Genomic DNA, 144179 nt, shown 5'->3' with positions numbered 1-144179 from the left:
GAGGCCACTATCAGGTTCAGATGGTCAGGCTTGTTGACTTGGTTGATGTATCCCATTTGTGTAGATGGATGCTCATGATGTCATCACTGGATTTTCTGGTCCAGACTCTATGAGGAGGAATATTGCTGAGTGTGGGGTTTGACAGCAAGCAAACAAATGACATGTCCACGGAGTGATGTTGAAGTGGATCTCCATTGATACCCATTGATACCCATTGATACCCTCTGACATGTCGGTGGGGATTCCAAGTATCTGATGTTTGTCTTAAGCACTTCTAAACCTTGGATCTTTCTGATACTATGGCTCTAGCTGGCGTGGATATTTGCTCATGCTGTCAACCACTGGTTTTCCTGTGTGAAATTCAGTTACTGGATGTTGTCATATAGCTGAAATACTTCAGCGAAAAACAACATTCACTCTCTCACTCACTCTGAAATGTGCAAATGCTTCATTTAACTCTAAAGTTTGATGTGAGGTGAAATGGGGTCTAGCTTCGTGTTCAAGATTGTTTTACTTATATAAACGTACATGCATGAGTGTGTATGGCTGCTTGTACTACTAGTCCAGATTAAAACTGGTTTTATAGTGCCCGCCCACTGAGATACCATGCCGCAGTATAACATGGATACTCCACTCAGACACAGTGTACAGACTGAGCTGACTAGTCCTTGTTTTATCCCCTTGATGCAGAGAACCAGGCAAGGCAACAACAAGTACCATTTTTGGTATGACATGGCCAAGGACGCGAACCATTGACTTTCCATTCTCCAGGCGGACGCTCTGTCCACTAGGCCACGGGGCAGTCATAAAGTCAGAATACAAACCACAGTTGACAAATATGCTTGTGTAAATGTTAATTTGACTTAACATGCAACTATACATTTATGTCAACTGTCCACGAGGATGGATTAATGTCTTGATAACATGGTGCTCTGTAATATGGAAGACTACAGTTTACTTGACAAATAACGAAATCAATTTGTATTACATGAAGTTCAGGCTATGAATTCTAAGCGAGAACAGTATGTGACAACTATTTGGTACGACTTTGTTTACAAGGTGCAATTAGAGAGTGAGTATTGTTATTGTGCCAGAAGCTGTAAATCAAGCCATGGGGTCATCGGAGTGTTGCTGCACAATATCAACACTTGACTTCACAAGTAGGCGGGTCAGGTTGACTTCCTCAACCCTGTCCTCACACTGGTGTAAGAGGCTACTTAACATTCCCTGCGTTCTCACCAGTGTTTTCTGCATGTTGTCCATAACAGAACATTACATTGTCCTTAGGCTCGCAGTGGGATTTTTTTTGCCTGGAATTATTTTTTGTTGATTTAATGTGTTACATTTGCAGGATATGCTTTACTTTTCCTAAGCAAGTGTCCAGGTTTGATATTTGATGGACTGAGGCACCATTCACTGGACATTTAATCAATGCCTGGGATATTTATTTACATTTTTGCTGTGCTCAGTAAATGCTCTTTATGATCTACTGATTAATTTAACTGACCGGTGGAGATCCGGGGTAGAATAGGTCTTCAGCAACCCATTCTTGCCCTAAACGGCAACTATGCTTGTCATAAGAGGTGACTAACGGGATCGGGTGGTCAGGCTCACTGACTTGGTTGATGGATGTCATCGTATCCCAACTGCATGGATTGATGCTTGTGATGTCAATCACTGGATTGTCTGGTCCAGACTTGATTATTTACAGATCGCCGTCATATAGCTGGAATATTGCTGAGTGCGGTCTTAAACAACAAACAGAACAAAAAGATTAATTTAAGTATTTCATCTGATAACATTTTGTAATGAAACAGTATAGACAGCTTAATCGCTGTCTCGTGCTTACAAATGAGTAAGTGGAATACCCAAACGGTTTTAGGTGGTTATAAACAGCAGTGGTAGAAATTGCATGCTGTGGTATGCTTTGGTATTGCATGCGTGCATGTTATGGGTTATCAGTGGTAGATGCTAGTATGAGGTCCCTTGACCTCGTTGGGGCATTGTCATTAATACAGTTGTCCTTTAGGAATGATGATGGTGATGATGATGTGCGGTCATTTCAGTGACATACAGCCATATCATTGTATATGAATTGTGACCTGCCATGAAATTAACATTGAGTAATTTTGTGTAACATGGCATGATCCCACAGATAAAGAACGCAAATTTAGCAGCTTATTTCGCTTTGCTTAATGATCATGTAGAGTATTGTTATGTGAATGACATGCTTTGTGGTAAATACGAAATGTTTTGTTAGAAACGATTTGTTAAAGATACTTGTGACATATCTGCTTGATGATGGGCGTTTACATGGATATTGACCAGTTTAGAGTGAGATATGACTGGTTTGATTGTCTTCAGGTGGATGACCCAAAGGAAGACTTCAGTGACCTGCCTCCCAATCAGCGTCGGAAGAAGCTGCAGCAGAAGATTGATGCAATCAAGAAGGAAATGGCCAAAGAACAGGCAGAGAGGTACTCTAGGGTTGTGGGAGGGTGGTAGTCCTTGGGGGTAGGACAGGCAGAGAGGAACTAGAGTTGTGGGAGGGTGGAGTCCTTGGGGGTAAGACAGGCAGAGAGGTAATGTAGGGTTGAGGGAGGGTGGTAGTCCTTGGGGGTAGGACAGACAGAGAGGTACTCTAGGGTTGTGGGAGGGTGGTAGTCCTTGGGGGTAAGACAGACAGAAAGGTACTGTAGGGTTGTGGGAGGATGGTAGTCCTTGGGGGTAAGACAGGCAGAGAGGTAATGTAGTGTTGTGGGAGGGTGGTAGTCCTTGGGGGTAAGACAGGCAGAGAGGAACTGTAGGGTTGTGGGAGGGTGGTAGTCCTTGGGGGTAAGACAGGCAGAGAGGTAATGTGGGGTTGTGGGAGGGTTGTAGTCCTTGGGGGTAAGACAGACAGAGAGGAACTGTAGGGTTGTGGGAGGGTGGTAGTCCTTGGGGGTAAGACAGACAGAGAGGAACTGTAGGGTTGTGGGAGGGTGGTAGTCCTTGGGGGTAAGACAGGCAGAGAGGTAATGTAGTGTTGTGGGAGGGTGGTAGTCCTTGGGGGTAAGACAGGCAGAGAGGAACTGTAGGGTTGTGGGAGGGTGGTAGTCCTTGGGGGTAAGACAGACAGAGAGGAACTGTAGGGTTGTGGGAGGGTGGTAGTCCTTGGGGGTAAGACAGGCAGAGAGGTAATGTAGGGTTGTGGGAGGGTGGTAGTCCTTGGGGGTAAGACAGGCAGAGAGGAACTGTAGGGTTGTGGGAGGATGGTAGTCCTTGGGGTTAAGACAGGCAGAGAGGAACTGTAGGGTTGTGGGAGGGTTGTAGTCCTTGGGGGTAAGACAGGCAGAGAGGTAATGTAGGGTTGTGGGAGGGTGGTAGTCCTTGGGGGTAGGACAGGCAGAGAGGAACTGTAGGGTTGTGGGAGGGTGGTAGTCCTTGGGGGTAGGACAGGCAGAGAGGTAATGTAGGGTTGTGGGAGGGTGGTAGTCCTTGGGGGTAAGACAGGCAGAGAGGTAATGTAGTGTTGTGGGAGGGTGGTAGTCCTTGGGGGTAGGACAGGCAGAGAGGTAATGTAGGGTTGAGGGAGGGTGGTAGTCCTTGGGGGTAGGACAGACAGAGGTAATGTAGAGTTAAACTGTTACAGGGATAGCTTTGTTTCAACTTGAGATTATATAGGACTTGCTGTTACAGAGATAGCTTTGTTTCAACTTGAGATTATATAGGACTTGCTGTTACAGGGATAGCTTTGTTTCAACTTGAGATTATATAGCACTTGCTGTTACAGGGATAGCTTTGTTTCAACTTGAGATTATATAGGACTTGCTGTTACAGGGATAGCTTTGTTTGAACTTGAGATTATATAGGACTTGCTGTTACAGGGATAGCTCTAATTCAGCTTGAGATTATATGGGACTTGCCTGTACAGGGATAGCTATAGTTCAACTTGAGATTACATAGGACTTGCCTTTACAGGGATACCTTGAGATTACAGTGAAACACTGTTGTGTCAAACTTACTGTTGTCTCGAAGTAAAAGCATTGCCCCTGCATGTTCCTTCTTTATTTATCATTTTCGGTTGTGTGGAACCTCAGTATTGACATAGGTCTCTCAACTCCAACACAACGGTGTTTGACTGTATACATGGCTTGCTGTTACAGGGAAGGCATGTTGAAGATGAAAGATGTTTATGCAAACAACCCGGCTCTAGGAGATCCAAGTACCTTAGATAAGAAAATAGAAGAAAATGCTCAAAAGATAGATGATCTACGGCAAGATCTGCAAAAGTTTGAGGTGAGTGAAAACGCGTTGATGCCATTTAAACAATATGATTCCAAGTACAGACATGGGGGGCAGGTGGACACACAGACACGTCAGTTAGATCACTCTCGTCAATCAGTAGGTCCTGAAACATATAACATTATACTGGAGAGTTCTTAAGGATTGTCGTATGAATACTTCCGACAATATGTTTGGAAAATACTGGTGTATATTGGGTTTTTCAAAATCATGCATATTTTCATCTTGTTGGCAAAATGTACATCAGTGACAACTCCAGTTGAAATTATGAAATTAGCATCTGATTCCTGTGATCCAAGAAGCCAAATTATTCAAGACCAGCCTCCTGTATAGGATCTGTCTATTACGTTTGTGTTGTGGCCAGAGTAACATCCAACAAAATGGTGGACTGCTACAAAGTTGTCAAAAAACTGCAGGGGAAGTGTGATGTATGTGACCTTTTTTAGTATTTTGTTACAAATTACAAATGAAAGAAGGCATGCAATATATTGTGGTATGTATCGCAATACATGAATCATTATTGCAATTTATGGCAATACAAAAGGCCAATACCCATCACTACTGACTACGTAAATCTACCTACTGTGTTCGTAGAGATGAATTGCTTGCTGAAATTAGTTGTTTGGATAAACAAGTGTCCGGCAATAATGAGTTTCATGTTCAACATTGTCCCTGAATTATTTCCAGGCTATTGAGGTTCCACGAAAGTCAGCATTCAACTTACTAGGTAGTGTGGACATATTGAGTGATGAAATGAGTGTTTGTGTTATGTGTTCCAGAATTATCTAGGTGAGGCTGATGGTAAACATCGGCGCCACAGTACGTCTAACGAGTCGCTGTCCCCAAGTGTGTCAGATGGCAGTACCCCAGCCAGTCAACAGCAGGTCTCCGAGCCAGGAACACCAAACCTGCAGCATAATGTGTATGCGTAAGTATATGCTGTCCGTGTCTGTCACATCATGGTGCTGTGGGGGCACGGGGTGCCCAGTCGTCTAAGGTACCGCAGTTTGCCGTGGGTTTTGAATCCTGGTTCGCCCTGGTAATGTTTCTAGATTTGTAAGCAGCACACCCGAGCTTGTGGGTTTCACCAAAGTGGTAACTTCTGAGACCTGAATCACTTCGGTCTTTCCTCCTGACTTGAAGTGACATCACAAGTGGAATAAGTGACGTCACGACCGGAACCAATACCGGAAGTGACGTCATAGATGACACTTTTATGACCTTTGAGAGACCGGAAATGACATCTAGAAAGGAAATGAAGTCATTTAGACCCGAAATGACCTGCCTCTGCACATGGAAGAGGTCGTCCAGAGTGCTATTAGGGATACGACTAATGATGTATAGTTGACAGTGAGGAGGACTTCTGATGAAAATCTGATTGTTTAGTTTTAGTGTGGTCGCAGCCTGAATACAATATTATGGCAGTGATGTAATAGAGGTAGTATTCCAAGAATTATCAACAATAACAATTGTTTTGATGTTGATACAAATGTTACTCTGAATATTTGCAATGTTCATTTCACATCCATAGAAAACAAACATCTAGCTGAACCTTACATATGATATGTACCTCTGATATTTATGTTTCTTTGTGGAAACTTCACTGTATCGTAATATGAAACTGCCTCCCACTCACTGCTAACGTCTCATACTGACCTTCTGTTTCAGGCCTATTGATGGAGATGAGGAGGGGGAGGATGAGTTTGAAACGTTTCCTATCATCGGAACCTGTCGGGCATTATATCCTTTTGATGGTGAGTTCTACAACTGTAGCAAAGCCCATGCCAACTTTCATCACAACATCCGTACCAAAGTAGCTTGATGCTGATTTATCTTTATGTACACGTGTTGACCATCTGTCATTAGACAGCAGAAAACACAGTCCTCCTAAATAAGACCGCCTCCATGGTCTTGTTGAAACAGCATCTGCCCGGAGACGTCATGCCAATAGACGTTAAAAGAAGGTAGTTGTTTTTATCCTGCCTGACACTCAGTAGTTTGGGGACAAGACAAGGACTGGTTGGCTCGGAGTCAGTATACTGTGTCTGAGTGGAGTGTCCATGTTGAACTGCAGCATGGTTTCCCAGTGGGCTAGCACTATAAGACTGGCAATAGTTCGGACTAATACAGGAAGACACGCACACGCATGCACGTCGCTACATAAGTGCAATAGTCTTTAACATGACATTACCCCCATTTCACTTTACATTACCTCTCCCAAATAAACTCACCCTGTTGCTGTGGTTTTCAGGAAGCAGCGAAGGGTCGATCTCCATGCTGGAGAATGAAGAGTTCAACATCATAGAGGCTGACCAGGGCGACGGGTGGACGCGGGTCAAGCGGGACGATACCTCTGAGGGCTTCGTGCCGACATCCTACATAGAGGTCCACCTGTACGATCAGGATCAAGTCTAGCACACCATATAGCATTACTCTAGTTCACAGACCTGAAAGATGTCACTGTCGGTTGTTAAAACGAGATCTCCAGGATGCAAGCTGCTGATTGAGTGTCGTGTTTCATAACCAGGAGAACATTGAGGTGTCTGGAGCGGGCAAATCCCACTAGTGTTTGGAACAGACCGTCTCCATAGTTCCTTCATCAAGCCATGCTAGAAAATGCACCGTCCTGTTTTAACAGACTGAGAGCCGACTTGGAATGTGTGAAAGTACTATCATCAGGTGACAAGGTAACCTAGGTCATCTTTCAGGTGGTCAGTCCACAGCTCCATGCTTGCAATCAGTCAGATGCCTGCGCAGGCCCATCAGGTGATGGAGAAGCCCTAGCTTGCGTTGTCATCGGTTACACAGCTACGTAACATTCACCTTGTGATTGCATCAATTATCAAGCTACATAGATGCATCTTATGACCTTGTACGGGACAGGGTTGCATCAGTTCGTAAGCTAGTAAGATTCACCTTGTGACCTTGTGGGTACCGGAGATGACTGATGATACCTTCCACTGGGCAGTATCTGCCTGAAGCAGCTTCAGCCTCTCCCACTACAGTCCACGGTCCATGATGCTGTGTCACGCCATTGCTGTCCAGTGTCCATCTGCTTCATCTAGTAACTAGGTCAGTCAGATCTATGTAGGGTAGGGTTGATGGTGTCATTACTTCACGCGGTGAGATTACCCATCGGAGTCCAACACTGCATTGAGTTAACCCTGCAACACATCGCCCACCCAGCTTCATCAACATCATGTATAACACCTGCTTCAAATGCTGACCGCAACATCATGGACCCTGAGCAAGACCGAAGAAGGATGCGATTTGATATAAATGTGTTCTGTAGTTTTCTAGAAAGAATGTACGTATACAAGAGTCACACAGTTGTCGAGGAAACGTATTGATAATGGACAAAAGAGGATTGAATGAAGACAGTTGCCTCTTGATGTAGATTTGAATGGAGTAAGGTTTAATCTTGCTGATGTTTGAAAGGCAGCTCTTTGGTAACAGATATTAGAAGACTGCTGACAATGCATTTACATTGTGTGCTGTTTACCATGTGTTGGTGGTCAGATTGGATATTAATGCTGCAACATCAAAGGGCTGTCTTTCGGCTTCATCTCCGACTGTAGTTTGGGGAGAGGTTCATGTTACGCTGATGATTAAATCGTGCAATCAAATTCTCTGGCTGGAGATAAACAGATCAACTTTTTTAAACGATCAAGGTACACTTTATACCTTTTTAATCTGTTTGATATATGTAGTCATTCATGTTGTATATATTTGATACTAATGTACTTATGCTGGCTTGCTGTACGCTGTTGTTGTTGCTGCTGCCGCTGCCTGCACAGATCATCAGCATTCAGTCGGGATACAGCAAAGGGCACCTGTTGACTGCTGGAGAAGCCTGTGAAAGTAGGGGAAGTAACTCTATAGTAGTGATGCTCTTCCAATGAAGGCCGAGAAATTTGATAGAATTATGCACTCAAATTTGAAAAAAGGAAGGCACCTTTGTAACGATGAATTGAATTGAGCACGTGCTTTTATGTAGCTGGATGATTAATATGTTGAATTCTTGTCATGTTGTGAAATTCTTCAAAACATCATTTTCACAACATCATATTGTTTTAGTATCTACACAACTTGATTAAGAAAAAAGGCCTTTATTGTGTTGACTGAAGTCAACAGTCTTGATAGACATTTGTCTAATGTAGGAATATATATGGACAGCATACACACTACAGGAATATCCCCTACTGAGGAATGTCCACGTTGGTATCCCGACAACATAGACTTGCTTTTAGCCCTTTGTCCTTCCCTTGTGATCTTGTTTTAGCTCTGTGTCATGTACAGCATGCACATAACTTCTTAGTTGACGAGGATGCAGTTGTGTATAATATCATGCTGTAATTTGTGATGCTATATTATTTAAATCATTACTGTTTGTGCTTGTTAATGATTCCTCCCCGGCAGTGCAGGCATCTGGTAACATACAGCTTTTGTGGTTAGCCCAGTAGCAACAATGTCTTGTGTTGGTGACATTGGGTGGTTTGGTAGGGTAGCCTCATGGTTCATGCACTTGCTCCTTCACCTAGACGGTCCAGGTTTGACTCCCTGATGGATTCAGCCTTGGCCTGTCCTGGTGTACTGGTAAGGTAGCCTAATGGTTCATGCACTTGCTCCTTCACCTAGAAAGTCCAGGTTTGACTCCCTGGTGGATTGCCTTTGGTGTTTCTTTTGACATCCATCTGACACTTTGGACCCACTTTTAAGTGTAGTCTAAGTGAGAGTTTCAGTGTGGGTTGGAATAGCAGATCCACTAACATCATGATCCTTGGTTTGTCCAGCAAGTACTGAATGTATGCAACTTGACCATAACCAAACCAAACTCCTTTCTTTCATCACTATGTTGGTGCACCTTACTGACACTTGCTCCTGTCATACTTTCATTGTTTGCTTGAGGGCTTGTTCTGAACGACAACAGACAGTGTCTGGGCTTTGTTTTTATGTGTTTGTAAACTTATCAGAACCTGAAAGGATTTTGGAATTAGATTTCGAGAAAGTGAATTCATTTTGTACATGAAAATCATAATCACTCTCACTGTGACATATCATCATTTAAAACATCAGCATGTTTTTAGCTGCTGTGACAGAGCAGATGTGTTCAATAGTGTGTGTTGCGATGACAAGCCCAGGACATTATCTCCCATGTGGCTGGAATGTTGAAGTAAAATACACTAGCATCCAAACACCCACCTACTCCTACTCCCAAACCCCCATCAATCTCTCCCTCTCATCGACACCCTACCACCGACCCACCCACACATATTCCACCCATCCACTGAGTACCACCCTCCCGCCAAGTTGTATGTAACTCAGTGTCAGTCTCACAATATTGCCACCCACCCATTAACTCAATCTTCCAGACATCCACACACCCTCACTCACTGGACAAGTTTTGTTTCTGTTTAACGCTGCACTCAGCAATATTCCAGTTATATGACGACGGTCCGTAAATAATGGAGACTGGACCAGACAATCCAGTGATTGATGTCATGAGCATCGATCCACGCAACTGGTATATGATAACATGCATCAACCAGGTCAGCGAGCCAGACCACCCGATCCCGTTTGTCGGCTCTTACGACAAGCAGCAAGCATGGGTTGCTGAAGACCTATTCTAACCCGGATCTTCATGGGCATCCATGCTGAAGACCCTGTTCAATTGCCCGTATGGGTAAAGTGTGTGAAGCCCATTTTTGTGCCCCCTGCTATCATATGGCTAGAATGTTAAGTTAAACCCTTCTCACTCACTCACTCACTCACTACCTATCTTACCCACTCACAGATACTCATAAACCCACCCACCCACCAACTGACACTCTAACACTCACCCACATGGAGTAGTTGGGTCACTGCTTGACTGACTGATAATATATCACAAAGCGTATTGTAAAGTTGCCTGCACTAGAGTTGCGGACTGAAGACTCCCTGCCTGTTACTCTCTGCAGAAGCTGTTATCACTGTATATTATTTGTTTATACGAGGAGAAAGATTCCTACATTGTTACGTCGATATAACCTAGATCAATATCGTCCTTCCTGATTGTATACAAAGCATGAGGTCAGTGACCTCACTCTGACATTTCCCTTTCCTTCCTGCAAATACGTGCTTGTCCATCAGTGTGGCTTTTACCTGTGCTATGCAACAATATGGGTTCGCAAAATGCATGATTTCTGTGAATGAGGCATCGTAATTAAGCCTTACCCTTAATTAGCTAATGAAGAAGAAGAAACGAGTTGTTTTTTATTCTTGGGTACTTATCATGTACAAAACACTCCTGCTTTTCGTCAAAGATGAAAATTGTGGTCTAAGTTTACTCACTTCAACAATATCTAGGTCACCTGCACTAAATTGTAAGTCATCTACATTAATATGTAAAATACCTGAACTAATGTAGGTCATCTGCGCTAAATCGTAAGTTAAACCCTCGAGAACGAAATGTCCTTATTTTTATTGCTAATGTTTACAACTTGTTTTACTTGATCGTGTTGTGCAATTGTCTACCATTTGCAAAAAGCAGATGTCAAGAAGCTGAACTCCTGAACAGATCTATATACCCGTGCTGTCCCTCTTAGCAGTGTGTATATAGTCGTTTGCTGGAGCTTTCTGCTGTTTGTTTGAAATCGTCAGTAGGGTCTTTCTACTGCATTGATCTGTGATGAAGGTGCAACATTTGTGTGTAATGATAATTATTGTTTACTTTGTTTATTCCGTCTCAACCCATTTGGGCCCCTTCAACAAAGGGGGAACTGGGGGGTAGCCTTGTGGTTAAACAGGGGTGAGCATCTGCCACGGATCCGTGAATTTCCACAAATTTTAGTGACAACAAATTTCTTAAAATCTGATGGTTTTCCCTCATAAACACCAGCAAATTATGGACCACGCTCCATTGCAAAGAAGTTTCAGCTGAAAATGAAAATATCCGTTCTCATCCCTGGTTAAAGCATTCGCTCCTCACGCCAAAGACCCAGGTTCGATGGGTACAGTGTGTGAAGCCCATTTCTGGTGTCCCCCGCCATGATGTTGCTGGAATAGTCCTACAGGCGGTGTAATACCATACTCGCTCACTCCACAAAGTGATCAACGCACTCTAACTACCATTATCATAAGCCTCTGTTAGAGATGCAGCATGGTTGCTGGTAGGGTTCTTTGTCCACTGTCAGTCATTGTGTATCTTTGTCCCCTTATGATGTCACTGTCTGAGAGCAATTCATTTCCAACAAGTTTATCAGCTCATCTCCATTTCAGGACATTGCTGATAGTTCTGGGTTTTTTCACCAACCTATTACTTATGAGACTGTGACCCTTTACTTTAATGAGACATCTCTGATTATACTTGAGGGCAACTGCCCAATCTGTTATCTATTAGATCAGTGTTTCCAATTATAACCTTAACCTTAGTAATAATAATATCTGTCTGTAAGAGTTCTGTGTGGTAAACATAGACATTGTGCTGAGTCATCACTTTATGGAATGAGTTCTAGTGTGATTTCTAGCCCATTGCCTGGACTTCTGAGTCTAATGGAGAGAAACAGTTGTATACGGCCATGATTAATCTGTAAATGGGGATCTTTGATTGGATAGTGTTTCTTTCTCCATGCTGTGGGGCTACACTGTTCAGGCCACACCAATTTTGTTTTACAATTGCTCCTTCCCCAAAATTTAAAATATGAAACAAATTGATTGTTTTTGTTGTTTTCACTTCTCTGTCAGTGTGTCAAGGGTGTGCATCTGAGGTGGACAACCTTTTTTATGTCACAGTCTGCTTCAAATTGTGACTGTCGACCACTACATTTCACAACACTGTAATATCACAACACTCAGTCACAGTGAATGTTGACAACAACGGTAAAGTCGACAACGCCTGTGAAAGTCAACAATCGTGTTGAATGTCGTTCAAGGTAAATGTTGATGACTACAGTGAATGTTGACAACAACGGTAAAAGTCGACAACCCCTGTGAAAGTCAACAATCGTGTTGAATGTTGTTCAAGGTGAATGTTGACAGCCACAGTGAATGTCAACCACAGTGAATGTCAACCACCTCTGTATGGGCCCAATGGGAAACAGGTTAAGGTACACTCAACTTATATCAACTTTTATCTTTCAATCAGCCTGTTTTGCAGATCTCATACTTAGATAATGTGTTCCTTATGATTGTGAATAGTCTCCGGATCTGTCTGACCTCCCTGTCTCCCCACAGTCTCTCTTAAAGTGATAATCCAGTTGTTGTTTTTTAAGCATTTCTCTCATGACATTGACATTCTCGCCTCCTTGTGACCTGGGATAAAACTATTTACAGAATTGACTGGTATTGAATTATGTGTATTCAAAGTAGTGAAATTGTTCATATAGAATTAATACCAGTGTTACTGGATAGAGTTGAGAAGTTAGTAATGAACATTGTTCAGGATTATTACCTGTAGGCAACAATTGGGTACAAAATGTGAGATTTGTGATTGTGTGTTTCCTGGTTCTGAGGAAGATGGTTGTTAGCTTGGGGAAATGTGGGTGAGCTTCATGCTGATATACGCCTTGTGGTAAATAGGTCCTGTTTCACAAAACCATGTGTGCTGGAGTGGTGGGATAGCCTGGTGGCTGAGGCGTTTGGTCTGATTAATATAGGAAACCCATTCTTTACTTCCCCTGCCAACATATTGCTGGGACATGACTCAAGCCAACATGCTACCATACATGCTCACTCACTTGTTAGAATGTCCATTGGAGCTTCAGTACTGGAACCTAGCATGGAATGTTTGATTACTAACGCAAGTCCATGTTGAAGTTAAAGGGTAGACTTTACTGACAATTGCTTTGTGAGGCAAGGTGAAGGTCACGTGGAGGTCACGGAAAGAAACCTTTTCATTACTTCTTTGGGTCTGATTTTTGTCTATTCAACACACAGGCGTTTGTCTAAGCAACATTGTCATCCTATTTTTGCCATTTTGCTAGTATTATTTTTTTCAGGGAAAGAAGGTCTATGTAAATAGGGGCATTACTCTTTTCCTATGATACTGTACTCAAGGCTTGTTTTTTGCTGCATGTTTTTCCACTATGTGGTATTATCTGGATTAACGGGGTTTATCAGTACTTGTAAGTTTGCCACAGTCAGGATGCTCCTTTTGTCCACTGCAAAGGGTATCAATGTCAAGGTTAGGAGACATCAAGGTCAAGGTTAGGGGCATCAAGGTTAAGACAATACCTTTTTCAGTCTTTTAACACTTAATGGAAACAATAAGAAATTTATCTTAAATGCAGATCTTCATCAATCAAATTTCATCTTAATTATTCATCTATGCATTACAACAAGTTAGAAATGTCATTGTAATGCCAGTGTAGGCATTCACAGTATGATAACGCCAGACACTGCAATATGTGTACATATCTGCCTGTTTTGGGTATGATGCTTTATTAGGCCGTGGATGCTGTAAGAATTGTATTGACTGTTACTGGTACACTTTACACTCACTGTAACACTTCTAGTCTTCAAACTTGTTTGTCAGTATTCCTTCAAGTGTTACTAATGCCACAAGATTGCTTTTCCACAAAAGATACCTACATTATTTCCTGTACATGTGTTTGTAATACATTTTTTCTTCAAAATATTGTGCTGTGCAATGTTTTCTAAATCCTGAATGTTCTCAGATTTATTTCTGAGATGAATGTTTTCTGTAGAAGCTCCAGCTCCAGCTCCAGCTCCAGCTCCAGCTCCAGCTCCAGCTCCAGCTCCAGCTCGGACTCAAGCAGTCAGTGCTGATTCATTCCCATGCCTCAGTTCAACAGGGGCATGGTTGACATTGTAGCTTACCAACACACTAGTGTCTACCCTTTCACTTAAACATTATTTATTTGCTGGACCACACTGAACAGGTGGAGATTCTGTGGGTATTTACAGCATGTGTTCATCTGCTCTCTCTCCGAAGGCTGTATCATGACGATGTCCTGTGTGGGTACACATTGATGTCATGTATTCACACTAAGTGTCATGTGCTGCTGTTAGTGTTAAGCTTCCATCATCCAATTTGACCAGTGCCAAAGAAATTCCTCTGTGTTTATTGTTGTAGCACTACTAATGTTGTAGAGAACTCTTGATTCTACCTTGTAATTTACACCAGTTTATTTCGCTGAGATGGATTAAGATTTTTAAAGTAACCTACAGATTTCTGTAATATGTTTTCCTTGATTTCATGTCATGAAAATCACTTCCTAAGATACCACTATTGATCAGCCATTGTTAAAGATGGTGGTCAAGTTTGTCATTACAGGCTTGATAAAATGACATCCTTAGTTTAATTTCTGTAAACTGGTTCTAATTGAAAGTCTTTTTGATACAATTTGTAGAAAATGATTGAATCTATATACTAACTTTGACAGGTGGCAGTATTCAGTGTATAAGTGTGACAGATACTTGTAATTTGTAAAGAATCCTTGCCCTTCAGTGTACAGGCTGTGCTGGATGGCTCTACTTGGCTTTGCATAATGCTGTTCTTGTTATACCGTGGTGATTCTATATAGACCTGATCAAAAGCTAGCACTAATCGGAACCTTACTGTATAAAGGGTAAATAATTGTAACATTGTTTCTTAGACTTCTGTACATAATAAATACTGCCCAGCCTCATCATATTGCCCGTGTTGCTTGTCTCTTTGTTTCATTCTGGTCATCCTGTGTTCATTACTAACTGGAACCTAGTGGTAGAGTCCGCCCAGAGAGCGGAAGGTTCGGGGTTCGATTCCCGGCCTTGTCATGCCAAATGACGTTAAAAGATGGTACTTGATGTTACCCTGTCTGGCGCTCGGCATTAAGGGGCGAAAACTAGGACTGGTCTGCTCAGAGTGAGTATACTGTGTCTGAGTGGGGTATTCATGTTAAACTGAGGCTTGGTATCTCAGTGGGCTAGCACTATAAATCAGCATCAGTCTGGACTAGTACAAGCGCGCGCACAAACGCACGCCATTCACACACACTCACACACACACAGTGTGCATGCACGTTGCTATGTAAGTGCAATAATCTTGGACGCGATGTTAAACTCCATTTCACCTCACCTCACCTACGAACTGGAACATCAGGATCTGAGTCTCCAACCACTCTTACAAACACGGGGGCGGTCAGGTAGCCAAGTGGTTAAAGCGTTCGCTTATCACACCGAAGACCCGGGTTCGATTCCCAACATGGGTACACTGTGTGAAGCCCATTTCTGGTGTCAACAGAATCTCCACCCACTCCTACAAAAACAGGGGCTGGGACCTAGACTGACAACACAATCTCCACCCACTCCTACAAACATGGTGTGCTGGGACCTAGACTGACAACAGAATCTCCATCCACTCTTGCAAACATTGGGTTCTGAGAGCTAGAATGATCCAGAATCTCCACTCACTCTTACACACGTTAGGTGCTGGGACATTGACTGACAATGGCACCTCTACCCACTCTTACAAACATGGGGTTCTGGAAGCTAGACTGATCCAGAATATCCACACGCTCTTGCAAACCGTTTGGTGATGGGACATTGACTGACAATGGCATCTCTACCCACTCTTGCAAATATGGAGTGGTTGGTTGGTTGTTTTACGCTGCATTCGGCAATATTCCAGCTATATGACGGCGGTTGGAGTGCTGGGACCTTGACTGACAACAGAATCTCCACCCGCTCTTGCAAAGTGTAACCGAGAATGCCCACTGGGGCGATTATAAAGCAGTCGAAGTGAAACAATCGTTTGACAATTCACATCTACAGTGAGTCGAAAGTCATAGCCCTGATAGAGTCAACAAGAAGTAAATTCCCTACAGATGGTACCTGCGATGCCACATAGAAACTTGGAACTGTTTTAAAGGGAGATGGCTGGCGCGTTGGACGCTTCTCGGAATTCAGCGTCTTCTATAAAACTAACAAAGCAATAAGTGTTGGTTAAGTAATAGGTTTGAAGGTGCCCTAAAGTGTGCCACCGTGCTCTTCCGCTTGCCCAGGACCAGGGTGTTTGGACAGCCCATGTGATAATTTCAATGATGATAAACAAATTCCAGCGAAGGATTGAAAAGCACACGTATCGTTTCCAAGAAAACGGCTAAGATTGAAAGCTTGGGTTGTATGAGGATATATAAAACCAATATAGACTAGAGAAAGCCAGTCTGTCTTTGATTTCGGATATATACAAACCCATCCAAGATTGCTTAGAGAAGCAAGCGTTTGAAAGAATCCACATGGAGATTTGATGACTACAAAGTGTTTCAGTACGCCTGTACATTTGTTGAAGCATTGAAAATGGACCCTTTTTCAAAGATACCATGGGAAGCGTCTGACTTGGAAAATGACATTGCCGATTATGCGTGTGTTCGTGGTGCAGTCGGCAGCGCTGACAGTTTTTGAAAAGTGAGATTGTGAGTTGGAATCCTTGGTTGAAACAATATTTGTAATTATCTTTTAGAGATGTATACAAGCCTAGCTGAATGAATGTTTTAAGGGGCGTTAAAATTTTGAAAGACTCCATTAGAGCACGTGGAAAAGAGAAGCAATGTAAATTATTTGTTTGCTGTACCTCATACTTGGGATCAGGCTTGAAGCCCGAGTTTCAAGATGGCTACGGTGAAGGGCTGTTTTGAAATATTCCTCTGCCGCTTCAGTCAGTTGTATCCTATTGAACACCACATTCAGCCCCTCTCACCACAAGAACAGTCTACAGGGTACCGAAACGGCTATTTGTTTAGTTTGCCAGCCCCTTCAGTCAGTCAGTCCATGTTTGTTTGTTTCACGCCGCACTCAGCAATTACTACCAGCTATATGATGGCGGTCTGTAAATAATCCGTGATTTTTGATATCTTTAAATCCTACTTTGATATCATCAATTGAATATAAGATATCCGCCTTGTGAAATAAGTGAAATAATATCAGTGGGTGGAAAAGAGAACAATTCACTACTCCATCAGAATGTTTGTTTGCTTGATTGTTGTTTAATGCCGCACTCGGCAATATTGCAGCTGTGTGACGGCGATCTGTAAATAATCGTAGGAAGCCCTAAAGAACAATATTGCTGACTGGCTTGGCTAATTATTGCGTTAATTATAGTCGACGCTTTACCCCTGGCCCGAGAGCGCTATCACATGTAACGAGTGCTCGTTTAGCGGGTCTTTGGCACCCCATTAACACACATGCGTAATTACGTGAATAATGAATTGCGGTCCACACTCCCATTCATCTTTACTTGAAAGCACACCTGCCATTGTTTATGTCAACATGACCGACCAATAAGATTAAGCGGATTAACACTTGAAAAGGTAAGAATTTATGGCTAACCCTTGCCCTAAGCAAGCTAACCCTAAGGACCGAAAAGGGGTGTTGGAACGTAAAGACGTGTAAGTTTCCCTAAGGACCGAAAAGGGGTGTTGGATCGTGAAGACGTGTAAGTTTCCCTAAGACCGAAAAGGGGTGTTGGATCGTAAAGACGTGTAAGTTTCCCTAAGACCGAAAAGGGGTGTTGGATCGTGAAGACGTGTAAGATTCCCTAAGACCCCATATTTTATTAAGGATTTTCACTATGAGCTGCAGGCAAAATGACCTGTAGGCACAATGAGATGTAGGCAGTATGAGCTGCAGGCAGAATGACCTGTAGCCAGAATGAACCGTAGGCAGAATGAGCTGTAGGCAGGATGACTTATAGGCACAATGAGCTGTTGCCAGTATGAGCTGCAAGAAAAATGACCTGTAGACAGATTGGATGAAGACACAATAAGCTCAAGCCATAATGAGCTGCAGGCAGAATGACCTGTAGACACAATATATGTAGGCACAATGAGCTGTACTCAGAATGAGTGTAGACACAATGAGCTGTTCTCAGAATGAGAGTAGACACAATGAGCTGTACTCAGAAAGAGTGTAGACACAATGAGCTGCACTCAGAATGGGGGTAGACACAATGATCTGTACTCAGAAAGAGCGTAGACACAATGAGCTGCACTCAGAATGGGTGTAGACACAATGAGCTCTATTCACAATGAGATGCAGGCAGAATGAGCTGTAGGCAGAATGGGTGTAAACACAATGAGCTGTATTTACAATGAGCTGTCCACAGAATGGATGTAGACACAATGAGCTGCAAGCAGAATGAGTGTATACACAATGAGCTGCAGGAAGAATTAGCTGTAGGCACAATAAGCTGTACATAGAATGAGTGTAGACACGATGAGCTGCAGGCAGAATGAGCTGTAGGCAGAATGGGTGAAGACACAATGAGCTGTAGTCAGAATGTGTGTAGACACAATGAGCTGTACTTAGAATGAGTGTAGACACAATGAGCTGCACTTAGAATGAGTGTAAACACAATGAGCTGCACTCAGAATGAGTGTAGACACAATGAGCTGTACTTAGAATGAGTGTAAACACAATGAGCTGCAGGCAGAATGAGCTGTAGGCAGAATGGGTGAAGACACAATGAGCTGTAGTCAGAATGAGTGTAGACACAATGAGCTGAAGGCAGAATGAGCTGTAGGCAGAATGGGTGTAAACAATGAGCTCTATTCACAATGTGCTGCAAGCAGAATGGGTGTAGACACAATGAGCTGTACTCAGAATGAGGGTAGACACAATGAGCTGTACTCAGAATGGGGGAGACACAATGAGCTGTACTCAGAATGGGGGTACACACTATGAGCTGTACTCAAATTGAGTGTAGACACCATGAGCTGTACTCAGAATAATTGTAGACACAAGAAGCTGTACTCAGAATGAGCGTAGCAACAATGAGCTGTACTCAGAATGAGTGTAGCCACATTGAGCTGTACTCAGAATGGGGGAGACACAATGAGCTGTACTCAGAATGAGGGTAGCAACATTGAGCTGTACTCAGAATGAGTGTAGACACAGTGAGCTGTACTCAGAATGGGGGTAGGAACAATGAGGTGTACTCAGAATGAGTGTAGACACAGTGAGCTGTACTCAGAATTAGGGTAGACGCAATGAGCTGTACTCAGAATGGGGGAGACACAATGAGCTGTACTCAGAATGGGGGTAGACACAATGAGCTGTACTCAAATTGAGTGTAGACACAATGAGCTGTACTAAGGATGGGGGTAGCCACAATGAGCTTTACTCAGATTGAGTGTAGACACAATGAGCTGTACTCTGAATGGGGGAGACACAATGAGCTGTACTCAGAATGAGGGTAAACACAATGAGCTGTACTCAGAATGAGGGTAGACACAATGAGCTGTACTCAGAATGGGGGTAGACACAATGAGCTGTACTCAAATTGAGTGTAGACACAATGAGCTGTACTCAGAATAATTGTAGACACAAGGAGCTTTACTAAGGATGGGGGTAGCCACAATGAGCTGTACTCAGATTGAGTGTAGACACAATGAGCTGTACTCAGAATGATTGTAGACACAATGAGCTGTACTCAGAATGAGGGTACACACAATGAGCTGTACTCAGAATGAGTGTAGACACAGTGAGCTGTACTCAGAATGGGGGAGACACAATGAGCTGTACTCAGAATGGGGGTACACACTATGAGCTGTACTCAAATTGAGTTTAGACACCATGAGCTGTACTCAGAATAATTGTAGACACAAGAAGCTGTACTCAGAATGAGCGTAGCAACAATGAGCTGTACTCAGAATGAGTGTAGCCACAATGAGCTGTACTCAGAATGGGGGAGACACAATGAGCTGTACTCAGAATGGGGGTAGACACTATGAGCTGTACTCAAATTGAGTGTAGACACAATGAGCTGCAGGCAGAATGAGCTGTAGGCAGAATGGGTGAAGACACAATGAGCTGTAATCAGAATGTGTGTAGACACAATGAGCTGCACTCAGAATGAGGGTAGACACAATGAGCTGCAGGCAGAATGAGCTGTAGGCAGAATGGGTGAAGACACAATGAGCTGTATTCAGAATGTGTGTAGACACAATGTGCTGCACTCAGAATGTGTGTAGACACAATGAGCTTCAGGCAAAATGAGTGTAGACACAATGAGCTGTAATCAGAATGAGTGTAGACACAATGAGCTGCAGGCAGAATGAGTGTAGACACAATGCGCTGTGGGCAGAATGAGCTGTAGGCAGAATGGGTGTAAACAATGAGCTCTAATCACAATGAGATGGAGGCAAAATGGGTGTAGACACAATGAGCTGCAGGCAGAATGAGTGTAGACACAATGATCTGCATGCAGAATGATCTGTAGGCAGAATGAGTGAAGAAACAATGAGCTGTAATCAGAATGTGTGTAGACACAATGAGCTGTGGGCAGAATGAGCTGTAGGCAGAATGGGTGTAAACAATGAGCTCTAATCACAATGAGATGGAGGCAAAATGGGTGTAGACACAATGAGCTGCAGGCAGAATGAGTGTAGACACAATGATCTGCATGCAGAATGATCTGTAGGCAGAATGAGTGAAGAAACAATGAGCTGTAATCAGAATGTGTGTAGACACAATGAGCTGCAGGCAGAATGAGCTGTAGGCAGAATGGGTGAAGACACAATGAGCTGTAATCAGAATGTGTGTAGACACAATGTGCTGCACTCAGAATGTGTGTAGACACAATGAGCTGTAGGCAGAATGAGCTGCAGGCAGAATGGGTGTAAACAATGAGCTCTATTCACAATGAGCTGCAGGCAGAATGGGTTTAGACACAATGAGTTGTAGGCAGAATGGGTGTAGACACAATGAGCTGTAGGCAGAATGGGTGAAGACACAATGAGCTGTAATCAGAATGTGTGTAGACACAATGAGATGTAGGCAAAATGGGTGTAAGCAATGACCTCTATTCACAATGAGCTGCAGGTAGAATGTGTGTAGACACAATGAGCTGTAGGCAGAATGAGCTGTAGGCAGAATGGGTGTAAACAATGAGCTCTATTCACAATGAGCTGCAGGCAGAATGGGTGTAGACACCATGAGCTGCAGGTAGAATGAGTGTAGACACAATCAGCTGTATTCAGAATGAGTGTAGACACAATGAGCTGCAGGCAGAATGTGTGTAGACACAATGAGCTGTAGGCAGAATGAGCTGTAGGCAGAATGGGTGTAAACAATGAGCTCTATTCACAATGAGCTGCAGGCAGAATTGGTGTAGACACAATGAGCTTCAGGCAAAATGAGTGTAGACACAATGAGCTGTAGTCAGAATGAGTGTAGACACAATGAGCTGCAGGCAGAATGAGTGTAGACACAATGCGCTGTGGGCAGAATGAGCTGTAGGCAGAATGGGTGTAAACAATGAGCTCTAATCACAATGAGATGGAGGCAGAATGGGTGTAGACACAATGAGCTGCAGGCAGAATGAGTGTAGACACAATGATCTGCATGCAGAATAATCTGTCGGCAGAATGAGTGAAGAAACAATGAGCTGTAATCAGAATGTGTGTAGACACAATGAGCTACAGGCAGAATGAGCTGTAGGCAGAATGTGTGTAGACACAATGAGCTACAGGCACAATGAGCTGTACTCAGAATAATTGTAGACACAAGGAGCTGTACTAAGGATGGGGGTAGCCACAAGGAGCTGTACTCAGATTGAGTGTAGACACAAAGAGCTGTACTCAGAATGAGGGTAGACAGAATGAGCTGTACTCAGAATGGGATGAGCAACAATGAGCTGTGCTCAGAATGAGTGTAGACACATTGAACTGTACTCAGAATGATTGTAGACGCAATGAGCTGTACTCAGAATGGGGGTAGACACACTGAACTGTACTTAGAATGAGTGTAGACACAATGAGCTAAACTCATTCTGCCTGCAGCTCATTGTGTCTACCTTCATTCTGACTGCAGCTTATTGTGTCTACACTCATTGTGAGTGCAGCTCATTGTGTCTACACTCATTCTGCCTGCAGCTCATTGTGTCTACACTCATTCTGAGTACAGCTCATTGTGTCCACACTCATTCTGAGTACAGCTTATTGTTGCTACCCTCATTCTGAGTACAGCTCATTGTGTCTACCCCTATTCTCAGTACAGCTCATTGTGTGTCCCCATTCTGAGTACAGCTCATTGTGTCTCCCCCATTCTGAGTACAGCTCATTGTGTCTACACTCATTCTGAGTACAGCTCATTGTGTCTACCCCCATTCTGAGAACAGTTCATTGTGTCTACCCTCATTCTGAGAACAGCTCATTTTGTCTGCACTCATTCTGAGTACAGCTCATTGTGTCTACCTTCATTCTCAGAACAGCTCATTTTGTCTGCACTCATTCTGAGTACAGCTCATTGTGTCTACCCCCATTCTGAGTACAGCTCATTCTGTCTACCCTCATTTTGAGTACAGCTCATTGTGTCGACACTCAATCTGAGTACAGCTCATTGTGGCTAACCCCATCCTTAGTACAGCTCCTTGTGTCTACAATTATTCTGAGTACAGCTCATGGTGTCTACGCTCAATTTGAGTACAGCTCATTTTGTCTACACCCACTCTAAGTACAGCTCATTGTGTCTCCCCCATTCTGAGTACAGCTCATTTTGTCTACCCCTATTCTGAGTACAGCTCATTGTGTCTCCCCCATTCTGAGAACAGCTCATTTTGTCTGCACTCATTCTGAGTACAGCTCATTGTGTCTACCCTCATTCCGAGTACAGCTCATTGTGTCTACCCTCATTCCGAGTACAGTTCATTGTGTCTACCCTCATTCTGAGTACAGCTCATTGTTGTTACCCCCATTCTGAGTACAGCTCATTGTGTCTACCCCCCATTCTGAGTACAGCTCATTGTGTCTACCCCGCATTCTGAGTACAGCTCATTGTGTCTACCCCCCATTCTGAGTACAGCTCATTTTGTCTGTACTCATTCTCAGTACAGCTCATTGTGTCTACCCTCATTCTGAGTACAGCTGATTGTGTCTACCCTCATTCCGAGTACAGCTCATTGTGTCTACCCCCATTCTGAGTACAGCTCATTGCATCTACCCTCATTCCGAGTACAGCTCATTGTGTCTACCCCCATTCTGAGTACAGCTCATTGTGTCTACCCTCATTCTGAGTACAGCTCATTGTGTCTACCCCTATTCTGAGTACAGCTCATTGTGTCTCCCCCATTCTGAGTACAGCTCATTGTGTCTACACTCATTCTGTGTACAGCTCATTGTGTCTACCCTCATTCCGAGTACAGCTCATTGTGTCTACCCCCATTCTGAGTACAGCTCATTTTGTCTGTACTCATTCTCAGTACAGCTCATTGTGTCTACACTCATTCTGAGTACAGCTCATTGTGTCTACACTCAATTTGAGTACAGCTCATTGTGTCTACCCCCATTCTGAGTACAGCTCATTGTGTCAACCCTCATTCTGAGTACAGCTCATTGTGTCTACCCCTATTCTGAGTACAGCTCATTGTGGCTCCCCCATTCTGAGTACAGATCATTGTGTCTACCCCCATTCTGAGTACAGCTCATTGTGTCTACCCTCATTCTGAGTACAGCTCATTGTGTCTCCACTCATTCTGAGTACAGCTCATTTTATCTGCACTCATTCTGAGTACAGCTCATTGTGTCTACCCCCATCCTTAGTACAGCTCATTGTGTCTACTCCAATTCTGAGTACAGCTCATTGTGTCTACCCTCATTCTGAGTACAGCTCATTGTGTCTACCTTCATTCTGAGTACAGTTCATTGTGTCTACCTTCATTCTGAGGACAGCTTATTGTGTCTATCCCCATTCTGAATACAACTCATTGTGTCTACCCTCATTCTGAGTACAGCTCATTGTGTCTCCACTCATTCTGAGTACAGCTCATTTTTTCTGCACTCATTCTGAGAACAGCTCATTGTGTCTACCCTCATTTTGAGTTCATCTCCTTGTGTCTACCCCCATTCTGAGTACAGCTCATTGTGTCTACCCCCGTTCTGAGTACAGCTCAATTTGTCTACCCTCATTCTGAGTACAGCTCATTGTGTCTACACTCATTCTGAGTACAGCTCAATTTGTCTACCCTCATTGTGTCTACACTCATTCTGAGTACAGCTCATTTTGTCTGCACTCATTATGAGTACAGCTCATTGTGTCTATCCCCATTCTGAGTGCACCTTATTGTGCCTACAATCATATTGATTGCAGCTCATTATGTCTATCCTCATTCTGAGTACAGCTCATTGTGTCTACCCCCATTCTGAGTACAGCTCATTGTGTCTACCTCTATTCTGAGTACAGCTCATTGTGTCTACCCCCATTCTGAGTACAGCTTACTGTGTCTACACTCATTCTGAATACAGCTCATTGTGTCTATCCCCATTCTGAGTACAGCCCATTCTGAGTACAACCATTCTGAGTACAGCTCATTTTGTCTGCAATTATTCTGAGTACAGCTCATTGTGTCTACCCCCATTCTGAGTACAGCTCATTGTATCTACCCCCATTCTGAGTACAGCTCATTGTGTCTACACCCTTTCTGCTTGCGGCTCATTGTGTATACAATTGTGTATACATGTGATTCTGCCTACAGCTCATTCTGACTGCAGCTCATTTTGTCTACAGCTCAATGTGTCTACACCCGTTCTACCTATAGCTCATTGTGACTACAGGTCATTCTGCATGCAGCTCATTCTGCCTACAGCTCATTGTTCAGGTCAGGTCATTCTGCCCAGAGCTCCTTGTGTCTATATCCTTCTGCCTACAGTTCATTCTGTCTACAGCTCATTCTGTATACAGCGCATTGTGTCACCACCCATTCTGCCTGCAGCTCATTGTGCCTACAAGTAACTCTGCATGCAGCTCATTGTGTCTACAGCTCATTCTGCCTTCAGCTCATTCTACCTGCAGGTCATTCTGCTTGCAGCTCATTGTGTCTATACCCAATCTTTCTACGGGTCATTCTGCCAGCAGCTCATTCTGTCAACAGCTCATTGTGCCTACATGTCATTCGCCTACATACCATTCTGCCTGCAGCTCACACAGCTCATTGTGCCACTTCAGGTGCGCCTGAAGTCCACTTCCGTTGTACCTGATATCCACTTCCGGTGTGTTTGATGTCAACGTCTAGTGTACCTCATGTCCTGTTGCCTGTCTGGTAACTCCAAACCACACGACCTCACATGTCTGTATGTAACACTAGATGACTGCAACAACAAAGTGTTTCAATGTTACATTCTCAGATCATCCGTCTTTAATCAGTAACACACTGTTTCAAAGTCATGAAAAGGCTTGCCATCGGTTGACAGCCCACAGACCATGGCTTCGCCACAGACACCTAAGCACATTAATTCATTTACATTCCACACGGGCTTTCATGGGCTTAGCGTAAATCGCAAACACAGCGTTTATCATGAACTCACTGCACTAATTATTAATTTCTATTTCAAAGAGTGCGCTCCGTCTTTAATCAGTATCACACTGTTTCAACGTCATGGAAGCCCTTGCTATCGGTTGACACCTCAGCATATGACATCATTCACATTCCGCATGGGCATCCATGGGCTGTGCGTAAAATGCATTAACAGCGTGTATCAGGACAATCGTGCTCTAATTATTAATTCCTATCTTAAAAAGTGCGCTGCGATATGGTAAGATCAATATAAATATATCATATAACATTCCAGAAATATTATTCATATCCAACAAATAGTTTGGTTCTTTCTGCTTTCAAATTAATCAATAGCACATGTCTTTGTGGTTTAGGCATCTCTTGCCTGTTTACAAAACTTGAAATTTCATGCAACGTGCAACGTACGTATGGTACGTTCAATGCAGGCCCCAGGAAGAAAACCTGCACTGGGGGCGGGTAACGGGGGATGTTGCGAGCTCGTAACCTGCAAATAAATTACCCCATGGCCGGACAAACGATCCAGTACACACACGAGCTAGAATGTGTTACTTCACAACCCTAATGTGGCCACCAGCAATCTTATAGTAATCTCGCGGTATATCCGAACACTTATTAATAGAAAGGGTGTTTTCCAGACAATTCACCCCCGTCCGTAAATCCACTTTGGGGTACTTTGGGCTCATTTGGAAAAGTGCTCATGCCTCCAGCTTCGGTCTGCAGTGGCTCGGCACCGCTCACTTTGGCCCAGGCACGCCTTGAGTCGGGGCAAACCCCCTATTTACTAAGAACTCTGTTTTGAGGGAACTTCTTACCTATTGCATGAACCCCCATCTCAACTCTCACCCCTCAACCCTCGCCAATCCGATCGCTCCCTTTTCCCCGGCCGACTGATCGCTTTGCTCCCTTTCTCTTCTTCGGCCTCCATTACCCGGGCCTCGCTTTCGCCCCGCTTCCGCCCCGTTTTAACACGCTTCTTTCCCCGCTTTCCACTACAGTTTTTAAACCAGATTAACTCGTCTTGTGTCTTTTCTTCCATCTTTTCTTTCATTTCGTTACCTTTTGGGCCAAAAAAATATCACTACAACCACTTTTTCATTTTTCTTTAGTCTGCTTCGTGTCATTTCACTTCTTGCACGTGCGTGGCGTGTTTGTTTCTTGCTTTCCATTTCTCACCATGTATTTTACACACAGTCTTCAGGTTTAATACATCTCCTAAAATTACTGCATTATTCTACTTTATTTTTCAAATAAACATCGTACATGTAGTAGTTCCATTTTTTTCTACTTCATTCTGCTTTCCACTACAATTTTTAAACAAGATTAACTCGTCTTGTCTTGTCTTTTCTTCCATCTTTTCTTTCATTTCTTTACATTTTTGGCCAAAAAAAATCTACTTCTCTACTTCTAGTCATTTCACTTCTTGCACGTGCGGGACGTATTTGTTTCTTGCTTTCCATTTCTCACCATGTATTTTACACACAGTCTTCAGGTTTAATACATCTCCTAAAATTAATGCATTATTCTACTTTATTTTTCAAATAAACATCGTACATGTAGTAGTTCCATTTTTTCGACTTCTTTCCGCTTTTCACACAAATCAACCAAATGACCCAACCGACAGCACCGGCTACACCCGGAGCATCTTGGCATTGCACCGACCGCCAAAAAACGCAGTTTAAGTCAGCCGGCACCAAGCCGCACGGAAGTAAGCGGCTGAGCTAAGAGAGCATCTGGGCTTTGCACCGACCGCCAAAAAACGCAGTTTAGACAGCCGGCACCAAGCCACCCGGAAGGAAGCGGCAAAGCACCAATCACAAGCGAGAACACGTCATTTCCTCCATCGGCAAGCTCGCCATGGCGGACCACGTTTCTTGTATTCTGGATGGCTGGCATCACCCCGCCCGAGCTCGCGAGCTGGCGAGCTCGGTCTTGTCGCGTCTGCATCGGTGGAGGGGACGATCTGAAGGTAAGTTCATTCATATATTTCACTCCACGTCTCTTTCGTTCTCAAACAGATCGGCAATTCCAAATGTTCCAAACCCTGTCCACCCTTGGCCATTTCATTTCAACGTCTTCTTTCATCACACAAAATGTCACCTGTTTTGGCCACTCTCTGGTGCACGTTGCAAGTGTTGTCGTGGCCAAGGAGCAGGCAGCGTGCTTCCTGTATTCTTGTACGTATGATAAATGCCTACCTTCAAAACCGACAAAAGAACGGCACTTTATTCACTGATTTTTTGTCTTTATTCCATTTCTCCTGTACAGGCCTGCCGAACCGAACCGATGTCACACGACCCCGGCCCTCTCCCCCCGGCTCTCCCTCCCAATCCTGTCATGCTGCAGAAAATGCAAAGGAAAACGTTAATTGTATCATCCATTATTCTTGCTCCTTAAACACATGCTATTTTTTTCGTTTAAAAACCTAACCAAAAAGTCAATAACATTCTTCAAATTAGTCTCTTTTTGTTACCACTTCATCGTAACCATGGTAACAGTTCTGTAATTATTCCAGTACCGGAAAAGTCACATTTGTTGAAACCTTAATCACTTGTGTTCATTGTGTTGGGCATTGTTGCAGATCCTCACCAACATGGCTCGGTGGCTGCCGACACATTCTCCTGATACAACTTACCACAGCCCCTGACAGTTTCATCTTTATTGAACATTGTGAAAGGTAGGTCATTTTATTCCTTGGTCTCATTGTTCTCAACAATATTTGTCATGTGCTGTACCGTATTTGCGGTCATTTGGGTTGGGTACCCCTTTCCGATCAACCGCCCCTTTACGATCATTAGGGTTGGGTACCCCTTTCCGATCAAACACCCCTTTACGATCATTAGGGTTGGGTACCCCTTTCCGATCAAACACCCCTTTACGATCGTTAGGGTTGGGTACCCCTTTACGATCAAGCACCCCTTTACGATCATTAGGGTATGGTATCCCTTTCCGATCAAACACCCCTTTACGATCCTTAGGGTTAGTTATGTGGAAGGGCATGGGTTAGCTATCTCTTTTACTTGATCCGAAGTAATTTAGGGAAAATCTATACCATTTTTATCAAGGGTTGGGTACCCCTATCCGATCAAACGTCCCTTTACGATCCTTAGGGTTGGGTACCCCTTTCCGATCAACCACCCCTTTACCATCATTAGGGTTGGATACCCCTTTCTGATCGAGCACCCCTTTAACATCATTAGGGTTGGGTGCCCCTTTCCGATCAAGCATCCCTTTACCATCATTAGGGTTGGGTACCCCTTTCCGATCAAACACCCCTTTACGATCCTTAGGGTTAGGTACCCCTCTCCGATCAAGCACCCCTTTACGATCCTTAGGGTTAGTTTTGTGGAAGGGCATGGGTTAGCTATCTCTTGTACTTGATCCAAAGTAATTTATGTAAAATCTGTACCATTTTTATCAAGGGTTGGTACCCCTTTCCGATCAAGCACCCTTTTCCGATCATTAGGGTTGGGTACCCCTTTCCGATCAACCGCCCCTTTCCGATCCTTAGGGTTGGGTACCCCTTTCCGATCAAGCACCCCTTTACCATCATTAGGGTTGGGTGCCCCTTTCCGATCAAACACCCCTTTACGATCATTAGGGTTGGGTACCCCTTTCCGATCAAACACCCCTTTACGATCATTAGGGTTGGGTATCCCTTTCCGATCAAACACCCCTTTACGATCCTTAGGGTTAGTTATGTGGAAGGGCATGGGTTAGCTATCTCTTTTACTTGATCCAAAGTAATTTAGGGAAAATCTATACCATTTGTATCAAGGGTTGGGTACCCCTTTCTGATCAAGCAGCCCTTTACGATCATAAGGGTTGGGTACCCCTTTCCGATCAAGCGACCCTTTACGATCATTAGGGTTGGGTACCCCTTTCCGATCTAACATCCCTTTACGATCATTAGGGTTGGGTACCCCTTTCCGATCAACCACCCCTTTACGATCCTTAGGGTTAGTTATGTGGAAGAGCATGGGTTAGCTATCTCTTGTACTTGATCCAAAGTAATTTAGGGAAAATCTATACCATTTTTATCAAGGTCAAGCACCCCTTTACCATCATTAGGGTTGGGTACCCCTTTCTGATCAAGCATCCCTTTACGATCCTTAGGGTTGGGTACCCCTTTCCGATCAAACACCCCTTTACCATCATTAGGGTTGGATACCCCTTTCCGATCAAACACACCTTTACCATCATTAGGGTTGGGTACCCCTTTCCGATCAAACACCCCTTTACGATCATTAGGGTTAGTTATGTGGAAGGGCATGGGTTAGCTATCTCTTGTACTTGATTCAAAGTAATTTAGGGAAAATCTATACCATTTTTATCAAGTTTCAAGCACCGCTTGATCTCTGACAACATGTGTAACTTGTGGATGGTTTCAATAAGCACCCCACTTTGTCAATTCGCCAAGCACCCAGGGTGCTTACTACAGCTTCATTTTCAAGAGAAATCTACATTTGCCATGGTTTTGTAGACTTGCTTGGGAGCTTTCCGATATTTCTTCTTCAGTGTCTGTATGAGAGACGAGTGCTGTTGTTCCTCACACTGTATAACACCATCATCCTAAGTGTTTCAGCACTACATGTCCATATACCATATACCATGTCCATATACCATGTCCATATACCATGTCCATATACCATGTCCCAGACTTGATTATTTACTGCTGTGGTGATGCTGGAATATTGCTGCAACTTTCATTCACTCACACACATGCTTATAAGACTGGGAGAGTAGAAGGTCCAGGGTTCAATCCCCTGGTGGCCGTGTCATTCCAAAAGATTGTCAAGGATGGTACTTGTTGTTAGGGTGAGGGTTGAGCGACATTTTAAAGTTTAAGCCACATTTACATCCTTGTTTGATTAAATTATCTTCTGAAAACATTTGAACAGGAACAAAAAAATAATGGGATTTTTACAAGAGAGGTGCATAATTTCAGAAACAGGAAACTTGAATTGTGTTTTGAAATAGTGGAGGACCGGCTGTTGTGGCAGTTGGGCTGTGTTAGTGTGGCATTTACTCTGAAGACCAGTCAGCCCAGGATCTTTTGTTTTAGAATTATTGAATATACCGTAGTACACTTTCTTAACATTCCAATCAGATTGTTATCTTTGACACTGTTCAAAACGGGGTTCTGGGGTCCAAAAGGGATGATCCTATGTTATTTGATTCAAAGGGCCAGCAGATTTTATTATTTTGACAATTGGGTTTTAATGAGGGCCCTTCCTCTTTAAGGCTTAATTTCAAACACCGTTCAATCTTCTGGTTTCTTTTGTATATTTTGTTTCGATTCATTTATTAATCATTTACATCAGATTTAAAAAAAAAAAAAAAATGTTTGTTTTTTTACAAAACACAGTTGAAGTGTTCTGTTTGCTTGTTTGGTAGTAAGTAATTAGAGCTGTCTGTGTCCTTGAAAGACTATAGCTGTGAGATAAAGGACTATAGCTGTGAGATTATGCAGACCATGGAGTGAACCCACATTCACTCAACCATGAATTCAGATACTGCTTTATTGAACAGGCGATACAATCACACATGTTGACAAACCATTGAAAAAGTTAAGGTCATATCAATATTAACTATCATTGTAAATCAACAGGCTGCATTCAACTGCCAAGTGCTATTTAGCTGTATGTGTGTGTCACACAATTGGTTTCTATACCCCTTACTTCCTGGTTCGCCATGCTGACAGGTAGCCAGGTGCACACATACATTACTTATGTTGGTATCAGGGGGGTGTTGTAGGACATGGATAGGGCACATTTTATGGTGCACTTTAGAGTCTTGACAAGTGTTGGGAGCTCTGGAAAGTAGCTGTGCTCAATGTTGAGCTTCATAATACTTATGGGCCAATTTGTTGTTAGATTTTGTTTAATGCTCCACTCAGCAATATTCCAGCTATATGATGGTAGTCTGTAAATAATTGAGTCCCATGATTGACATCATGAGCATTGATCCATGTAATTGGGATGCGATGACATGCATTCCACAAAGTCCAGCTGATCCATTTAGTTACCTTTTAGGACAAGCATAAGTGGCTGGTGACCTATATTCTTACCTGGAATCCCTGTAAACCTTTACCTGTGAAAAAGAAGGATATGTTTTGGGAGAACAGTGACCCTCCACTTCTGAACAGCATGGGTCCAAGGTGTATTGTTTTCACAGATATTTGTGATTCAGGTTCATTGACCTCGGAATTAATACCGTTTTTGTCTATTTTTGAAAAGTATGTAACACTTGTGTTGGAGAGTGTGGATACTAGGTCCATGTAATCACAGGTCAGTTGACCACTGGTTATTCAAATCAAACTGCAGCACTGAGGGACCAATATTTCTCAGAAATTGAATCATTTGGGTTTTTTCATGGGTTATTGAAAATATATTACTAATAAAATCTTAGAACACACTTCATTGTGATACCATGAATATAGAACATAGTGACAAATTTAGCTTCTTAATTCATTGTTGAGTGCTGAGTATGAATAATTGATTTCTCAAGTCAGTGACATGAATATTTGACACTCTGTAGCAGTTGCACTCTGGCTGCTGGAAAGGGTTGTGAGTGAGAGGCCTATTACTAGTATTAGTGAGCATCAATCATTGATGTTCTTGCTGGAGTCTGACAGATGGCCGTGTACTATTTCCTTCATTAAAGAGAGTCCGTCCAGACTGGCAGAGGTCTTGCTACATGTGTTGTTTATTATCAACATGGTGTATGCTGACAGTCAATAAACTCATTCGTCTACACTGAAGTTGAAAAGGATGTAGATGGAGAAAATATTTGATGTAAATTCACTTTGGTATCTTTGACTAAAAAGGATATAAGGTACTGTTTTTTCAAAGTCTGAAGAAAAAAGATTTGAAAGAGAAAGATTGTTTTGTGTTCCACTCCCAGCACAAGACTTCTCATGACACTGTTCGAAATAGGCGACCCTTCCCAGACTGATAAAACCAACCTCCTAAAACAATTTGTGAACCCTCCAAAAGAATGCATGAATGGTCAAGGCTTGTTGCCAGGACTGTATTTCACTTGTTTAAGCTGAGACCCCCATGAGGCCCAAATTTGATAAGACAAGACCCATGAAGATCTTCAGCAACCAATACTTGCTGTAAAAGGCAACTATGCTTGTTGTAAGAGGCGACTAACAGGATCGGGTGGTCAGGCTTGCTGACTTGGTTGATGCATGTCATCGATCCCAATTGCGTGAATCGATGCTCATGATGTTTTGTCTCTTAAAATTGCATCTGTCCCGTAATGGAACGATTCTGCAATAAATATTATCTTATCTTATCTTATCTGATGTCAATCACTGGATAGTCTGGTCCAGACTCAATTATTTACAGACCGCCATCATATAGCTGGAATATTGCTGAGTGATAAGATAAATTCATGCATCTATGGTGTGTATATATATATACCATGTTCTCATCTCTGTACCATACAAATGCACTATTTTGGTACCAGGTCCCAGGTGGGTGTTTTTCTACAAAGAATTCTATTCTATGATCAATACAGTATCAACACTTAGTATACGCTGCCATGATATACTGTAATGATAATGTACATTATGTATATCTACCTCTCATGTTGATAGTTATATTTATGTCCATATGTAGATAGTTAGTACCCTGCCCTACGAGGGTGTTCTGTACGATAAACATTCTTGATTCTTCTTCTTGATATATACAAGCTTGCTTAGTATTAGTTGGTTCAGTTGCTCTGTAAGTCGCCATGTAACATGTTTAATGCCTGTGATTAGAGACTTGGAATGAGTTGTATCTGGCTTTTCAAAGAAAGTAATGTTGTTCCATGTGGAAGAGAGAATGGAGGTTGGTGCTTCGATCGCTGGCCATGTCATACCAAACGATGTTATAAATGGTACTTGTGCCTAGCGCTCGGCATTGAATGGGATAAAACAAAGATTACTGTGTCTGAATGCGGTATCTCAGTGGGCTAGCGCTGTAAAACTGGCATTAGTCTGAACTAGTACAAGGAGACACGCACGCATGCTCAAACACACTGGCGCGCACGCACGCACACACACACACTGACAAACACACACACACACACACACACACACACACACACACACACACACACACACACACACACACAAACACTGACAAACACTCACACACATTATGTTGCATAAGTGCAATAATCTTTTGTGTGATATTAAACATCATTTCACCTCACCTCACCTCACCTCACCTCACCTCAACCTTATGAAAGGTGAGATGGCTCACTTGCAGCAACAGATGGGGTGGAGATGATTGGCGTTAGGAACGATGTTGTGAAACACAAGCTGTGTTTGCTTCCCCATGTTGGGGGATAAAGGAGGTACCTCTACACAGCTAAATGCATGTAGGGGAGGGGTGTGTGTACACAGGCTGTCTGGTGCAGTCTGGGATATGGATTAGCACTACTGCCTGACGAGCCCAAATGCTGATTAGTAGGTTTGACTTTCCAATGAATCAGTGTAATGCTCTTGTGGCGTGCTTGACAAAAAGTGTTAAGATTACCTTGATGGTGTGTGGACTGAAGGTCAGGGGAACATTGAAGGTTGCTGCTTGGGTCATGATCATTTTTGAATCTGATGACTTCTAAATCTTTTGTTTTTGAATTATGACAAGGCCTAGTCTGTCTGACAGTCCGGAACCATTGTATTGTCCCTTCCACTCAGTCCTTCTGTGATGTTATACCCTAAATGAAGCAAGTCTAGATTTTCCACAGGTTCAAGAACTACTGTGGGTTTCCTTTTCAATTTAAATGTAGTTTCTATCAAACTGATATATTTTCACAGGGTTAAAAATTGGCAAAAGTCCTGTAGTTCTTGCCAAACTGCCAAATAGTTAAGGTATCATAAGGACTAGTAGAAATATGCCATTTTTATGTGTTTTGCTATTTGTTATCATTATAAGGACTAGTGGACTAAAAATGTTAGTGTCTACCACTGTTTTCAGAGACTAAGCTTTAGTCTAACAAGGACCCCGAAGACCTCACAAACTGTTGTGAGAGGCACTTACGATAGATTATCATCAGTATTCTAAAAGTCAGGGTGCCCTTTTCCATGTTGTCAAAACCCAAATGTTCAAGATTCCTGAATAAGGGATCCCCAGATAAATGCACTATAACAGAAACCTTCAAGCACCCCAGAGACCACCTTAATTTTCTGTCGTAAAAACATCTGAGCATCTAGATCAGGTGTAACATTTGATTTCAGAAGGATTATTAGGGACAGTGTGGCAGTTCATTGTGATTATAACATTGATAATTTATATCACAACAGACAGAGTAACATCTTCCTTGTATTGCAGGGTTAGACCTTATGACAATTAGAGGAATAGCAGCTATGCCCCCAAAACTAATTACATTAAACTAAGGACATTGGATTTTTACCCAAGCATTAGGTGGCTTTTTCTTACAAAGATGTGTTAAGTATATACGATTCTGCATGCGTCTCAATCAAGCTACTCTGGAATTATTTTTCCTGAAGCAAGTCCAGTTGTAATTCAGTTCATGTAAGTTGGCACCAGCTTTGAACGTGGTTTATCTGGATGCCTGCCATTGTCACGAAAAAAACAACAACAGTTAATTCAATCAGGAATTTGTAATCAAAGCACCAAAGACATCTTTGTTGTTATTGCTTTAGAATATTCCAAATCTTGCACAGCCAGGTATGAAAAATTGATCTCTTATTAAATGTGACTGTTTTAATGTTCAGATTTATTTGAACATTCCAAGTTTTGTAAAGCCAGGTATGAAAAAGTTATCTCTTATTAATGCGACTGTTTTAATGTTCAGGTTTATATTGTCTATTTCTGTTTTGGGTAATCCATTGTGAAATGTGGATTATTTTTATCAGTTCCTAATCTTCACACAGAATAAATGATGATGTTCCAGCTTCTATCCAGACAGATGTGTGCAGCTCAAATGAAAGAATTGACACAGTCCAAGCATCCATCTTCAAATAGCCAAAGACGTACTGTCTGTAGCACCAAGACATAAAGACACATATCCCTTGTCCATTAGTTGCATCTCTTAACACATGCTAAAATGAAGCCCTCCTGTCGAAAATGACAGATCATCAGTTTACAAATATACAAATTAAACACGAAAGGAGATTTGCAAATGTGAGCGAAGACGAATACAAGCTACGGTAATCTTGCTACAGAGGAAGGGAATCCTTTAAGCTTGAAGTCCCTGAAGAAGAGCCCTCTTATCAACACACGTCTCTGCAGAAAGCCTGGTGCGCACAGGTGTTTTTGTTAGGACGCCATGAACTCTCTCATCCAAACAATACTAGTCTGTTGTCACTGGCTTGCTGGTCTGCCAGTAGACTTAACTTTTCCTCAGATCTTTTCTTGAAATTGTGTGTGAAAATGCTTCATATCATACAGACATGTCACAAATATCAGATTTTTTTGCTGAACTGACAATTTTGGAAAGAGAGTTTACATTCATTATCATGGCTATTTAGTCTAATATATTTGTGTTTTTAGAATAATTTCCCCGAATATAAAACCTCTATTACATCATCGCCATAAGTGCTCTTATTGAAGTTTTTCAACAGAAGCCCTCATCATTGTTAACTATCTATAAATAGTTGTGCAATTAATAGTATCTTGCTGCCCATGACTCCTGTGCAACCATCTGCTGACTAGATGCAGATAATTAAGTAGGTTTTTAAAATTAAAAGACATAATAATGTGTTTATGTTGATAGGTCACACTTTTAGAGTAACATTTGATTGGCGGGGTGCAGGTTTTACTGAGCTGATAAGGAATAATCATGCCCTTTAGTACTGCATGGATAAGTGCATGGAAGAAGACATGGAAGCAATCTGTGCAATAACTTATGAGCTAGTGGCCCGAACTAGCATAAAGCACCATATTCAGATTTAGTGTTACTTTATGAACTATTACTAGTTGAGCTTACTAGACCTAATAGGTTAATGTCGCACATTGTGGATCATATTTCTCGTTGTGACCGCCTCCATGGTCTAGTGGTATTAAGGGGATAAAACAAGGTGCTGGTTGTAAGCTATTGCTCCCTTGGGGATTCCGGGTTAGAATAGAACCTGTGCTGGCTGAAAGCTATTACCCCCTTGGGGATTCCGGGTTGGAATAGAACCTGTGCTGGTTGTAAGCTGTTGCTCCCTTGGGGATTCCGGGTTAGAATAGAACCTGTGCTGGTTGTAAGCTGTTGCTCCCTTGGGGATTCCGGGTTAGAATAGAACATGTGCTGGCTGAAAGCTATTACTCCCTTGGGGATTCCGGGTTAAACTAGGATCTGTTCTAGTTGTATTTGGTAATTATTTACAGGCCACCATCAAATAGCTGGTATATTTCCGGGTGGGCGTTCAACATAGAAACATGATCATGGTGGCATATGAATACACATTGTCAAAGTATACTTGTTCCCCACTGATGAAGTGTAGTTGTGTTTAAATAAATACACACTGTCATAGTCAGAGTCCCACTGCTATGGCATTGCCGTGGAAAATAAATACAATTGCTTTTTTATAAACAGACGAACAGCATCTCTTCATCCTCCCAATCGCAGTGTGCTGACGATGGACCACTTCTACACATTGGTCCAATATTTGAACAGCGGTTGGCCATCATGAGGTTTACCTTTCCCCACTCTGGTGCCATATGTCAACTTTTCCATTTGACATAACTTTGAAAAAGCCATTGCCGCCCTTCCTGTCGTACTTTTCTAATTTTTATTCTAAACAACACTGAGATTTGAGTGAAAATGTTGTGTGTGTGTAATCTTGGACCGATGTCGGCTCAACCCAGCTTTGGGGGACCGGAGCAGCTGGTTTGGATGTACATCGCTGCAGGGTAGCCGAGCTTCTAAACCCGCTCAAGAACCATCTACCATATGCAAGATTTGTAATTAAAATCAGTTGTGTATCTTTGCTGTTTGGACCCACCCAATACAGCCAAAACACCTTTGTTCAACATGGAGAATGTGTCCTGGAGTTACGATGTTTTACACAACAAACATGACTGTCCTTGGACAAAGATATTTGGGTTGAAGCATCAAGTGTGACCACAGGCTCCTTGCATGACTGACCTGGTGATGGGTTGGTTAGCTTGTGCCTGGGGTCATAAGTCATGATTCACATCATTGCCTAGCCTTGCTCCATGGCTGTGCTGAATGACAAGTCCACGGGTGTATAGTTATTATATCCTTATAGGCAAGTCTTGATGAGCGGATAGTACATCAATGAGCAAGTCTCTTATAGGGACAACTTGTTCTTATTATTTATATAATCTAGAAATTATGATTTCTGAAAGTTATTTCCTCCAAGACTTGCGCAAGTCTAATTACTGCTGTCACGGCACAAATATAGCCTTCTCATCCACTCTGGGCATATTTTCTCAAGTTGTTTTCATGCTTATTATTCACACATTTAGTCTGAAGAGTTCTGGCTGAAAATATGTTTGATAGATAGAAGAAGAAGAAAGAAGAACATTTTCTGAACTAAGTGCCCACTCAGAACAATGCAAACATTACAGTAATAATTTGGCACATATAATAACATGATATACAATTTGAAACAGGTTTAAACTCAACTCAACTCAACTCAACTCAACTCAACTCAACTCACCCTATGTTCAATACATGGTAATTTCAGGTCTTTCTCCCAGAATTACCAACCCACCATGGTAGGCTGACATATTGTCAAGTGAGATCGGACAACACACTGTCCGTTATTGTATGACTCTATTGTAATACTTGACCAATACTTCACAGCCTTGTGAATCAACACTACCTGATGGACAGATCAGAAGCATGTTAGCACTGTGGATTATTTTTATATTCCCAGAGCGATACAGCTTTTGTTTTAGCATAATCAACATTGTTAAAGGAGGCCAAGACAAATATGGGTGACCAAGTCAAACACCTTGCCATACATCTAGTATGGCCACTGGGGGTCTGAGTGAAAGTGGTCGTAATGGCGGAGCATCCTGACTATGTGTGGCCTTCAGCCAATACAATATGGCTGGTTGCACCATGCTGAAGCCGATGGGCTCTGGAAATTTGGTACACCTCGCAGGAACACACTCCATTGTCTGGCCACTATTGGAATGTAGTCCACACCTGCAATTGTATTCAGCCAGATGATATTCATTCTCTGTTGTCCTTGCTTCTTAGCCAGGCATCTCCAGAATGGAGTGGAAGTATTTGGTGGCCATTGGCTGAACAATCGAAAAGGAAAAGAAATTGTAGATTAATAGAATTAATTTGTAATTTTGTACCGATTTAGAAATGCCTGAGGAGTTTGCATGTTCAGAAGAGGGGAATTTGAGAGTAACTTGATGCCATCATATTGATTTTGTTGCAAAGTCATTCTTTGAAATAATTAATTGAAAATTTTGGTCCTTGTACCTTATTTCTGAAGGCTATTTCATATTGATGCATTTCGATAGTCGTCTGATTTGTGTGATTCCAACAGTCATCAATGCTGTTGGAGCCAGAAGAAATACAATTAGAATGTTCCAGAGGTACATATTTTTTGTTGATAAGAATACAGAGTTACCCCGGATTACAATGGGTTTCATTGGATTACCTCAGGAAAGATTCGCTACAAGAGGTGGGATAGCCAACCCTAACTCACAACTAACCCTAATGGTCATCAATGGTATTAACCAGAACACGATAAAGGGGTTAGCTAGCATCGTGGTTTCAGTGAAACCCTTGAAGATCCGGGGTAGAACAGATCTTCAGCAACCAATGCTTGTCGTAAAAGGTGACTATGCTTGTCATAAGAGGTGACTAACAGGATTGGGTGGTCAGGCTTGCTGACTTTGTTGATGCATGTCATGGATCCCAATTGCGGGAAGCAATGCTCACTCACTCACTCCAGCTTGTTAAAATACAGGCCATTTATTGATAAGGGCAGTCTTTTGATTTTGGAAACCCTTCCGATGCAGGTGACAATTACTACACTCTGTGATCTCTGTGTGGACTGACACAGTACTCAATCAGGTACTACTCCTGGGTATTTGATAGGCTGTGGGAGAGCCCTGCAGGGGTAGGTGTGTTTGATGTAGGTGCAAGCCGTCATGGCGAGGTGACAGCATGTACTCCCACTGATTGATTAATGGTGTCCTCGTCACTGCACACCATCTTGAAGCCTGGTCAATTCAACTATTAGCTGACCAACTCACTCATTTTCCGATCTCATTCTTGAACAATAATGACTTTGTATAGCCATTTATAGCACTAATCATTGTTTAAGTATATTTTTACTATTGAACCATGCCATTTCAGGAGTGGCCAAGTGCATATTCCTTTCTGACTACTGGACTAGATTCATAGTGAAATTTTATTTTGTAATTGATATAATTTGTAACTTGTGAGCCCTGGGTTACAATGGGTCACGTTGAAGGCGATAACGTCATCGGGTGGTCAAGCTGGAATATAGCTGGAATATTGATGAGTACGTTGTTAACAACACTTCACTTTGTGAAAGGGAGCCCTGCTTTTGTTCAATGTTTAACCGAGTTGAGCACTGTCTCATCCTGTGTGTCTGACTCCTAGTTAAGCACACATCACATATTGACTCATTTCAGAAATTACACTCATTATTCCTTGTACATACCCTTATGATGCTTTCACAACTAATTCAACAACAAATGTATTCAAAATCAGATTGGAACAAACAATTATCGATCTCTATAGTCTAAGACTGAGCACACAATTTCACTATCCCCCAAAATATTCATGATCCCCCAACCTTTTTTGGTTCAGTATATATACATGTATCCTGTATTGAGGCATGAGTGAGTGAGTTTGATTTTACGCAGCTTTTAGCAATATTCCAGCAATATCACAGCGGGGGATACAAGAAATGAGCTTCACACATTGTACCCATGTCGGGAATCGAACCCGGGTCTTTGGCATGACGAGCAGACACTTTAACCACTAGGCTCCCCGACCACCCCTTATTGAAGCATGACATAATCATACTTGAATATAGTCGCAAACTGACGTAGTGAAACCCAAATGTCTGCAGCCTTGATGTTCCTCATTATTGCTGTGAGTGTTATGACTTCAACTGAGACCACATTGATATAATCATGTAATTGTTGTCATTGTTTGTTTCAGAAAACTAGTGAAGAGTTATCAACCACGGAAGAAAGAAGAAGATGATTATGTGTAAGTATGACACGTGTGGAATTGTACTTTGTTCATGCCAGGAGCCATGCTCTGATGGTGGGCTCACATACAATCATTGTACCCCTGTGTGACATGTATTACCTATCATAATCTGTGTAACAATCATCGTCTGTCAACTGTCCGTTTTCCATTTCCAGAGCAGAACTCTTAAACTGTTGAATATTTCTCCGTTTCAATGGTGCCCTGAATGTGGATCTGACTAATTGTTTTTTTAATTATTTTTTTGAATTACTATTTTTTTATGACAAGTTAGACTTATACTGAACACGAGGGTAATAGTTTGTCATGAAGAAAGATTTTTCAGTTGTTTGAAATTATTTTAAAACCCAACCAGGACAGTCAGGCAGGTGACCCGTCAGTGTTTCCTGCCCATCTTCAAAGTTACCTGCCCACACTCAGACATAATAAATAATGAAAAATCACCCCAAGCAAAATTAGAGACAAATAGCATCTCGATTCAGTTGAAATAATGCAACCAATTACTTGAGAATCTACAAGGAGTCATAATAAAACTGAATACGAAAGTAGTCATATATTTATGTGCCAGAAAGTCAGGTAGGTGGAGGAAAATTTCATGCAGCTCAGCAAAAAGGTTACCAGCCACGTGCAGGCAGTTATTTCGGACACTGGTTGTTAGGAAAATAGAGTGGAAAACTCAGCTGCCATGTCAAGACGACCATGAAGAGTAAATACTACACTGAAACATACAATGAAACTCGTTGTCATATCTAAAGGTTTCTGTCACCTTTATTCCTTTGAAGAATTCATTATGACTTTCGAGTTGAATGTCAATTCACAAGGGACAAAATCTAATGAAATCAGTATATGTCTTTTAGAGGTCTGGTGGGATGAAGTAAAGCCAATATTCTTGGAAGATTTATGGCCTAAAAGACTGCAGTTTTATCGATGGTTCCGTCTGTTCCAGTGTATTGATCGCAAGTTCAACAATTAGCCGAGTCAATCTCATGGCAGGAACAACACGATTTTAGACCTGATTGGGTTGCTTTATTAAAGAGTGGACATTTTATAGATGGTGCCAATAACCTGACAGATTTGAATATTCGTGCAGAAAAGTGTTGGTTTGTGGTTTGAGATATGGCTCTTGCATATGAGCGTTTCATATCGATAGAATGTAATCGTGACATGATACCCAATCGTATCAACACTATTTTCTGCTAGATATTGACACAATAATACTTTACGATCTGTTACCTTGACTTTATGTGAAAACCATGTTAGATCACGTCATAGAGATGGGGAAGAGAGAGACCACTTGAGATGCCAGGCGATGTTGCATCTTCTGCCTGAAGCTGACACATTGGGATATAAGTGAAATGCTTTTTTAAGGGGGTGGCAAGCTGTTCAAACTTCGTTGAAACTAAACCTTTTGGATAATAGTTACTAACCAATTATATACCCCTTATAAGCTTAAAAAAAAAAAATGTAATATAGACAGTAAAATGTGGACTTCAATGTAAATTTTCGTTCTTAGTAGGGTTGTGGTTCGAGCAGGATGCATGATATGCCGACTTTGGTATGCTTTTGAAGTTTAAATAGACAATCAAAAGCTATGGCATATTGATAGAGCATCAGTCTGGAAAGTGAAAGGTCAGTGCTTCGATTCCCAGGCCATGTCATAACAAAAGACATTAGAAGCGGGTACTTTGTTATCAAGCCTGACACTTGGCTTTTCACTGCACCTTTTTGAAACTAACACGTTTCTTTAAGGCATATTCATTAGACTTGCCAGTTCAGCTGCCTGACTTGAGTTTATCTGAATTTATACACTGATCCCACACTACACAACTCACCATGGCATAATCACACCTCACTCTACACAACCCCAATACAGACCCCCCCACACTTGGGGATAGACAGGACCTCTTGTCGGTGGTCAGGTGATCAGGTCAGGTGGTCAGCCTTGCTGACTTTATTGATGCATGTCATTGATCCCAATTGCATGGATCGATGCTCATGATATCAATCACTGGATTGTCTGGTCCAGACTCGATTATTTACAGACCGCTGTCATATACAGACTGTTGTCATACAACATTCCATGTCGGACCTACCTAACTCAACTCTGTTACCCCACATCACACCATCACACCACCACACCACCACACAACCACACCATCACACCACCACACCACCACACCATCACACCACCACATCACCACAACACCACAACACCACACCATCACACCACCACACCACCACACCATCACACCACCACACAACCACACCATCACACCACCACACCATCACACCACCACACCACCACCGCACCACACCACCACCACCACATCACCACAACACCACACCACCACACCACCACATCACCACACCATCACACCATCACACCACCACACCATCACACCATCACACCACCACACCACCACACCATCACACCACACCACCACCGCACCACACCACCACCACCACATCACCACAACACCACACCACCACACCACCACATCACCACACCATCACACCATCACACCACCACACCATCACACCATCACACCACCACACCATCACACCATCACACCACCACAACACCACACCATCACACCACCACATCACCACAACACCACACCATCACACCACCACCACACCACCACCACCATCACACCACCACACCATCACACCATCACACCACCACACCACCACACCATCACACCACACCACCACCGCACCACACCACCACCACATCACCGTCACCATGCTGTACGTGACAACCGACAGTGGCACCACTGAATCAGTATTTGTTATACTTGATGATAACACTGCTGACAACAATTTGCCAGCAGATGGGTTGCCACTTAGTCAGTATTGATGTTTACTTTATGGATTATTCAAATGCATTAATCAACTTTAACATTGGCCATTAACACCTGGTGTTGATATGGAAGTCTTGTTGACTGATGCAGATACAGGAATTGTTCTGATGTACTGCTCGGTGTATTGGGTACAGCGGGTGTCAGATGTATGGCAGTATGTGAGTCCAGTAATACTTAAACAGTCAGAATACTATTATGTAAAAAAATGTGAATCTGCTATGACCATATCGATAAATTTTACAACTTCTGGTCAACATGTCATATGCTTTTCATGTAATTGTTGGAATGACCTACATCCAATAAAAATGTAAAGGGAAAAAAAAAAGGATAGAAAGAGGCCTGTCCCCAAGGTCACATGGTCATCTAGCCCATGTTAAAAGTACAATAAAATAAAGAAAGGGGCGTGTCATCTAGCCCATCTAGCCCAGTTGTCTAAGGCGCTGCAATTCGTTGCACGGAGTTGCATCCCTTGGGCATGCCAGAAAGCTATGATTGTGGGTTCGAATTCTGGTTTGCCCCAGTTATGTTTCTTGGTTTGTCAGCACCGAAGTGGTAAATGTCTAAGACCTGCATCACTTCGAGCTTTCCTCCCACATTAAGCTGACATGCTGTGATAAAACTGGAATGCTGTTAAAAGCGGTGTTACGCCCAATTCACTCACTCACTCGCTCACTCAAAGTACAATGATCTCTAGAAAGGAGCGTGTCCCCAAGATCACATGGTTATGTGGCTGAGAATTTGACCTCATGGAGTGACCACAATTGGCTTACCTGTTACAATGTTGGTGTGTACTTTAAAAGTTGAAGATGGAAGAAAATAAGAAACAGTACTTGGTCATGAACATTCTTATCAAGTAACCCCTGTCGACCTACTTGTCTATCGGTCCCTAGCAACATGCAGTCAACAGTCATAAGGCCATTTCACTTTATTTTCTTGTTCACTGAACTGTTGTGATATACATCCTGGTGTGTTAGCAGCACTAGGTGTCAGATGTCAGTATTGCATGGCCCACTGCTGATCTCTGTAGGATAACCACAATCTCTCCATCACACAGGTGATCACAGAGCAAGCTTATTCTGTTCATTACCATATAGAATGCAGTCACAGGAATGGCAGCTCAGATAAGGAGGCACCCATGCAAAAGTCATGTAAAGGGGTCGTGGCACTTAGATGACCAGTGGTCAGCTGTAATTGTGACCATAATGGTGAGAAGGGGGTGTGGCACTTGGATCACCAGTGGTCAGCTGTAATTGTGACCATAATGGTGAAAAGGGGGTGTGGCACTTGGATCACCAGTGGTCTCTTGTAATTGTGACCGTAATGGTGAGAAGGGGGCGTGGCACTTAAATCACCAGTGGTCAGGTGTAATTGTGACCATAATGGTGAAAAGGGGGTGTGGCACTTGGATCCCCAGTGGTCAGCTGTAATTGTGACCATAATAGTGAAAAGGGGGCGTGGCACACGACAAGCAAGTGGTCAGCTGTAATTGTGACCATAATGGTGAAAAGGGGGCGTGGCACACGACAAGCAAGTGGTCAGCCAAGAAAGGTGGTTGTGTTAGTGGTATGTGAAGGTTATAAATCAAATATGATTCATAATCTGTGTCATGTTAAAAACAGATAGATATCTATCCACAGTATTGTTGACATTGTAGTCACAATTGTGTTTGAAAATAAACATCATGGGTTGTAGTGAAAATGCAGCTAATATACAGAATAACCGTATTTATTGTACAATTGCTGAGGTAGATTTCCAAACAGATAAGGTATGCAGGTAAACTGCATCCTGCTGGTAATCAGAATAAACATTTTACACCTATTGTATAGTTCGGCTTTCCCATGTGAGTACAATGGTATAAAAAAGGGGGCGTTTCCCCGAGGTCACATGGTCATCTGGCCCATGTAAAGTACAATGATATAAAGAAAGAGGCGACTCCCTGAGGTCCTGATTATCTGGCTGAGAATTTGACCTCATGGAGTGACCACAATCAGCTTACCTGTGACAGCCATGTGTGCTGCGGATTAGCACGTACCTTGCCTCATTATGTTACAATGTTGGTGTGTACTTTAAAAGTTGAAAATGGAGGACAATAAGAACAGTTGATGATGAATATTCTTATTAACCCCTGTTGACCTACTTATCTATTGGTCCCTTTCAACATGCAGTCAACATAAGGCCACACCACTGTATTTCCTTGTTTACAGACAAGCCTTCCCACAGTTTGTATCCTGCCTCTTACCATACTAGGGGTGGTGAGGGAGCCTAGTGGTTAGAGTGTTCATTTGTCATCCTGAAAGGTGGGGTGAAATGGGGTTTAACATCGAGTCCAAGATGATTGCACTTATATCGCTGTGTGCGAGCGTGCACTCACACTTGTACTAGTCAGGACTAATGCAGATTTTATAGTGCTAGCCCACTGAGATACCATGCTGTAGTTTTAACATGAATACTCCACTCAGACGCAGTATACTGACTCCAAGCCAACTAGTCCTTGTTTTAGCCCCTTAATACCAAGCACCAGGCAGGGTAACAACAAGTACCATCTTTTAACTTCTTTTGGTATGACGCGGCTGGGATTGAACCCCAGTCTTGCTGCTCTCCGGGCGTAGTTTCTACCACAAGACCTCAGAGGTGGTCCATCTTGAAAGGCCAAGGCTGGGTTCCCCACATGCATGTACAGTATGTGAAGCCTATTGTTGGTGTACCCTACTGTGATATGGCTGGAATATTGCTAAAAGTAGTGTAGAACCCACCTCACTCATTCTCACCAAGAAGCTCTGAAAAGCCTTCAACTGGCCTGATATGCTTAAACAACCTGGAAGACAAGCCACGTAACACCCATATCATGTCTAGCTGCAGTCAACCAGAAACTGCTGACACAGGTTTTTGTGTTGAAGATACCTCCTCCTCCTCCTTGCCAGGGCAGATAGTCACCCGAAGCTCTGTGCCTTCTACATTATTACCAACTCCAGGCTATGATAAGAAACAGCTGGTGAACCTGGCCTGGCATCCAGTACAGTCTCCACACCGGCGTAATCATAAAAAGCAATTTAATCCTGTTTATCTTGTGTAGTAGGCTGGTGATTAGGCAATGCTGGCTTCTTTCGTCCTCTTTGTTGATTGTTTTCATATGAAATAAAACACACGGGCTTTAGGTTTTGGTTTTGATAGATTGTGATGGTGTAATCAGACTAAGTGTGTGCGACACAAAGAAAATACATGATTGACAGAACATTACCATGATTACAGGAACATGCAATGCTTTGTAACAGTGGTGCAGTGGAGGTTTGAGCTTTGGCCTTCAGTACCCTGTGTTGTATGAACTGACTAATTTGGCATGCTTGCCATAAAAGGCGACTATGCTTGTCGTAAGAGGTGACTAACGGTATCAGACTCACTGACTTGGTTCATGCATGTCATCGTATTCCAATGGCTTGGATTTATGCTGATGATGTCAATCACTGGATTGTCTGGTCCAGACTCTTATTTACAGACCGCCGTCATGTAGCTGGAATATTGCTGAGTGAGGTGTTAAACAACAAACAAAAAGGACTATTTTGGAGATTGGGTGATCACAATGGCTGCTACATATGAATATGGGCTGGAGACTTCACTGGGCTGAAGAGGTGTAATCCAGTAAAACATACATTGTGAGTGATCTCAGAGAAACAGGTTTAAGAACTAATTCCATGCCCTCCTTGTCATGAGAGCTGACCTGGCTGAGTGTCAGTATGCCCAGTGGCATGGATTGGTGCTCATGCTATCAACCTCTGGTTTGTCTAACCTTCAGTTTATTACAGACTGGTAGAGGTGTAGTATTGCTATCTGTACCATGCAATAACTTTCACTTACTGACTCAGTCACTGCTCCTGCTTAGCAATAAATGTGTTAAGTATGTGAGGACAATTAAACACTGGCTGATTGTTCATACCAAAGTTTGTAATAATACAGACATGGTCAAGCACTTGTCTATTACCCTATGACTTGACCCTATGCAGCGGTAGAAACTAACAGTTTCCGTCCACTAGTCCTAATAATGATTACATCTAGCAAAAACCTTAAAAAGGGCAAGTTTGTACTAGTCCTTATGATACCTTAACTATTGGGCAGTTAGTCAAGGCCAATTTCTCACACTGCTATGACAGTGACTAAGTAACATTCCATCTTGCATCTAATCATCAATAGGATCTTTATTCTTCCTGGAATGGCTTTGACCCAAAGGAATGACACAGACAGTCCTTCTATACTGACATCTCACCTGTGAAGGTGTAACCAGTATCTATAGCTGCCCCAGTGTGTTTATCTCGTTCCTAGCTGGCTTCATCTATGGCAACTCTGCATGATCCTACCCACCTACCTGTGTAAAGTTGTGTTTCCTGGCAACTGTCCGGAGGTGTGGGTGGGGCTGTGTATTACCCCCTCCCTCCCTCCCTCCCTCCCAGGTGGATGACATCCCCTCTATATACCTGACAGTCAGGTAGGGACTCCAGCTCTTTCTATCCTGTAGTCTTTTATCTCAACAGCTCTTGTCGGGTCTGAAGAAAATCCGTTTAGCCATGTGATGCTGGTTTGGGGAAAACAGGTCTTATTTTACATGGAAGGAATACTCCAGCCATGGCATGCTGGTTTTGGGGAAAACAGGTCTTATTTTTCATGGAAGGAAGACTTCAGCAAAGGCATGCTGGTTTTGGGGAAAACAGGTCTTATTTTACATGGAAGGAAGACTTCAGCAAAGGCATGCTGGTTTGGGGGAAAACAGGTCTTACTTTACAGGAAGGGAATACTCCAGCCATGTGATGCTGGTTTGGGGGAAAACAGGTCTTATTTTACATGGAAGGAATACTGCAGCCATGTGATGCTGGTTTTGGGGAAAACTTTACAGTGAAGACCAAAATGGTCCTACTTTAACAACAAACATTACATAAGTAAACAGCTGGTGGCTATTGTAACTAATCCGTGGGTTTGTGTTTCAGGTTTACGTGGTCGCGGGCGTTTGTGGACATGGTGAAGGAGCTGCATGACATCGCGGGCCAGCATGAGATGGTGGCTGAGAACCTGCAGGGCACCGTCTTTAAAGACCTGCAGGCTCTCATCGGGGAGCTCAGACAGGAGAGGAAAAGGGTGATTGCTTGTTTCAGACTCAGTTTTAATAGGGGCATGGGGTAGCCAAGTGGTTAGCATTGGCTCGTCATGTCGCAAGCACAGGTTTGATTCCCTAGATGGGTGTAATGTGGGTTTCTGGTTTCCACCACCATGATATCGCTGGAATATTGCTTAGAGTGGTGTAAAACCAGTCTTAATCATAACACAGTCTTAATCATAACACACCAAATTTTGTATTTTAAAATGAAGCTGGATGCAATGCAAATTAAGAACACTTAGAATGTCTTGTTGATCATTGGTTAATTTACCCCCCAAATCCTTTTTAAGTTGTTTTATTGACAGATGCACACATTAAAATATGTTTAAAAATGGACTATTGTTTTCATGCTTTTACAAAACTCATAGAAACCCTATTGTTTATAATTGATACATATAAAGAGGTGTCATATAGATCTTAGTTATAGATTTCCAAATGGTGGAGAGATCCATCCCTTACAGGCCTACTTCCCAACCTACAGGGATCAACCAAACTATAGGATATGTACACACTTAATATAGAAATGGCCACACATTTACGAACAGGACACAATCCCCATAAAGCGTGTGTGATAATGATTAAAATCTGCCACATTTTCATGTCTTAGCTCCTGTGGGGTGTTCATGGATGTGTGTTTATCATTTCAGCATTTACATGAAGGAACAAGGATTCAAGATTCACTTAAACAGTCATACCAACAGTTAGATAAGGTGAGATGCATGGCCGTGACTTCTCTGTGGGGAGTTACCAACAGGTTGGGACACCTGAGCAAGGGGAGACAATTGGGAGTACTGTTAGATACCAACTTGTAAAATAAGTACAAGGCTATGCAAGCTCTATTTTCTTAGGTGTTTGTCTCAATTACATATGCCATGTGGTTGCCTGCTTCCGTGTTCTTGAACAAAGAGAGGTAACTCTCAAAACTGTGTGTCAGCTATCACAGTTCAGCGGTAGACACTACACTACTTGAAGTGATGTTTGTGCAGAGGAGACCCGTGAAGATCCAGGGTAGAATAGGTCTTCAGCAACCCATGCATGCCGTAAGAGGCGACTATGATTATCGGAAGGGGCGACGTAAGGGATCGGTAAGGGATCGGGTGGTCAAGCTCTCTGACTTGGTTGATGCATGTCATTGTATCCCAATTGCATGGATCGATATTCATGATTTCAATCACTGGATTGTCTGGTCATTTAGCTGGAATATTGCTGTGTGTGGCGTTAAACAACAAACAAACAAACAAAAATTGTGCAGAGGAATTTGTTTTAAACAACTGATCAGAGTAATTACATTGCATGCAAATATGACATCCGGCATTTCTTGAAAGTAATTAATGCTTTCAAATTGTAGTAAAAATAAATATGACATGGTCATTTTTGTATTGATTGTAAATTCTCAAGTGAAGAAATGTAGATTGATGCAATATCTCTGAGTTAAAGGTATGTTGTGTACTGTTTCTGAGGTATAAGAATAACTTTACATGGTGTTGACATTATTTCTACACCTTTCAGTCAAAACGACAGTACGAAAGGGCTTTCAAAGACAGTGAAAAGGCTCTAGACAATTACAGGAAGGCTGATGCAGACATCAATCTGTCCCGAGCTGAAGTGGAAAAGGTAATTATCACACTGTGTGTCAGTCTTGTGTGAGAAGAGCTGGAGCTAGTGTAGTGGGGGAACCATTTTCCTGTCACAGGGAGGCTCCAGGTTTGTTCCTCAAGTGATACAATGAGTAAAGCACTTTTAGTCCTGGAACGTAGGTAAAAGTGTTATGTTTATACTGTTATCAGCTGAAAGTTGTGAAAATTTCCCATGTTTTATAACTTTGCAGCATCGAATTGTGATGAATACGAAGGCTTCTCAATGTGAGGATTGCAAAAACGAGTACGCTGCCCAGCTCCAGCAGACCAATGCTCATCAGAGAGAGTATTATTCCACCGGCATGCCACAAGTATTTCAGGTAGTACATCCATCTTCATCATTCACAACGTACCGTGAACTACAGTCATAACCAACTCAAAGGGACCACTTATTTGAGTTTGTTATAACCGTAGTTCGTTATAAGCATATATGCAGCATACACAGCTTATGGACAGGACAAAAAAACTAACTGTTCGTTATATCCGTCAGTTGGTTATAAACGTCTTGGTTATAAATGTAGTTTACTGTATGCAATTTGTTTGAGCAAGGACCTTTTGTAGCTCACCTGGCAGCCTGTTCACAGTCCTGTTACTAAGATTGTCATAAATGTCTCATAGTGAAAAAGATCTTATCTAAGCCCATTCTTGAAGCTGTCTTAGTGCTACGTTTCTTGAAGCTGTCTTAGTGCTAAGTTTCTTGAAGCTGTCTTAGTGCTACGTTTCTTGAAGCTGTCTTAGTGCTATGTTATCGTAAGTTTAGTACCAAAATTATGACAGGGTCAGACCCATCTTAGGAACTTACGACAGGTGAGATTGGGACAACAGACAGCATGTTTGAAGAAAATGATCTGACAGTATGGGTCTACGTTATCATTTCTGAATACAAAACCAAGTGGTTTCCACTTGCACTTTCAAAACATGAACGAGTCTTAGAAGACACCCCTCAAACATTGCATTTGCCAATTATATGACTTATGCCTAACAGCAAGTTGATGATAACATAATAATTATACCATACAAGAGTGTGGGAGAGGTCTCGGGAGTAGTGCCCTTTACCAGGCGCACTTTTTCAGATCCAATAAGCGCTGTGGGGGCTCGAAAGCGCTTTGCCGGCTCACCGACTTGGCTAATTAGTAAGGACGAGTAGGACCCGGGTACCCACAGGACAACCCAGACTTGTGGTTAGTCACGTGATATATTGTTTAAAGACAAAAATTATCTAAAACTCTATGGTTACGCTACAAGTCACTTATGTTCGCATTTCTTTCTGACTATGCACCCATTCTTTCGGACTATTGTTGAATAAAGATATAACTTAAGTCAACTTTATTGTATACATGACCAGATTGTTTGATACATGTATCTAAATACGTTTTGCCAATTGGACATTTTGTACCTGTCTCTTGAGACCCACAGTGGGTACCCGGGTAGTAGAGGGGTGGGTACCCGGGTAATAGAGGGGTGGGTACCAAGGTAATAGAGGGGTGGGTACCCGGGTAATAGAGGGGTGGGTACCCGGGTAGTAGAGGGGTGGGTACCCGGGTAATAGAGGGGTGGGTACCCGGGTAGTAGAGGGGTGGGTACCCGGGTAATAGAGGGGTGGGTACCAAGGTAATAGAGGGGTGGGTACCCGGGTAGTAGAGGGGTGGGTACCCGGGTAATAGAGGGGTGGGTACCCGGGTAATAGAGGGGTGGGTACCTGGGTAATAGAGGGGTGGGTACCCGGGAAATAGAGGGGTGGGTACCCGGGTAATAGAGGGGTGGGTACCCGGGTAGTAGAGGGGTGGGTACCCGGGTAGTAGAGGGGTGGGTACCCGGGTAATAGAGGGGTGGGTACCCGGGTAGTAGAGGGGTGGGTACCTGGGTAGTAGAGGGGTGGGTACCCGGGTAATAGGGGGGTGGGTACCCGGGGAGTAAATTTGGACTTGTTCCAGTCCTATTCGACCCAAACATTTTTGATGAAGCAGGGAGACATACACTTGCAATATCAATTACAAAACACAACCAGTCCAACAGAAGCTTTTACTGCTATCACACCGAGTTCCCAGAGATTAAGTAGTGATAGATGAAGCCTTCATTTATCAAGGGAGGGCACTTGTGGCCCAGTCGTCTCAGGCACCGCAATTCACTGTGCAGAGTTGCGTCCCTTGGACTCGCTAGAAACCTATGTTTGTGGGTTCGAATCCCGGTTTGCCCCAATTATGTTTCTAGGTTTGGCAGCACCATACCCATGCTTGTGGGTTTCACCAAAGTGGTAAACGCCTGATACCTGCATCACTTTGGGCTTTCCTCCCATATTAAGCTGACACGCCATGATATAACTGGAATACTGTTAATAGCGGTGTTAAACCCAACTCACTCACTCACTCACTCATTTATCAAGGAAAGTATCAGATGGTAAAACATGTTTGCGACTATATGTCATACACCATTTGAAAGGTCTAATCCTACTGTATATAAATATGAAAGTTATGTCATGTTTATCACATTACTTTAAAAATACTTAATTAATAATTACTTAAATAAAATATCAGCCCAAGAACAAATCTGTCGGACTTCAGCAACCCATGCTTGCCGTAAAAGGCGACTATGCTTGTCGTAAGAGGCGACTAACAGGATCGGGTGGTCAGGCTCACTGACTTAGTTGATGCATGTCATCATATCTCAGTTGTGGGGATCGATGCTCATGATATCAATCACTGGATTGTCTGGTCCAGACTCGATTATTTACAGACCGCCGTCATATAGCTGGAATATGGCTGAGTGTGGCGTTAAACAACAAACAGATCAAATCTAAAATCTTAATCAACTTTTTATGTCATATTACCCTTTCATCTTTTTACAAGTACAAGCTTATTTTTGTGTGTTTCAGGGTTTACAAGATATGGACGAGAAGCGAATCAACCGCCTCCAGTCAGCTATAGGTCAGAGTGCAGAGGCTGACAGGAATGTCATCCCCATCATCAACACCTGCATCGACGGCATGCAGAAGGCTGCAGCAGCCATAAATGCAAAAGAAGTGAGACCTCAATACAACCATGCACAATTGTTTAATGTCTGAATGTAGTGTTGAATATTGCTAGTAGAGAAGTATATATTTATGCTTACCAGGAAGTAGATGACAGAGTTAGAGTCTTTGTTCGTTTGTTTGTTTGTTTGTTTGTTTGTTGTTTAACCCCGCACTCAGCAATACTCCAGCTGTATGGCGGCGGTCTGTAAATAATTGAGTCCAGACCAGACAATCCCACACACACACACACACACACACACACACACACACACACTCACACTCACACACACTTGTACGTCGCTATTTAAGTGCTATACTTTTGGACGTGGCGTTTACTCCATTTCATCGGACCTCATCTTATGTTTTCAGGATTCAAAGATGGTTATCGAGAGGCACAAGTCAGGGTTTCAGGTCCCCAGTGACATTCCATTCGAAGATCTGAGCAACATGCAGGCCACCGAAAACTCGAACCACTCCACACCCAAATCAGCGCCTTCAGACATGAAAAATACCTATAAGACATCCACTGTTTCTGGCAAGAGTCGGAAACGAGGGGGAATATTTGGTTTATTTCAGTCATCAAAGGTAGGTCATGTTCAGATTGTTGGTCTCTCTACTAACATATTGGTCATTTTGAATTAGCATATTAACAGGAGTGTGCACTGTTCTTTTAGGAAGCACATGTACTACCAACCGAACATAAGGGAACGATGCATTTTGCTTTGTCTGTCATACAGACCTGAAAACAAATTGATCCCATACAGCCCATGCTGGTCTGTAATATTTGGCAAGTCTAGATTACTGCAGTTTCTCAAAATGAAGTCCCTGGGCTCCTTTTTGTTGTATTTTATTAAGATGATAATTTATCTGTAAAATATTTTCATTTCAGAGACTAGATGTTAGTCCACATTTTATTGTAATCCTTTAGGTAAACTAGACTCAGAGATTCTTTTAAATGTAATGACTGTGACATCTCATCTCACATGTCTACTGATTTTGCTGGTGTTTTCCAAGCTTTATTTCATGTTGGCTCATATAGACTTAAAGAAACTTTTGAAGTGAATAGGGCATCCTACATATCTGTTTCAAATCCTGTGTTTGAACCTTTGACCAAAAGACCCACATAATACAATATCCTACCGTTGCCAGCCCCCTTTTATTTCACAGATGTAATTGATCAGTAAGTATTCAGTCTCAAGCTGTGTGTGTGAACTCACAAAATGTTAGCGGGTGGTACACTATGAGGAACTTTAAGAACGCCAAAATATTTCGCCCACTTTATTGTTCCCTTACTCTGTGTTGGTAGTACTGCTAGATTGTAAGATGTGTTGACTATTGTAGGGCAAGGTATTATTGTCAGTAGATGTGATTTACCGGGGAGGGAATTCATTCTGTTTACAATGAATCAACGTTTGTCTTACTTTCAAAAAAAGACAAGATGTTTATCCATACTATAGCAAATCTTCTTTATTCCTAATATTCTTAACTATGTGTAGGCAGCCATATGCCACTAACCCAAGCTAGAGTGTTTGTTGCATTGGCAGATAGGCTAGATTATAATACAGCTTTCACTGTAGAGACTGTGTGGTATGCACTCGGATGTATTTCACAACCTCTTGCATATGGTCATCTGACCTACTGTATCATGTGTAAAGTGAATATTTATCATGCACTTCATTGTACGGTCTACTCTAAGTGTTACTTTTGCAGATTCTTTTTTTAATTTTTTTAAAAGGTTTTTATTTAAACATTTGGGGCGTAATGGAGTCATTCCTACAGATATGTTGTGCTCAGTTGTTTTTACCATTATTCCCAATTTGTAATTATAAATATGTGGAATTTCCAAGTTTGTTTTCTAAAGATGATTTGTCTTCTTAAACATTGACTGAACATTTTTATTAACTGTTGCTGCAGAAATCTCAGGTCTGTTTGATGGCAGTTAGACTAGATGTTGGATGTCAGTGAAGCTCCTGTGTTAGATCAGTTGTCAGACATGTTTCATCTTGCCTCATCGTCGGCTTCATTCTTCAAGGGCACATAATGTTCATCACATCAATTCACATGTATTCACATGTATTCTCATGTCTCACGTAGCAGACCTTTCACCGTAGTTCATTTTCATGAATTGCATACATCTTTCCTGACAACTGATTTAACTCAAGAGACGTATTAATGTTATGACGCTTCCAATTTTTCGTCAGGATATATATTCTTTTCGATTTGAGTGCTTGGTGTCTGACTGTTGACTCAATTTGTTTGTAGGTTTCTCTTCAGTGTATTTGTGTGAGTGTTAACAACCAACAGAATTTCTCGGGAGAATTTTGTACCAAAGTTTTATTTTCTAGCCAGCCGTTATTATTTGTTTTTCCTCATGTTAAAGATCATTGGATTATTGGTATGTAAAGAATGCAGTCCTGTTTTCCATCCTGCATTATAGTTTCCCCTGAGTTTCCTGTCTAGTACCCAGTCCTATGTTTTCAGCATGGCATGAGTAGGTGTGCGAGTAGTTGTGCTGCAAGCAGTTTGACAGCGTCGGCCAGATGGGGAGGACACCTTGTGTTCCATGTAGTTTTGTAGCATCCGAATAATGTCACATTACTTTAATTTTATGAATGCGTTTTTAAAAGCTATATGGAAAGATAGCTGAGGTAAGTGTATCTCTGTGCTGCCTTGATATTGACATGTCGCTATGCACAGCTACGGGCTGTCCCATCATGTTTACCTAATAGATTCCCGATTTGGAACATCCGCACTAACAACCCTGCCGTATGTACATGAATCATAACCCCATGAAGACCACAAGACAATTTGCTTCCTAATAGATTTGCCTTCAAATATGTGTACATCTATTTTCCATCATGCAGCTTTCCATGTACTTACCGGGTATGGATCCTCGAGAAGGTACAGATTTATGGCTGTCATCGTTGAGAGCTATTGCAGATAAAAAATCTTTACCAGTCCGATTTCCAACTCGATAAGTAAATATATTGTTGCTCCATCTAAAATATAAGTACTTGTATGTGAAGACGAGTGTCTCATGAAGTAAATCATGTTGCATTTGTCGTTAGATCATGACGCTGGCACTTTGCTGAAGCCTATAAAGTACGATGCACATTTGGATCGGGAATCTATTAGGAAAACACTGGCACAGTCAGCAGCTCCGTGTAGCAACAAGTCCAAATCTAAATTGTTTTAAGGGGGCAGCACTGAGATAGGGTTACTGCAGCGATATGGTAAACCACAGGTAATAAGTCAACAATTAAAGTTCTGAAATGGAGCCCTTTTATGAAGTCAATAAGTCCATGGAACACTAGAGGTAGCTGCTGATCATGGCATAATGCTGGGTATCTTTGTCAAGGTGCATGGTCAGATTGCTTCCAGGTATTGTTTTGTTAATTTTGTTCTTTTGTGCGTCACTGTTTACATTGCTTTTTTCCAGGACAAAGATTTATTACTATAGAATTTTACATTCCTCATTTGTTTGGAACTATGACGAACTGAGGTGATGGTGGGCACAGTTTTATTAGAAACCTCACCTTCTTCAGCACGTTTTCCAGGCCTACTTGGAATCAAGTTGGATGATTTCATCAACACCCAGAAAGTATCTCGATGCGTTAATTATTATTTGACTTGGTGAAAAAATTCAAAATTAATCCATCTTCTTTAACGATAATGTATCCCAACTTGGTACAATGTGCGTACATGTTTCTATGAATTGCAACTTCGGTCTGATATGAAGAGTGGTTGGTTTTAGTTTGGGTAGCTTCATACAGAGAGAGTTGAATCCATATAAGCATAGAGCGCTAGAGATGCTCATCCAAGCTAGATACTTTGGAACTGAAGGCTATGTGTGTATTTATTTTGTTTCTAGCTGTTATCGCAGTTACCCACAATCTCTACCACGGTAAATATGTCGCCCACCTCGTATGTCTGTGTCACTGTCCGTCGTCCGTCAGTCTCTCTCACTGGATCTACTGCACTATGTCATAGACAGACCATGCATTACAGCCACAGACAATCACTCTACACAGTACTCCTATGTTTGCTCTCAGAAACTAGGTGTTCCTATGTTGGAATGCAGGAAATATGTTCCCTTTAAATTCTGAATTTCTTGTCTTTAAAAAGTTATAATTTAGATTTCAAGTTGAAAAATAGCTATCCAAAGTTTCATAAGTATCATCCAAATTCACAAAAACATCACTTCTGATAAAGTTAAGATGTCACCATGACAACCTATCATGTGTGATAACTGTTCGTTCTGATAGGACAGTGTCCACTTTCTTAGCAACCCACATCTTTTTTTAAACCAATTTCTAAAACGTAATCCCTGTGCCCTGTAACAAACAACTTTTACACCATTTCGAAATTATTATTTTATATATCCCAGTAACATTTTGCATATATTTAATACTAACATAGCTTAAAGTATGGAATATATTGCAATCACATCACAGATGTATGCAACTTGTCACAGATGTATGCAATGTGTCAAATATGTATGCTATGTGTCACACATGTACCCAGTGTATATGAAGGTTAGATCCAGGTATGCCGTGTCTATGATATCTTGTAGCATCCAGACCCAGGTGTCAGAACAGGCTGAGTAGATGATCATATCAGAATATGGCATTTCAGAAAACATCCCCTCCTCCCCTGAATCCCAAATCCCCTCTCATTTTTCAGTCGGTCTCATTTGTTCACCCCTGAATCCGAAAGACTACTTAACACAATTCTTAAAATTCACTGTACGAAGGCAGAATCCAGATCGCAGACGAAAAACTTTCAAACTCATTCCTAGCTCATGAAAGGGTATGATTTGAAATTGAATGACTGAGAAGAATATTTTAAAAATAGAATACATACCGGTAAAGGGAATTATTATGTACGTCATATTTTGTTAAATGTTGAATATACGTACCAAATAGATTTTATTTGCGTCCCAAATTCCCTTTAAATAGACCCTTGAATCCCATGTACAAAAGGACGTCTCTTTCTTGACCCGATTATATTGCTACAATAGGTATTCATTATGGAGCTGTCAATCCTGGCCTGGGCAGATATGGTTTGATATGATGATCTACTGAGCCTGCATCTTACTCAGTTCCTAGAGTTAGCAGATGCAACACACTGTGACAGTTGATTTGGTCATGTCTAGGATTAGTGTAGTCAGTTGTATACACAGTGTTAAACTAGTTAATGAAATGTCATAACTACAGCCTGTTAGTTGTCACTGTGTGGCAAATCTGCTCCACAATGTTTTCTGTTGCCTGTTTTACAAAGCAAATGTCGGAAATTGCACAATGGGCTTTTTCCTGTTTAACGATCACAAGAATTCATTTTTTTGAGAGCTCTGTGAAGTAAGAATTGTGTTTGCATCCTTTTACTCAGGAAGGAACAAATTGTATTTCCTCTGAATGTGTATAGCATGATGACATTTGCTTTGAAAAATGGCAGCAGAATGACAAGTAATATGATTCCATCTGGGTTAGCCATAGACTTCTGGATCTGTGGTATATACTGTGAATCTACCACCCTGTCTGGTGTATATATACAAGGGGAAATAATTCATCACACTCTGGCTTCTGAGCAAAGAGTCAGGACTGTTGAATCTGTCATCCAGAAATATTTGAAACATGTTCTCAAACAGAAGATTGCACCTCCAACAAATTTCTTTTATCAGTGAAGATAGATGACAGTTTCTTTTCACATAGTTGTCAAGATCCGATGTTTATCAAACATGTAGTGCTATCAAATACGCAAACAACAATGTTTGGCATGGGGCATCTTTGCAGAAGAGTCCCAAGGAAATACATTTATGTTGCAACTGTTTAAAGTGCATGGAATACAATCAAAATTAATCCGGACAGGTGAGTTATGTAGACTTGTGATGCTGTATCTTGTTTGAAAACAGGATTTTCAGAGAGGAACAAATCTTATATAGGTTGAAAAAACAGCTTCAGCATCTGATTTTCACTTGTGGGCTATTGTTTAAGAACATATTTCTCCCTTGTACAACACCAGATGGGGATATAAAACGTGGGATGGTCTGGGAAATTTTCTTAATCATTGTCAAAGAGCACTTTAACAAACAGCACAGCATAATGATTGGGAAAGTTTCACAGAGGGCATCCCCAGGTTACAAATTGACAACTTGTAGTCCTAGATGTACTTTCTTCAGTATGTAACCATGGTAACTGTCTTAGAGAACATGTAGCGACTCTGTGATGTCATCAAAAAAGGTGCATGTCTATCTATTGTATATAACAGGAAATTGTTTCATCAAAGCAGTGTTGGTACAGAAATATGGATATCTATCTATGGAGAGAAATATTCAAGAAAGTTAACTCAAATTTGCTACGTAGTGTGACCGTGTGTAAATCTTCATCTCTTTAGATGATACGTCCATTGTCACAAGCAACCAGCCTGAGCACCATGTTTTATATAATTATCTCCCCTAACTTTTGAAAAAGATAGATGCAACTATACTTTTTTTAGAAACAAGGAAGAAAAGCAAACAAACCGTCCCATTTAGTTCCATCTCCAGCACTGTTTTGTGAGTTATTAACCAAATGATTTCTGTTGTACTTAACTACCATGATGACCTTGACCTTTGGATGTTGGTGGCCGGGAACTCTAATTACCATCAGTGTTGTTCTAACATGACACTGTTACTAATACAACATGGCTGTGCCCTGGAGGGGCCCAAATGTACGACACCATGTAAAGTTATTTCTTGTGGCTGCGATTTGATTCAGAATTCAACCCTGTCAAGATCCGGGTTAAAATTGGTCTTCAGCAACCCATGCTCACCTCAAGAGGCCACTATCAGGTTCAGATGGTCAGGCTTGTTGACTTGGTTGATGTATCCCATTTGTGTAGATGGATGCTCATGATGTCATCACTGGATTTTCTGGTCCAGACTCTATGAGGAGGAATATTGCTGAGTGTGGGGTTTGACAGCAAGCAAACAAATGACATGTCCACGGAGTGATGTTGAAGTGGATCTCCATTGATACCCATTGATACCCATTGATACCCTCTGACATGTCGGTGGGGATTCCAAGTATCTGATGTTTGTCTTAAGCACTTCTAAACCTTGGATCTTTCTGATACTATGGCTCTAGCTGGCGTGGATATTTGCTCATGCTGTCAACCACTGGTTTTCCTGTGTGAAATTCAGTTACTGGATGTTGTCATATAGCTGAAATACTTCAGCGAAAAACAACATTCACTCTCTCACTCACTCTGAAATGTGCAAATGCTTCATTTAACTCTAAAGTTTGATGTGAGGTGAAATGGGGTCTAGCTTCGTGTTCAAGATTGTTTTACTTATATAAACGTACATGCATGAGTGTGTATGGCTGCTTGTACTACTAGTCCAGATTAAAACTGGTTTTATAGTGCCCGCCCACTGAGATACCATGCCGCAGTATAACATGGATACTCCACTCAGACACAGTGTACAGACTGAGCTGACTAGTCCTTGTTTTATCCCCTTGATGCAGAGAACCAGGCAAGGCAACAACAAGTACCATTTTTGGTATGACATGGCCAAGGACGCGAACCATTGACTTTCCATTCTCCAGGCGGACGCTCTGTCCACTAGGCCACGGGGCAGTCATAAAGTCAGAATACAAACCACAGTTGACAAATATGCTTGTGTAAATGTTAATTTGACTTAACATGCAACTATACATTTATGTCAACTGTCCACGAGGATGGATTAATGTCTTGATAACATGGTGCTCTGTAATATGGAAGACTACAGTTTACTTGACAAATAACGAAATCAATTTGTATTACATGAAGTTCAGGCTATGAATTCTAAGCGAGAACAGTATGTGACAACTATTTGGTACGACTTTGTTTACAAGGTGCAATTAGAGAGTGAGTATTGTTATTGTGCCAGAAGCTGTAAATCAAGCCATGGGGTCATCGGAGTGTTGCTGCACAATATCAACACTTGACTTCACAAGTAGGCGGGTCAGGTTGACTTCCTCAACCCTGTCCTCACACTGGTGTAAGAGGCTACTTAACATTCCCTGCGTTCTCACCAGTGTTTTCTGCATGTTGTCCATAACAGAACATTACATTGTCCTTAGGCTCGCAGTGGGATTTTTTTTGCCTGGAATTATTTTTTGTTGATTTAATGTGTTACATTTGCAGGATATGCTTTACTTTTCCTAAGCAAGTGTCCAGGTTTGATATTTGATGGACTGAGGCACCATTCACTGGACATTTAATCAATGCCTGGGATATTTATTTACATTTTTGCTGTGCTCAGTAAATGCTCTTTATGATCTACTGATTAATTTAACTGACCGGTGGAGATCCGGGGTAGAATAGGTCTTCAGCAACCCATTCTTGCCCTAAACGGCAACTATGCTTGTCATAAGAGGTGACTAACGGGATCGGGTGGTCAGGCTCACTGACTTGGTTGATGGATGTCATCGTATCCCAACTGCATGGATTGATGCTTGTGATGTCAATCACTGGATTGTCTGGTCCAGACTTGATTATTTACAGATCGCCGTCATATAGCTGGAATATTGCTGAGTGCGGTCTTAAACAACAAACAGAACAAAAAGATTAATTTAAGTATTTCATCTGATAACATTTTGTAATGAAACAGTATAGACAGCTTAATCGCTGTCTCGTGCTTACAAATGAGTAAGTGGAATACCCAAACGGTTTTAGGTGGTTATAAACAGCAGTGGTAGAAATTGCATGCTGTGGTATGCTTTGGTATTGCATGCGTGCATGTTATGGGTTATCAGTGGTAGATGCTAGTATGAGGTCCCTTGACCTCGTTGGGGCATTGTCATTAATACAGTTGTCCTTTAGGAATGATGATGGTGATGATGATGTGCGGTCATTTCAGTGACATACAGCCATATCATTGTATATGAATTGTGACCTGCCATGAAATTAACATTGAGTAATTTTGTGTAACATGGCATGATCCCACAGATAAAGAACGCAAATTTAGCAGCTTATTTCGCTTTGCTTAATGATCATGTAGAGTATTGTTATGTGAATGACATGCTTTGTGGTAAATACGAAATGTTTTGTTAGAAACGATTTGTTAAAGATACTTGTGACATATCTGCTTGATGATGGGCGTTTACATGGATATTGACCAGTTTAGAGTGAGATATGACTGGTTTGATTGTCTTCAGGTGGATGACCCAAAGGAAGACTTCAGTGACCTGCCTCCCAATCAGCGTCGGAAGAAGCTGCAGCAGAAGATTGATGCAATCAAGAAGGAAATGGCCAAAGAACAGGCAGAGAGGTACTCTAGGGTTGTGGGAGGGTGGTAGTCCTTGGGGGTAGGACAGGCAGAGAGGAACTAGAGTTGTGGGAGGGTGGAGTCCTTGGGGGTAAGACAGGCAGAGAGGTAATGTAGGGTTGAGGGAGGGTGGTAGTCCTTGGGGGTAGGACAGACAGAGAGGTACTCTAGGGTTGTGGGAGGGTGGTAGTCCTTGGGGGTAAGACAGACAGAAAGGTACTGTAGGGTTGTGGGAGGATGGTAGTCCTTGGGGGTAAGACAGGCAGAGAGGTAATGTAGTGTTGTGGGAGGGTGGTAGTCCTTGGGGGTAAGACAGGCAGAGAGGAACTGTAGGGTTGTGGGAGGGTGGTAGTCCTTGGGGGTAAGACAGGCAGAGAGGTAATGTGGGGTTGTGGGAGGGTTGTAGTCCTTGGGGGTAAGACAGACAGAGAGGAACTGTAGGGTTGTGGGAGGGTGGTAGTCCTTGGGGGTAAGACAGACAGAGAGGAACTGTAGGGTTGTGGGAGGGTGGTAGTCCTTGGGGGTAAGACAGGCAGAGAGGTAATGTAGTGTTGTGGGAGGGTGGTAGTCCTTGGGGGTAAGACAGGCAGAGAGGAACTGTAGGGTTGTGGGAGGGTGGTAGTCCTTGGGGGTAAGACAGACAGAGAGGAACTGTAGGGTTGTGGGAGGGTGGTAGTCCTTGGGGGTAAGACAGGCAGAGAGGTAATGTAGGGTTGTGGGAGGGTGGTAGTCCTTGGGGGTAAGACAGGCAGAGAGGAACTGTAGGGTTGTGGGAGGATGGTAGTCCTTGGGGTTAAGACAGGCAGAGAGGAACTGTAGGGTTGTGGGAGGGTTGTAGTCCTTGGGGGTAAGACAGGCAGAGAGGTAATGTAGGGTTGTGGGAGGGTGGTAGTCCTTGGGGGTAGGACAGGCAGAGAGGAACTGTAGGGTTGTGGGAGGGTGGTAGTCCTTGGGGGTAGGACAGGCAGAGAGGTAATGTAGGGTTGTGGGAGGGTGGTAGTCCTTGGGGGTAAGACAGGCAGAGAGGTAATGTAGTGTTGTGGGAGGGTGGTAGTCCTTGGGGGTAGGACAGGCAGAGAGGTAATGTAGGGTTGAGGGAGGGTGGTAGTCCTTGGGGGTAGGACAGACAGAGGTAATGTAGAGTTAAACTGTTACAGGGATAGCTTTGTTTCAACTTGAGATTATATAGGACTTGCTGTTACAGAGATAGCTTTGTTTCAACTTGAGATTATATAGGACTTGCTGTTACAGGGATAGCTTTGTTTCAACTTGAGATTATATAGCACTTGCTGTTACAGGGATAGCTTTGTTTCAACTTGAGATTATATAGGACTTGCTGTTACAGGGATAGCTTTGTTTGAACTTGAGATTATATAGGACTTGCTGTTACAGGGATAGCTCTAATTCAGCTTGAGATTATATGGGACTTGCCTGTACAGGGATAGCTATAGTTCAACTTGAGATTACATAGGACTTGCCTTTACAGGGATACCTTGAGATTACAGTGAAACACTGTTGTGTCAAACTTACTGTTGTCTCGAAGTAAAAGCATTGCCCCTGCATGTTCCTTCTTTATTTATCATTTTCGGTTGTGTGGAACCTCAGTATTGACATAGGTCTCTCAACTCCAACACAACGGTGTTTGACTGTATACATGGCTTGCTGTTACAGGGAAGGCATGTTGAAGATGAAAGATGTTTATGCAAACAACCCGGCTCTAGGAGATCCAAGTACCTTAGATAAGAAAATAGAAGAAAATGCTCAAAAGATAGATGATCTACGGCAAGATCTGCAAAAGTTTGAGGTGAGTGAAAACGCGTTGATGCCATTTAAACAATATGATTCCAAGTACAGACATGGGGGGCAGGTGGACACACAGACACGTCAGTTAGATCACTCTCGTCAATCAGTAGGTCCTGAAACATATAACATTATACTGGAGAGTTCTTAAGGATTGTCGTATGAATACTTCCGACAATATGTTTGGAAAATACTGGTGTATATTGGGTTTTTCAAAATCATGCATATTTTCATCTTGTTGGCAAAATGTACATCAGTGACAACTCCAGTTGAAATTATGAAATTAGCATCTGATTCCTGTGATCCAAGAAGCCAAATTATTCAAGACCAGCCTCCTGTATAGGATCTGTCTATTACGTTTGTGTTGTGGCCAGAGTAACATCCAACAAAATGGTGGACTGCTACAAAGTTGTCAAAAAACTGCAGGGGAAGTGTGATGTATGTGACCTTTTTTAGTATTTTGTTACAAATTACAAATGAAAGAAGGCATGCAATATATTGTGGTATGTATCGCAATACATGAATCATTATTGCAATTTATGGCAATACAAAAGGCCAATACCCATCACTACTGACTACGTAAATCTACCTACTGTGTTCGTAGAGATGAATTGCTTGCTGAAATTAGTTGTTTGGATAAACAAGTGTCCGGCAATAATGAGTTTCATGTTCAACATTGTCCCTGAATTATTTCCAGGCTATTGAGGTTCCACGAAAGTCAGCATTCAACTTACTAGGTAGTGTGGACATATTGAGTGATGAAATGAGTGTTTGTGTTATGTGTTCCAGAATTATCTAGGTGAGGCTGATGGTAAACATCGGCGCCACAGTACGTCTAACGAGTCGCTGTCCCCAAGTGTGTCAGATGGCAGTACCCCAGCCAGTCAACAGCAGGTCTCCGAGCCAGGAACACCAAACCTGCAGCATAATGTGTATGCGTAAGTATATGCTGTCCGTGTCTGTCACATCATGGTGCTGTGGGGGCACGGGGTGCCCAGTCGTCTAAGGTACCGCAGTTTGCCGTGGGTTTTGAATCCTGGTTCGCCCTGGTAATGTTTCTAGATTTGTAAGCAGCACACCCGAGCTTGTGGGTTTCACCAAAGTGGTAACTTCTGAGACCTGAATCACTTCGGTCTTTCCTCCTGACTTGAAGTGACATCACAAGTGGAATAAGTGACGTCACGACCGGAACCAATACCGGAAGTGACGTCATAGATGACACTTTTATGACCTTTGAGAGACCGGAAATGACATCTAGAAAGGAAATGAAGTCATTTAGACCCGAAATGACCTGCCTCTGCACATGGAAGAGGTCGTCCAGAGTGCTATTAGGGATACGACTAATGATGTATAGTTGACAGTGAGGAGGACTTCTGATGAAAATCTGATTGTTTAGTTTTAGTGTGGTCGCAGCCTGAATACAATATTATGGCAGTGATGTAATAGAGGTAGTATTCCAAGAATTATCAACAATAACAATTGTTTTGATGTTGATACAAATGTTACTCTGAATATTTGCAATGTTCATTTCACATCCATAGAAAACAAACATCTAGCTGAACCTTACATATGATATGTACCTCTGATATTTATGTTTCTTTGTGGAAACTTCACTGTATCGTAATATGAAACTGCCTCCCACTCACTGCTAACGTCTCATACTGACCTTCTGTTTCAGGCCTATTGATGGAGATGAGGAGGGGGAGGATGAGTTTGAAACGTTTCCTATCATCGGAACCTGTCGGGCATTATATCCTTTTGATGGTGAGTTCTACAACTGTAGCAAAGCCCATGCCAACTTTCATCACAACATCCGTACCAAAGTAGCTTGATGCTGATTTATCTTTATGTACACGTGTTGACCATCTGTCATTAGACAGCAGAAAACACAGTCCTCCTAAATAAGACCGCCTCCATGGTCTTGTTGAAACAGCATCTGCCCGGAGACGTCATGCCAATAGACGTTAAAAGAATGTAGTTGTTTTTATCCTGCCTGACAGCTCGGAGTTAGTATACTGTGTCTGAGTGGAGTGTCCATGTTGAACTGCAGCATGGTTTCTCAGTGGCTAGCACTATAAGACTGGCAATAGTTCGGACTAATACAGGAAGACACGCACACGCATGCACGTCGCTATATAAGTGCAATGGTCTTTAACATGACATTAACCCCATTTCACTTTACATTACCTCTCCCAAATAAACTCACCCTGTTGCTGTGGTTTTCAGGAAGCAGCGAAGGGTCGATCTCCATGCTGGAGAATGAAGAGTTCAACATCATAGAGGCTGACCAGGGCGACGGGTGGACGCGGGTCAAGCGGGACGATACCTCCGAGGGCTTCGTGCCGACATCCTACATAGAGGTCCACCTGTACGATCAGGATCAAGTCTAGCACACCATATAGCATTACTCTAGTTCACAGACCTGAAAGATGTCACTGTCGGTTGTTAAAACGAGATCTCCAGGATGCAAGCTGCTGATTGAGTGTCGTGTTTCATAACCAGGAGAACATTGAGGTGTCTGGAGCGGGCAAATACCACTAGTGTTTGGAACAGACCGTCTCCATAGTTCCTTCATCAAGCCATGCTAGAAAATGCACCGTCCTGTTTTAACAGACTGAGAGCCGACTTGGAATGTGTGAAAGTACTATCATCAGGTGACAAGGTAACCTAGGTCATCTTTCAGGTGGTCAGTCCACAGCTCCATGCTTGCAATCAGTCAGATGCCTGCGCAGGCCCATCAGGTGATGGAGAAGCCCTAGCTTGCGTTGTCATCGGTTACACAGCTACGTAACATTCACCTTGTGATTGCATCAATTATCAAGCTACACAGATGCATCTTATGACCTTGTACGGAACAGGGTTGCATCAGTTCGTAAGCTAGTAAGATTCACCTTGTGACCTTGTGGGTACAGGAGATGACTGATGATACCTTCCACTGGGCAGTATCTGCCTGAAGCAGCTTCAGCCTCTCCCACTACAGTCCACGGTCCATGATGCTGTGTCACGCCATTGCTGTCCAGTGTCCATCTGCTTCATCTAGTAACTAGGTCAGTCAGATCTATGTAGGGTAGGGTTGATGGTGTCATTACTTCACGTGGTGAGATTACCCATCGGAGTCCAACACTGCATTGAGTTAACCCTGCAACACATCGCCCACCCAGCTTCATCAACATCATGTATAACACCTGCTTCAAATGCTGACCGCAACATCATGGACCCTGAGCAAGACCGAAGAAGGATGGGATTTGATATAAATGTGTTCTGTAGTTTTCTAGAAAGTATGTACGTATACAAGAGTCACACAGTTGTCGAGGAAACGTATTGATAATGGACAAAAGAGGATTGAATGAAGACAGTTGCCTCTTGATGTAGATTTGAATGATGGAGTAAGGTTTAATCTTGCTGATGTTTGAAAGGCAGCTCTTTGGTAACAGATATTAGAAGACTGCTGACAATGCATTTACATTGTGTGCTGTTTACCATGTGTTGGTGGTCAGATTGGATATTAATGCTGCAGCATCAAAGGGCTGTCTTTCGGCTTCATCTCCGACTGTAGTTTGGGGAGAGGTTCATGTTACGCTGATGATTAAATCGTGCAATCAAATTCTCTGGCTGGAGATAAACAGATCAACTTTTTTAAACGATCAAGGTACACTTTATACCTTTTTAATCTGTTTGATATATGTAGTCATTCATGTTGTATATATTTGATACTAATGTACTTATGCTGGCTTGCTGTACGCTGTTGTTGTTGCTGCCGCTGCCTGCACAGATGATCAGCATTCAGTCGGGATACAGCAAAGGGCACCTGTTGACTGCTGGAGAAGCCTGTGAAAGTAGGGGAAGTAACTCTATAGTAGTGATGCTCTTCCAATGAAGGCCGAGAAATTTGATAGAATTATGCACTCGAATTTGAAAAAAGGAAAGCACCTCTGTATCGATGAATTGAATTGAGCACGTGCTTTTATGTAGCTGGATGATTAATATGTTGAATTCTTGTCATGTTGTGAAATTCTTCAAAACATCATTTTCACAACATCATATTGTTTTAGTATCTACACAACTTGATTAAGAAAAAAGGCCTTTATTGTGTTGACTGAAGTCAACAGTCTTGATAGACATTTGTCTAATGTAGGAATATATATGGACAGCATACACACTACAGGAATATCCCCTACTGAGGAATGTCCACGTTGGTATCCCGACAACATAGACTTGCTTTTAGCCCTTTGTCCTTCCCTTGTGATCTTGTTTTAGCTCTGTGTCATGTACAGCATGCACATAACTTCTTAGTTGACGAGGATGCAGTTGTGTATAATATCATGCTGTAATTTGTGATGCTATATTATTTAAATCATTACTGTTTGTGCTTGTTAATGATTCCTCCCCGGCAGTGCAGGCATCTGGTAACATACAGCTTTTGTGGTTAGCCCAGTAGCAACAATGTCTTGTGTTGGTGACATTGGGTGGTTTGGTAGGGTAGCCTCATGGTTCATGCACTTGCTCCTTCACCTAGACGGTCCAGGTTTGACTCCCTGATGGATTCAGCCTTGGCCTGTCCTGGTGTACTGGTAAGGTAGCCTAATGGTTCATGCACTTGCTCCTTCACCTAGAAAGTCCAGGTTTGACTCCCTGTTGGATTGCCTTTGGTGTTTCTTTTGACATCCATCTGACACTTTGGACCCACTTTTAAGTGTAGTCTAAGTGAGAGTTTCAGTGTGGGTTGGAATAGCAGATCCACTAACATCATGATCCTTGGTTTGTCCAGCAAGTACTGAATGTATGCAACTTGACCATAACCAAACCAAACTCCTTTCTTTCATCACTATGTTGGTGCACCTTACTGACACTTGCTCCTGTCATACTTTCATTGTTTGCTTGAGGGCTTGTTCTGAACGACAACAGACAGTGTCTGGGCTTTGTTTTTATGTGTTTGTAAACTTATCAGAACCTGAAAGGATTTTGGAATTAGATTTCGAGAAAGTGAATTCATTTTGTACATGAAAATCATAATCACTCTCACTGTCAATAAAATTGACTTGACAGCCATCTGTGACATATCATCATTTAAAACATCAGCATGTTTTTAGCTGCTGTGACAGAGCAGATGTGTTCAATAGTGTGTGTTGCGATGACAAGCCCAGGACATTATCTACCATGTGGCTGGAATGTTGAAGTAAAATACACTAGCATCCAAACACCCACCTACTCCTACTCCCAAACCCCCATCAATCTCTCCCTATCATCCACACCCTACCACCGACCCACCCACACATATTCCACCCATCCACTGAGTACCACCCTCCCACCAAGTTGGATGTAACTCAGTGTCAGTCTCACAATATTGCCACCCACCCATTAACTCAATCTTCCAGACATCCACACACCCTCACTCACAAGACAAGTTTTGTTTCTGTTTAATGCCTCACTCAACAGTATTCCAGCTATATGACGACGGTCCGTAAATAATGGAGACTGGACCAGAAAATCCAGTGATTGATGTCATGAGCATCGATCTACGCAACTGGTATACGATAACATGCATCAACCAGGTCAGCGAGCCAGACCACCCGATCCCGTTTGTCGGCTCTTACGACAAGCAGCAAGCATGGGTTGCTGAAGACCTATTCTAACCCGGATCTTCATGGGCATCCATGCTGAAGACCCTGTTCAATTGCCCGGATGGGTAAAGTGTGTGAAGCCCATTTTGGTGCCCCCTACTGTCATGTGGCTAGAATAATAAGTTAAACCCTTCTCACTCACTCATTCACTCCCTGTCTTACCCACTCACAGATACTCATAAACCAACCCACCCACCAACTGACACTCTAACACTCACCCACATGGAGTAGTTGGGCCACTGCTTGACTGACTGATAATATATCACAAAGCGTATTGTAAAGTTGCCTGCACTAGAGTTGCGGACTGAAGACTCCCTGCCTGTTACTCTCTGCAGAAGCTGTTATCACTGTATATTATTTGTTTATACGGGGAGAAAGATTCCTACATTGTTACGTCGATATAACCTAGATCAATATCGTCCTTCCTGATTGTATACAAAGCATGAGGTCAGTGACCTCACTCTGACATTTCCCTTTCCTTCCTGCAAATACTTGCTTGTCCATCAGTGTGGCTTTTACCTGTGCTATGCAACAATATGGGTTCGCAAAATGCATGATTTCTGTGAATGAGGCATCGTAATTAAGCCTTACCCTTAATTAGCTAATGAGGAAGAAGAAACAAGTTGTTTTTTATCCTTGGGTACTTATCATGTACAAAACACTCCTGCTTTTCGTCAAAGATGAAAATTGTGGTCTAAGTTTACTCACTTCAACAATATCTAGGTCACCTGCACTAAATTGTAAGTTATCTACACTAATATGTAGAATACCTGAACTAATGTAGGTCATCTGTGCTAAATCGTCATTTAAATCCTAGAGAACGAAATGTTCTTATTTTTATTGCTAATGTTTACAACTTGTTTTACTTGATCACGTTGTGCAATTGTCTAACATTTGCAAAAAGCAGATGTTAAGAAGCTGAACTCCTGAACAGATCTATATACCCGAGCCGTTCCTCTCAGCAGTGTGTATATAGTCGTTTGCTAGAGCTTTCTGCTGTTTGTTTGAAATCGTCAGTAGGGTCTTTCTACTGCATTGATCTGTGATGAAGGTGCAACATTTGTATGTGTAATGATAATTATTGTTTACTTTGTTTATTCCGTCTCAACCCATTTGGGCCCCTTCAACAAAGGGGGAACGGTGGGGTAGCCTTGTGGTTAAACAGGGGTGAGAATCGTCCGCGGATCCGCAAATTTCCACAAATCTTAGTGACAACAAATTTCTTAAAATCTGATGGCTTTCCCTCATAAACTCCCACAAATTATGGACCATGCTCCTTTGCAAAGAAGTTTCAGCTGGAAACGAAAATATCCGTTCTCATCCCTGGTTAAAGCATTTGCTGCTCACGCCAAAGACCCAGGTTCGATGGGTACAGTGTGTGAAGCCCATTTCTGGTGTCCCCCGCCATGATGTTGCTGGAATAGTCCTACAGGCGGTGTAATACCATACTCGCTCACTCCACAAAGTGATCAACGCACTCTAACTACCATTATCATGCCTCTGTTAGAGATGCAGCATGGTTGCTGGTAGGGTTCTTTGTCCACTGTCAGTCATTGTGTATCTTTGTCCCCTTATGATGTCACTGTCTGAGAGCAATTCATTTCCAACAAGTTTATCAGCTCATCTCCATTTCAGGACATTGCTGATAGTTCTGGGGGTTTTCACCAACCTATTACTTATGAGACTGTGACCCTTTATTTTAATGAGACATCTCTGATTATACTTGAGGGCAACTGCTCAATCTGTTATCTATTAGATCAGTGTTTTCAATTGTAACCATAACCTTAGTAATAATATTTAATAATAATTTTGAAAGTATCTGTCTGTAAGAGTTCTGCATGGTAAACATAGACATTGTGCTGAGTCATCACTTTATGGAATGAGTTCTAGTGTGATTTCTAGCCCATTGCCTGGACTTCTGAGTCTAATGGAGAGAAACAGTTGTATACGGCCATGATTAATCTGTAAATGGGGATCTTTGATTGGATAGTGTTTCTTTCTCCATGCTGTGGGGCTACACTGTTCAGGCCACACCAATTTTGTTTTACAATTGCTCCTTCCCCAAAATTTAAAATATGAAACAAATTGATTGTTTTTGTTGTTTTCACTTCTCTGTCAGTGTGTCAAGGGTGTGCATCTGAGGTGGACAACCTTTTTTATGTCACAGTCTGCTTCAAATTGTGACTGTCGACCACTACATTTCACAACACTGTAATATCACAACACTCAGTCACAGTGAATGTTGACAACAACGGTAAAGTCGACAACCCCTGTGAAAGTCAACAATCGTGTTGAATGTCGTTCAAGGTGAATGTTGATGACCACAGTGAATGTTGACAACAACGGTAAAAGTCGACAACCCCTGTGAAAGTCAACAGTCGTGTTGAATGTTGTTCAAGGTGAATGTTGACGGCCACAGTGAATGTCAACCACCTCTGTATGGGCCCAATGGGAAGCAGGTTAAGGTACACTCAACTTATATCAACTTTTATCTTTCAATCAGCCTGTTTTGCAGATCTCATACTTAGATAATGTGTTCCTTATGATTGTGAATAGTCTCCGGATCTGTCTGACCTCCCTGTCTCCCCACAGTCTCTCTTAAAGTGATAATCCAGTTGTTGTTTTTTAAGCATTTCTCTCATGACATTGACATTCTCGCCTCCTTGTGACCTGGGATAAAACTATTTACAAAGTAGTGAAATTGTTCATATAGAATGAATATCAGTGTTACTGGATAGAGTTGAGAAGTTAGTAATGAACATTGTTCAGGATTATTACCTGTAGGCAACAATTGGGTACAAAATGTGAGATTTGTGATTGTGTGTTTCCTGGTTCTGAGGAAGATGGTTGTTAGCTTGGGGAAATGTGGGTGAGCTTCATGCTGATATACGCCTTGTGGTAAATAGGTCCTGTTTCACAAAACCATGTGTGCTGGAGTGGTGGGATAGCCTGGTGGTTGAGGCGTTTAATCTGATTAATATAGGAACCCCATTCTTTACTTCCCCTGCCAACATATTGCTGGGACATGACTCAAGCCAACATGCTACCATACATGCTCACTCACTTGTTAGAATGTCCATTGGAGCTTCAGTACTGGAACCTAGCATGGAATGTTTGATAACTAACGCAAGTCCATGTTGAAGTTAAAGGGTAGACTTTACTGACAATTGCTTTGTGAGGCAAGGTGAAGGTCACGTGGAGGTCACGGAAAGAAGCCTTTTCATTACTTTTTTGGGTCTGATTTTTGTCTATTCAACACACAGGCATTTGTGAAAGCAACATTGTCATCCTATTTTTGCCATTTTGCTAGTATTATTTTTTTCAGGGAAAGAAGGTCTATGTAAATAGGGGCATTACTCTTTTCCTATGATACTGTACTCAAAGCTTGTTTTTTGCTGCATGTTTTTCCACTATGTGGTATTATCTGGATTAACGGGGTTTATCAGTACTTGTAAGTAGGCCACAGTCAGGATGCTCCTTTTGTCCACTGCAAAGGGTATCAATGTCAAGGTTAGGGGCATCAAGGTTAAGACAATAACTTTTTCAGTCTTTTAACACTTAATGGAAACAATAAGAAATTTATCTTAAATGCAGATCTTCATCGATCAAATTTCATCTTAATTATTCATCTATGCATTACAACAAGTTAGAAATGTCATTGTAATGCCAGTGTAGGCATTCACAGTATGATAGCGCCAGACATTGCAATATGTGTACATATCTGCCTGTCTTGGGTATGATGCTTTATTAGGCCGTGGATGCTGTAAGAATTGTATTGACTGTTACTGGTACACTTTACACTCACTGTAACACTTCTAGTCTTCAAACTTGTTTGTCAGTATTCCTTCAAGTGTCACTAATGCCACAAGATTGCTTTTCCACAAAAGATGCCTACATTATTTCCTGTACATGTGTTTGTAATACATATTTTCTTCAAAATATTGTGCTGTGCAATGTTTTCTAAATCCTGAATGTTCTCAGATTTATTTCCGAGATGAATGTTTTCTGTAGAAGCTCCAGCTCCAGCTCCAGCTCCAGCTCGGACTCAAGCAGTCAGTGCTGCTTCATTCCCATACCTCAGTTCAACAGGGGTATGGTTGACATTGTAGCTTACCAACACACTAGTGTCTACCCTTTCACTTAAACATTATTTATTTGCTGGACCACACTGAACAGGTTGAGATTCTGTGGGTATTTACAGCATGTGTTCATCTGCTCTCTCTCCAAAGGCTGTATCATGACGATGTCCTGTGTGGGTACACATTGATGTCATGTATTCACACTAAGTGTCATGTGCTGCTGTTAGTGTTAAGCTTCCATCATCCAATTTGACCAGTGCCAAAGAAATTCCTCTGTGTTTATTGTTGTAGCACTACTAATGTTGTAGAGAAATCTTGATTCTACCTTGTAATTTACACCAGTTTATTTCGCTGAGATCGATTAAGATTTTTAAAATAACATACAGATTTCTGTAATATGTTTTCCTTGATTTCATGTCATAAGATACCACTATTGATCAGCCATTGTTAAAGATGGTGGTCAAGTTTGTCATTACAGGCTTGATAAAATCACATCCTTAGTTTAATTTCTGTAAACTGGTTCTAATTGAAAGTCTTTTTGATACAATTTGTAGAAAATGATTGAATCTATATACTAACTTTGACAGGTGGCAGTATTCAGTGTATAAGTGTGACAGATACTTGTAATTTGTAAAGAATCCTTGCCCTTCAGTGTACAGGCTGTGCTGGATGGCTCTACTTGGCTTTGCATAATGCTGTTCTTGTTATACCGTGGTGATTCTATATAGACCTGATCAAAAGCTAGCACTAATCGGAACCTTACTGTATAAAGGGTAAATAATTGTAACATTGTTTCTTAGACTTCTGTACATAATAAATACTGCCCAGCCTCATCATATTGCCCGTGTTGCTTGTCTCTTTGTTTCATTCTGGTCATCCTATGTTCCTTACTAACTGGAACCTAGTGGTAGTGTCCGCCCAGAGAGCGGAAGGTTCGGGGTCCGATTCCCGGCCTTGTCATGCCAAATGACGTTAAAAGATGGTACTTGATGTTACCCTGTCTGGCGCTCTGCATTAAGGGGCGAAAACAAGGACTGATCTGCTCGGAGTGAGTATACTGTGTCTGAGTGGGGTATTCATGTTAAACTGAGGCTTGGTATCTCAGTGGGCTAGCACTATAAATCAGCATCAGTCTGGACTAGTACAAGCGCGCGCACAAACGCACGCCATTCACACACACACACACACACACACACACACACACACACACACACACACACAGTGTGCATGCACGTTGCTATGTAAGTGCAATTATCTTGGACGCGATGTTAAACTCCATTTCACCTCACCTCACCTACGAACTGGAACATCAGGATCTGAGTCTCCAACCACTCTTACAAACACGGGGGCGGTCAGGTAGCCAAGTGGTTAAAGCGTTGGCTTATCACACCGAAGACCCGGGTTCGATTCCCAACATGGGTACACTGTGTGAAGCCCATTTCTGGTGTCAACAGAATCTCCACCCACTCCTACAAACATAGGGGCTGTGACCTAGACTGACAACACAATCTCCACCCACTCCTACAAACATGGTGTGCTGGGACCAAGACTGACAACAGAATCTCCATCCACTCTTGCAAACATTGGGTTCTGAGAGGTAGAATGATCAAGAATCTCCACCCACTCCTACACACGTTAGGTGCTGGGACATTGACTGACAATGGCACCTGTACCCACTCTTACAAAAATGGGGTTCTGGAAGCTAGACTGATCCAGAATATCCACAGGCTCTTGCAAACCGTTAGGTGATGGGACATTGACTGACAATGGCATCTCTACCCACTCTTGCAAATATGGAGTGGTTGGTTGGTTGGTTGGTTGGTTGTTTTACGCTGCATTCGGCAATATTCCAGCTATATGACGGCGGTTGGAGTGCTGGGACCTTGACTGACAACAGAATCTCCACCCGCTCTTGCAAAGTGGTGTAACCGAGAATGCCCACTGGGGCGATTATAAAGCAGTCGAAGTGAAACAATCAGTTGACAATTCACATCTACGGTGAGTCGAAAGTCACATAGAAACTTGGAACTGTTTTAAAGGGAGATGGCTTGCGCGTTGGACGCTTCTCGGAATTCAGCGTCTTTTAGAAAACTAACAAAGCAATAAGTGTTGGTTAAGTAATAGGTTTGAAGGTGCCCTAAAGTGTGCCACCGTGCTCTTCCGCTTGCCCAGGACCAGGGTGTTTGGACAGCCCATGTGATAATTTCAATGATGATAAACAAATTCCAGCGAAGGATTGAAAAGCACACGTATCGTTTCCAAGAAAACGGCTAAGATTGAAAGCTTGGGTTGTATGAGGATATATAAAACCAATATAGACTAGAGAAAGCCAGTCTGTCTTTGATTTCGGATGTATACAAACCCATCCAAGATTGCTTAGAGAAGCAAGCGTTTGAAAGAATCCACATGGAGATTTGATGACTACAAAGTGTTTCAGTACGCCTGTACATTTGTTGAAGCATTGAAAATGGACCCTTTTTCAAAGATACCATGGGAAGCGTCTGACTTGGAAAATGACATTGCCGATTATGCGTGTGTTCGTGGTGCAGTCGGCAGCGCTGACAGTTTTTGAAAAGTGAGATTGTGAGTTGGAATCCTTGGTTGAAACAATATTTGTAATTATCTTTTAGAGATGTATACAAGCCTAGCTGAATGAATGTTTTAAGGGGCGTTAAAATTTTGAAAGACTCCATTAGAGCACGTGGAAAAGAGAAGCAATGTAAATTATTTGTTTGCTGTACCTCATACCTGGGATCAGGCTTGAAGCCCGAGTTTCAAGATGGCTACGGTGAACGGCTGTTTTGAAATATTCCTCTGCCGCTTCAGTCAGTTGTATCCTATTGAACACCACATTCAGCCCCTCTCACCACAAGAACAGTCTACAGGGTACCGAAACGGCTATTTGTTTAGTTTGCCAGCCCCTTCAGTCAGTCAGTCCATGTTTGTTTGTTTCACGCCGCACTCAGCAATTACTACCAGCTATATGATGGCGGTCTGTAAGTAATCCGTGATTTTTGATATCTTTAAATCCTACTTTGATATCATCAATTGAATATAAGATATCCGCCTTACGATCAGAAGTTAACTTAGTTGTGCTTTCTTCAGCCTGGAAGATGCCTTTGCCTAGGTAAGTGAAATAATATCAGTGGGTGGAAAAGAGAACAATTCACTACTCCATCAGAATGTTTGTTTGCTTGATTGTTGTTTAACGCCGCACTCGGCAATATTGCAGCTGTGTGACGGCGATCTTTAAATAATCGTAGGAAGCCCTAAAGAACAATATTGCTGACTGGCTTTGCTAATTATTGCGTTAATTAGTGGACGCTTTACCACTGGCCCGAGAGCGCTATCACATGTAACGAGTGGTCGTTTAACAGGTGTTTGGCATCCCATTAACACACATGCGTAATTACGTGAATAATGAATTGCGGTCCGCACTCCCATTCATCTTTACTTGAAAGCACACCTGCCATTGTTTATGTCAACATGACCGACCAATAAGATTAAGCGGATTAACACTTGAAAAGGTAAGAATTTATGGCTAACCCTTGCCCTAAGCAAGCTAACCCTAAGGACCGAAAAGGGGTGTTGGAACGTAAAGACGTGTAAGTTTCCCTAAGGACCGAAAAGGGGTGTTGGATCGTGAAGGCGTGTAAGTTTCCCTAAGACCGAAAAGGGGTGTTGGATCGTAAAGACGTGTAAGTTTCCCTAAGACCGAAAAGGGGTGTTGGATCGTGAAGACGTGTAAGTTTCCCTAAGACCCAATATTTTATTAAGGATTTTCACTATGAGCTGCAGGCAAAATGAGAGTAGACACAATGAGCTGTACTCAGAAAGAGTGTAGACACAATGAGCTGTTCTCAGAATGAGAGTAGACACAATGAGCTGTACTCAGAAAGAGTGTAGACACAATGAGCTGCACTCAGAATGGGGGTAGACACAATGAGCTGTACTCAGAAAGAGCGTAGACACAATGAGCTGCACTCAGAATGGGTGTAGACACAATGAGCTCTATTCACAATGAGATGCAGGCAGAATGAGCTGTAGGCAGAATGGGTGTAAACACAATGAGCTGTATTTACAATGAGCTGTCGGCAGAATGGATGTAGACACAATGACCTGCAAGCAGAATGAGTGTATACACAATGAGCTGCAGGAAGAATGAGCGTAGACACAATAAGCTGTACTTAGAATGAGTGTAGACACAATGAGCTGCAGGCAGAATGAGCTGTAGGCAGAATGAGAGTAGACACAATGAGCTGTACTCAGAATGAGAGTAGACTCAATGAGCTGTACTCAGAATGAGGGTAGACACAATGAGCTGTACTCAGAATGAGGGTAGACACAATGAGCTGTACTCAGAATGGGGGAGACACAATAAGCTGTACTCAGAATGGGGGTAGACACAATGAGCTGCAGGCAGAATGAGCTGTAGGCAGAATGGGTAAGGACACAATGAGCTGTAGTCAGAATGAGTGTAGACACAATGAGCTGTAGGCAGAATGAGCTGTAGGCAGAATGGGTGTAAACAATGAGCTCTATTCACAATGAGCTGCAAGCAGAATGGGTGTAGACACAATGAGCTGTACTCGGAATGAGGGTAAACACAATGAGCTGTCCTCAGAATGGGGGTAGACACAATGAGCTGTACTCAGAATGAGTGCAGACAAAATGAGCTGTACTCAGAATGAGTGTACACACAGAGAGCTGTACTCAGAATGAGGGTAGACACAATGAGCTGTACTCAGAATGGGGGATACACAATGAGCTGTACTCAGTATGAGGGTAGACACAATGAGCTGTACTCAGAATGGGGGTAGCAACAATGAGCTGTACTCAGAATGGGGGTAGACACAATGAGCTGTACTCAGAATGGGGGAGACACAATGAGCTGTACTCAGAATGGGGGAGACACAATGAGCTGTACTCAGAATGAGGGTAGACACAATGAGCTGTACTCAGAATGGGGGATACACAATGAGCTGTACTCAGTATGAGGGTAGACACAATGAGCTGTACTCAGAATGGGGGTAGCAACAATGAGCTGTACTCAGAATGGGGGTAGACACAAAGAGCTGTACTCAGAATGGGGGAGACACAATGAGCTGTACTCAGAATGGGGGAGACACAATGAGCTGTACTCAGAATGGGGGTAGACACAATGAGCTGTACTCAGAATGGGGGAGACACAATGAGCTGTACTCAGAATGAGGGCAGACACAATGAGCTGTACTCAGAATGAGTGCAGACAAAATGAGCTGTACTCAGAATGAGTGTAGACACAATGAGTTGTACTCAGTATGAGGGTAGACACAATGAGCTGTATTCAGAAAGAGTGTAGACACAATGAGCTGCACTCAGAATGTTTGTAGACACAATGAGCTGTTCTCAGAATGAGAGTAGACACAATGAGCTGTACTCAGAAAGAGTGTAGACACAATGAGCTGCACTCAGAATGGGGGTAGACACAATGAGCTGTACTCAGAAAGAGCGTAGACACAATGAGCTGCACTCAGAATGGGTGTAGACACAATGAGCTCTATTCACAATGAGATGCAGGCAGAATGAGCTGTAGCCAGAATGGGTGTAAACACAATGAGCTGTATTTACAATGAGCTGTCGGCAGAATGGATGTAGACACAATGAGCTGCAAGCAGAATGAGTGTATACACAATGAGCTGCAGGAAGAATCAGCTTGGACACAATAAGCTGTACTTAGAATGAGTGTAGACACAATGAGCTGCAGGCAGAATGAGCTGTAGGCAGAATTGGTAAGGACACAATGAGCTGTAGTCAGAATGAGTGTAGACACAATGAGCTGTAGGCAGAATGGGTGTAAACAATGAGCTCTATTCACAATGAGCTGCAAGCAGAATGGGTGTAGACACAATGAGCTGTACTCAGAATGAGTTTTTAACACAATGAGCTGTACTCAGAATGGGGGTAGACACAATGAGCTGTACTCAGAATGAGTGCAGACACAATGAGCTGTACTCAGAATGAGTGTACACACAATGAGCTGTACTCAGAATGAGGGTAGACACAATGAGTTGTACTCAGAATGGGGGATACACAATGAGCTGTACTCAGTATGAGGGTAGACACAATGAGCTGTACTCAGAATGGGGGTAGCAACAATGAGCTGTACTCAGAATGGGGGTAGACACAATGAGCTGTACTCAGAATGGGGGTAGCAACAATGAGCTGTACTCAGAATGGGGGTAGACACAATGAGCTGTACTCAGAATGGGGGTAGCAACAATGAGCTGTACTCAGAATGGGGGTAGACACAATGAGCTGTACTCAGAATGGGGGAGACACAATGAGCTGTACTGAGAATGAGTACAGACAAAATGAGCTGTACTCAGAATGAGTCAAGACACAATGAGCTGTACTCAGAATGAGGGTAGACACAATGAGCTTTACTCAGAATAGGGGATACACAATGAGCTGTACTCAGTATGAGGGTAGACACAATGAGCTGTACTCATAAAGAGTGTAGACACAATGAGCTGCACTCAGAATGGGTGTAGACACAATGAGCTCTATTCACAATGAGATGCAGGCAGAATGAGCTGTAGGCAGAATGGGTGTAAACACAATGAGCTGTATTTACAATGAGCTGTCGGCAGAATTAATGTAGACACAATGAGCTGTAAGCAGAATGAGTGTATACACAATGAGCTGCAGGAAGAATGAGCGTAGACACAATAAGGTGTACTTAGAATGAGTGTAGAAACAATGAGCTGCGGGCAGAATGAGCTGTAGGCAGGATGGGTGAAGACACAATGAGTTGAAGTCAGAATGTGTGTAGACACAATGTGCTGAACTCAGAACGTGTGTAGACACAATGCGCTGTGGGCAGAATGAGCTGTAGGCAGAATGGGTGTAAACAATGAGCTCTAATCACAATGAGATGCAGGCAGAATGAGTGCAGACACAATGAGCTGCAGGCAGAATGAGTGTAGACACAATGAGCTGCAGGCAGAATGGGTGAAGACACAATGAGCTGTAATCAGAATGTGTGTAGACACAATGAGCTGTGGGTAGAATGGGTGTAGACACAATGAGCTGTATGCAGAATGGGTGTAGACAAAATGAGCTGTAGGCAGAATGGGTGTAAACACAATGAGCTGTATTTACAATGAGCTGTCGACGGAATGGATGTAGACACAATGAGCTGCAAGCAGATTGAGTGTATACAAAATGAGCTGCAGGCAGAATGAGTATAGACACAGTAAGCTGTACTTAGAATGAGTGTTGACACAATGAGCTGCATGCAGAATGAGCTGTAGGCAGAATGGGTGAAGACACAATGAGCTGTAATCAGAATGTGTTTAGACGCAATGTGCTGCACTCAGAATGTTTGCGGACACAATGTGCTGTGGGCAGAATGTGTGTAGAAACAAAGATCTGTATTCACAATGAGCTGCAGGCAAAATGGATGTAGACACAATGAGCTGTATTCACAATGAGCTGCAGGCAGAATGATTATAGACACAATGAGCTGCAAGCAGAATGAGTGTAGACACAATGAGCTGTATGCAGAATGAGTGTAGACACAATGAGCTGTATGCAGAATGGGTGTAGACACATCGATCTCTATTCACAATGATATGCAGGCAGAATGAGCTGTAGGCAGAATGGGTGTAAACACAATGAGATATATTTACAATGAGCTCTCGACAGAATGGATGTAGACACAATGAGCTGCAAGCAGATTGAGTGTATACACAATGAGCTGCAGGCAGAATGAGAGTAGACACAATAAGCTGTACTTAGAATGATTGTAGACACAATGAGCTGCAGGCAGAATGAGCTGTAGGCAGAATGGGTGAAGACACAATGAGCTGTAATCAGAATGTGTATAGACACAATGTGTTGCACTCAGAATGTGTGTAGACACAATGAGCTGTAGGGAGAATGAGCTGTAGGCAGAATGGGTGTAAACAATGAGCTATATTCACAATGAGCTGCAGGCAGAATGGGTGTAGACACAATGAGCTTCAGGCAAAATGAGTGTAGACACAATCAGCTGTACTCAAAATGAGTGTAGACACAATGAGCTGCAGGCAGAATGAGTGTAGACACAATGAGCTGCAGGCAGAATGAGTGAAGACACAATGAGCTGTACTCAGAATGAGTGTAGACACAATGAGCTGCAGGCAGAATGAGTGTAGACACAATGAGCTGTACTCAGAATGGGTGTAGACACAATGAGATCTATTCACAATGAGCTGCAGGCAGAATGGGTGTAGACACAATGAGCTTCAGGCAAAATGAGTGTAGACACAATGAGCTGTAATCAGAATGTGTGTAGACACAATGTGCTGCACTCAGAATGTGTGTAGACACAATGAGCTGTAGGCAGAATGAGCTGCAGGAAGAATGGGTGTAAACAATGAGCTCTATTCACAATGAGCTGCAGGCAGAATCGGTTTAGACACAATGAGTTGTAGGCAGAATGGGTGTAGACAAAATGAGCTGTAGGTAGAATGGGTGAAGACACAATGAGCTGTAATCAGAATGTGTGTAGACACAATGAGGTGTAGGCAGAATGAGCTGTAGGCAGAATGAGTGTAAACAATGAGCTCTATTCACAATGAGCTGCAAGCAGAATGGGTGTAGACACAATGAGCTGTACTCAGAATGAGGGTAGACACAATGAGCTGTACTCAGAATGGGGGTAGACACAATGAGCTGTACTCAGAATGAGTGCAGACAAAATGAGCTGTACTCAGAATGAGTGTAGACACAATGAGCTGTACTCAGAATGAGGGTAAACACAATGAGTTGTACGCAGAATGCGGGGAGACACAAGGAGCTGTACTCAGAATGAGGGTAGACACAATGAGCTGTACTCAGAATGGGGGTAGCAACAATGAGCTGTACTCAGAATGGGGGTAGACACAATGAGCTGTACTCAGAATGGGGGAGACACAATGAGCTGTACTCAGAATGAGTGTAGACGCAATGAGCTGTACTCAGAATGGGGGTAGACACACTGAGCTGTACTCAGATTGAGTGTAGACACACTGAACTGTACTCAGAATGAGTGTAGACACAATGAGCTAAACTCATTCTGCCTGCAGAAGGTGTCTACCTTCATTCTGACTGCAGCTTATTGTGTCTACACTCATTGTGAGTACAGCTCATTGTGTCTACCTTCATTCTGACTGCAGCTTATTGTGTATACACTCATTGTGAGTACAGCTCATTGTGTCTACACTCATTCTGCCTCCAGCTCATTGTGTCTACACTCATTCTGAGTACAGCTCATTGTGTCTACACTCATTCTGAGTACAGCTCCTTGTGTCTACACTCATTCTGAGTACAGCTCATTGTGTCTACACTCATTCTGAGTACAGCTCATTGTGTCTACACTCATTCTGAGTACAGCTCCTTGTGTCTACACCCATTCTGAGTACAGCTCATTGTTGCTACCCTCATTCTGAGTACAGCTCATTGTGTCTACCCCTATTCTCAGTACAGTTCATTGTGTGTCCCCATTCTGAGTACAGCTCATTGTGTCTATCCTCATTCTGAGGACAGCTCATTGTGTCTACCCTCATTCTGAGTACAGCTCATTGTGTCTCCACTCATTCTGAGTACAGCTCATTGTGTCTACCTTCATTCTGAGTACAGTTCATTGTGTCTATCGAAATTCTGAGAACAGCTCATTGTGTCTACCCTCATTCTCAGAACAGCTCATTTTGTCTGCACTCATTCTGAGTACAGCTCATTGTGTCTACCCCCATTCTCAGAACAGCTCATTTTGTCTGCACTCATTCTGAGTACAGCTCATTATGTCTACCCTCATTCTGAGTACAGCTCATTCTGTTTACACTCATTCTGAGTACAGCTCATTGTGTCTACACTCAATCTGAGTACAGCTCATTGTGGCTACCCCCATCCTTAGTACAGCTCCTTGTGTCTACAATTATTCTGAGTACAGCTCATTGTGTCTACACTCATTCTGAGTACAACTCATTGTGTCTACACTCATTCTGAGTACAACTCATTGTGTCTACCCCCATTCTGAGTACAGCTCATTTTTGCTACCCCCTTTCTGAGTACAGCTCATTGTGTCTACCCCTATTCTGAGTACAGCTCATTGTGTCTACCATCATTCTGAGTACAGCTATTGTGTCTACCCCTATTCTGAGTACAGCTCATTGTGTCTCCCCTATTCTGAGTACAGTTCATTGTGTCTCTCCCATTCTGAGTACAGCTCAATTTGTCTGCACTCATTCTGAGTACAGCTCATTGTGTCTACCTTCATTCTGAGAACAGCTCATTTTATCTGCACTCATTCTGAGTACAGCTCATTGTGTCTACCCCCATTCTGAGTACAGCTGATTGTGTCTACCCTCATTCTGAGTACAGCTCATTGTGTCTCCCCCATTCTAAGTACAGCTCATTGTGTCTACCCTTATTCTGAGTACAGCTCATTGTGTCTACCCCCATTCTTAGTACAGCTCCTTGTGTCTACTCCCATCCTTAGTACAGCTCATTGCGTCTACACTCATTCTGAGTACAGCTCAATGTGTCTACACTCATTCTGAGCACAGCTCATTGTGTCTACCCCCATTCTGAGTACAGCTCATTGTGTCTACCCAATTCTGAGTACAGCTCATTGTGTCTACCCCCATTCTGAGTACAGCTCATTGTGTCTACACTCATTCTGAGTACAGCTCATTGTGTCTACCCCCATTCTGAGTACAGCTCATTGTGTCTCCACTCATTCTGAGTACAGCTCATTTTGTCTGCACACATTCTGAGTACAGCTCATTGTGTCTACCCTCATTCTGAGTACAGCTCCTTGTGTATACAATTATTCTGAGTACAGCTCATTGTGTCTACACCCATTCTGAGTACAGCTCATTTTGTCTACCCCCATTCTGAGTACAGCTCATTGTTGCTGCCCCCTTTCTGAGTACAGCTCATTGTGTCTACCCCCATTCTGAGCACAGCTCATTGTGTCTATCATCATTCTGAGTACAGCTCATTGTGTCTACCCCATTCTAAGTACAGCTCATTGTGTCTACCCTTATTCTGAGTACAGCTCATTGTGTCTACCCCCATTCTTAGTACAGCTCCTTGTGTCTACTCCCATCCTTAGTACAGCTCATTGCGTCTACACTCATTCTGAGTACAGCTCAATGTGTCTACACTCATTCTGAGCACAGCTCATTGTGTCTACCCCCATTCTGAGTACAGCTCATTGTGTCTACCCAATTCTGAGTACAGCTCATTGTGTCTACCCCCATTCTGAGTACAGCTCATTGTGTCTACACTCATTCTGAGTACAGCTCATTGTGTCTACCCCCATTCTGAGTACAGCTCATTGTGTCTCCACTCATTCTGAGTACAGCTCATTTTGTCTGCACATATTCTGAGTACAGCTCATTGTGTCTACCCTCATTCTGAGTACAGCTCCTTGTGTATACAATTATTCTGAGTACAGCTCATTGTGTCTACACCCATTCTGAGTACAGCTCATTTTGTCTACCCCCATTCTGAGTACAGCTCATTGTTGCTGCCCCCTTTCTGAGTACAGCTCATTGTGTCTACCCCGATTCTGAGCACAGCTCATTGTGTCTATCATCATTCTGAGTACAGCTCATTGTGTCTACCCCTATTCTGAGTACAGCTCATTGTGTCTCCCCCATTTTAAGTACAGCTCATTGTGTCTACCCTTATTCTGAGTACAGCTCATTGTGTCTACCCCCATTCTTAGTACAGCTCCTTGTGTCTACTCCCATCCTTAGTACAGCTCATTGCGTCTACACTCATTCTGAGTACAGCTCAATGTGTCTACACTCATTCTGAGCACAGCTCATTGTGTCTACCCCCATTCTGAGTACAGTTCATTGTGTCTACCCAATTCTGAGTACAGCTCATTGTGTCTACCCCCATTCTGAGTACAGCTCATTGTGTCTACACTCATTCTGAGTACAGCTCATTGTGTCTACCCCCATTCTGAGTACAGCTCATTGTGTCTGCCCTCATTCTGAGTACAGCTCATTGTGTCTATCCCCATTCTGAGTGCACCTTATTGTGCCTACAATCATACTGATTGCAGCTCATTATGTCTATCCTCATTCTGAGTACAGCTCATTGTGTCTACCCCCATTCTGAGTACAGCTCATTGTGTCTATCCCCATTCTCAGTACAGCCCATTCTGAGTACAACCATTCTGAGTACAGCTCATTGTGTCTACCCCCATTCTGAGTACAACTCATTGTATCTACCCCCATTCTGAGTACAGCTCATTGTGTCAATGCCCATTCTTTCTACAGCTCATTGTGTCTACACCCTTTCTGAGTACAGCTCATTGTATCTACCCCCATTCTGAGTACAGCTCATTGTGTCTACCCCCATTCTGAGTACAGCTCATTGTGTCTACCCCCATTCTGAGTACAGCTCATTGTGTCTACACTCATTCTGAGTACAGCTCATTGTGTCTACCCCCATTCTGAGTACAGCTCATTGTGTCTGCCCTCATTCTGAGTACAGCTCATTGTGTCTACACTCATTCTGAGTACAGCTCATTTTGTCTGCACTCATTATGAGTACAGCTCATTGTGTCTATCCCCATTCTGAGTGCACCTTATTGTGCCTACAATCATACTGATTGCAGCTCATTATGTCTATCCTCATTCTGAGTACAGCTCATTGTGTCTACCCCCATTCTGAGTACAGCTCATTGTGTCTATCCCCATTCTCAGTACAGCCCATTCTGAGTACAACCATTCTGAGTACAGCTCATTGTGTCTACCCCCATTCTGAGTACAACTCATTGTATCTACCCCCATTCTGAGTACAGCTCATTGTGTCAATGCCCATTCTTTCTACAGCTCATTGTGTCTACACCCTTTCTGAGTACAGCTCATTGTATCTACCCCCATTCTGAGTACAGCTCATTGTGTCTACCCCCATTCTGAGTACAGCTCATTGTATCTACCCCCATTCTGAGTACAGCTCATTGTGTCAATACCCATTCTTTCTACAGCTCATTGTGTCTACACCCTTTCTGCTTGCGGCTTATTGTGTATACAATTGTGTATACATGTGATTCTGCCTACAGCTCATTCTGACTGCAGCTCATTTTGTCTACAGCTCAATGTGTCTACACCCGTTCTACCTATAGCTCATTGTGACTACAGGTCATTCTGCCTACAGCTCATTCTGACTGCAGCTCATTTTGTCTACAGCTCAATGTGTCTACACCCGTTCTACCTATAGCTCATTGTGACTACAGGTCATTCTGCATGCAGCTCATTCTGACTGCAGCTCATTTTGTCTACAGCTCAATGTGTCTACACCCGTTCTACCTATAGCTCATTGTGACTACAGGTCATTCTGCATGCAGCTCATTCTGCCTACAGCTCATTGTTCAGGTCAGGTCATTCTGTGCAGAGCTCCTTGTGTCTATATCCTTCTGCCTACAGTTCATTCTGTCTACAGCTCATTCTGTATACAGCTCATTGTGTCACCACCCATTCTGCCTGCAGCTCATTGTGCCTACAAGTAACTCTGCATGCAGCTCATTGTGTCTACAGCTCATTCTGCCTTCAGCTCATTCTACCTGCAGGTCATTCTGCTTGCAGCTCATTGTGTCTATACCCAATCTTTCTACGGGTCATTCTGCCAGCAGCTCATTGTGCCTACATGTCATTCGCCTACATACCATTCTGCCCTCAGCTCACACAGCTCATTGTGCCACTTCAGGTGCGCCTGAAGTCCACTTCCGTTGTACCTGATATCCACTTCCGGTGTGTTTGATGTAACGTCTAGTGTACCTCATGTCCTGTTGCCTGTCTGGTAACTCCAAACCACACGACCTCACATGTCTATATGTAACACTAGATGACTGCAACAACAAAGTGTTTCAATGTTACATTCTCAGATCATCCGTCTTTAATCAGTAACACACTGTTTCAAAGTCATGAAAAGGCTTGCCATCGGTTGACAGCCCACAGACCATGGCTTCGCCACAGACACCTAAGCACATTAATTCATTTACATTCCACACGGGCTTTCATGGGCTTAGCGTAAATCGCAAACACAGCGTTTATCATGAACTCACTGCACTATTTATTAATTCCTATTTCAAAAAGTGCGCTCCGTCTTTTATCAGTAACACACTGTTTCAACGTCATGGAAGGCCTTGCTGTCGGTTGTCACCTCAGCACATTACATCATTCACATTCCGCATGGGCATTCATGGGCTGAGCGTAATGTGCATACACAGCGTGTGTCAGGACAATCGTGCTCTAATTATTAATTCCTATTTCAAAAAGTGCGCTGCGATATGGTAAGATCAATATAAATATATCATATAACATTCCAGAAATATTATTCATATCCAACAAATAGTTTGGTTCTTTCTGCTTTCAAATTAATCAATAGCACATGTCTTTGTGGTTTAGGCATCTCTTGCCTGTTTACAAAACTTGAAATTTCATGCAACGTGCAACGTACGTATGGTACGTTCAATGCAGGCCCCAGGAAGAAAACCTGCACTGGGGGCGGGTAACGGGGGATGTTGCGAGCTCGTAACCTGCAAATATATTACCCCATGGCCGGACAAACGATCCAGTACACACACAAGCTAGAATGTGGCCACCAGTAATCTTATGGTAATCTCGCGGTATATCCGAACACTTATTAATAGAAAGGGTGTTTTCCAGACAATTCACCCCCGTCCGTAAATCCACTTTGGGCTACTTTGGGCTCATTTGGAAAAGTGCTCATGCCTCCAGCTTCGGTCTGCAGTGGCTCGGCACCGCTCACTTTGGCCCAGGCACGCCTTGAGTCGGGGCAAACCCCCATTCTAGTAAGAACTCTGTTTTGAAGGAACTTCTTACCTATTGCATGAACCCCCATCTCAACTCTCACCCCTCAACCCTCGCCAATCCAAATGCTCCCTTTTCCCCGGCCGACTGATCGCTTTGCTCCCTTTCTCTTCTTCGGCCTCCATTACCCGGGCCTCGCTTTCGCCCCGCTTCCGCCCCGTTTTAACGCGCTTCTTTCCCCGCTTTCCACTACAATTTTTAAACCAGATTAACTCGTCTTGTGTCTTTTCTTCCATCTTTTCATTCATTTCGTTACCTTTTGGGCCAAAAAAATATCACCATTTCTCACCATTAATTTCACACACAAATTACTGCATTATTCTACTTTATTTTTCAAATAAACATCGTACATGTAGTAGTTCCCTTTTTTTCTACTTCTTTCCGCTTTCCACTACAATTTTTAAACAAGATTAACTCGTCTTGTCTTGTCTTTTCTTATTTTTTCTTTCATTTCATTACATTTTTGGCCAAAAAAAATCTACTTCTCTACTTCTAGCCATTTCACTTCTGGCACGTGCGGGACGTATTTGTTTCTTGCTTTCCATTTCTCACCATGTATTTTACACACAGTCTTCAGGTTTAATACATCTCCTAAAATTAATGCATTATTCTACTTTATTTTTCGTACACGCAGTAGTACACATCGTACATGTAGTAGTTCCATTTTTTTCTACTTCTTTCCGCTTTTCACACATATCAACCAAATGACCTAACCGACTGCACCGGCTACACCCGGAGCATCTTGGCATTGCACCGACCGCCAAAAAACGCAGTTTAGACAGCCGGCACCAAGCCACGCGGAAGGAAGCGGCTGAGCCAAGAGAGCATCTGGGCTTTGCACCGACCGCCAAAAAACGCAGTTTAGACAGCCGGCACCAAGCCACCCGGAAGGAAGCGGCAAAGCACCAATCACAAGCGAGAACACGTCATTTCCTCCATCGGCAAGCTCGCCATGGCGGACCACGTTTCTTGTATTCTGGATGGCTGGCATCACCCCGCCCGACCTCGCGAGCTCGCGAGCTCGCTCGCTCGGTCTTGTCGCGTCTGCATCGGTGGAGGGGACGATCTGAAGGTAAGTTCATTCATATATTTCACTCCACGTCTCTTTCATTCCCAAACAGATCGGCAATTCCAAATGTTCCAAACCCTGTCCACCCTTGGCCATTTCATTTCAACGTCTTCTTTCATCACACAAAATGTCACCTGTTTTTGCCGCTCTCTGGTGCACGTTGCAAGTGTTGTCGTGGCCAAGGAGCAGGCAGCGTGCTTCCTGTATTCTTGTACGTGTGATAAATTGCCTACCTTCAAAACCGACAAAAGAACGGCACTTTATTCACTGATTTTTTGTCTTTATTCCATTTCTCCTGTACAGGCCTGCCGAACCGAACCGATGTCACGCGACCCCGGCCCTCTCCCCCCGGCTCTCCCTCCCAATCCTGTCATGCTGCATAAAATGCAAAGGAAAAAGTTAATTGTATCATCCATTATTCTTGCTCCTTAAACACATGCTATTTTTTTCGTCTAAAAACCTAACCAAAAAGTCAATAACATTCTTCACATTAGTCTCTTTTTGTTACCACTTCATCGTAACCATGGTAACAGTTCTGTAATTATTCCAGTACCGGAAAAGTCACATTTGTTGAAACCTTAATCACTTGTGTTCATTGTGTTGGGCATTGTTGCAGATCCTCACCAACATGGCTCGGTGGCTGCCGACACAGTCTCCTGATACAACTTACCACAGCCCCTGACAGTTTCATCTTTATTGAACATTGTGAAAGGTGGGTCATTTTATTCCTTGGTCTCATTGTTCTCAACAATATTTGTCATGTGCTGTACCGTATTTGCGGTCATTTGGGTTGGGTACCCCTTTCCGATCAAGCGACCCTTTACGATCATTAGGGTTGGGTACCCCTTTCCGATCAAACTCCCCTTTACGATCATTAGGGTTGGGTACCCCTTTCCGATCAAACACCCCTTTACGATCCTTAGGGTTGGGTACCCCTCTCCGATCAAGCACCCCTTTACGATCCTTAGGGTTAGTTATGTTGAAGGGCATGGGTTAGCTATCTCTTGTACTTGATCCAAAGTAATTTAGGGAAAATCTGTACCATTTTTATCAAGGGTTGGGTACCCCTTTCCGATCAAACTCCCCTTTACGATCATTAGGGTTGGGTACCCCTTTCCGATCAAACACCCCTTTACGATCCTTAGGGTTAGGTACCCCTCTCCGATCAAGCACTCCTTTCCGATCATTAGGGTTGGGTACCCCTTTCCGATCAACCACCCCTTTACCATCATTAGGGTTGGATACCCCTTTCTGATCGAGCACCCCTTTAACATCATTAGGGTTGGATACCCCTTTCCGATCGAGCACCCCTTTAACATCATTAGGGTTGGGTGCCCCTTTCCGATCAAACTCCCCTTTACGATCATTAGGGTTGGTTACCCCTCTCCGATCAAGCACCCCCTTTATGATCCTTAGGGTTAGTTATGTGGAAGGGCATGGGTTAGCTATCTCTTCTACTTGATCCAAAGTAATTTTTGGAAAATCTATACCATATTTATCAAGGGTTGGGTACCCCTTTCCGATCAAGCACCCCTTTACCATCATTAGGGTTGGGTACCCCTTTCCGATCAAACACCCCTCTACCATCATTAGGGTTAGGTACCCCTTTCCGATCAAACACCCCTTTACGATCCTTAGGGTTAGGTACCCCTCTCCGATCAAGCACCCCTTTACGATCCTTAGGGTTAGTTATGTTGAAGGGCATGGGTTAGCTATCTCTTGTACTTGATTCAAAGTAATTTATGGAAAATCAATACCATTTCTATCAATGGTTGGGTACCCCTTTCCGATCGAGCACCCCTTTAACATCATTAGGGTTGGGTGCCCCTTTCCGATCAAGCACCCCTTTACCATCATTAGGGTTGGGTGCCCCTTTCCGATCAAACACCCCTTTACGATCCTTAGGGTTAGTTATGTTGAAGGGCATGGGTTAGCTATCTCTTGTACTTGATCCAAAGTAATTTAGGGAAAATCTGTACCATTTTTATCAAGGGTTGGTACCCCTTTCCGATCAAGCGCCCCTTTACGATCATTAGGGTTGGGTACCCCTTTCCGATCAAACACCCCTTTACGATCATTAGGGTTGGGTACCCTTTTCCGATCAAACACCCCTTTACGATCATTAGGGTTGGGTACCCCTTTCCGATCAAACACCCCTTTACGATCATTAGGGTTGGGTACCCCTTTACGATCAAGCACCCCTTTACGATCATTAGGGTATGGTATCCCTTTCCGATCAAACACCCCTTTACGATCCTTAGGGTTAGTTTTGTGGAAGGGCATGGGTTAGCTATCTCTTGTACTTGATCCAAAGTAATTTATGTAAAATCTGTACCATTTTTATCAAGGGTTGGTACCCCTTTCCGATCAAGCACCCTTTTCCGATCATTAGGGTTGGGTACCCCTTTCCGATCAAGCACCCCTTTCCGATCCTTAGGGTTGGGTACCCCTTTCCGATCAAGCACCCCTTTACCATCATTAGGGTTGGGTGCCCCTTTCCGATCAAACACCCCTTTACGATCATTAGGGTTGGGTACCCCTTTCCGATCAAGCACCCCTTTACGATCATTAGGGTTGGGTATCCCTTTCCGATCAAACACCCCTTTACGATCCTTAGGGTTAGTTATGTGGAAGGGCATGGGTTAGCTATCTCTTTTACTTGATCCAAAGTAATTTAGGGAAAATCTATACCATTTTTATCAAGGGTTGGGTACCCCTTTCTGATCAAGCAGCCCTTTACGATCATAAGGGTTGGGTACCCCTTTCCGATCAAGCGACCCTTTATGATCATTAGGGTTGGGTACCCCTTTCCGATCTAACATCCCTTTACGATCATTAGGGTTGGGTACCCCTTTCCGATCAACCACCCCTTTACGATCCTTAGGGTTAGTTATGTGGAAGAGCATGGGTTAGCTATCTCTTGTACTTGATCCAAAGTAATTTAGGGAAAATCTATACCATTTTTATCAAGGGTTGGGTACCCCTTTCCAGTCAAGCACCCCTTTACCATCATTAGGGTTGGGTACCCCTTTCTGATCAAGCATCCCTTTACGATCCTTGGGGTTGGGTACCCCTTTCCGATCAAACACCCCTTTACCATCATTAGGGTTGGGTACCCCTTTCCGATCAAACACACCTTTACCATCATTAGGGTTGGGTACCCCTTTCCGATCAAACACCCCTTTACGATCATTAGGGTTAGTTATGTGGAAGGGCATGGGTTAGCTATCTCTTGTACTTGATTCAAAGTAATTTAGGGAAAATCTATACCATTTTTATCAAGTTTCAAGCACCGCTTGATCTCTGACAACATGTGTAACTTGTGGATGGTTTCAATAAGCACCCCACTTTGTCAATTCGCCAAGCACCCAGGGTGCTTACTACAGCTTCATTTTCAAGAGAAATCTACATTTGCCATGGTTTTGTAGACTTGCTTGGGAGCTTTCCGATATTTCTTCTTCAGTGTCTGTATGAGAGACGAGTGCTGTTGTTCCTCACACAGTATAACACCATCATCCTAAGTGTTTCAGCACTACATGTCCATATACCATATACCATGTCCATATACCATGTCCATATACCATGTCCATATACCATGTCCCAGACTTGATTATTTACTGCTGTGGTGATGCTGGAATATTGCTGCAACTTTCATTCACTCACACACATGCTTATAAGACTGGGAGAGTAGAAGGTCCAGGGTTCAATCCCCTGGTGGCCGTGTCATTCCAAAAGATTGTCAAGGATGGTACTTGTTGTTAGGGTGAGGGTTGAGCGACATTTTAAAGTTTAAGCCACATTTACATCCTTGTTTGATTAAATTATCTTCTGAAAACATTTGAACAGGAACAAAAAAATAATGGGATTTTTACAAGAGAGGTGCATAATTTCAGAAACAGGAAACTTGAATTGTGTTTTGAAATAGTGGAGGACCGGCTGTTGTGGCAGTTGGGCTGTGTTAGTGTGGCATTTACTCTGAAGACCAGTCAGCCCAGGATCTTTTGTTTTAGAATTATTGAATATACCGTAGTACACTTTCTTAACATTCCAATCAGATTGTTATCTTTGACACTGTTCAAAACGGGGTTCTGGGGTCCAAAAGGGATGATCCTATGTTATTTGAATCAAAGGGCCAGCAGATTTTATTATTTTGACAATTGAGTTTTAATGAGGGCCCTTCCTCTTTAAGGCTTAATTTCAAACACCGTTCAATCTTCTGGTTTCTTTTGTATATTTTGTTTCGATTCATTTATTAATCATTTGCATCAGATTTAAAAAAACAACAAATGTTTGTTTTTTTACAAAACACAGTTGAAGTGTTCTGTTTGCTTGTTTGGTAGTAAGTAATTAGAGCTGTCTGTGTCCTTGAAAGACTATAGCTGTGAGATAAAGGACTATAGCTGTGAGATTATGCAGACCATGGAGTGAACCCACATTCACTCAACCATGCATTCAGATACTGCTTTATTGAACAGGCGATACAATCACACATGTTGACAAACCATTGAAAAAGTTAAGGTCATATCAATATTAACTATCATTGTAAATCAACAGGCTGCATTCAACTGCCAAGTGCTATTTAGCTGTACGTGTGTGTCACACAATTGGTTTCTATACCCCTTACTTCCTGGTTCGCCATGCTGACAGGTAGCCAGGTGCACACATAGATTACTTATGTTGGTATCAGGGGGGTGTTGTAGGACATGGATAGGGCACATTTTATGGTGCACTTTAGAGTCTTGACAAGTGTTGGGAGCTCTGGAAAGTAGCTGTGCTCAATGTTGAGCTTCATAATACTTATGGGCCAATTTGTTGTTAGATTTTGTTTAATGCTCCACTCAGCAATATTCCAGCTATATGATGGAAGTCTGTAAATAATTGAGTCCCATGATTGACATCATGAGCATTGATCCATGTAATTGGGATGCGATGACATGCATTCAACAAAGTCCAGCTGATCCATTTAGGACAAGCATAGGTGGCTGGTGACCTATATTCTTACCTGGAATCCCTGTAACCCTTTACCTGTGAAAAAGAAGGATATGTTTTGGGAGAACAGTGACCCTCCACTTCTGAACAGCATGGGTCCAAGGTGTATTGTTTTCACAGATATTTGTGATTCAGGTTCATTGACCTCGGAATTAATACCATTTTTGTCTATTTTTGAAAAGTATGTAACACTTGTGTTGGAGGGTGTGGATACTAGGTCCATGTAATCACAGGTCAGTTGACCACTGGTTATTCAAATCAAACTGCAGCACTGAGGGACCAATATTTCTCAGAAATTGAATCATTTGGGTTTTTTCATGGGTTATTGAAAATATATTACTAATAAAATCTTAGAACACACTTCATTGTGATACCATGAATATAGAACATAGTGACAAATTTAGCTTCTTAATTCATTGTTGAGTGCTGAGTATGAATAATTGATTTCTCAAGTCAGTGACATGAATATTTGACACTCTGTAGCAGTTGCACTCTGGCTGCTGGAAAGGGTTGTGAGTGAGAGGCCTATTACTAGTATTAGTGAGCATCAATCATTGATGTTCTTGCTGGAGTCTGACAGATGGCCGTGTACTATTTCCTTCATTAAAGAGAGTCCGTCCAGACTGGCAGAGGTCTTGCTACATGTGTTGTTTATTATCAACATGGTGTATGCTGACAGTCAATGAACTCATTCGGCTGCACTGAAGTTGAAAAGGATGTAGATGGAGAAAATATTTGATGTAAATTCACTTTGGTATCTTTGACTAAAAAGGATATAAGGTACTGTTTTTTCAAAGTCTAAAGAAAAAAGATTTGAAAGAGAAAGATTGTTTTGTGTTCCACTCCCAGCACAAGACTTCTCATGGCACTGTTCGAAATAGGCGACCCTTCCCAGACTGATAAAACCAACCTCCTAAAACAATTTGTGAACCCTCCAAAAGAATGCATGAATGGTCAAGGCTTGTTGCCAGGACTGTATTTCACTTGTTTAAGCTGAGACCCCCATGAGGCCCAAATTTGATAAGACAAGACCCATGAAGATCTTCAGCAACCAATACTTGCTGTAAAAGGCAACTATGCTTGTCGTAAGAGGCGACTAACAGGATCGGGTGGTCTGACTTGGTTGATGCATGTCATCGATCCCAATTGCGTGAATCGATGCTCATGATGTCAATCACTGGATAGTCTGGTCCAGACTCAATTATTTACAGACCGCCATCATATAGCTGGAATATTGCTGAGTGATAAGATAAATTCATGCATCTATGGTGTGTATATATATATACCATGTTCTCATCTCTGTACCATACAAATGCACTATTTTGGTACCAGGTCCCAGGTGGGTGTTTTTCTACAAAGAATTCTATTCTATGATCAATACAGTATCAACACTTAGTATACGCTGCCATGATATACTGTAATGATAATGTACATTATGTATATCTACCTCTCATGTTGATAGTTATATTTATGTCCATATGTAGATAGTTAGTACCCTGCCCTACGAGGGTGTTCTGTACGATAAACATTCTTGATTCTTCTTCTTGATATATACAAGCTTGCTTAGTATTAGTTGGTTCAGTTGCTCTGTAAGTCGCCATGTAACATGTTTAATGCCTGTGATTAGAGACTTGGAATGAGTTGTATCTGGCTTTTCAAAGAAAGTAATGTTGTTCCTTGTGGAAGAGAGAATGGAGGTTGGTGCTTCGATCGCTGGCCATGTCATACCAAACGATGTTATAAATGGTACTTGTGCCTAGCGCTCGGCATTGAATGGGATAAAACAAAGATTACTGTGTCTGAATGCGGTATCTCAGTGGGCTAGGGCTGTAAAACTGGCATTAGCCTGAACTAGTACAAGGACACACACACACACACAAACACCCACACTGACAAACACCCACACTGACACCCACCCACACCCACACACACCCACACCCCCACACACTGACACTCACACACACACACACACACACACACACACACACACACACACACACACACACACACACACACACACACACACACTGACAAACACTCACACACATTATGTTGCATAAGTGCAATAATATAGGACTGTATTTCACTTGTTTAAGCTGAGACCACCATGAGGCCCAAATTTGATAAGATAAGACCCATGAAGATCTTCAGCAACCAATACTTGCTGTAAAAGGCAACTATGCTTGTCGTAAGAGGCGACTAACAGGATCGGGTGGTCAGGCTTGCTGACTTGGTTGATGCATGTCATCGATCCCAATTGCGTGAATCGATGCTCATGATGTCAATCACTGGATAGTCTGGTCCAGACTCAATTATTTACAGACAGCCATCATATAGCTGGAATATTGCTGAGTGATAAGATAAATTCATGCATCTATGGTGTGTATATATATATATACCATGTTCTCATCTCTGTACCATACAAATGCACCATTTTGGTACCAGGTCCCAAGTGGGTGTTTTTCTACAAATAATTCTATTCTATGATCAATACAGTATCAACACTTAGTATACGCTGCCATGATATACTGTAATGATAATGTACATTATGTATATCTACCTCTCATGTTGATAGTTATATTTATGTCCATATGTAGATAGTTAGTACCCTGCCCTACGAGGGTGTTCTGTACGATAAACATTCTTGATTCTTCTTCTTGATATATACAAGCTTGCTTAGTATTAGTTGGTTCAGTTGCTCTGTAAGTCGCCATGTAACATGTTTAATGCCTGTGATTAGAGACTTGGAATGAGTTGTATCTGGCTTTTCAAAGAAAGTAATGTTGTTCCTTGTGGAAGAGAGAATGGAGGTTGGTGCTTCGATCGCTGGCCATGTCATACCAAACGATGTTATAAATGGTACTTGTGCCTAGCGCTCGGCATTGAATGAGATAAAACAAAGATTACTGTGTCTGAATGCGGTATCTCAGTGGGCTAGCGCTGTAAAACTGGCATAAGTCTGAACTAGTACAAGGACACACACACACACAAACACCCACACTGACACACACTGACAAACACCCACACTGACACACACCCACACCCACACACACACACACTGACACTCACTCACTCACTCACTCACTCACTCACTCACACACACACACACACACACACACACACACACACTGACACTCACTCACTCACTCACTCTCACTCACACACACACACACACACACACACACACACACACACACACACACACACACACACTGACAAACACTCACACACATTATGTTGCATAAGTGCAATAATATTTTGTGTGAAATTAAACATCATTTCACCTCACCTCACCTCACCTCACCTCACCTCAACCTTATGAAAGGTGAGATGGCTCACTTGCAGCAACAGATGGGGTGGAGATGATTGCCGTTAGGAACGATGTTGTGAAACACAAGCTGTGTTTGCTTCCCCATGTGGGGGGATAAAGGAGGTACCTCTACACAGCTAAATGCATGTAGGGGAGGGGTGTGTGTACACAGGCTGTCTGGCGCAGTCTGGGATATGGATTAGCACTACTGCCTGACGAGCCCAAATGCTGATTAGTAGGTTTGACTTTCCATTGAATCAGTGTAATGCTCTTGTGGCGTGCTTGACAAAAAGTGTTAAGATTACCTTGATGGTGTGTGGACTGAAGGTCAGGGGAACATTGAAGGTTGCTGCTTGGGTCATGATCATTTTTGAATCTGATGACTTCTAAATCTTTTGTTTTTGAATTATGACAAGGCCTAGTCTGTCTTACAGTCCGGAACCATTGTATTGTCCCTTCCACTCAGTCCTTCTGTGATGTTATACCCTAAATGAAGCAAGTCTAGATTTTCCCCAGGTTCAAGAATTACTGTGGGTTTCCTTTTCAATTTAAATGTAGTTTCTATCAAACTGATATATTTTCACAGGGTTAGAAATTGGCACTAGTCCTGTAGTTCTTGCCAAACTGCCCAATAGTTAAGGTATCATAAGGACTAGTAGAAATATGCCATTTTTATGTGTTTTGCTATTTGTTATCATTATAAGGACTAGTGGACTAAAAATGTTAGTGTCTACCACTGTTTTCAGAGACTAAGCTTTAGTCTAACAAGGACCCCGAAGACCTCACAAACTGTTGTGAGAGGCTCTTACGATAGATTATCATCAGTATTCTAAAAGTCAGGGTGCCCTTTTCCATGTTGTCAAAACCCAAATGTTCAAGATTCCTGAATAAGGGATCCCCAGATAAATGCACTATAACAGAAACCTTCAAGGACCCCAGAGACCACCTTAATTTTCTGTCGTAAAAACATCTGAGCATCTAGATCAGGTGTAACATTTGATTTCAGAAGGATTATTAGGGACAGTGTGGCAGTTCGTTGTGATTATAACATTGATAATTTATATCACAACAGACAGAGTAACATCTTCCTTGTATTGCAGGGTTAGACCTTATGACAAATTGTAAGGACTAGCAGCTATGCCCCCAAAACTAATTACATTAAACTAAGGACGTTGGATTTTTACCCAAGCATTAGGTGGCCTTTTCTTACAAAGATGTGTTAAGTATATACGATTCTGCATGCATCTCAATCAAGCTACTCTGGAATTATTTTTCCTAAAGCAAGTCCAGTTGTAATTCAGTTCATGTAAGTTTGCCACCAGCTTTGAACGTGGTTTATCTGGATGCCTGCCATTGTCATGAAAAAAACAACAACAGTTAATTCAATCAGGAATTTGTAATCAAAGCACCAAAGACATCTTTGTTGTTATTGCTTTAGAATATTCCAAATCTTGCACAGCCAGGTATGAAAAATTGATCTCTTATTAAATGTGACTGTTTCAATGTTCAGATTTATTTGAACATTCCAAGTTTTGTAAAGCCAGGTATGAAAAAGTTATCTCTTATTAATGCGACTGTTTTAATGTACAGGTTTATATTGTCTATTTCTGTGTTGGGTAATCCATTGTGAAATGTGGATTATTTTTATCAGTTCCTAATCTTCACACAGAATAAATGATGATGTTCCAGCTTCTATCCAGACAGATGTGTGCAGCTCAAATGAAAGAATTGACACAGTCCAAGCATCCATCTTCAAATAGCCAAAGACGTACTGTCTGTAGCACCAAGACATAAAGACACATATCCCTTGTCCATTAGTTGCATCTCTTAACACATGCTAAAATGAAGCCCTCCTGTCGAAAATGACAGATCATCAGTTTACAAATATACAAATTAAACACGAAAGGAGATTTGCAAATGTGAGCGAAGACGAATACAAGCTACGGTAATCTTGCTACAGAGGAAGGGAATCCTTTAAGCTTGAAGTCCCTGAAGAAGAGCCCTCTTATCAACACACGTCTCTGCAGAAAGCCTGGTGCGCACAGGTGTTTTTGTTAGGACGCCATGAACTCTCTCATCCAAACAATACTAGTCTGTTGTCACTGGCTTGCTGGTCTGCCAGTAGACTTAACTTTTCCTCAGATCTTTTCTTGAAATTGTGTGTGAAAATGCTTCATATCATACAGACATGTCACAAATATCAGATTTTTTTGCTGAACTGACAATTTTGGAAAGAGAGTTTACATTCATTATCATGGCTATTTAGTCTAATATATTTGTGTTTTTAGAATAATTTCCCCGAATATAAAACCTCTATTACATCATCGCCATAAGTGCTCTTATTGAAGTTTTTCAACAGAAGCCCTCATCATTGATAACTATCCATAAATAGTTGTGCAATTAATAGTATCTTGCTGCCCATGACTCCTGTGCAACAATCTGCTGACTAGATGCAGATAATTAAGTAGGTTTTTAAAATTAAAAGACATAATAATGTGTTTATGTTGATAGGTCACACTTTTAGAGTAACATTTGATTGGCGGGGTGCAGGTTTTACTGAGCTGATAAGGAATAATCATGCCCTTTAGTACTGCATGGATAAGTGCATGGAAAAAGACATGGAAGCAATCTGTGCAATAACTTTTGAGCTAGTGGCCCGAACTAGCATAAAGCACCATATTCAGATTTAGTGTTACTTTATGAACTATTACTAGTTGAGCTTACTAGACCTAATAGGTTAATGTCGCACATTGTGGATCATATTTCTCGTTGTGACCGCCTCCATTGTCTAGTGGTATTAAGGGGATAAAACAAGGTGCTGGTTGTAAGCTATTGCTCCCTTGGGGATTCCGGGTTAGAATAGAGCCTGTGCTGGCTGAAAGCTATTACCCCCTTGGGGATTCCGGGTTGGAATAGAACCTGTGCTGGTTGTAAGCTGTTGCTCCCTTGGGGATTCCGGGTTAGAATAGAACCTGTGCTGGCTGAAAGCTATTACCCCCTTGGGGATTCCGGGTTAGACTAGGATCTGTTCTAGTCGTATTTGGTAATTATTTACAGGCCACCATCAAATAGCTGGTATATTTCCGGGTGGGCATTCAACACAGAAACATGATCATGGTGGCATATGAATACACATTGTCAAAGTATACTTGTTCCCCACTGATGAAGTGTAGTTGTGTTTAAATAAATACACACTGTCATAGTCAGAGTCCCACTGCTATGGCATTGCCGTGGAAAATAAATACAATTGCTTTTTTATAAACAGACGAACAGCATCTCTTCATCCTCCCAATCGCAGTGTGCTGACGATGGACCACTTCTACACATTGGTCCAATATTTGAACAGCGGTTGGCCATCATGAGGTTTACCTTTCCCCACTCTGGTGCCATATGTCAACTTTTCCATTTGACATAACTTTGAAAAAGCCATTGCCGCCCTTCCTGTCGTACTTTTCTAATTTTTATTCTAAACAAGACTGAGATTTGAGTGAAAATGTTGTGTGTGTGTAATCTTGGACCGATGTCGGCTCAACCCAGCTTTGGGGGACCGGAGCAGCTGGTTTGGATGTACATCGCTGCAGGGTAGCCGAGCTTCTAAACCCGCTCAAGAACCATCTACCATATGCAAGATTTGTAATTAAAATCAGTTGTGTATCTTTGCTGTTTGGACCCACCCAATACAGCCAAAACACCTTTGTTCAACATGGAGAATGTGTCCTGGAGTTACGATGTTTTACACAACAAACATGACTGTCCTTGGACAAAGATATTTGGGTTGAAGCATCAAGTGTGACCACAGGCTCCTTGCATGACTGACCTGGTGATGGGTTGGTTAGCTTGTGCCTGGGGTCATAAGTCATGATTCACATCATTGCTTAGCCTTGCTCCATGGCTGTGCTGAATGACAAGTCCACGGGTGTATAGTTATTATATCCTTATAGGCAAGTCTTGATGAGCGGATAGTACATCAATGAGCAAGTCTCTTATAGGGACAACTTGTTCTTATCATTTATATAATCTAGAAATTATGATTTCTGAAAGTTATTTCCTCCAAGACTTGCGCAAGTCTAATTACTGCTGTCACGGCACAAATATAGCCTTCTCATCAACTCTGGGCATATTTTCTCAAGTTGTTTTCATGCTTATTATTCACACATTTTGTCTGAAGAGTTCTGGTTGAAAATATGTTTGATAGATAGAAGAAGAAGAAAGAAGAACATTTTCTGAACTAAGTGCCCACTCAGAACAATGCAAACATTACAGTAATAATTTGGCACATATAATAACATGATATACAATTTGAAACAGGTTTAAACTCAACTCAACTCAACTCAACTCAACTCACCCTATGTTCAATACATGGTAACTTCAGGTCTTTCTCCCAGAATTACCAACCCACCATGGTAGGCTGACATATTGTCAAGTGAGATCGGACAACACACTGTCCGTTATTGTATGACTCTATTGTAATACTTGACCAATACTTCACAGCCTTGTGAATCAACACTACCTGATGGACAGATCAGAAGCATGTTAGCACTGTGGATTATTTTTATATTCCCAGAGCGATACAGCTTTTGTTTTAGCATAATCAACATTGTTAAAGGAGGCCAAGACAAATATGGGTGACCAAGTCAAACACCTTGCCATACATCTAGTATGGCCACTGGGGGTCCGAGTGAAAGTGGTCGTAATGGCGGAGCATCCTGACTATGTGTGGCCTTCAGCCAATACAATATGGCTGGTTGCACCATGCTGAAGCCGATGGGCTCTGGAAATTTGGTACACCTCGCAGGAACACACTCCATTGTCTGGCCACTATTGGAATGTAGTCCACACCTGCAATTGTATTCAGCCAGATGATATTCATTCTCTGTTGTCCTTGCTTCTTAGCCAGGCATCTCCAGAATGGAGTGGAAGTATTTGGTGGCCATTGGCTGAACAATCGAAAAGGAAAAGAAATTGTAGATTAATAGAATTAATTTGTAATTTTGTACCGATTTAGAAATGCCTGAGGAGTTTGCATGTTCAGAAGAGGGGAATTTGAGAGTAACTTGATGCCATCATATTGATTTTGTTGCAAAGTCATTCTTTGAAATAATTAATTGAAAATTTTGGTCCTTGTACCTTATTTCTGAAGGCTATTTCATATTGATGCATTTCGATAGTTGTCTGATTTGTGTGATTCCAACAGTCATCAATGCTGTTGGAGCCAGAAGAAATACAATTAGAATGTTCCAGAGGTACATATTTTTTGTTGATAAGAATACAGAGTTACCCCGGATTACAATGGGTTTCATTGGATTACCTCAGGAAAGATTCGCTACAAGAGGTGGGATAGCCAACCCTAACTCACAACTAACCCTAATGGTCATCAATGGTATTAACCAGAACACGATCAGGGATTTACCTGGGTCCATCTACTTTTGGCTTCTAAAGAACTCAGTAATAGATTTTGGGGGCCAAGATTTTCTGGATGTCAAGCCATTGCGCATGATCAGAAACTTTTAGCCTGTTATAGATAGGGATTCTAATGTTAGACTGAAGAAGTTTCCCATTGACACCTTGATCTTTTCAGTGTATTTCTTACGAGAAAAGAAATATCACTTATATGTGACATGCAGTCTGCAATGTTGATAAGTTTATTGACACAGTCAAACTTTCTTGCGTCCAACAGGACTCACAGTGAGTATTATTTGCGCCCATTCACAATTTGTATGCATGTAGGATGCTATACCTTGCATCCAGTAAAACCCTGGGGGGTTGTTACCCATAAGGATTGTAAATGGGGGTTGACCCTAATGATTGTAAAAGGGTTCTTGATTGGACAGGGAATCTAAGCGCTAAGGATAGTTGGGTTGAGATTAAGATGATATTTCCGATATTGATTGAGATTGCTTGTGGCTTAGGTAGATGGCAGACTCCATAAGACACTGTAACCTACATTGGGACACTCATAGTGCCTGTGCCAACGATAAGCCCAACAGTTAGCTATCATCGTGGTTTCAGTGAAACCCTTGAAGATCCGGGGTAGAACAGATCTTCAGCAACCAATGCTTGTCGTAAAAGGTGACTATGCTTGTCATAAGAGGTGACTAACAGGATTGGGTGGTCAGGCTTGCTGACTTTGTTGATGCATGTCATGGATCCCAATTGCGGGGAGCAATGTAGCTCACTCACTCACTCCAGCTTGTTAAAATGCAGGCCATTTGATAAGGGCAGTCTTTTGATTTTCAAAATCTGATGTAGTTTACAATAGAGGTTATGGAATTTCATACTTTTCTTGTGTCTTCAGCTTGTTAAAATACAGGCCATTTATTGATAAGGGCAGTCTTTTGATTTTGGAAACCCTTCCGATGCAGGTGACAATTACTACACTCTGTGATCTCTGTGTGGACTGACACAGTACTCAATCAGGTACTACTCCTGGGTATTTGATAGGCTGTGGGAGAGCCCTGCAGGGGTAGGTGTGTTTGATGTAGGTGCAAGCCGTCATGGCGAGGTGACAGCGTGTACTCCCACTGATTGATTAATGGTGTCCTCGTCACTGCACACCATCTTGAAGCTGGTCAATTCAACTATTAGCTGACCAACTCACTCATTTTCCGATCTCATTCTTGAACAATAATAACTTTGTATAGCCATTTATAGCACTAATCATTGGTTAAGTATATTTTTACTATTGAACCATGCCATTTCAGGAGTGGCCAAGTGCATATTCCTTTCTGACTACTGGACTAGATTCATAGTGAAATTTTATTTTGTAATTGATATAATTTGTAACTTGTGAGCCCAGGGTTACAATGGGTCACGTTGAAGGCGATAACGGCATCGGGTGGTCAAGCTGGAATATAGCTGGAATATTGATGAGTACGTTGTTAACAACACTTCACTTTGTGAAAGGGAGCCCTGCTTTTGTTCAATGTTTAACCGAGTTGAGCACTGTCTCATCCTGTGTGTCTGACTCCTAGTTAAGCACACATTGTACCCATGTCGGGAATCGAACCCGGGTCTTTGGCATGACGAGTAGACGCTTTAACCACTAGGCTCCCCGACCACCCCTTATTGAAGCATGACATAATCATACTTGAATATAGTCGCAAACTGCCGTAGTGAAACCCAAATGTCTGCAGCCTTGATGTTCCTCAATATTGCTGTGAGTGTTATGACTTCAACTGAGACCACATTGATATAATCATGTAATTGTTGTCATTGTTTGTTTCAGAAAACTAGTGAAGAGTTATCAACCACGGAAGAAAGAAGAAGATGATTATGTGTAAGTATGACACGTGTGGAATTGTACTTTGTTCATGCCAGGAGCCATGCTCTGATGGTGGGCTCACATACAATCATTGTACCCCTGTGTGAAATATTTTACCTATCATAATCTGTGTAACAATCATCGTCTGTAAGCTGTCCGTTTTCCATTTCCAGAGCAGAACTCTTAAACTGTTGAATATTTCTTGCTATACTGATCAGTCTAGTGGTAAACGTCCTTCCTACACCAACTTGAACCGTCTGTTTGGTCAGATTATCAGCTCCATCACTGCCTGTCTCCATTTCAATGGTGCCCTGAATGTGGATTTTTAATTATTTATTATTTATTATATTATTATACTGAAAACGAGGGTAATAGCTTGTCATGAAGAAAGATTTTTCAGTTGTTTGAAATTATTTTAAAACCCATCCAGGACAGTCGGGCAGGTGACCCATCAGTGTTTCCTGCCCATCTTCAAAGTTACCTGCCCACACTCAGACATAATAAATAATGAAAAATCACCCCAAACAAAATATGAGACAAATAGTGTCTGGATTCAGTTGAAATAATGCAACCAATTACTGGAGAATCTACAAGGAGTCATAATAAAACTGAATACGAAAGTAGTCATATATTTATGTGCCAGAAAGTCAGGCAGGTGGAGGAAAATTTCATGCAGCCTGGCAAAAAGGTTACCAGCCACGTGCAGGCAGTTATTTCGGACACTGGTTGTTAGGAAGATAGTGTGGAACACTCAGCTGCCATGTCAAGACGACCATGAAGAGTAAATACTACACTGAAACATACAATGGAACTCGTTGTCATATCGAAAGGTTTCTGTCACCTTTATTCCTTTGAAGAATTCATTATGACTTTCCAGTTGAATGTCAATTCACAAGGGACAAAATCTAATGAAATCAGTATATGTCTTTTAGAGGTCTGGTGGGATGAAGTAAAGCCAATATTCTTGGAAGATTTATGGCCTAAAAGACTGCAGTTTTATCCATGGTTCCGTCTGTTCCAGTGTATTGATCGCAAGTTCAACAATTAGCCGAGTCAATCTCATGGCAGGAACAACACGATTTTAGACCTGATTGGGTTGCTTTATTAAAGAGTGGACATTTTTAGATAGTGCCAATAACCTGACAGATTTGAATATTCGTGCAGAAAAGTGTTGGTTTGTGGTTTGAGATATGGCTCTTGCATATGAGCGTTTCATATCGATAGAATGTAATCGTGACATGATACCCAATCGTATCAACACTATTTTCTGCTAGATATTGACACAATAATACTGTACGATCTGTTACCTTGACTTTATGTGAAAACCATGTTAGATCACGTCATAGAGACGGGGAAGAGAGAGACCACTTGAGATGCCAGGCGATGTTGCATCTTCTGCCTGAAGCTGACACATTGGGATATAACTGAAATGCTTTTTTAAGGGGATGGCAAGCTGTTCAAACTTTGTTGAAACTAAACCTTTTGGATAATAGTTACTAACCAATTATATACCCCTTATAAGCTTAAAAAAAAAGAAGTAAAATGTGGACTTCAATGTAAATTTTCGTTCTTAGTAGGGTTGTGGTTCGAGCAGGATGCATAATATGCGGACTTTGGTATGCTTTTGAAGTTTCAATAGACAATCTAAAGTTATGGCATATTGATAGAGCATCAGCCTGGAAAGTGAAAGGTCAGTGCTTTGATTCCCAGGCCATGTCATAACAAAAGACATTAGAAGCGGGTACTTTGTTATCAAGCCTGACACTTGGCTTTTCACTGCACCTTTTTGAAACTAACACGTTTCTTTAAGGCATATTTATTAGATTTGCCAGTTCAGCTGCATACACTGATCCCACACTACACAACTCACCATGGCATTATCACTCTTCACTCTACACAACCCCACTACAGACCCCCCACACTTGGGGATAGACACGACCTCTTGTCTGTTAGTCAGAGAGACGTGAAAATCCATAGGGACTAACTAAGTTGTTTTCTACCATAATCTAGCAATTTTACATTACCACTATTCCGAAATAAGCTGTGGACTCGTTAGATTTGACCCATGGTGCCTACCCCTGACAACTACACAACTGCACACAGCACAACCCACACCCACAGCACACCCATCTAGGGTTAGAATAGGTCTTCAGCAACCCATGCTTGCTGTAAAAGGCGACTATGCTTGTCGAAAGAGGTGACTAACGGCATCAGGTGGTCAGGCTCGCTGACTTGGATCCCAATTGTGTGGATTGATGCTCATGACACAATCACTGGATTGTCTGGTCCAGACTCGATTATTTACAGACCGCTGTCATATACAGACTGTTGTCATACAACATTCCATCTCGGACTTATGTAACTCAACTCTGTTACCCCACATCACACCATCACACCATCACACCACCACACCATCACACCATCACATCACCACCACACCATCACACCACCACACCATCACACCATCACACCACCACACCATCACACCACCACACCATCACACCATCACACCACCACCACACCATCACACCACCACACCATCACACCATCACACCACCACCACACCATCCCAACACCACACCACACCACACCACCACCACATCACCGTCACCATGCTGTACGTGACAACCGACAGTGGCACCACTGAATCAGTATTTGTTATACTTGATGATAACACTGCCGACAACAATTTGCCAGCAGATGGGTTGCCACTTAGTCAGTATTGATGTTTACTTTATGGATTATTTAAATGCATTAATCAACTTTAACATTGGCCATTAACACCTGGTGTTGATATGGAAGTCTTGTTGACTGATGCAGATACAGGAATTGTTCTGATGTACAGCTCAGTGTATTGGGTACAGCGGGTGTCAGATGTATGGCAGTATTTGAGTCCAATAATACTTAAACAGTCAGAATACTATTATGTAACAAAATGTGCAGCTGCTATGACCGACAATATCGATAAACTTTACAACTTCTGGTCAACATGTCATATGCTTTTCATGTAATTGTTGGAATGACCTACATCCAATAAAAATGTAAAGGGAAAAAAAAGGATAGAAAGAGGCCTGTCCCCAAGGTCACATGGTCATCTAGCCCATGTTGAAAGTACAATAAAATAAAGAAAGGGGCGTGTCATCTAGCCCAACTAGCCCAGTTGTCTAAGGCGCCGCAGTTCGTTGCACGGAGTTGCATCCCTTGGGCATGCCAGAAAGCTATGATTGTGGGTTCGAATTCTGGTTTGCCCCAGTTATGTTTCTTGGTTTGTCAGCACCGAAGTGGTAAATGTCTAAGACCTGCATCACTTCGAGCTTTCCTCCCACATTAAGCTGACATGCCGTGATAAAACTGGAATACTGTTAAAAGCGACGTTACGCCCAACTGACTCACTCACTCACTCACTCACTCACTCACTCACTCACTCACTCACTCACTCACTCACTCAAAGTACAATGATCTATAGAAAGGAGCGTGTCCCCAAGATCACATGGTTATGTGGCTGAGAATTTGACCTCATGGAGTGACCACAATTGGCTTACCTGTTACAATGTTGGTGTGTACTTTAAAAGTTGAAGATGGAAGAAAATGAGAAACAGTACTTGGTCATGAACATTCTTATTAAGTAACCCCTGTCGACCTACTTGTCTATCGGTCCCTAGCAACATGCAGTCAACAGTCATAAGGCCATTTCACTTTATTTTCTTGTTCACAGAACTGTTGTGATATACATCCTGGTGTGTTAGCAGCACTAGGTGTCAGATGTCAGTATTGCATGGCCCACTGCTGATCTCTGTAGGATAACCACAATCTCTCCATCACACAGGTGATCACAGAGCAAGCTTATTCTGTTCATTACCATATAGAATGGAGTCACAGGAATGGCAGCTCAGATAAGGAGGCACCCATGCAAAAAGTCATGTGAAGGGGTCGTGGCACTTAGATGACCAGTGGTCAGCTGTAATTGTGACCATAATGGTGAGAAGGGGGTGTGGCACTTGGATCACCAGTGGTCAGCTGTAATTGTGACCATAATGGTGAAAAGGGGGCATGGCACTTGGATCCCAAGTGGTCAGCTGTAATTGTGACCATAATGGTGAAAAGGGGGTGTGGCACTTGGATCACCAGTGGTCAGCTGTAATTGTGACCATAATGGTGAAAAGGGGGTGTGGCACTTGGATCACCAGTGGTCTCTTGTAATTGTGACCGCAATGGTGAGAAGGGGGCGTGGCACACGACAAGCAAGTGGTCAGCCAAGAAAGGTGGTTGTGTTAGTGGTATGTGAAGGTTATAAATCAAATATGATTCATAATCTGTGTCATGTTAAAAACAGATAGATATCTATCCACAGTATTGTTGACATTGTAGTCACAATTGTGTTTGAAAATAAACAACATGGGTTGTAGTGAAAATGCAGCTAATATACAGAATAACCGTATTTATTGTACAATTGCTGAGGTAGATTTCCAAACAGATAAGGTATGCAGGTAAACTGCATCCTGCTGGTAATCAGAATAAACATTTTACACCTATTGTATAGTTCGGCTTTCCCATGTGAGTACAATGGTATAAAAAAGGGGGCGTTTCCCCAAGGTCACATGGTCATCTGGCCCATGTAAAGTACAATGATATATAGAAAGAGGCGACTCCCTGAGGTCCTGATTATCTGGCTGAGAATTTGACCTCATGGAGTGACCACAATCAGCTTACCTGTGACAGCCATGTGTGCTGCGGATTAGCACGTACCTTGCCTCATTATGTTACAATGTTGGTGTGTACTTTAAAAGTTGAAAATGGAGGACAATAAGAACAGTTGATGATGAATATTCTTATTAACCCCTGTTGACCTACTTATCTATTGGTCCCTTTCAACATGCAGTCAACATAAGGCCACACCACTTTATTTCCTTGTTTACAGACAAGCCTTCCCACAGTTTGTATCCTGCCTCTTACCATACTAGGGCTGGTGGGGTAGCCTAGTGGTTAGAGTATTCATTTGTCATCCTGAAAGGTGGGGTGAAATGGGGTTTAACGTCGAGTCCAAGATGATTGCACTTGTATCGCTGTGTGCGAGCGTGCACATACACTTGTACTAGTCAGGACTAATGCAGATTTTATAGTGCTAGCCCACTGAGATACCATGCTGTAGTTTTAACATGAATACTCCACTCAGACGCTGTATACTGACTCCAAACCAACTAGTCCTTGTTTTAGCCCCTTATTGCCAAGCACCAGGCAGGGTAACAACAAGTACCATCTTTTAACTTCTTTTGGTATGATGCGGCTGGGATTGAACCCCAGTCTTGCTGCTCTCCGGGCGTAGTTTCTACCACAAGACCTCGGAGGTGGTCCATCTTGAAAGGCCAAGGCTGGGTTCCCCACATGCATGTACAGTATGTGAAGCCTATTGTTGGTGTACCCTCCTGTGATATGGCTGGAATATTGCTAAAAGAAGTGTAGAACCCACCTCACTCATTCTCACCAAGAAGCTCTGAAAAGCCTTCAACTGGCCTGATATGCTTAAACAACCTGGAAGACAAGCCACGTAACACCCATATCATGTCTAGCTGCAGTCAACCAGAAACTGCTGACACAGGTTTTTGTGTTGAAGATACCTCCTCCTCCTCCCTGCCAGGGCAGATAGTCACCCGAAGCTCTGTGCCTTCTACATTATTACCAACTCCAGGCTATGATAAGAAACAGCTGGTGAACCTGGCCTGGCATCCAGTACAGTCTCCACACCGGCGTAATCATAAAAAGCAATTTAATCCTGTTTATCTTGTGTAGTAGGCTGGTGATTAGGCAATGCTGGCTTCTTTCGTCCTCTTTGTTGATTGTTTTCATATGAAATAAAACACACGGGCTTTAGGTTTTGGTTTTGATAGATTGTGATGGTGTAATCAGACTAAGTGTGTGCGACACAAAGAAAATACATGATTGACAGAACATTACCATGATTACAGGAACATGCAATGCTTTGTAACAGTGGTGCAGTGGAGGTTTGAGCTTTGGCCTTCAGTACCCTGTGTTGTATGAACTGACTAATTTGGCATGCTTGCCATAAAAGGCGACTATGCTTGTCGTAAGAGGTGACTAACGGTATCAGACTCACTGACTTGGTTCATGCATGTCATCGTATTCCAATGGCGTAGATTGATGCTGATGATGTCAATCACTGGATTGTCTGGTCCAGACTCTTATTTACAGACCGCCGTCATGTAGCTGGAATATTGCTGAGTGAGGTGTTAAACAACAAACAAAAAGGACTATTTTGGAGATTGGGTGATCACAATGGCTGCTACATATGAATATGGGCTGGAGACTTCACTGGGCTGAAGAGGTGTAATCCAGTAAAACATACATTGTGAGTGATCTCAGAGAAACAGGTTTAAGAACTAATTCCATGCCCTCCTTGTCATGAGAGCTGACCTGGCTGAGTGTCAGTATGCCCAGTGGCATGGATTGGTGCTCATGCTATCAACCTCTGGTTTGTCTAACCTTCAGTTTATTACAGACTGGTAGAGGTGTAGTATTGCTATCTGTACCATGCAATAACTTTCACTTACTGACTCAGTCACTGCTCCTGCTTAGCAATAAATGTGTTAAGTATGTGAGGACAATTAAACACTGGCTGATTGTTCATACCAAAGTTTGTAATAATACAGACATGGTCAAGCACTTGTCTATTACCCTATGACTTGACCCTATGCAGCGGTAGAAACTAACAGTTTTCGTCCACTAGTCCTAATAATGATTACATCTAGCAAAACCCTTAAAAAGGGCAAGTTTGTACTAGTCCTTATGATACCTTAACTATTGGGCAGTTAGTCAAGGCCAATTTCTCACACTGCTATGACAGTGACTAAGTAACATTCCATCTTGCATCTAATCATCAATAGGATCTTTATTCTTCCTGGAATGGCTTTGACCCAAAGGAATGACACAGACAGTCCTTCTATACTGACATCTCACCTGTGAAGGTGTAACCAGTATCTATAGCTGCCCCAGTGTGTTTATCTCGTTCCTAGCTGGCTTCATCTATGGCAACTCTGCATGATCCTACCCACCTACCTGTGTAAAGTTGTGTTTCCTGGCAACTGTCCGGAGGTGTGGGTGGGGCTGTGTATTACCCCCTCCCTCCCTCCCTCCCTCCCTCCCAGGTGGATGACATCCCCTCTATATACCTGACAGTCAGGTAGGGACTCCAGCTCTTTCCATCCTGTAGTCTTTTATCTCAACAGCTCTTGTCGGGTCTGAAGAAAATCCGTTTAGCCATGTGATGCTGGTTTGGGGAAAACAGGTCTTATTTTACGTGGAAGGAATACTTCAGCCATGGCATGCTGGTTTTGGGGAAAACAGGTCTTATTTTACATGGAAGGAATACTCCAGCCATGGCATGCTGGTTTTGGGGAAAACAGGTCTTATTTTTCATGGAAGGAAGACTTCAGCAAAGGCATGCTGGTTTTGGGGAAAACAGGTCTTATTTTACATGGAAGGAAGACTTCAGCAAAGGCATGCTGGTTTGGGGGAAAACAGGTCTTACTTTACAGGAAGGGAATACTCCAGCCATGTGATGCTGGTTTGGGGGAAAACAGGTCTTATTTTACATGGAAGGAATACTGCAGCCATGTGATGCTGGTTTTGGGGAAAACTTTACAGTGAAGACCAAAATGGTCCTACTTTAACAACAAACATTACATAAGTAAACAGCTGGTGGCTATTGTAACTAATCCGTGGGTTTGTGTTTCAGGTTTACGTGGTCGCGGGCGTTTGTGGACATGGTGAAGGAGCTGCATGACATCGCGGGCCAGCATGAGATGGTGGCTGAGAACCTGCAGGGCACCGTCTTTAAAGACCTGCAGGCTCTCATTGGGGAGCTCAGACAGGAGAGGAAAAGGGTGATTGCTTGTTTCAGACTCAGTCTTAATAGGGGCCTGGGGTAGCCAAGTGGTTAAGCATTGGCTCGTCATGTCGCAAGCACAGGTTTGATTCCCTAGATGGGTGTGATGTGGGTTTCTGGTTACCACCACCATGATATCGCTGGAATATTGCTAAGTGTGGCGTAAAACCAGTCTTAATCATAACACACCAAATTTTGTATTTTAAAGTGAAGCTGGATGCAATGCAAATTAAGAAGTTAGAATGTCTGGTTGATCATTGGTTAATTTACCCCCAAAATCCTTTTTAAGTTGTTTTATTGACAGATGCACACATTAAAAGATGTTTAAAAATAGACTATTGTTTTCATGCTTTTACAAAACTCATAGAAACCCTATTGTTTATAATTGATACATATAAAGAGGTGTCATATAGACATTAGTTATAGATTTCCAAATGGTGGAGAGATCCATCCCTTACAGGCCTACTTCCCAACCTACAGGGATCAACCAAACTATAGGATATGTACACACTTAATATAGAAATGGCCACACATTTACAAACAGGACACAATCCCCATAAAGCGTGTGTGATAATGATTAAAATCTGCCACGTTTTCATGTCTTAGCTCCTGTGGGGTGTTCATGGATGTGTGTTTATCATTTCAGCATTTACATGAAGGAACAAGGATTCAAGATTCACTTAAACAGTCATACCAACAGTTAGATAAGGTGAGATGCATGGCCGTGACTTCTCTGTTGGGAGTTACCAACAGGTTGGGACACCTGAGCAAGGGGAGACAATTGGGAGTACTGTTAGATACCAACTTGTAGAATAAGTACAAGGCTATGCAAGCTCTATTTTCTTAGGTGTTTGTATCAATTACATATGCCATGTGGTTGCCTGCTTCCGTGTTCTTGAACAAAGAGAGGTAACGCTCAAGACTGTGTGCCAGCTATCACAGTTTCAGCGGTAGACACTACACTACTTGAATTGATGTTTGTGCAGAGGAGACCCGTGAAGATCCGGGGTAGAATAGGTCTTCAGCAACCCATGCTTGCCGTAAGAGGCGACTATGATTATCGGAAGAGGCGACTAACGGGATCGGGTGGTCAAGCTCTCTGACTTGGTTGATGCATGTCATTGTATCCCAATTGCATGGATCGATATTCATGATTTCAATCACTGGATTGTCTGTTCATTTAGCTGGAATATTGCTGTGTGTGGCGTTAAACAACAAACAAACAAACAAAAATTGTTCAGAGGAATTTGTTTTAAACAACTGATCAGAGTAATTACATTGCATGCAAATATGACATCCGGCATTTCTTGAAAGTAATTAATGCTTTCAAATTGTAGTAAAAATAAATATGACATGGTCATTTTTGTATTGATTGTATATTCTCAAGTGAAGAAATGTAGATTGATGCAATATCTCTGAGTTAAAGGTATGTTGTGTACTGTTTCTGAGGTATAAGAATAACTTTACATGGTGTTGACATTATTTCTACACCTTTCAGTCAAAACGACAGTACGAAAGGGCTTTCAAAGACAGTGAAAAGGCTCTAGACAATTACAGGAAGGCTGATGCAGACATCAATCTGTCCCGAGCTGAAGTGGAAAAGGTAATTATCACCCTGTGTGTCAGTCTTGTTTGAGTAGAGCTTGACTTCAGTACTGGGCTATGTATGTGGGAAGAGCTAGTGTAGTGAGAGAATGATCTTCCTGTCACAGGAAGGCTCCAGGTTTGTTCCTCAAATGGAACATAGGTAAAAGTGTTATGTATATACTATTATCAGCTGAAAGTTGTGAAAATTTCAGACTAGGAGGTTGAGAGTATTTGGCACGGACTGCAGTAGGACTTTTACCATTTCAAGTTTCACCATGCTTGGACTCCCATGTTTTATTTCTTAACTTTGCAGCATCGAATTGTGATGAATACGAAGGCTTCTCAATGTGAGGATTGCAAAAACGAGTACGCTGCCCAGCTCCAGCAGACCAATGCTCATCAGAGAGAGTATTATTCCACCGGCATGCCACAAGTATTTCAGGTAGTACACCCGTCTTCATCATTCACAACATACCGTGAACTACAGTCATAACCAACTCAAAGGGACCACTTATTTGAGTTTGTTATAACCGTAGTTTGTTATAAGCATGTATGCAGCATATACAGCTTAGGGACAGGACAAAAAAACTAACTGTTCGTTATATCCGTCAGTTGGTTATAAACGTCTTGGTTATAAATGTAGTTTACTGTATGCAATTTGTTTGAGCAAGGACCTTTTGTAGCTCACCTGGCAGCCTGTTCACAGTCCTGTTACTAAGATTGTCATAAATGTCTCATTGTGAAAAAGATCTTATCTAAGCCCATTCTTGAAGCTGTCTTAGTGCTACGTTTCTTGAAGCTGTCTTAGTGCTAAGTTTCTTGAAGCTGTCTTAGTGCTATGTTTCTTGAAGCTGTCTTAGTGCTACGTTTCTTGAATCTGTCTTAGTGCTAAGTTATCTTAAGTTTATTACCAAAATTATAACAGTCATGCGCAATTAAGTAAACAATGACTTGCGCATGCGTGTGATGTCCCATTAATCTTTTCTTGAAACTACACCCGCTATTGTTTATGTCAACCTGACCGACCAATCAGATTAACTCTTGAAAAGGTAAGAATTTATGGCCTACCCTTGCCCTAAGCAAGCTAACCCTAAGGACCGAAAAGATATGTTGGATCGTAAAAATGTGTTAGTTTCCCTAAAACCGAAAAGGGGTGTTTGATCGTAAAGATGTGTAAGTTTCCCTAAGACCGAAAAGGGGTGTTGAAGGATCGTGAAGCGAGAGTCACTGGAGTAGTATTGCGAGACAGCGGTCACACTATAGCGCAGTAATTGAGCGAGATGGTAGAGATCAGCCTGCACCCGGTAAACTGCATCGTCCCTTTGACCATGAGTACAACGTATGAAATATAGTGAATTGAGTGATCTCCTTATCAACTATGTACAGCTGGATGACTCTCTGTTTGAAAAGTCTATGAAAGAATATTCCTTTACGAATGATGTTGAAAATGTTTAAGGGCCAGCACATTTAAAAATGGTAACTCGGGTACCCGGGTCGAGGGGGTAACGAGTAGGACCCGGGTACCCAGGGGACAACCCAGACTTGTGGTTAGTCACGTGATGTATTGTTTAAAGACAAAAATTATCTAAAACTCTATGGTTACGCTACAAGTCACTAATGTTCGCATTTCTTTCTGACTATGCACCCATTCTTTCGGACTATTGTTGAATAAAGATATAACTTAAGTCAACTTTATTGTATACATGACCAGATTGTTTGATACCTGTATCTAAATACGTTTTGCCAATTGGACATTTTGTACCTGTCTCTTGAGACCCACAGTGGGTACCCGGGTAGTAGAGGGGTGGGTACCCGGGTAATAGAGGGGTGGGTACCAAGGTAATAGAGGGGTGGGTACCCGGGTAATAGAGGGGTGGGTACCCGGGTAGTAGAGGGGTGGGTACCCGGGTAATAGAGGGGTGGGTACCCGGGTAGTAGAGGGGTGGGTACCCGGGTAATAGAGGGGTGGGTACCAAGGTAATAGAGGGGTGGGTACCCGGGTAGTAGAGGGGTGGGTACCCGGGTAATAGAGGGGTGGGTACCCGGGTAATAGAGGGGTGGGTACCCGGGTAATAGAGGGGTGGGTACCCGGGAAATAGAGGGGTGGGTACCCGGGTAGTAGAGGGGTGGGTACCCGGGTAGTAGAGGGGTGGGTACCCGGGTAGTAGAGGGGTGGGTACCCGGGTAATAAAGGGGTGGGTACCCGGGTAGTAGAGGGGTGGGTACCTGGGTAGTAGAGGGGTGGGTACCCGGGTAATAGGGGGGTGGGTACCCGGGGAGTAAATTTGGACTTGTTCCAGTCCTATTCGACCCAAACATTTTTGATGAAGCAGGGAGACATACACTTGCAATATCAATTACAAAACACAACCAGTCCAACAGAAGCTTTTACTGCTATCACACCGAGTTCCCAGAGATTAAGTAGTGATAGATGAAGCCTTCATTTATCAAGGGAGGGCACTTGTGGCCCAGTCGTCTCAGGCACCGCAATTCACTGTGCAGAATTGCGTCCCTTGGACTCGCTAGAAACCTATGTTTGTGGGTTCGAATCCCGGTTTGCCCCAATTATGTTTCTAGGTTTGGCAGCACCATACCCATGCTTGTGGGTTTCACCAAAGTGGTAAACGCCTGATACCTGCATCACTTTGGGCTTTCCTCCCATATTAAGCTGACACGCCATGATATAACTGGAATACTGTTAAAAGCGGTGTTAAACCCAACTCACTCACTCACTCACTCACTCACTCACTCACTCATTTATCAAGGAAAGTATCAGCTTGTAAAACATGTTTGCGACTATATGTCATACACCATTTGAAAGGTCTAATCCTACTGTATATAAAAATGAAAGTTATGTCATGTTTATCACATTACTTTAAAAATACTTAATTAATAATTACTTAAATAAAATATCAGCCCAAGAACAAATCTGTCGGACTTCAGCAACCCATGCTTGCCGTAAAAGGCGACTATGCTTGTCGTAAGAGGCGACTAACAGGATCGGGTGGTCAGGCTCACTGACTTAGTTGATGCATGTCATCATATCTCAGTTGTGGGGATCGATGCTCATGATATCAATCACTGGATTGTCTGGTCCAGACTCGATTATTTACAGACCGCCGTCATATAGCTGGAATATTGCTGAGTGTGGCGTTAAACAACAAACAGATCAAATCTAAAATCTTAATCAACTTTTTATGTCATATTACCCTTTCATCTTTTTACAAGTACAAGCTTATTTTTGTGTGTTTCAGGGTTTACAAGATATGGACGAGAAGCGAATCAACCGCCTCCAGTCAGCTATAGGTCAGAGTGCAGAGGCTGACAGGAATGTCATCCCCATCATCAACACCTGCATCGACGGCATGCAGAAGGCTGCAGCAGCCATAAATGCAAAAGAAGTGAGACCTCAATACAACCATGCACAATTGTTTAATGTCTGAATGTAGTGTTGAATATTGCTAGTAGAGAAGTATATATTTATGCTTACCAGGAAGTAGATGACAGAGTTAGAGTCTTTGTTCGTTTGTTTGTTTGTTTGTTTGTTTGTTTGTTGTTTAACCCCGCACTCAGCAATACTCCAGCTGTATGGCGGCGGTCTGTAAATAATTGAGTCCAGACCAGACAATCCCCCCCACACACACACACACACACACACACACACACACACACACACACACTCACACACACTTGTACGTCGCTATTTAAGTGCTATACTTTTGGACATGGCGTTCACTCCATTTCATCGGACCTCATCTTATGTTTTCAGGATTCAAAGATGGTTATCGAGAGGCACAAGTCAGGGTTTCAGGTCCCCAGTGACATTCCATTCGAAGATCTGAGCAACATGCAGGCCACCGAAAACTCGAACCACTCCACACCCAAATCAGCGCCTTCAGACATGAAAAATACCTATAAGACATCCACTGTTTCTGGCAAGAGTCGGAAACGAGGGGGAATATTTGGTTTATTTCAGTCATCAAAGGTAGGTCATGTTCAGATTGTTGGTCTCTCTACTAACATATTGGTCATTTTGGATTAGAATATTAATAGGAGTGTGCACTGTTCTTTTAGGAAGCACATGTACTACCAACCGAACATAAGGGAACGATGCACTTTGCTTTGTCTGTCATACAGACCTGAAAACAAATTGATCCCATACAGCCCATGCTGGTCTGTAATATTTGGCAAGTCTAGATTACTGCAGTTTCTCAAAATGAAGTCCCTGGGCTCCTTTTTGTTGTATTTTATTAAGAGGATAATTTATCTGTAAAATATTTTCATTTCAGAGACTAGATGTTAGTCCACATTTTATTGTAATCCTTTAGGTAAACTAGACTCAGAAATTCTTTTAAATGTAATGACTGTGACATCTCATCTCACATGTCCACTGATTTTGCTGGTGTTTTCCAAGCTTTATTTCATGTTGGCTCATCTAGACTTAAAGAAACTTTTGAAGTGAATAGGGCATCCTACATATCTGTTTCAAATCCTGTGTTTGAACCTTTGACCAAAAGACCTACATAATACAATATCCTACCGTTGCCAGCCCCCTTTTATTTCACAGATGTAATTGATCAGTAAGTATTCAGTCTCAAGCTGTGTGTGTGAACTCACAAAATGTTAGCAGGTGGTACACTATGAGGAACTTTAAGAACGCCAAAATATTTCGCCCACTTTATTGTTCCCTTACTCTGTGTTGGTAGTACTGCTAGATTGTAAGATGTGTTTTTGACTATTGTAGGGCAAGGTATTATTGTCAGTAGATGTGATTTACCAGGGAGGGAATTCGTTCTGTTTACAATGAATCAACGTTTGTCTTACTTTAAGAAAAAGACAAGATGTTTATCCATACTATAGCAAATCTTCTTTATTCCTAATATTCTTAACTATGTGTAGGCAGCCATATGCCACTAACCCAAGCTAGAGTGTTTGTTGCATTGGCAGATAGGCTAGATTATAATACAGCTTTCACTGTAGAGACTGTGTGGTATGCACTCGGATGTATTTCACAACCTCTTGCATATGGTCATCTGACCTACTGTATCATGTGTAAAGTGAATATTTATCATGCACTTCATTGTACGGTCTACTCTAGGTGTTACTTTTGCAGATTCTTTTTTTAATTTTTTTAAAAGGTTTTTATTTAAACATTTGGGGCGTAATGGAGTCATTCCTACAGATATGTTGTGCTCAGTTGTTTTTACCATTATTCCCAATTTGTAATTATAAATATGTGGAATTTGTTTGTTTTCTAAAGATGATTTGTCTTCTTAAACATTGACTGAACATTTTCATTAACTGTTGCTGCAGAAATCTCAGGTCTGTTTGATGGCAGTTAGACTAGATGTTGGATGTCAGTGAAGCTCCTGTGTTAGATCAGTTGTCAGACATGTTTCATCTTGCCTCATCGTCGGCTTCATCCTTCAAGGGCACATAACGTTCATCACATCAATTCACGTGTATTCACATGTATTCTCATGTTTCATGTAGCAGACCTTTCACCGTAGTTCATTTTCATGAATTGCATACATCTTTCCTGACAACTGATTTAACTCAAGAGACGTATTAATGTTATGACGCTTCCAATTTTTCGTCAGGATATATTCTTTTCGATTTGAGTGCTTGGTGTCTGACTGTTGACTCAATTTGTTTGTAGGTTTCTCTTCAATGTATTTGTGTGAGTGTTAACAACCAACAGAATTTCTCGGGAGAATTTTGTACCAAAGTTTTATTTTCTAGCCAGCCGTTATTATTTGTTTTTCCTCATGTTAAAGATCATTGGATTATTGGTATGTAAAGAATGCAGTCCTGTTTTCCATCCTGCATTATAGTTTCCCCTGAGTTTCCTGTCTAGTACCCAGTCCTATGTTTTCAGCATGGCATGAGTAGGTGTGTGAGTAGTTGTGCTGCAAGCAGTTTGACAGCGTCGGCCAGATGGGGAGGACACCTTGTGTTCCATGTAGTTTTGTAGCATCCGAATAATGTCACATTACTTTAATTTTATGAATGCGTTTTTAAAAGCTATATGGAAAGATAGCTGAGGTAAGTGTATCTCTGTGCTGCCTTGATATTGACATGTCGCTATGCACAGCTACGGGCTGTCCCATCATGTTTACCTAATAGATTCCCGATTTGGAACATCCGCACTAACAACCCTGCCGTATGTACATGAATCATAACCCCATGAAGACCACAAGACAATTTGCTTCCTAATAGATTTGCCTTCAAATATGTGTACATCTATTTTCCATCATGCAGCTTTCCATGTACTTACCGGGTATGGATCCTCGAGAAGGTACAGATTTATGGCTGTCATCGTTGAGAGCTATTGCAGATAAAAAATCTTTACCAGTCCGATTTCCAACTCGATAAGTAAATATATTGTTGCTCCATCTACAATATAAGTACTTGTATGTGAAGACGAGTGTCTCATGAAGTAAATCATGTTGCCTTTGTCGTTAGATCATGACGCTGGCACTTTGCTGAAGCCTATAAAGTACGATGCACATTTGGATCGGGAATCTATTAGGAAAACACTGGCACAGTCAGCAGCTCCGTGTAGCAACAAGTCCAAATCTAAATTGTTTTAAGGGGGCAGCACTGAGATAGGGTTACTACAGCGATATGGTAAACCACAGGTAATAAGTCAACAATTAAAGTTCTGAAATGGAGCCCTTTTATGAAGTCAATAAGTCCATGGAACACTAGAGGTAGCTGCTGATCATGGCATAATGCTGGGTATCTTTGTCAAGGTGCATGGTCAGATTGCTTCAAGGTATTGTTTTGTTAATTTTGTTCTTTTGTGCGTCACTGTTTACATTGCTTTTTTCCAGGACAAAGATTTATTACAATAGAATTTTACATTTCTCATTTGTTTGGAAATATGACGAACTGAGGTGATGGTTGGCACAGTTTTATTAGAAACGTCACCTTCTTCAGCACGTTTTCCGGGCCTACTTGGAATCAAGTTGGATGATTTCATCAACACCCAGAAAGTATCTCGATGCGTTAATTATTATTTGACTTGGTGAAAAAATTCAAAATTAATCCACCTTCTTTAACGATAATGTATCCCAACTTGGTACAATGTGCGTACATGTTTCTATGAATTGCAACTTCGGTCTGATATGAAGAGTGGTTGGTTTTAGTTTGGGTAGCTTCATACAGAGAGAGTTGAATCCATATAAGCATAGAGCGCTAGAGATGCTCATCCAAGCTAGATACTTTGGAACTGAAGGCTATGTGTGTATTTATTTTGTTTCTAGCTGTTATCGCAGTTACCCACAATCTCTACCACGGTAAATATGTCGCCCACCTCGTATGTCTGTGTCACTGTCCGTCGTCCGTCAGTCTCTCTCACTGGATCTACTGCACTATGTCATAGACAGACCATGCATTACAGCCACAGACAATCACTCTACACAGTACTCCTATGTTTGCTCTCAGAAACTAGGTGTTCCTATGTTGGAATGCAGGAAATACGTTCCCTTTAAATTCTGAATTTCTTGTCTTTAAAAAGTTATAATTTAGATTTCAAGTTGAAAAATAGCTATCCAAAGTTTCATAAGTATCATCCAAATTCACAAAAACATCACTTCTGGTAAACTTAAGATGTCACCATGACAACCTGTCATGTTTAAGTGTGATAACTGTTCGTTCTGATAGGACAGTGTCCACTTTCTTAGCAACCCACATCTTTTTTTAAACCAATTTCTAAAACGTAATCCCTGTGCCCTGTAACAAACAACTTTTACACCATTTCGAAATTATCATTTTTTATATCCCAGTAACATTTTGCATATATTTAATACTAACATAGCTTAAAGTATGGAATATATTGCAATCACATCACAGATGTATGCAACTTGTCACAGATGTATGCAATGTGTCACATATGTATGCTATGTGTCACACATGTACCCAGTGTATATCAAGGTTAGATCCAGGTATGCCGTGTCTATGATATCTTGTAGCATCCAGACCCAGGTGTCAGAACAGGCTGAGTAGATGATCATATCAGAACATGGCATTTCAGAAAACATGCCCTGCTCCCCTGAATCCCAAATCCCCTCTAATTTTTTTCACTCGGTCTCATTTGTTCACCCCTGAATCCCAAAGACTACTTAACACAATTCTTAAAATTCACTCTACGAAGGCAGAATCCAGATCGCAGACGAAAAACTTTCAAACTCATTCCTAGCTCATGAAAGGGTATGATTTGAAATTGAATGACTGAGAAAAATATTTTAAAAATAGAATACATACCGGTAAAGGGAATTATTATGTACGTTATATTTTGTTAAATGTTGAATATACGTACCAAATAGATTTTATTTGCGTCCCAAATTCCCTTTAAATAGACCCTTGAATCCCATGTACAAAAGGACGTCTCTTTCTTGACTCCATTATATTGCTAGCATTATTGGTATTCATTATGGAGCTGTCAATCCTGGCCTGGGCAGATATGGTTTGATATGATGATCTACTGAGCCTGCATCTTAATCAGTTCCTAGAGTTAGCAGATGCAACACACTGTGACAGTTGATTTGGTCATGTCTAGGATTAGTGTATTAGTGTATCAGTTGTATACACAGTGTTAAACTAGTTAATGAAATGTCATAACTACAGCCTGTTAGTTGTCACTGTGTGGCAAATCTGCTCCACAATGTTTTCTGTTGCCTGTTTTACAAAGCAAATGTCGGAAATTGCACAATGGGCTTTTTCCTGTTTAACGATTACAAGAATTCATTTTTTTGAGAGCTCTGTGAAGTAAGAATTGTGTTTGCATCCTTTCACTCAGGAAGGAACAAATTGTATTTCCTCTGAATGTGTATAGCATGATGACATTTGCTTTGAAAAATGGCAGCAGAATGACAAGTAATATGATTCCAACTGGGTTAGCCATAGACTTCTGGATCTGTGGTATATACTGTGAATCTACCACCCTGTCTGGTGTATATATACAAGGGGAAATAATTCATCACACTCTGGCTTCTGAGCAAACAGTCAGGACTGTTGAATCTGTCATCCAGAAATATTTGAAACATGTTCTCAAACAGAAGATTGCACCTCCAACCAATTTCTTTTATCAGTGAAGATAGATGACAGTTTCTTTTCACATAGTTGTCAAGATCCGATGTTTATCAAACATGTAGTGCTATCAAATACGCAAACAACAATGTTTGGCATGGGGCATCTTTGCAGAAGAGTCCCAAGGAAATACATTTATGTTGCAACTGTTTAAAGTGCATGGAATACAATCAAAATTAATCCGGACAGGTGAGTTATGTAGACTTGTGATGCTGTATCTTGTTTGAAAACAGGATTTTCAGAGAGGAACAAATCTGATATAGGTTGAAAAAACAGCTTCAGCATCTGATTTTCACTTGTGGGCTATTGTTTAAGAACATATTTCTCCCTTGTACAACACCAGATGGGGATATAAAACGTGGGATGGTCTGGGAAATTTTCTTAATCATTGTCAAAGAGCACTTTAACAAACAGCACAGCATAATGATTGGGAAAGTTTCACAGAGGGCATGCCCAGGTTACAAATTGACAACTTGTAGTCCTAGATGTACTTCCTTCAGTATGTAACCATGGTAACTGTCTTAGAGAACATGTAGCGACTCTGTGATGTCATCAAGAAAGATGCATGTCTATCTATTGTATATAACAGGAAATTGTTCCATCAAAGCAGTGTTGGTACAGAAATATGGATATCTATCTATGGAGAGAAATATTCGAGAAAGTTAACTCAAATTTGCTACATAGTGTGACCGTGTCTAAATCTTCATCTCTTTAGATGATACGTCCATTGTCACAAGCAACCAGCCTGAGCACCATGTTTTATATAATTATCTCCCCTAACTTTTGAAAAAGATAGATGCAACTATACTTTTTTTAGAAACAAGGAAGAAAAGCAAACAAACCGTCCCATTTAGTTCCATCTCCAACACTGTTTTGTGAGTTATTAACCAAATGATTTCTGTTGTACTTAACTACCATGATGACCTTGACCTTTGGATGTTGGTGGCCGGGAACTCTAATTACCATCAGTGTTGTTCTAACATGACACTGTTACTAATACAACATGGCTGTGCCCTGGAGGGGCCCAAATGTACGACAACATGTAAAGTTATTTCTTGTGGCTGCGATTTGATTCAGAATTCAAACCTGTCAAGATCCGGGTTAAAATTGGTCTTCAGCAACCCATGCTCGCCGCAAGAGGCCACTATCAGGTTCAGATGGTCAGGCTTGTTGACTTGGTTGATGTATCCCATTTGTGTAGATGGATGCTCATGATGTCATGACTGGATTTTCTGGTCCAGACTCTATGAGGAGGAATATTGCTGAGTGTGGGGTTTGACAGCAAGCAAACAAATGACATGTCCACGGAGTGATGTTGAAGTGGATCTCCATTGATACCCATTGATACCCATTGATACCCTCTGACATGTCGGTGGGGATTCCAAGTATCTGATGTTTGTCTTAAGCACTTCTAAACCTGGGATCTTTCTGATACTATGGCTCTAGCTGGCGTGGATATTTGCTCATACTGTCAACCACTGGTTTTCCTGTGTGAAATTCAGTTACTGGATGTTGCCATATAGCTGAAATACTTCAGCGAAAAACAACATTCACTCTCTCACTCACTCTGAAATGTGCAAATGCTTCATTAAACTCTAAAGTTTGATGTGAGGTGAAATGGGGTTTAGCGTCGTGTTCAAGATTGTTTTACTTATATAAACGTACATGCATGAGTGTGTATGGCTGCTTGTACTACTAGTCCAGATTAAAACTGGTTTTATAGTGCCCGCCCACTGAGATACCATGCCACAGTATAACATGGATACTCCACTCAGACACAGTGTACAGACTGAGCTGACTAGTCCTTGTTTTATTCCCTTGATGCAGAGAACCAGGCAAGGCAACAACAAGTACCATTTTTGGTATGACATGGCCAAGGACGCGAACCATTGACTTTCCATTCTCCAGGCGGACGCTCTGTCCACTAGGCCACGGGGCAGTCATAAAGTCAGAATACAAACCACAGTTGACAAATATGCTTGTGTAAATGATAATTTGACTTAACATGCAACTATACATTAATGTCAACTGTCCACGAGGATGGATTAATGTCTTGATAACATGGTGCTCTGTAATATGGAAGACTACAGTTTACTTGACAAATAACGAAATCAATTTGTATTACATGAAGTTCAGGCTATGAATTCTAAGCGAGAACAGTATGTGACAACTATTTGGTACGACTTTGTTTACAAGGTGCAATTAGAGAGTGAGTATTGTTATTGTGCCAGAAGCTGTAAATCAAGCCATGTGGTCATCGGAGTGTTGCTGCACAATATCAACACTTGACTTCACAAGTAGGCGGGTCAGGTTGACTTCCTCAACCCTGTCCTCACACTGGTGTAAGAGGCTACTTAACATTCCCTGCGTTCTCACCAGTGTTTTCTGCATGTTGTCCATAACAGAACATTACATTGTCCTTAGGCTCGCAGTGGGTTTTTTTTGCCTGGAATTATTTTTTGTTGATTTAATGTGTTACATTTGCAGGATATGCTTTACTTTTCCTAAGCAAGTGTCCAGGTTTGATATTTGATGGACTGAGGCACCATTCACTGGACATTTAATCAATGCCTGGGATATTTATTTACATTTTTGCTGTGCTCAGTAAATGCTCTTTATGATCTACTGATTAATTTAACTGACCGGTGGAGATCCGGGGTAGAATAGGTCTTCAGCAACCCATTCTTGCCCTAAACGGCAACTATGCTTGTCATAAGAGGTGACTAACGGGATCGGGTGGTCAGGCTCGCTGACTTGGTTGATGGATGTCATCGTATCCCAACTGCATGGATTGATGCTTGTGATGTCAATCACTGGATTGTCTGGTCCAGACTTGATTATTTACAGATCGCCGTCATATAGCTGGAATATTGCTGAGTGCGGTCTTAAACAACAAACAGAACAAAAAGATTAATTTAAGTATTTCATCTGATAACATTTTGTAATGAAACAGTATAGACAGCTTAATCGCTGTCTCGTGCTTACAAATGAGTAAGTGGAATACCAAAACGGTTTTAGGTGGTTATAAACAGCAGTGGTAGAAATTGCATGCTGTGGTATGCTTTGGTATTGCATGCGTGCATGTTGAGGGTTATCAGTGGTAGATGCTAGTATGAGGTCCCTTGACCTCGTTGTGGCATTGTCATTAATACAGTTGTCCTTTAGGAATGATGATGGTGATGATGATGTGCGGTCATTTCAGTGACATACAGCCATATCATTGTATATGAATTGTGACCTGCCATGAAATTAACATTGAGTAATTTTGTGTAACATGGCATGATCCCACAGATAAAGAACGCAAATTTAGCAGCTTATTTCGCTTTGCTTAATGATCATGTAGAGTATTGTTATGTGAATGACATGCTTTGTGGTAAATACAAAATGTTTTGTTAGGAATGATTTGTTAAAGATACTTGTGACATATCTGCTTGATGGTGGGCGTTTACATGGATATTGACCAGTTTAGAGTGAGATATGACTGGTTTGATTGTCTTCAGGTGGATGACCCAAAGGAAGACTTCAGTGACCTGCCTCCCAATCAGCGTCGGAAGAAGCTGCAGCAGAAGATTGATGCAATCAAGAAGGAAATGGCCAAAGAACAGGCAGAAAGGTGCTCTAGGGTTGTGGGAGGGTGGTAGTCCTTGGGGGTAAGACAGGCAGAGAGGAACTGTAGGGTTGTGGTAGTCCTTGGGGGTAGGACAGACAGAGGTAATGTAGAGTTAAACTGTTACAGGGTTAGCTTTGTTTCAACTTGAGATTATATAGGACTTGCTGTTACAGAGATAGCTTTGTTTCAACTTGAGATTATATAGGACTTGCTGTTACAGGGATAGCTTTGTTTCAACTTGAGATTATATAGCACTTGCTGTTACAGGGATAGCTTTGTTTCAACTTGAGATTATATAGGACTTGCTGTTACAGGGATAGCTATAATTCAGCTTGAGATTATGTGGGACTTGCCTTTACAGGGATAGCTATAAAGTTCAACTTGAGATTACATGGGACTTGCCTTTACAGGGATACCTTGAGATTACAGTGAAACACTGTTGTGTCAAACTTACTGTTGTCTCGAAGTAAAAGCATTGTCCCTGCATGTTCCTTCTTTATTTATCATTTTCGGTTGTGTGGAACCTCAGTATTGACATAGGTCTCTCAACTTCCACACAACGGTGTTTGACTGTATACATGGCTTGCTGTTACAGGGAAGGCATGTTGAAGATGAAAGATGTTTATGCAAACAACCCGGCTCTAGGAGATCCAAGTACCTTAGATAAGAAAATAGAAGAAAATGCTCAAAAGATAGATGATCTACGGCAAGATCTGCAAAAGTTTGAGGTGAGTGAAAACACGTTGATGCCATTTAAACAATATGATTCCAAGTACAGACACAGGGGGCAGGTGGACACACAGACACGTCAGTTAGATCACTCTCGTCAATCAGTAGGTCCTGAAACATATAACATTATACTGGAGAGTTCTTAAGGATTGTCGTATGAATACTTCCGACAATATGTTTGGAAAATACTGGTGTATATTGGGTTTTTCAAAATCATGCATATTTCATCTTGTTGGCAAAATGTACATCAGTGACAACTTCAGTTGAAATTATGAAATTAGCATCTGATTCCTGTGATCGAAGAAGCCCAATTATTCACGACCAGCCTCCTGTATAGGATCTGTCTATTACGTTTGTGTTGTGGCCAGAGTAACATCCAACAAAATGGTGGACTACTACAAAGTTGTCAAAAAACTGCAGGGGAAGTGAGATGTATGTGACCTTTTTTATTATTTTGTTACAAATTACAAATGAAAGAAGGCATGCAATATATTGTGGTATGTATCGCAATACATGAATCATTATTGCAATTTATGGCTATAGAAAAGGCCAATATCCATCACTACTGACTACGTAAATCTACCTACTGTGTTCGTAGAGATGAATTGCTTGCTGAAATTAGTTGTTTGGATAAACAAGTGTCCGGCAATAATGAGTTTCATGTTCAACATTGTCCCTGAATTATTTCCAGGCTATCGAGGTTCCACGAAAGTCAGCATTCAACTTACTAGGTAGTGTGGACATACTGAGTGATGAAAAGAGTGTTTGTGTTATGTGTTCCAGAATTATCTAGGTGAGGCAGATGGTAAACATCGGCGCCACAGTACGTCTAACGAGTCGCTGTCCCCAAGTGTGTCAGATGGCAGTACCCCAGCCAGTCAACAGCAGGTCTCCGAGCCAGGAACACCAAACCTGCAGCATAATGTGTATGCGTAAGTATATGCTGTCAGTGTCTGTCACGTCATGGTGCTGTTGGGGCATGGGATGCCCAGTCGTCTAAGGTGCCGCAGTTTGCCGTGGGTTTGAATCCTGGTTCGCCCTGGTAATGTTTCTAGATTTGTAAGCAGCACACCCGAGCTTGAGGGTTTCACCAAAGTGGTAACTTCTGAGACCTGAATCACTTCGGGCTTTCCTCCTGACTTGAAGTGACATCACAAGTGGAATAAGTGACGTCACGACCGGAACCAATACCGGAAGTGACGTCATAGATGACACCTTTATGACCTTTGAGAGACCGGAAATGACATCTAGAAAGGAAATGAAGTCATTTAGACATGGAAGAGGTCGTCCAGAGTGCTATTAGGGATACGACTAATGATGTATAGTTGACAGTGAGGAGGACTTCTGATGAAAATCTGATTTTTTAGTTTTAGTGTGGTCGCAGCCTGAATACAATATTATGGCAGTGATGTAATAGAGGTAGTATTCCAAGAATTATTAACGATAACAATTGTTTTGATGTTGATACAAATGTTACTCTGAATATTTGCAATGTTCATTTCACATCCATAGAAAACAAACATCTAGCTGAACCTTACATATGATATGTACCTCTGATATTTATGTTTCTGTGTGGAAACTTCACTGTATCGTAATATGAAACTGCCTCCCTCTCACTGCTAACGTCTCATACTGACCTTCTGTTTCAGGCCTATTGATGGAGATGAGGAGGGGGAGGATGAGTTTGAAACGTTTCCTATCATCGGAACCTGTCGGGCATTATATCCTTTTGATGGTGAGTTCTACAACTGTAGCAAAGCCCATGCCAACTTTCATCACAACATCCGTACCAAAGTAGCTTGATGCTGATTTATCTTTATGTACACGTGTTGACCATCTGTCATTAGACAGCAGAAAACACAGTCCTCCTAAATAAGACCGCCTCCATGGTCTTGTTGAAACAGCATCTGCCCGGAGACGTCATGCCAATAGACGTTAAAAGAAGGTAGTTGTTTTTGTCCTGCCTGACACTCAGTAGTTTGGGGACAAGACAAGGACTGGTTGGCTCGGAGTCAGTATACTGTGTGTGAGTGGAGTGTCCATGTTGAACTGCAGCATGGTTTCCCAGTGGGCTAGCACTATAAGACTGGCAATAGTTCGGACTAATACAGGAAGACACGCACACGCATGCACGTCGCTATATAAGTGCAATAGTCTTTAACATGACATTAACCCCATTTCACTTTACCTTACCTCTCCCAAATAAACTCACCCTGTTGCTGTGGTTTTCAGGAAGCAGCGAAGGGTCGATCTCCATGCTGGAGAATGAAGAGTTCAACATCATAGAGGCTGACCAGGGCGACGGGTGGACGCGGGTCAAGCGGGACGATACCTCCGAGGGCTTTGTGCCGACATCCTACATAGAGGTCCACCTGTACGATCAGGATCAAGTCTAGCACACCATATAGCATTACTCTAGTTCACAGACCTGAAAGATGTCACTGTCGGTTGTTAAAACGAGATCTCCAGGATGCAAGCTGCTGATTGAGTGTCGTGTTTCATAACCAGGAGAACATTGAGGTGTCTGGAGCGGGCAAATCCCACTAGTGTTTGGAACAGACCGTCTCCATAGTTCCTTCATCAAGCCATGCTAGAAAATGCACCGTCCTGTTTTAACAGACTGAGAGCCGACTTGGAATGTGTGAAAGTACTATCATCAGGTGACAAGGTAACCTAGGTCATCTTTCAGGTGGTCAGTCCACAGCTCCATGCTTGCAATCAGTCAGATGCCTGCGCAGGCCCATCAGGTGATGGAGAAGCCCTAGCTTGCGTTGTCATCGGTTACACAGCTACGTAACATTCACCTTGTGATTGCATCAATTATCAAGCTACATAGATGCATCTTATGACCTTGTACGGGACAGGGTTGCATCAGTTCGTAAGCTAGTAAGATTCACCTTGTGACCTTGTGGGTACAGGAGATGACTGATGATACCTTCCACTGGGCAGTATCTGCCTGAAGCAGCTTCAGCCTCTCCCACTACAGTCCACGGTCCATGATGCTGTGTCACGCCATTGCTGTCCAGTGTCCATCTGCTTCATCTAGTAACTAGGTCAGTCAGATCTATGTAGGGTAGGGTTGATGGTGTCATTACTTCACGCGGTGAGATTACCCATCGGAGTCCAACACTGCATTGAGTTAACCCTGCAACACATCACCCACCCAGCTTCATCAACATCATGTATAACACCTGCTTCAAATGCTGACCGCAACATCATGGACCCTGAGCAAGACCGAAGAAGGATGCGATTTGATATAAATGTGTTCTGTAGTTTTCTAGAAAGAATGTACGTATACAAGAGTCACACAGTTGTCGAGGAAACGTATTGATAATGGACAAAAGAGGATTGAATGAAGACAGTTGCCTCTTGATGTAGATTTGAATGATGGAGTAAGGTTTAATCTTGCTGATGTTTGAAAGGCAGCTCTTTGGTAACAGATATTAGAAGACTGCTGACAATGCATTTACATTGTGTGCTGTTTACCATGTGTTGGTGGTCAGATTGGATATTAATGCTGCAACATCAAAGGGCTGTCTTTCGGCTTCATCTCCGACTGTAGTTTGGGGAGAGGTTCATGTTACGCTGATGATTAAATCGTGCAATCAAATTCTCTGGCTGGAGATAAACAGATCAACTTTTTTAAACGATCAAGGTACACTTTATACCTTTTTAATCTGTTTGATATATGTAGTCATTCATGTTGTATATATTTGATACTAATGTACTTATGCTTGCTTGCTGTACGCTGTTGTTGTTGCTGCTGCTGCCTGCACAGATGATCAGCATTCAGTCGGGATACAGCAAAGGGCACCTGTTGACTGCTGGAGAAGCCTGTGAAAGTAGGGGAAGTAACTCTATAGTAGTGATGCTCTTCCAATGAAGGCCGAGAAATTTGATAGAATTATGCACTCAAATTTGAAAAAAGGAAGGCACCTCTGTAACGATGAATTGAATTGAGCACGTGCTTTTATGTAGCTGGATGATTAATATGTTGAATTCTTGTCATGTTGTGAAATTCTTCAAAACATCATTTTCACAACATCATATTGTTTTAGTATCTACACAACTTGATTAAGAAAAAAGGCCTTTATTGTGTTGACTGAAGTCAACAGTCTTGATAGACATTTGTCTAATGTAGAAATATATATGGACAGCATACACACTACCGGAATATCCCCTACTGAGGAATGTACACGTTGGTATCCCGACAACATAGAGTTGCTTTTAGCCCTTTGTCCTTCCCTTGTGATCTTGTTTTAGCTCTGTGTCATGTACAGCATGCACATAACTTCTTAGTTGACGAGGATGCAGTTGTGTATAATATCATGCTGTAATTTGTGATGCTATATTATTTAAATCATTACTGTTTGTGCTTGTTAATGATTCCTCCCCGGCAGTGCAGGCATCTGGTAACATACAGCTTTTGTGGTTAGCCCAGTAGCAACAATGTCTTGTGTTGGTGACATTGGGTGGTTTGGTAGGGTAGCCTCATGGTTCATGCACTTGCTCCTTCACCTAGACGGTCCAGGTTTGACTCCCTGCTGGACTCAGCCTTGGCCTGTCCTGGTGTACTGGTAAGGTAGCCTAATGTTTCATGCACTTGCTCCTTCACCTAGAAAGTCCAGGTTTGACTCCCTGTTGGATTGCCTTTGGTGTTTCTTCGGACATCCATCTGACACTTTGGACCCACTTTTAAGTGTAGTCTAAGTCAGAGTTTCAGTGTGGGTTGGAATAGCAGATCCACTAAAATCATGATCCTTGGTTTGTCCAGCAAGTACTGAATGTATGCAACTTGACCATAACCAAACCAAACTCCTTTCTTTCATCACTATGTTGGTGCACCTTATTGACACTTGCTCCTGTCATACTTTCATTGTTTGCTTGAGGGCTTGTTCTGAACGACAACAGACAGTGTCTGGGCTTTGTTTTTATGTGTTTGTAAACTTATCAGAACCTGAAAGGATTTTGGAATTAGATTTCGAGAAAGTGAATTCATTTTGTACATGAAAATCATAATCACTCTCACTGTCAATAAAATTGACTTGACAGCCATCTGTGACATATCATCATTTAAAACATCAGCATGTTTTTAGCTGCTATGACAGAGCAGATGTGTTCAATAGTGTGTGTTGCGATGACAAGCCCAGGACATTATCTACCATGTGGCTGGAATGTTGAAGTAAAATACACTAGCATCCAAACACCCACCTACTCCTACTCCCAAACCCCCATCAATCTCTCCCTCTCATCCACACCCTACCACCGACCCACCCACACATATTCCACCCATCCACCGAGTACCACCCTCCCGCCAAGTTGGATGTAACTCAGTGTCAGTCTCACAATATTGCCACCCACCCATTAACTCAATCTTCCAGACATCCACACACCCTCACTCACTAGACAAGTTTTGTTTCTGTTTAATGCCTCACTCAACAGTATTCCAGCTATATGACGACGGTCCGTAAATAATGGAGACTGGACCAGAAAATCCAGTGATTGATGTCATGAGCATCGATCTACGCAACTGGTATACGATAACATGCATCAACCAGGTCAGCGAGCCAGACCACCCGATCCCGTTTGTCGGCTCTTACGACAAGCAGCAAGCATGGGTTGCTGAAGACCTATTCTAACCCGGATCTTCATGGGCATCCATGCTGAAGACCCTGTTCAATTGCCCGTATGGGTAAAATGTGTGAAGCCCATTTTGGTGCCCCCTACTGTCATGTGGCTAGAATAATAAGTTAAACCCTTCTCACTCACTCACTCACTACCTATCTTACCCACTCACAGATACTCATAAACCCACCCACCCACCGACACTGACACTCTAACACTCATCCACATGGAGTAGTTGGGCCACTGCTTGACTGACTGATAATATATCACAAAGCGTATTGTAAAGTTGCCTGCACTAGAGTTGCGGACTGAAGACTCCCTGCCTGTTACTCTCTGCAGAAGCTGTTATCACTGTATATTATTTGTTTATACGGGGAGAAAGATTCCTACATTGTTACGTCGATATAACCTAGATCAATATCGTCCTTCCTGATTGTATACAAAGCATGAGGTCAGTGACCTCACTCTGACATTTCCCTTTCCTTCCTGCAAATACTTGCTTGTCCATCAGTGTGGCTTTTACCTGTGCTATGCAACAATATGGGTTCGCAAAATGCATGATTTCTGTGAATGAGGCATCGTAATTAAGCCTTACCCTTAATTAGCTAATGAGGAAGAAGAAACGAGTTGTTTTTTATTCTTGGGTACTTATCATGTACAAAACACTCCTGCTTTTCGTCAAAGATGAAAATTGTGGTCTAAGTTTACTCACTTCAACAATATCTAGGTCACCTGCACTAAATTGTAAGTTATCTACACTAATATGTAGAATACCTGAACTAATGTAGGTCATCTGCGCTAAATTGTAAGTTAAATCCTAGAGAACGAAATGTTCTTATTTTTATTGCTAATGTTTACAACTTGTTTTACTTGATCACGTTGTGCAATTGTCTAACATTTGCAAAAAGCAGATGTCAAGAAGCTGAACTCCTGAACAGATCTATATACCCGAGCCGTTCCTCTCAGCAGTGTGTATATAGTCGTTTGCTAGAGCTTTCTGCTGTTTGTTTGAAATCGTCAGTAGGGTCTTTCTACTGCATTGATCTGTGATGAAGGTGCAACATTTGTATGTGTAATGATAATTATTGTATACTTTGTTTATTCCGTCTCAACCCATTTGGGCCCCTTCAACAAAGGGGGAACGGTGCGGTAGCCTTGTGGTTAAACAGGGGTGAGAATCGTCCGCGGATCCGCAAATTTCCACAAGTCTTAGTGACAACAAATTTCTTAAAATCTGATGGCTTTCCCTCATAAACTCCCACAAATTATGGACCATGCTCCTTTGCAAAGAAGTTTCAGCTGGAAACGAAAATATCCGTTCTCATCCCTGGTTAAAGCATTTGCTGCTCACGCCAAAGACCCAGGTTCGATGGGTACAGTGTGTGAAGCCCATTTCTGGTGTCCCCCGCCATGATGTTGCTGGAATAGTCCTACAGGCGGTGCAATACCATACTCGCTCACTCCACAAAGTGATCAACGCACTCTAACTACCATTATCATGCCTCTGTTAGAGATGCAGCATGGTTGCTGGTAGGGCTCTTTGTCCACTGTCAGTCATTGTGTATCTTTGTCCCCTTATGATGTCACTGTCTGAGAGCAATTCATTTCCAACAAGTGTATCAGCTCATCTCCATTTCAGGACATTGCTGATAGTTCTGGGTTTTTTCACCAACCTATTACTTATGAGACTGTGACCCTTTACTTTAATGAGACATCTCTGATTATACTTGAGGGCAACTGCTCAATCTGTTATCTATTAGATCAGTGTCTTCAATTGTAACCTTAACCTTAGTAATAATATTTAATAATAATTTTGAAAATATATGTCTGTAAGAGTTCTGCGTGGTAAAAATAGACATTGTGCTGAGTCATCACTTAATGGAATGAGTTCTAGTGTGATTTCTAGCCCATTGCCTGGACTTCTGAGTCTAATGGAGAGAAACAGTTGTATACGGCCATGATTAATCTGTAAATGGGGATCTTTGATTGGATAGTGTTTCTTTCTCCATGCTGTGGGGCTACACTGTTCAGGCCACACCAATTTTGTTTTACAATTGCTCCTTCCCCAAAAATTTAAAATATGAAACAAATTGATTGTTTTTGTTGTTTTCACTTCTCTGTCAGTGTGTCAAGGGTGTGCATCTGAGGTGGACAACCTTTTTTATGTCACAGTCTGCTTCAAATTGTGACTGTCGACCACTACATTTCACAACACTGTAATATCACAACACTCAGTCACAGTGAATGTTGAAAACAACGGTAAAGTCGACAACCCCTGTGAAAGTCAACAATCGTGTTGAATGTCGTTCAAGGTGAATGTTGACGACCACAGTGAATGTTGACAACAACGGTAAAAGTCGACAACCCCTGTGAAAGTCAACAGTCGTGTTGAATGTTGTTCAAGGTGAATGTTGACGGCCACAGTGAATGTCAACCACCTCTGTATGGGCCCAATGGGAAGCAGGTTAAGGTACACTCAACTTATATCAACTTTTATCTTTCAATCAGCCTGTTTTGCAGATCTCATACTTAGATAATGTGTTCCTTATGATTGTGAATAGTCTCCGGATCTGTCTGACCTCCCTGTCTCCCCACAGTCTCTCTTCTAGTGATATTCCAGTTGTTGTTTTTTAAGCATTTCTCTCATGACATTGACATTCTCGCCTCCTTGTGACCTGGGATAAAACTATTTACAGAATTGACTGGCATTGAATTATGTGTATTCAAAGTAGTGAAATTGCTCATATAGAATTAATACCAGTGTTACTGGATAGAGTTGAGAAGTTAGTAATGAACATTGTTCAGGATTATTACCTGTAGGCAACAATTGGGTACAAAATGTGAGATTTGTGATTGTGTGTTTCCTGGTTCTGAGGAAGATGGTTGTTAGCTTGGGGAAATGTGGGTGAGCTTCATGCTGATATACGCCTTGTGGTAAATAGGTCCTGTTTCACAAAACCATGTGTGCTGGAGTGGTGGGATAGCCTGGTGGCTGAGGCATTTGGTCTGATTAATATAGGAAACCCTTTCTTTACTTCCCCTGCCAACATATTGCTGGGACATGACTCAAGCCAACATGCTACCATACATGCTCACTCACTTGTTAGAATGTCCATTGGAGCTTCAGTACTGGAACCTAGCATGGAATGTTTGATAACTAACGCAAGTCCATGTTGAAGTTAAAGGGTAGACTTTACTGACAATTGCTTTGTGAGGCAAGGTGAAGGTCACGTGGAGGTCACGGAAAGAAGCCTTTTCATTACTTCTTTGGGTCTGATTTTTGTCTATTCAACACACAGGCGTTTGTCAAAGCAACATTGTCATCCTATTTTTGCCATGTTGCTATTATTTTTTTCAGGGAAAGAAGGTCTATGTAAATAGGGGCATTACTCTTTTCCTATGATACTGTACTCAAGGCTTGTTTTTTGCTGCATGTTTTTCCACTATGTGGTATTATCTGGATTAACGGGGTTTATCAGTACTTGTAAGTAGGCCACAGTCAGGATGCTCCTTTTGTCCACTGCAAAGGGTATCAATGTCAAGGTTAGGAGACATCAAGGTCAAGGTTAGGGGCATCAAGGTTAAGACAATAACTTTTTCAGTCTTTTAACACTTAATGGAAACAATAAGAAATTTATCTTAAATGCAGATCTTCATCGATCAAATTTCATCTTAATTATTCATCTATGCATTACAACAAGTTAGAAATGTCATTGTAATGCCAGTGTAGGCATTCACAGTATGATAGCGCCAGACACTGCAATATGTGTACATATCTGCCTGTTTTGGGTATGATGCTTTATTAGGCCGTGGATGCTGTAAGAATTGTATTGACTGTTACTGGTACACTTTACACTCACTGTAACACTTCTAGTCTTCAAACTTGTTTGTCAGTATTCCTTCAAGTGTTACTAATGCCACAAGATTGCTTTTCCACAAAAGATACCTACATTATTTCCTGTACATGTGTTTGTAATACATATTTTCTTCAAAATATTGTGCTGTGCAATGTTTTCTAAATCCTGAATGTTCTCAGATTTATTTCCGAGATGAATGTTTTCTGTAGAAGCTCCAGCTCCAGCTCCAGCTCCAGCTCCAGCTCGGACTCAAGCAGTCAGTGCTGCTTCATTCCCATACCTCAGTTCAACAGGGGTATGGTTGACATTGTAGCTTACCAACACACTAGTGTCTACCCTTTCACTTAAACATTATTTATTTGCTGGACCACCCTGAACAGATGGAGATTCTGTGGGTATTTACAGCATGTGTTCATCTGCTCTCTCTCCGAAGGCTGTATCATGACGATGTCCTGTGTGGGTACACATTGATGTCATGTATTCACACTAAGTGTCACGTGCTGCTGTTAGTGTTAAGCTTCCATCATCCAATTTGACCAGTGCCAAAGAAATTCCTCTGTGTTTATTGTTGTAGCACTACTAATGTTGTAGAGAACTCTTGATTCTACCTTGTAATTTACACCAGTTTATTTCGCTGAGATCGATTAAGATTTTTAAAGTAACCTACAGATTTCTGTAATATGTTTTCCTTGATTTCATGTCATAAGATACCACTATTGATCAGCCATTGTTAAAGATGGTGGTCAAGTTTGTCATTACAGGCTTGATAAAATCACATCCTTAGTTTAATTTCTGTCCACTGGTTCTAATTGAAAGTCTTTTTGATACAATTTGTAGAAAATGATTGAATCTATATACTAACTTTGACAGGTGGCAGTATTCAGTGTATAAGTGTGACAGAAACTTGTAATTTGTAAAGAATCCTTGCCCTTCAGTGTACAGGCTGTGCTGGATGGCTCTACTTGGCTTTGCATAATGCTGTTCTTGTTATACCGTGGTGATTCTATATAGACCTGATCAAAAGCTAGCACTAATCGGAACCTTACTGTATAAAGGGTAAATAATTGTAACATTGTTTCTTAGACTTCTGTACATAATAAATACTGCCCAGCCTCATCATATTGCCCGTGTTGCTTGTTTCTTTGTTTCATTCTGGTCATCCTATGTTCCTTACTAACTGGAACCTAGTGGTAGTGTCCGATCAGAGAGCGGAAGGTTCGGGGTCCGATTCCCGGCCTTGTCATGCCAAATGACGTTAAAAGATGGTACTTGATGTTACCCTGTCTGGCGCTCTGCATTAAGGGGCGAAAACAAGGACTGATCTGCTCGGAGTGAGTATACTGTGTCTGAGTGGGGTATTCATGTTAAACTGAGGCTTGGTATCTCAGTGGGCTAGCACTATAAATCAGCATCAGTCTGGACTAGTACAAGCGCGCGCACAAACGCACGCCATTCACACACACACACACACACACACACACACACAGTGTGCATGCACGTTGCTATGTAAGTGCAATAATCTTGGACGCGATGTTAAACTCCATTTCATCTCACCTCACCTCACCTCACCTCACCTCACCTCACCTCACCTCACCTACGAACTGGAACATCAGGATCTGAGTCTCCAACCACTCTTACAAACACGGGGGCGGTCAGGTAGCCAAGTGGTTAAAGCGTTGGCTTATCACACCGAAGACCCGGGTTCGATTCCCAACATGGGTACACTGTGTGAAGCCCATTTCTGGTGTCAACAGAATCTCCACCCACTCCTACAAACATAGGGGCTGTGACCTAGACTGACAACACAATCTCCACCCACTCCTACAAACATGGTGTGCTGGGACCAAGACTGACAACAGAATCTCCATCCACTCTTGCAAACATTGGGTTCTGAGAGGTAGAATGATGAAGAATCTCCACCCACTCCTACACACGTTAGGTGCTGGGACATTGACTGACAATGGCACCTGTACCCACTCTTACAAAAATGGGGTTCTGGAAGCTAGACTGATCCAGAATATCCACACGCTCTTGCAAACCGTTAGGTGATGGGACATTGACTGACAATGGCATCTCTACCCACTCTTGCAAATATGGAGTGGTTGGTTGGTTGTTTTACGCTGCATTCGGCAATATTCCAGCTATATGAGGGCGGTTGGAGTGCTGGGACCTTGACTGACAACAGAATCTCCACCCGCTCTTGCAAAGTGTAACCGAGAATGCCCACTGGGGCGATTATAAAGCAGTCGAAGTGAAACAATCGTTTGACAATTCACATCTACAGTGAGTCGAAAGTCATAGCCCTGATATAGTCAACAAGAAGTAAATTCCCTACAGATGGTACCTGCGATGCCACATAGAAACTTGGAACTGTTTTAAAGGGAGATGGCTGGCGCGTTGGACGCTTCTCGGAATTCAGCGTCTTCTAGAAAACTAACAAAGCAATAAGTGTTGGTTAAGTAATAGGTTTGAAGGTGCCCTAAAGTGTGCCACCGTGCTCTTCCGCTTGCCCAGGACCAGGGTGTTTGGACAGCCCATGTGATAATTTCAATGATGATAAACAAATTCCAGCGAAGGATTGAAAAGCACACGTATCGTTTCCAAGAAAACGGCTAAGATTGAAAGCTTGGGTTGTATGAGGATATATAAAACCAATATAGACTAGAGAAAGCCAGTCTGTCTTTGATTTCGGATATATACAAACCCATCCAAGATTGCTTAGAGAAGCAAGCGTTTGAAAGAATCCACATGGAGATTTGATGACTACAAAGTGTTTCAGTACGCCTGTACATTTGTTGAAGCATTGAAAATGGACCCTTTTTCAAAGATACCATGGGAAGCGTCTGACTTGGAAAATGACATTGCCGATTATGCGTGTGTTCGTGGTGCAGTCGGCAGCGCTGACAGTTTTTGAAAAGTGAGATTGTGAGTTGGAATCCTTGGTTGAAACAATATTTGTAATTATCTTTTAGAGATGTATACAAGCCTAGCTGAATGAATCTTTTACAGGGGCGTTAAAATTTTGAAAGACTCCATTAGAGCACGTGGAAATCAGAAGCAATGTAAATTATTTGTTTGCTGTACCTCATACTTGGGATCAGGCTTGAAGCCAGAGTTTCAAGATGGCTACTGTGAACGGCTGTTTTGAAATATTCCTCTGCCGCTTCAGTCAGTTGTATCATATTGAACACCACATTCAGCCCCTCTCACTATTTGTTTAGTCTGCCAGCCCCTTCAGTCAGTCAGTCCATGTTTGTTTGTTTCACGCCGCACTCAGCAATTACTACCAGCTATATGATGGCGGTCTGTAAATAATCCGTGATTTTTGATATCTTTAAATCCTACTTTGATATCATCAATTGAATATAAGATATCCGCCTTGTGAAATAAGTGAAATAATATCAGTGGGTGGAAAAGAGAACAATTCACTACTCCATCAGAATGTTTGTTTGCTTGATTGTTGTTTAATGCCGCACTCGGCAATATTGCAGCTGTGTGACGGCGATCTGTAAATAATCGTAGGAAGCCCTAAAGAACAATATTGCTGACTGGCTTGGCTAATTATTGCGTTAATTATAGTCGACGCTTTACCCCTGGCCCGAGAGCGCTATCACATGTAACGAGTGCTCGTTTAGCGGGTCTTTGGCACCCCATTAACACACATGCGTAATTACGTGAATAATGAATTGCGGTCCACACTCCCATTCATCTTTACTTGAAAGCACACCTGCCATTGTTTATGTCAACATGACCGACCAATAAGATTAAGCGGATTAACACTTGAAAAGGTAAGAATTTATGGCTAACCCTTGCCCTAAGCAAGCTAACCCTAAGGACCGAAAAGGGGTGTTGGAACGTAAAGACGTGTAAGTTTCCCTAAGGACCGAAAAGGGGTGTTGGATCGTGAAGACGTGTAAGTTTCCCTAAGACCGAAAAGGGGTGTTGGATCGTAAAGACGTGTAAGTTTCCCTAAGACCGAAAAGGGGTGTTGGATCGTGAAGACGTGTAAGATTCCCTAAGACCCCATATTTTATTAAGGATTTTCACTATGAGCTGCAGGCAAAATGACCTGTAGGCACAATGAGATGTAGGCAGTATGAGCTGCAGGCAGAATGACCTGTAGCCAGAATGAACCGTAGGCAGAATGAGCTGTAGGCAGGATGACTTATAGGCACAATGAGCTGTTGCCAGTATGAGCTGCAAGAAAAATGACCTGTACACAGATTGGATGAAGACACAATAAGCTCAAGCCATAATGAGCTGCAGGCAGAATGACCTGTAGACACAATATATGTAGGCACAATGAGCTGTACTCAGAATGAGTGTAGACACAATGAGCTGTTCTCAGAATGAGAGTAGACACAATGAGCTGTACTCAGAAAGAGTGTAGACACAATGAGCTGCACTCAGAATGGGGGTAGACACAATGATCTGTACTCAGAAAGAGCGTAGACACAATGAGCTGCACTCAGAATGGGTGTAGACACAATGAGCTCTATTCACAATGAGATGCAGGCAGAATGAGCTGTAGGCAGAATGGGTGTAAACACAATGAGCTGTATTTACAATGAGCTGTCCACAGAATGGATGTAGACACAATGAGCTGCAAGCAGAATGAGTGTATACACAATGAGCTGCAGGAAGAATTAGCTGTAGGCACAATAAGCTGTACATAGAATGAGTGTAGACACGATGAGCTGAAGGCAGAATGAGCTGTAGGCAGAATGGGTGAAGACACAATGAGCTGTAGTCAGAATGTGTGTAGACACAATGAGCTGTACTTAGAAGCTGTACTTAGAATGAGTGTAGACACAATGAGCTGCACTTAGAATGAGTGTAATTACAATGAGCTGCACTCAGAATGAGTGTAGACACAATGAGCTGTACTTAGAATGAGTGTAGACACAATGAGCTGCAGGCAGAATGAGCTGTAGGCAGAATGGGTGAAGACACAATGAGCTGTAGTCAGAATGAGTGTAGACACAATGAGCTGAAGGCAGAATGAGCTGTAGGCAGAATGGGTGTAAACAATGAGCTCTATTCACAATGTGCTGCAAGCAGAATGGGTGTAGACACAATGAGCTGTACTCAGTATGAGGGTAGACACAATGAGCTGTACTCAGAATGGGGGTAGACACAATGAGCTGTACTCAGAATGAGAGTAGACACAATGAGCTGTACTCAGAATGAGGGTAGACACAATGAGCTGTACTCAGAATGAGGGTAGACAGAATGAGCTGTACTCAGAATGGGGGAGACACAATGAGCTGTACTCAGAATGGGGGTAGACATAATGAGCTGTACTCAAATTGAGTGTAGACACAATGAGCTGTACTCAGAATGAGGGTAGACACAAGGAGCTGTACAAAGGATGGGGGTAGCCACAATGAGCTGTACTCAGATTGAGTGTAGACACAATGAGCTGTACTCAGAATGATTGTAGACATAATGAGCTGTACTAAGAATGAGGGTAGACACAATGAGCTGTACTCAGAATGAGGGTAGACACAATGAGCTGTACTCAGAATGAGGGTAGACACAATCAGCTGTACTCAGTATGAGGGTAGACAAAATGAGTTTACTCAGAATGAGTGTAAACACAATGAGCTGTACTCAGAATGGGGTAGACACAATGAGATGTACTCAGAATGAGGGTAAACACAATGAGCTGTACTCAGAATGAGGATAGACACAATGAGCTGTTTTCAGAATGAGGGTAGACACAATGAGCTGTACTCAGAATGGGGGTAGACACAATGAGCTGTTCTCAGAATGGGGGAGACACAATGAGCTGTACTCAGAATGGGGGTAGACACTATGAGCTGTACTCAAATTGAGTGTAGACACAATGAGCTGTACTCAGAATGAGGGTAGACACAAGGAGCTGTACAAAGGATGGGGGTAGCCACAATGAGCTGTACTCAGATTGAGTGTAGACACAATGAGCTGTACTCAGAATGATTGCAGACACAATGAGCTGTACTCAGAATGAGGGTAGACACAATGAGCTGTACTCAGAATGAGGGTAGACACAATGAGCTCTACTCAGAATGAGGGTAGACAAAATGAGTTTACTCAGAATGAGTGTAAACACAATGAGCTGTACTCAGAAT

The 144179-nt window shown here is 42.2% G+C and overlaps 3 protein-coding genes across 3 annotated transcripts in view; all 3 read left to right on the top strand.

The window, feature by feature from the left end:
• LOC139458565 (cdc42-interacting protein 4 homolog) overlaps nt 1-6699 on the top strand; it is a 19013-nt gene extending 12314 nt beyond the window's left edge. Inside the window, exons 8-12 of the mRNA XM_071239993.1 lie at nt 2365-2477; nt 4146-4278; nt 5064-5212; nt 5953-6038; nt 6536-6699. Of these exons, the coding sequence (XP_071096094.1) occupies nt 2365-2477; nt 4146-4278; nt 5064-5212; nt 5953-6038; nt 6536-6699 (645 nt within the window). The remainder of the gene's footprint in view (nt 1-2364; nt 2478-4145; nt 4279-5063; nt 5213-5952; nt 6039-6535) is intronic.
• Nucleotides 6700-37345: 30646 nt separating this feature from the next.
• Nucleotides 37346-66865, top strand: LOC139458564 (cdc42-interacting protein 4 homolog). The gene is made up of 13 exons (XM_071239992.1): nt 37346-37407; nt 40685-40735; nt 48573-48720; nt 49387-49449; nt 50249-50353; nt 50568-50696; nt 53249-53395; nt 53756-53971; nt 62566-62678; nt 64347-64479; nt 65265-65413; nt 66154-66239; nt 66702-66865. The coding sequence occupies exons 1-13, from the start codon at nt 37346-37348 to the stop codon at nt 66863-66865; spliced, it is 1566 nt and encodes a 521-aa protein (XP_071096093.1).
• Nucleotides 66866-101924: 35059 nt separating this feature from the next.
• On the top strand, nt 101925-130980 carry LOC139458563 (cdc42-interacting protein 4 homolog). The gene is made up of 14 exons (XM_071239991.1): nt 101925-101986; nt 105630-105680; nt 113416-113563; nt 114212-114274; nt 115064-115195; nt 115466-115594; nt 118407-118553; nt 118922-119141; nt 126480-126490; nt 127746-127858; nt 128451-128583; nt 129368-129516; nt 130234-130319; nt 130817-130980. Exons 1-14 carry the CDS (start codon nt 101925-101927, stop codon nt 130978-130980), a joined length of 1608 nt encoding a protein of 535 aa, XP_071096092.1.
• Nucleotides 130981-144179: the final 13199 nt, after the last annotated feature.

The sequence above is a fragment of the Haliotis cracherodii genome, unplaced genomic scaffold (assembly GCF_022045235.1).
Source record: "Haliotis cracherodii isolate W230 unplaced genomic scaffold, xgHalCrac1.p SCAF_13, whole genome shotgun sequence".
In the NCBI taxonomy this organism is placed as follows: domain Eukaryota; kingdom Metazoa; phylum Mollusca; class Gastropoda; order Lepetellida; family Haliotidae; genus Haliotis; species Haliotis cracherodii.
This window is presented reverse-complemented; position numbering and strand designations above follow the sequence as displayed.

Coding starts and splice junctions, on each gene's coding strand:
- LOC139458563 (XM_071239991.1), top strand. CDS start 101,925: ATGTCGGCTCAACCCAGCTTTGGGGGACCGGAGCAGCTGGTTTGGATG. Junction 114,275..115,063: donor CATACCAACAGTTAGATAAG/GTGAGATGCATG, acceptor TACACCTTTCAG/TCAAAACGACAGTACGAAAG. Junction 118,554..118,921: donor CAGCCATAAATGCAAAAGAA/GTGAGACCTCAA, acceptor TTATGTTTTCAG/GATTCAAAGATGGTTATCGA.
- LOC139458564 (XM_071239992.1), top strand. CDS start 37,346: ATGTCGGCTCAACCCAGCTTTGGGGGACCGGAGCAGCTGGTTTGGATG. Junction 37,408..40,684: donor TGGATGTACATCGCTGCAGG/GTAGCCGAGCTT, acceptor TGTTTGTTTCAG/AAAACTAGTGAAGAGTTATC. Junction 49,450..50,248: donor CATACCAACAGTTAGATAAG/GTGAGATGCATG, acceptor TACACCTTTCAG/TCAAAACGACAGTACGAAAG.